The sequence below is a fragment of the Oncorhynchus keta genome, chromosome 11, assembly GCF_023373465.1.
Source record: "Oncorhynchus keta strain PuntledgeMale-10-30-2019 chromosome 11, Oket_V2, whole genome shotgun sequence".
Lineage (NCBI taxonomy): Eukaryota > Metazoa > Chordata > Actinopteri > Salmoniformes > Salmonidae > Oncorhynchus > Oncorhynchus keta.
The window spans coordinates 49,025,537-49,155,738 of NC_068431.1; the positions used below are offsets into that span (position 1 = coordinate 49,025,537).

Sequence of the window (130,202 nt, forward strand, 5' to 3'; positions counted from 1 at the left end):
GCCACCCTGTCCAAGGCCCTTCTCCACCGATTGCTCAGTTTGGCCGACCGGCCAGCTCTAGGAAGAGTTTTGGTGGTACCAAATAGATGTTGACCGATTGATTAGGGCCGATTTCAAGTTTTCATAACAATCGGTAATCGGCATTTTTGGGTGCCGATTATGGCCGATTACATTGCACTCCACGAGGAGACTGTGTGGCAGGCTGACCACCTGTTATGCGAGTGCAGCAAGGAGCCAAGATAAGTAGCTAGCTAGCATTAAACTTATTTTATTAAAAACAATCTTATTATAGTCACTATGGTTGATGATGTTACTAATTTAACTAGCTTGTCCTGCATTGCATATAATCAAGGCGGTGCCTGATAATTATCATCGAATCACAGCCTACTTCGCCAAACGGGTGATGATTTAACGAAAGCACATTCGCAAAAAAAGCACAATCGTAGCACCAATGTACCTAACCATAAGCATCAATGCCTTTCTTAAAATCAATACACAAGTATATATTTTTAAACCTGCATATTTAGTTAAAAGAAATTCATGTTATAGCAGGCAATATTAACAAGGGAAATTGTGTCACTTCTCTTGTGTTCCGTGTAAGCAGAGTCGGGGTATATGCAGCAGTTTGGGCCGTCTGGCTCGTCGAGAGCTGTGTGAAGACCATATCTTCCTAACAAAGACAGTAATTAATTTGCCAGAATTTTACATAATTATGACATAACATTGAAGGTTGTGCAATGTAACAGCAATATTTAGACTTAGGGTTGCCACCCGTTACATAAAATACCGAACGGTTCCATATTTCACTGAAAGAATAAACGTTTTGTTTTCGAAATGATAGTTTCAGGATTAGACCAAATTAATGACCAAAGGCTCGTATTTACGTGTGTTTATTGTATTATAATTGAGCCAAAAATTTGATATGATAGAGCAGTCTGATGTAAGCATTAATTCAAACAGCACTTTCCTGCGTTTGCCAGCAGCTCATCGCAACGCTTGAAGTAGAACTTCCCTCGACCTCATGGCTTGACATGCACTGTCAACTGTGGGACCAGATATAGACAGGTGTGTGCCTTTCCAGATCATGTCCAATCATTTTAACGTACCACAGATGGACTCCAGTCAAGTTGTGGAAACATCTCAAGGATGATCAATGGAAACAGGATGCACCTGAGCTAAATTTCAAGTCTCATAACAAAGGGTCTGAATACTTGTGTTTTTAATTTTAAATGCATTTGCAAACATTTCTAAAAACTGTTTTCGCTTTGCCATTATGGGATAGTGTGTAGATTGTTGAGGATTTGTATTAATTTCATCAATTTTGTAATGTAACAAAATGTGGAAAAAGTCAAGGGGTCTGAATACTTTCCCGAAAGGCACTGTATATACCGTCAGAGTCATCCCCCCACCCCAGTCCCATTCTTCGTTGCATTTGTTGACCTCCAGAAGGACGTCAAAGGAGGGGGTAGGAGGAAGTTTGTTTTCCATTGACCTTCCCCAGGCTCCATTTTTAGCTCTGCTGATGCTGGCTTCGGAGGTAAATGTGCTGATGTTGGCAGTAAAGGTGCTGATTCTACATTCTTTAGCTGACCGCAACTGTAAAGTCGACGCAGGGAGTCAAGAAGCAGGTGCAGTTAATGAGTTTTAATAATAATGAACGTAGAAAGATACAAAACAAGAGAACCGTCTGACAAGGAAACATAACCAATACTACCCGAAGAGTGATGCTAGGGAGTGCTAGATAAAGGGGGAGTAGTCAGGGAAGTGATTGAGTCCAGGTGTGCCTCTTGATGGGGTGCAGGTGTGCCTCATGATGGGATGCAGGTGTGCGTAATGAGGGTTGCCAGGTGTGCATAATGATGGGTTGCCAGGACCGGTGGTTAGTAAACCTGTAACGTCGAACGCCGGATAGGGAGAGCGGGAGTAGATGTTACAGTTACGCTGCTCAGATCTCTCCTTCCTGTATTTCTATATTTTAAGTGTAGCTCAGCAGTAGTGAGCGTTATATCCATCCCCTGGGTCATTAAAATAGTCAACACAAAACTACCATCTTCCAGGGACTAGTGCTCTCGTGGACGACACCTTTTTCTAGCTAGCAGATTGTAACGGGTAAATGTGATGCTCCATTAGCCTTTACAGGTTAGCTTATACAAGACAGCACGATAGATTTTTCAACTAACCTGCCCTTGGTGATATTGTCTTTGATAAGGGATTTGTTTTCTTATTAATATCTGTGTCCAGTCATAGATGGCCACATCCTTCCCCTCTCCTCAGTGATCACTAATTTGGGTGTGAAATTCGAACCCTGCTCTCTTCTTCATATTCCACACACACTCATATTTGACTTGACCTTATGTTGACAGCACTCTACTCACAGATACCCCCTCTCCCTTTCCCTCCCATTCATCTCCCCTGTCTCCACCCTAGACGCTACGTGGTCTCCCATCTCCTACATAGTGGCACCAGCTGAAGCCTACCGCATAACCTCTTGGTTTAGCCAGGTGAATTAAGAGCTTTACCAGAGACGGAAGAAGAAGCGAGACATCCAACTCTCTCATTTTTTCTGTTTCAATTGAAGTCAATGACCTAAAACCGCGTTCACAATGGAAGTTTGAAGTTCAAATTCTATTTATTTGTATATCCAATTAGAATATGTTCTTTTCCCTGCAGTCTGAACAGCCAAAAAGCACATGGAATCGGATACTTCAAGCTATATTTCAACCCCTCCCCCCCCAACAAATAGTGTACTTTTTACTCCATATGTTTTCCCTGACACCCAAAAGTGCTCGTTACATTTTGAATGCTTAGCTGAACAGAAAATGGTCCAATTCACACACTTATCAGGAGAACATACCTATTGTCTCTGATCTGGTGGACTCATTAAACACAAATTCTTTGTTTGTAAATGATGTCTGAGTGTTGGTGTGCCCCTGGCTATGCATAAATTTAAAAAATTGTGCCACCTGGTTTGCTTAATATAAGGAATTTGAATGACTCATACTTTTACTTTTGATATTTAAGTATATTTTTGCAAATTACATTAACTTTTGATACGTGTAATTTAAAGCCAAATACTTTTAGACTTTTACTCAAGTAGTATTTTACTGGGTGACAAACTTTAACTTGAGTCCTTTTCTATTAAGGTATCTTTACTTTTACTCAAGTATGACAATTGGGTTATTTTTCCACCACTGGTAATTGTTTACAAAAGAAATGTGTGAATGTGCTAGAAAGCTAAACGGCTACCTAGCTGGCTAGTTGACTGCTGTGGCTAGCCAAAAAAGGACTTGTTTTGAAAGTTGGATCATCTTATCCTTTGAGGCTTTAAAAGTGTTCTTACCCTGTGATATTCAACATTCAAAGCAACTGGGAAACATCCATGGCATGCATTGTTGTCACCTTGTCACGTAACTTCTGAGGAAGCACAAACACCACCACCGATCAGCTTACAACACTGCACACAAACCTGTCGTTACTATGACAACTAGCGTTGCCTTGCCAGCAAATTACTGCTGTCTGAACACACACAAATACGATTTGGTCACTTGTAACTTTCTGTTTAGACTGTCAATAGTCCAAAATGGATTTGAACAACAAAACTGATTAAGGCCTGCATTGTGAACGAGGCTTAAGTAGACCCAGCTGCTATCGCATTGCATGTCTATGGGAGAGCCATAGTTGAAACAATAACAAAGCATTCTACCTGAGTCGGCCGTAACTGTTTTTTTGAGTATCCATTTCACAGCCACCAGAAAAATGGAAGTCAAATCCGGTTTAGGCCAGCTTGGATGTGTATATCTGTGGAGCATTTCAGAAGGACTCGGCTGATCCAGAGTGCTGGTTGTGTATTGGTCTTGTACTGCCATACTTTGTTTTCTTAATTGGGAGTAAAATATTGCCTTTTGTCAAGATTGAAGTGTTTCCCAACTCCAGTCCCCCCAACACACATTTTGGTTGTTACCCAAGACAAACTCAACTGATTCAACTAATTGAGGGCTTTATAATTAGTTGACAAGTTGAATCAGGTGTGCTTGTCTGTGGCTAGAACAAAAATGTTGGGGTTTCTTGAGGACTGGATTTGGAAAACACAGCCTTACACACCACACACACACACACACACACACACACACACACACACACACACACACACACACACACACTATGCAATAACAACAACTACCTCTGACTTGACTCAATGTGCCCACCGGATCTACTGTAAGCTGTATTTTTATACCGTGCATTCAGAAAGTATTCAGATCCTTTGACTTTTCCACATTTTGTTACATTACAGCCTTATTCTAAAATGAATTAAATAAATACAAATGTCCTCATCAATATACACACAATACCCCATAATGACAGAGTGAAAACGTATAAAGATGTATAAAGAATAAAAAACTGAAATACCTTATTTATGTAATTATTCAGACCCTATGAGAATCAAAATTGAGGTCAGGTGCATCCTGTTACCATTGATCCTCCTTGAGATGTTTCTACAACTTGATTGGAGTCCACCTGTGGTACATTTTATTGATTGTACATGATTTGGAAAGGCACACAACTGTCTATACAAGGTCTTACAGTTGACAGTGCATGTCAGAGATAAAACCAAGCCATGAGATCGAAGGAATTGTCCGTAGAGCTCCGAGACAGGATTGTGTCTAGATACAGATCTGGGGAAGGGTACCAAAACATTTCTGCAGCATTGAAGGTCCCCAAGAACACAGTGGCCTCCATCATTCTTACATGACATTTGGAACCACCAAGACTCGTCCTAGAGCTGGCCGCCCGGCAGAACTGAACAATCGGGGGAGAAGGGCCTTGGTCAGGGAGGTGACCAAGAACCCGATGGTCACTCTGACAGAGCTCTAGAGTTCCTCTGGGGAGATGGGAGAAACTTCCAGAAGGACAGCTATCTTTGCAGCACTCCACCAATTAGGTGTGTATAGTAGAGTGGCCAGACGGAAGCCACTCCTCAGTAAAAGGCACATGACAGCCCGTTTGGAGTTTGCCAAAAAGGCACCTAAATGACTCTCAGACCATGAGAAACAAGATTCTCTGGTCTGATGAAACCAAGATTGAACTATTTGGCCTGAATGCCAAGCGTCACGTCTGGATGAAACCTGGCACCATCCCATAGAGTGAAACATAGTGGTGGCAGCATCATGCCAGGGGGATATTTTTCAGCGACAGGGAGTCAGGATCGATGGAAAGATTAACGGAGCAAAGTACAGAGAGATCCTAGATGAAAACCTGCTCCAGAGCGCTCAGAACCTCAGACTGGGGCGAAGTATCACCATAGCAGCACCCACTCGTAGCACGCGCTCCAGCAGGTACATCTCACTGGTCACCCCCAAAGCCAGTTCTTCCTTTGGTCACCTTTACTTCCAGTTCTCTGCTGCCAATGACTTGAACAAACTGCAAAAATAACTGAAGCTGGAGACTCATATCTCCCTCACTAGCTTTAAGCACCAGCTGTCAGAGCAGCTCATAGATCACTGCACCTGTACATATCCCACCTGTAAACAGCCCATCTATCTACCTCATCCCCATACTGTATTTATTTATTTATCTTGCTCCTTTGCACCCCAGTATCTCTACTTGCACATTCATCTTCTGCACATCTACCATTCCAGTGTTTAATTGCTATATTGTAATTACTTTGCCACCATGGCCTATTTATTGCCTTAACTCCCTTATCTTACCTCATTTGCACTCACTGTATATTGACTTTTTGTTTTATTTTTTTCTACTGTATTATTGACTCTATGTCTTGTTTATTCCATGTGTAACTCTGTGTTGTTGTATGTGTCGAACTGCTTTGCTTTATCTTGGCCAGGTCGCAGTTGCAAATGAGAACTTGTTCTCAACTAGCCTACCTGGTTAAATAAAGGTGAAATAAATCAAATAAAAGGTAACTGTGGACTAATTTGTAATTTAGGGTAGGACACCTCTTAAAGCTTCTGACTGGTGTCTCTGGGAAGACTTGGCGTAGTAGCGTATCACTTTGGATGATTCCCCAATTATTTTTAATGATTATTTTAATGTTCTCTGCTTCAGTCCTGTATTTTGTAACAAAATACACTCTCTCTGATGTATCACGAGGCGCTCCCCTTCGCAATAAGTTCTCTCTGTCAAGTAAACCCAGCCTTTATACCTGCATCTTTCAGGACCTGAACGCTGTAGCCCCGATTCAAGAAGCGATTCTCCAATTCAGCAGATTTGACACTGTAGCCTGTTTCCTGATCGCAAATTCTGCGGACTCTTTGTAATTGGCCATATGGAATATTCTCTTTTAGCCTTTTGGGGTGGAAGCTGTCTGCCCTCAGGATGGTATTCCCACCTGTAGGCTTCCTAAAGATTGATGTGTGCAAATAACCTTTGTCATTTTTACTGATGTCGAGGTCCAAAAAAGGAATGTTATCCTTGCTGTACTCCACAGTTTGATGTTAGGGTTAATGTTGTTAATGTATTGGTGGAAGGAAATAAGTTCATCTTCTGAGCCGGACCAAAACAGGCAAACATCATCAATATAGTGTCCCCACCATATAATCAGGTCAAAGAAATGGTTATTAGAAGGATCCAAAATGAAGTCATTTTCCCGTTTACCCAAGTACAAACCAGCATAGGAAGGGCTGTATGTAGCAAGCTCCCATGGCACACCCTTTGACCTGTTTAGAAATACGGTCCTGAAAGACAAAGGTGTTATGATTAAGAGTCCATTCAGTCAGTGAGACAATGAATTCTGTAGGAGGCATCTCAGTTTCAGGTCGGTTACTCAAGAAATGGTGCATAGCTGCCAAACCTTGTTCATGTTCAATGGTGGTTGGTGTATAGAGACTCCACATCCATGGTGACTAAAAAGGAAGCTGTACTTATATTGTTCAATTCCTTCATTTTGTTCAACACATCTGTGGTATCTTGAAGATGGGCTGGGAGTGACGTCGGAAAAGGCTTAATAAGTAAGTAATCACTGTACTTAGAGATGGGTTCTGTCAGACTGTCATTACCACTAATGACTGGTCTGCCTGGGGGGTTCATGATTTTTGTGGACCTTTGGAAAAAGGTAAAAAGAAGCCAGACTGCCATTGAAAAGAAATTTGAACTCATTGTCTGAAATGTAGCCATTCTCCTTAGCTTCTGTGTGGATCCCTTTCAATTCAGTTTTTAGGTCCTCAGTAGGGTTGAAGGTAAGCGATTGGTAGAATTCATCATTGTCGAATTGACGGTTGGCTTCTGTCACATACTTGTCTTTACTCCACACTACTGTCGCGCCACCTTTGTCTTTACTCCACACTACTGTAGCGCCACCTTTGTCTTTACTCCACACTACTGTAGCGCCACCTTTGTCTTTACTCCACACTACTGTAGCGCCACCTTTGTCTTTACTCCACACTACTGTAGCGCCACCTTTATCTTCACTCCACACTACTGTAGCGCCACCTTTGTCTGCTTTTTGAACCACAATCTGTTCATTTTTGGACAATGATTCAACTGCATCCTTCTCTGTCTTAGAAAGATTACGTTGTGTTTGGTTGGAGTCAATTTTACCCTTAAACAGATTCTCCACATTAACATTCACCCTCTTGGCAAATGTATTTAGTGTGGCATTCTGGACGATGGGACAAAAGGTGGACTTGCGCTTTAAAGGTGTTTTTGAGGGAACAGAAACTGCCTGACCTGAGACACTGGTGTCTGTAGTTGGAGAGATGTTTTGCTTGTACCAGGCCTTCAGATGTAGATTCCTGTAGAAACTAAATATGTCAATCTTCATATTAAATTCATTAGTTGAATATGTGGGGGCAAAGGACAGTCCTTTAGACAATACCCTTACGCAATCCCTGGGGCGGCAGGGTAGCCTAGTAGTTGGAGTGTTGGACTAGTAACCGAAATGTTGCAAGTTCAAATCCCTGAGCTGACAAGGTACACATCTGTTGTTCTGCCCCTGAACAGGCAGTTAACCCACTGTTCCTAGGCCGTCATTGAAAATAAGAAATTGTTCTTAACTGATTTGCCTAGTTAAATAAAGGTTAAACATTTTTTTTTTTATCAGCAGAAAAGGGGTTCTCCAGAAATGTTGATCACAGCCCTGTTCTGGTCCTGCTCCGTGTGGTTGGATAGTCTTGATTTCTTCCTCCCCCTCCGTGTTGGCCTCTTCCGCGTCCTCTCCCTCTCTTGTTGAGGAACCTGCGTGACTCCTCTTCCTGATCTAAAAAACCTTGTAAGGAGCTGGCCTCTGAGTGTCTGGGGTGATCCTCATCGTCACTGCTTGTAAAGTTGAAAGAAACAGATCTAGGCTTCCTCCTCTGTGGATGTGATACTGAATTCTCGCGCGTTGGTTTTCTCCAGGCAAAGACCTTGCCATCTCTATAGTCTACTTCATCGCTTCTAAATTTTCTTAGCTTGCCTTGCTTCAATGTCAGAGTGAATGTGTCTACTTTCTCTTTCAAGATTTCATCACATTGTGCTTTATTTGAATTGTCACTGTGTTCTGTGAGTTTCCTTTTTACTTCTTCAATTTCTGTTTGGACTATTTGTCTGTCCTTTTTAGATTCTTCTATTCGAAGAAAAGCTGTTCAAAAGAGGACCTTGTATTATTTATTTGTACTCCCTGACGAAGGCCATGCAGCCGAAACGCGTCGTTTTTAAAAACTTTGTTTCATTTGAACATTCCATACAAATAAAGGCATTTTAATTAATTATATGAAGAGTGCCTTGGTCCTCCTTTCTTTTTGATTCTAAAAACCTGTTTTTGCTTTATCATCATCGGGTAGTCGGTGTACTGTAGATTGATGAGGAGAAAAAATAATTTAATACATTTTAAAATAAGGCTGTTTACGTAACAACATGTGGAAAAAGTCAAGGGGCCTGAATACTGTACTTTCCGAATGCACCGTATGTATAGTAAGGTTTATTTGGACTTGTACACATTGGCAGTGGAAAGGGTTCATTTAGCAGAAGTCTATAAATGACAAAAGGACATATAGAAAGGGAAGGTGAGTGGAATGGTTGATTCAAGCAGTCCTGGGGGATTTGTGCCTGCGCAGGGAGTATCAATAGTCTGCAAAGCTTTACTATAGAGTCGTGGTATAGCATCACATACAATTCAAATAATCACAAATGTCTCATCTGCCTCCTTGAATCCAATGTTGACACCGTCACCGGTAGGAGATGAGTACGTGTTGCGGATGGTATTCCCGACGCAATTGGGCAACACGGCCAAGTTGTTCTCCGATCAACCTCATTCCAAGACTACTCTTTAAGAAACCAGCCTAAATTACAGAGTTACAGAGGGAAAAATATTATACAACAGGTGAGCTTGCTATGCCAAATCAGAATAACACTAGGTAGATCTACTCTGATTAAAAATATACACTACATGGCCAAAAGACACCCCTTCAAATGAGTGGATTTGGCTATTTCAGCCACACCCGTTGTCATGTCATTGTAAAAATCGTCTGTCCTCAGTTGCAACCCTCACTACCGAGTTCCAAACTGCCTATGGAAGCAATGGCAACACAAGAACTGTTCGTCGGGAGCTTCATGATATGAGTTTCCATGGCCGGGCAGCCAAGCCAATGATCACCATGCTCAATGCCAAGCGATGTCTGGAGTGGTATAAAGCTCGCCGCTATTGGACTCTGGAGCAGTGGAAACATGTTCTCTGGAGAGATGAATCACGCTTCACTATCTGGCAGTCCAACGGAAAAATCTGATTTTGGCCGTTGCCAGGAAAAGGCATAGTGCAACGGCCAAAATCAGATTTAGTGCCAACTGTAAAGTTTGGCGGAGGACGAGTAATGGTCTGGGGCTGTTTTTCATGGTTCGGGCTAGGCCCCTTAGTTCCAGTGAAGGGAACTCTTAACGCTACAGCATACAATGACATTCTAGACGATTCTGTGAGCCAGGCCTAATCGCCTAACATCAGTGCCCGACCTCACTAATGCTCTTGTGTTTGAGTGAAAGCAAATCCCAGCAGCAATGTTCCAACATCTAGTGGAAAGCCTTCCCAGAAGAGTGGAGGATGTTATAGCAAAAAAGGGGGTGACCAACTCTATATTAACACCCATGATTTTGGAATGAAATGTTTGGCGGACAGGTGTCCACATACTATTGACAATGTTGTGTATGTGTGACAACTGGAATTTTTTTACACAAAGCATAACAGAATACTGCAACACTGGGAAAACTATTTATCAAACACACACGACATATGTTATTGACAACTGACCATTAGGTCACTCTGGCCAAGGTCTCTTCTTCCAGTTTATTTTTAGCATGCATCACTATGAGAGCTTTACCGTTTCTATAAGGACGTATTATGGTGTTTTAGGAGCCTTTGTTCATGTTTTTTTATCGGGTCCCCATACTGTTAAACAAGGATGAAGAAATGATTCACTGGTTGGGGTAAGTTTCTCAAAAACATGTGAAATCACACAAAAAAAGGTGTCTGGACCCTTCCATAAAATTTCATTTACATAAAAAAATTGCGATTTGATTGTAAAAAAAGGAAACTTCTCATTTAAATGAAGATATGGATTTCTCACCATTACTGTAGGGTCTTAGTGGTTATTTTGCTGCCATCTAGTGGACATATTGCCCTATTGCCCTCTACTATGTTTTGTGGGTAATGTTTGCTGTTATCTTGTGCAAGGTTTCCCAAACTCGGTCCTGCCCCTCCGTTTTTTTTTTGTTGCCCTATCACTACACAGCTGGTTCAAATAACAAACGTATTATCAAGCTTTGATTATTTGACTCAGCTGTGGAGTGTTAGGGCAAAAAACAAAACATGCACCCAGGAGAGGGGGGGCAATAGTGTACTATTGTAACGATCGTTGGTGGAGGAAGGTGAGGACCAAGGTGCGGCGTGGTACGTGTTCATATTGATTAAATAGTACTGAACACTAAATACAAAACAACAACGAGAACAACCGAAACAGCTCCGTCAGGTGCAAAACACACTAAACAGAAAGCAAACTACCCACACCCATAATGGGAAAACAGGCTGCCTAAGTATGGTTCTCAATCAGAGACGACGATTGCCAGCTGCCTCTGATTGGGAACCATACCAGGCCGAACACATAGAAATAGAAAACATAGAACAAAAAACATAGAATGCCCACCCCAACTTACGCCCTGACCAAACTAAAACAGAAACATAAAAAATGAACTAAGGTCAGGACGTGACAAATATAAAATGTATGTCCACTCCTATTCAAGGCTAGAACTACTTTGGGCTCTACTCAATCTGTATCGCGGCAATGTTCATCCCAAGTAAGTGGAGACGGCATTCACGGTAAACGCTGAATTTGTCTGCTCAATCAGAAATGACCTTTACGTTCATATTGCACAGTCTGTAACGCTTCAGCGATAGATTGAAGAGCCCCACGTCTTTTCTAATAGTTTTGGGTCTCTACTCAATCTGTAAAGCTGAAGCGATAGAAATGTAAAAGGTCATTTCCAATTTGTTACATGCTTCATAAACAACAGGTGTTGACTGAGAATGAAATGCCTACTTATGGGCCCTTCCCAACAATGCAGAGAAAAAAAGCGTAATAAATAATCAATAAACAGTAACAGCAGTGTATGTGATGAGTCAAAAGAGTAGGCTCAGAAAGGGTCAGTGCATATAGCTACATAGTTAACCAACCTGGACGAACTATTTAGCAGTCTTGTGGCTTGGGGGCTGTTCAGGGTCCTGTTGGTTCCAGACTTGATGCGTTGGTACCGCTTGCCGTGCGGTAGTAGAGAGAACAGTCTATGACTTCTGTGGCTTGAGTCTTTGATAAGTCTTTGATTTGGTTGAGTATTGTGATCTATTGGATGACTTCCCTGTTATCTTATTTTTGCGATTTTACAAAAGCATTTGATACTGTGAGTCACAATTTTATCTTTGATTGTCTTAAGCATTTGACATTTGGGAATTATTTTGGTGATGTTATTAGGACTCTGTGTAATGATGCCAATAACTGAACGCAGCTCACTTTCCAGCCCACTTTCCAGCTCACCCTCTCAAACACATAGATCCACTGAACCCAGCTCACTCTCCACATCCCAATCACCTGAATTCTGATCACCTGTATGTCACACACTATTTAGTTCAGTTCTCTTTGCACCCCATCATTGTGAGGTATTGTTTGTTTTTGTGACACACTTCTATTCGGAGTGCTGGTTTTCCTGTAATTTACTCTTCCTGTGTATGATAGTTTTTGCTTGCCTCACCTTTTTCCTATTCCCTGCCTGTACTTTAGTCAATCGGATTTCCTGTTATTAACCTATTGCCCGATCTCTCGGACAACATTACTAGCCTTTTCCCTGCCTGTACTGTTGCCTTTTTGGACCCCTGTGTATGACCTTCTGCCTGCACCTGGACCCAGCCACCTGCCTCCTCCTGTGGTCCTTGACAATAAACACCTGCTGCGCCCTGCTCTTGAAACCAGCTCTCTGTCTCCTATCATGTTCATTACCAGTATCTTTTAATACCTTATTACCAGTCCATTGTAACATGGCATCATGCACATGTCTGTAATGTACAGCATAAAGATGTCCTATTCTAAAGTATATCAGCAATCATTGGCATCTTGTAAAACATAACCAGGTAAGGTAATGGTCTTGTTCTGTTGATTTTTGAAGACCCTCGTAGTAATAGTAGTGAGGAGAGCACCGCCAGCACAAAATGCACATTCCAACAGCTTTGTCTGTTAGAGGCCACAAACTCGAGGATCAACAGGGCAGCAGCATTTTAACGGTCCCATTCATCTCCGTAAGGCTCCCTCATCAGAGAGAGAGGTTGCCTCACCATCTTGGTTTGAATTACAGGGCCCAGAATCAATTTAGAAGGTGGCATCGTAAATCTAACTTTCAGTTCCTTTTTCTCATCTATACAGCTCCTTATTTGAGGGCAGTTAAGTTTGACCAATGTTAACTAGAACAGATGTTTCAAGAATGGGGTGTTTTAAGTGGATACTATTATCTCTACTTACAACAAAGGGGCACCTGGAAGTAGACTAAGGTAGTTACTTCTGCCCTAAGGGTGGAGAGAGTAGTGAATGACTAGAGCTGTGATAGTGTGTATACATTTATTTGGGCAAAAGACATACGCAACCATATTTATGTACAAATATGTACAATATGTTCCCAGAGGATAGCACTTAAATGAACTACAACACTTGTTTCCAACGTTGTCCTCGATGGTAAGAACATCTAATGACGACAAGACCAAACTACAAACAAACCCATCACATTGATTCATACTGACGTCCTAAAAATGTGCACGTAATCGTTAAAAACACAAACTAATTCATTACACAATACCCTAACTGTAAAGATACTAATTCATTGCACATTATTCCTAACTGTTAAAAAACAGGTTTTTAGTTGCACATCATATCCATCGCTAACAAAATCCAACCTGACCAGTAGTAGCAGTAACAAATGGGGTACAAGGAGGCTGTGGAGGGGTTTCACTTAGTTTGACAACCTCCTCCAAATGAAAACCCGTGGCTGCTTTTTAAAGCCATTTCTATTATTTGTTTGCTTCTATAGACAAATGCCTGTATAGAATAGCGTACTCCTCATAGTACTGTTGTTCACTCTTGGGATTTTATAATACACAACATTAGCTCTGGTATTGTAACTTTGCTGGTTATAGACCATACCAATGTGTTTTTTTTTTATTTTTACCTAGGGTACAATCATTTATAATTAAGTAATAAAGCCAGAGGGGTTGTGGTATGTGACGAATATACCACAGCTAAGGGTTGTTCTTAGGCATGACACAACTTGAAGTGCCTGGATACAGCCCTGAGCCATGGTATATTGGCCATATACCACAAACCCCCGAGGTCCCTTATTGCTATTATAAACTGGTCACCAACGAAATTAGAGCAGTAAAATAAAATGTTTTGTCATACCCGTGGTATACAGCTGTCAGCCAATCAGCATTCAGGGCTCGAAACCACCCAGTTTATAATATCAAACATATGATTAGGTAATGACTCCTAACTTTTCCTGGGTTAGTAACAATTTTGGGGAGCTGGGTAATACGTCAGCAATGAGTGTCTTACACTGTCCTCATTGAACAGCACTAAATCAGCATTGTTTTATTCGCCAACTACTACCGCAATGTGTACGGAATGAGAGACTACAATAAGGGCCGTGACACAATTCCATTGGCTTTAAGTAACACATTTCTGTCTCCTGCTGTAAACATCACAATGACTGTTTTCTTTCCACCCAGCTGAGTTACTCTCTCCAGAGAATAATGTATCTATAATAACAAGGGGGACACTCCCTCAGCTGTGGTCGGTTGAATGTCTGGTCTCAAATTCAGCTGGATTGTGCCTCATGCTTTCCATGCACATGGATGACTGGACCTGGGTGGGAGTTTACTATGAAATCATTACCATGTGTGAATTTCTTTCTGTTACAAATCCCACTGTTACAAATGTGATGTAATTGTATATCATCATCAGACTACTAGATTGTCAAATACCCTCCTTCCCACCATTACCTCTCCCAGACACATCATCAAATTCACACCAATGTAATAACCCTGTAATGAGTGGTCTAATATGAATGTCTGTAACTTTGTGCCATAGACGGAATGGTTAAGTCCTCTTGAATAAGCCCCTTTCTGGTAAGCATCAGTGGGGATGTGATGTCAAAGGATTGTCAAAGCCTGCCCCCTGTCTGAGATTTAGATATAAGTTTCACCGTGGCACTAAGCATTTCAAACTCATCACTGGAGCAAGGTTCTACACATCGGACTATCATCACCACAGGTCAGCAACCAACCCCCTGGAATTAAATAATTACGGTCTCGGTTTTACGTGGTTGAGAGTCTCTGAAACATTTTGTATTCGGTTCAGCTGCGCACTCATCAACTGCCGGTAAGTGTCCCGTTTGTTTTGTGTTTAGCGGGTGCTATAAATTATCGTTAGCTAGCTAAATTGGTTTTGCAACACATATGGATACTCGACTGGATGGGGCTACATTCATGTAAAGAACGGGTCTGAATCAAGTATAGGTGGCTGGTGTACAGGCGCAAGTTAGCAAGAGGTACCGCTCGCGCTAGGTAGTTAGCTAGTAATATAACATCGAGGTAGTGGCTCCAATTGGAAACGTGTGGCAAGTTTTCTATTCAACCCTAACGTTACAGTCCAGCACCATCACAGCAGGAAGCGCTCCTCACCGGCCACAAAATGGTTTCTGATCGTGAAATGTAGTTTTATTCCCTGAATAATGTTCAATGGTTTCTTTTGGTCCTTCTGTACAGATCTCTTAGGCTCACTTAACACGGCAGCCATATGCCCTTTATCAGTAGTAAATAGTACATCACAGAAATGTATCACAGTACAGTAGCTAGCTATTCTAACCAGACCAAAGTCAAGAATCTTTACATTTAGTGGGATGATTAATATCTGCCAGGTCCTGCACGTTTTTTGTGTGTTATTTCTGGGTTAAAAGTTAGGAATAATATGGCTTTTGTATCTAGGGGCCAGTTATGTGTGTGCGTATGTGTGTGTGTGTATGTCCCAGGAGGTTCCATCTGACCACACTGCACATAGAGCCCTCTGTGATTCAGAGAGCGTGGCAGAATGGGTGGAGTTAGGGGCAAACTGGCCAAATAGAGGTGGTTTGATTTGCTCCACGGAATTTTCCTTGAACTGTACTCTATTGATACCCACTGGGGAATCCAGATGGAAATCGTGTAGCTTATTGCCATGGCATATTCAGATTTAGCATTGGAAATGTTTTTTGTTTCAACACATTTTTGTTTGTTTTGACCAATTCGATATTGAATTTCAAATAGTACAGCACATAATCCCAACGTTTTGCCCTTGAGCCTTTGTCAATGACGTGCAGGATAATTGACATTATTGGGAAAGGACAAACTCAAAGGCTTGACTGAAACCATCGGTTGATGCTTTGGTTAGATTAAAAAAAATATATATATATGTTTTATTCTTAGCCCAACTGTGTATTTGCTTAAGATCCTGTTAAATGGAAAAGTAGGAAAAATGGGTGTTAAGTGCTTGTATTTTCTTTCTTTTTGAGAGGGAGAATGGTGGAGGTGAGGAAGATCTGTTGTATTGGGGCTGGCTACGTGGGCGGTCCCACCTGCAGCGTGATCGCCCAGATGTGCCCCGAGGTGACAGTTACCGTGGTGGACGTGAACGAGGACCGCATCCGTGCCTGGAATTCTGATAGCCTTCCCATCTTTGAGGTGAGTGTGAGACGATATCAATACAAGAAACTAACATCAACTGCAGGATATGACGTAACACGATTACACATTCATGTCTAACGACATCCCTCCTTTCTTTCTAGCCTGGACTCCAGGAAGTGGTGGACTCATGCCGTGGGGTCAACCTTTTCTTCTCCACAGACATTGATGAGGCCATAAAAAATGCAGACCTCGTTTTCATATCTGTAAAAAAAAAAAAATCAACACTTTCCCTTCTTATAAATGTCAATGGCTTTCACACAATTTCCTTGAAAGTATTGTTAAGACGAATGGGACTCAGTTTGGCTATCTTTAAAGGAAAGATACAGTGATGGCGAAAGAGCCATGATTGAATCGACCTGAACCATCTCCCCCTTCCTTTGCCAGGTCAATACGCCTACCAAGACATTTGGGATTGGCAAGGGTCGAGCAGCGGACCTGAAGTACATAGAAGCATGTGCCCGGCGCATTGCCGATGTGTCCATCGGGTGTAAGATTGTTGTAGAGAAAAGCACAGTTCCTGTACGTGCTGCTGAGAGCATCCGGCGCATCTTCAACGCCAACACCAAAAGTAGCTTCAACTTTCAGGTGATTGCAGGGGACAGTGTATCAAACGTCTAAATTCATCGGTCTGCCATGTCGTCAGGTCTTATAAGCATGATCTTGTTCTCCTGCAGGTTCTCTCAAACCCAGAGTTTCTTGCTGAGGGAACAGCCATCGCTGATCTGAAGAATCCAGACAGGGTATTGATTGGAGGGGATGAGACCCCTGAGGGCCAACATGCTATTGAGGCCCTGCGGAGCATCTATGAGCACTGGGTCCCCAAAAGCAAGATTATCACCACCAACACCTGGTCCTCTGAGCTCTCCAAGCTGGTATGAATACCATTTTATATCAGTACAATCTCAGCTCAGCAGCATAACGGTCTCAGACACCTCCTCCTGTGATGTTTCCTGCCTTTATTCATTTGCTCACTTCTATCCTTGTTTTTGTTTTCTTTTCGTGTTTACAGGCAGCCAATGCCTTTCTGGCCCAACGTATCAGTAGCATCAACTCCATCAGTGCCCTGTGCGAGGTAACTGGTGCTGATGTAGAGGAGGTGGCTCATGCCATCGGGACAGACCAGAGAATAGGCAGTTGCTTCCTGAAGGCCAGCGTGGGTGAGTGAGAGGGTAGCAAAAGCTGGAGTGGTTGACTTGTGGGGCAGTATTAGTTGATGGTTGGATGAGACGATTGGATGACTGGGGGATTGGGTTTCAGTTATGAACTACTGGGAATTGAGTGGGTGAGTTCAGTCATGATTCATTCTGTGTTTTTGTTTCACAGGATTTGGTGGCAGCTGTTTCCAGAAGGATGTCCTCAATCTTGTGTACCTATGCGAGGTGCTAAACCTACCAGAGGTTGCAAGATACTGGCAACAGGTGTACTTCTTTTTTCATCAACTCAAAGTAGTGCAATACAGAACTTACTTCTCATTTGAAAATAAATTCCTGTAATTGTCTCTCGCAACACAGTTTTACAGTCAGTAAAATATCACAATGGCAAAAATGTGGAACATCTAAATGTTGTCTCTCCCAGGTTATAGAGATAAACGATTACCAGCGAAAACGATTCTCTTCGCGGATAATCAGCTGCCTCTTCAACACAGTGACGGACAAGAAGATAGCCTTGCTAGGATTCGCTTTCAAGAAAAACACAGGCGATACAAGGTTTGGAGGGGCATTTAAAACTTTTCTCTGCTTACATCCAAAGCTCTCAGAGCACATTTTTTTTCTGCTTCCCCCTCCAAGGCTATCCTTGTGTGTATTTTGTTTTCAGGGAATCTTCTAGTATCTACATAAGTCGATACCTGCTGGAGGAGGGAGCCTGTCTACACATCTATGACCCCAAGGTTAAAGCGCAGCAGATCATGCACGACCTGATTCAGCCCACACCCTCAGAAAGACATGACCCCGCCACAGGTAGCCACAGTATTCTGTGTTCTTTTTGTAAATTAATAGTATAGTAAATCAATAAGCGTATTCTAACATTAGGGTGATTTCATGACAGCATGGCCCCAAAAATATTTTTGGCACCTCAGATAGAAACTTAATTGGGAGGAAGGATGTTTGATATGCCTTTTACAAACCTAAACCATATATTTTTAAATCACGATAAAGTGGCCATTTTAGGCCCTTTTTAGGCCTACAGTGCCTTCAGAAAGTATTCATACCCCTTGGCCTTGTAACAGCGTTCTTCGTTTGTCGAAAGAGAGTCGGACCGAAATGCAGCGTGGTGGTTACTCATGTCTTTAATGAAGAAAGCGATACATGAAATAATTATTACAAAATACAAAACAACAAAACGGAACGTGAAATCTAATTACAGCCTATCTGGTGAAACTACACAGAGACAGGAACAATCACCCACGAAATACAAAGCGAAACCAGGCTACCTAAATACGGTTCCCAATCAGAGACAACGAGAATCACCTGACTCTGATTGAGAACCGCCTCAGGCAGCCAAGCCTATACAACACCCCTAATTAGCCGTGATCCCAAATACTACAAACCCCAATACGAAAATACAATAACATAAACCCATGTCACACCCTGGCCTGACCAAATATATAACGAAAACACAAAATACAATGACCAAGGCGTGACAGGCCTGCTCCCCATTTTGTTGTGTTACAGCCTGAATTCAAATTGGATTAAATATGCATTTTTTTCTCACCCATCTAAACACACTGCCCCATAATGACAATTGAAAACATGTTCTTAGACATTTTTGCAAATGTATTGAAAATGAAATAAAGAAATATCTAATTTACATAAGTCTTCACATCCCTGAGTCAATACTTTGTAGAATAATCTTTGGCAGTGTTTACAGCTGTGAGTCTTTTTGGGTAAGACTTTTTGGGTAAGACTGGATTATACAGTATTTTCCCATTATTCTTTTTAAAAAATATGCAAGTTCTGTCAATTTGATTGTTGATCATTGCTAGACAGCGATTTTCATGTCATGCCATAGATTTTCAAGCCGATTTAAGTAAAAACTGTAACTAGGCCATTTAACGTCGTCATGGTAAGCAACTCTAGTGTAGATTTGGCCTTGTGTTTTAGGTTATTGTCCTGCTTAAAGGTGAATTAGTCTCCCAGTGTTTGTTAGAAAGCAGACTGAACCAGGTTTTGCTCTTGGATTTTGCCTGTGCTTAGCTTTATTCCATTTATTTTTATCCTAAAAAACGTCCTAGTCCTTGCCGATGACAAGCATACCCATAACATGATGCAGGCTCAGCCATGCTTGAAAATATGAAGAGTGGTACTATTCAGCGATGTGTTGGATTTGCCCCAAACATAACACTTTGTACTCTTGGTGATTTGCCGAATGTGCAATCCTACATGAGTGCTGTAATTGGTTAATGACCTATAATATCAATGTATATTTATATATTTGTTATTTATTTATTTAACCTTTAATTTAACTAGGCAAGTCAGTTAAGAACAAATTCTTATTTACAATGACAGCCTACCAGGGAACAGTGGGTTAACTGCCTTGTTCAGGGGCAGAACGACAGATTTTTACCTTGTCAGCTCGGGGATTCGATCCAGCAACCTTTTGGTTACTGGCCCAATACTCTAACCAGTAGGCTACCTATAAAATGTATAATTTCTTTCAAAAGTAGCTGAGTGCCAACTCTGGAAATGTGATGTTTTGAGAGTACTTTTGAGATATTAATAATAATCTGAGACCAGCCACCCGGACAGCGGATTAAACTGAGTATTTCTGTCTGTAATGAAGCCCTTTTGTGGGGGGGAAACTCATTCTGATTGGCTGGGCTAAGTGGGTGGGGTCTATGCCCTCCCAGGCCCACCCATAGCTGCAGCCCAGCCCAGTCATGTGAAATCCATAGAATAGGGCCTAATGAATTTATTTAAATTGACTGATTTCCTTATATGAACTGTAACTCAGTAAAATCTTTGAATTTTTACATTTATATTTTTTGCTCAGTATAAGTTTATCGAATACATGTTGATATTTCAATATGGGGTGTACTGGGTGTACGGTTCTCTCTGCTTTAGGGTTTTTGTTTGCCATACATAACTGGGGACTTGTTTTGCTCATTCTAATGAGATGGGATGAATGTTTGTTGTATAACTGCTTGAAAAAAGTTGATTTATATTCACCTGCATGAAGTAAACTTGACTTATACTCTCTTGTCCTAGTTTCTCGTCTAGTCACAATCGTCACTGACCCATACAAGGCTTGTGAGAACGCCCATGCAATTGTCATCTGCACAGAGTGGGATATGTTTACGGTGTGTTTTTTTTCTTCTTCATTTTTGAAGCTACTCACTCATCAATTACTGACATCAAATGGCAAGGAGATGACTCTGACCACACAGATATTTTGGTGGCAATGATAATTACATACATAGTTGCATTGGACTGTACATGGATTTAAAGGGAGCTCTCAATGTAAACCATAGAGTGACTATTTGTGCTGCAGGAGCTGGACTATGAGAAGATCTATAAAGCCATGCTGAAACCTGCCTTCATCTTTGACGGTAGAAGGATCTTGGACAGCTTGCACGACCAACTCCAGCATATCGGCTTCCAGGCAAGTAACCACAACCACAGAAAGACACTAAACACTATCTAGGATTCTGACGAGGTAATGGCTTTAATATGAAAACACCCTAGGCACAAACAAAGGAGTTGTTTTTGCTTTTGGAAGGCTGCACTGACAAAAAGCCTAAAGATCCATTTGCAGCAGCTCCAGCTCAGTATTTGAGAAATGTCGAGTAATGGACAGTCCAGTAGTTTCCAAAGTAATTTTTTGTCTTTTTTCCAGGTGGAGACTATTGGGAAAAGAGTTAACCAGAGGATCCACTTCACTGCCATCGAGGACAAGTCAGAAATAGACCAACAGCAACCATTGAAGAAGATCAAACTATGAAGTGTGCTTATGGGACAAGAGCGACAGAGCCAGCTCAGTGCAGTAATATATTAAACCAAGTTATCATTTTTTTAATGTAATATTACATTAGTGGGATGGCTAGGCGGTATACCGTATTTTACTATATACACCCCAGTATTGATGCACGGACCGGTTTGGGGTTTTTCTTTACCTTCTAACGGTGTTTCAAAGTTTTGGTTTGTTAAATGTGGGCCATCGCTCTCCCTCTCCTCCTGCATGCCGCCAGAGAGGAAGAGGTGAAGCGAGAGGTTTTACTTGCTCATTTGCTACGTGAGGATTATTTGATTGAATAGAAGTTTCGTATTGGTTAGGTTGTTACGAATGCACTGATATAAGTGGACGCACGTTGCATTTTGGAAACGTTTTAGCATGGACATTGCCTTTGAGGGGTTCCACCATTTTAAAGTAGGCAGGGATCCCTATGAGTTGGGAGCAATCAGCCAATGAAGAAGATCATTGACTACTTTAAAATAGAGATAGCCTCAATGGCGTTACCCTCGCTGTCACAGATGCTATAATGCACAGATAAAATGATGAGTCCGATACATCTCTATGGCCTGTTGTTCACACGCATATTTGCCCTCTCGTTTGCAAGAAAGGTCCTGCCTCCTCCTGCTTGCCTTCCATCTTTGAGGACGTGTATTTCCATTGTTAGAGTGGTCACTTGACTATCTTGTCAATATAATGCCACGTTCATCCACTTATATCAGTCAATTTGTAACAACCTAAACATTACAAACTTCTATTAGATCAAATAAGCCTACCGTAATTAGACACTCATAGACTTCCATACAAAAAAGGGCTTATCTCATGTGGACTAATTTTGGGTAGAGTAAATCCTCTCGCTTCACCTCTTCCTCTCTGCTTTCACTCTGTCTGCAAGGTCAGATGCAACGAGGTGTTGGGGACAATGATGCTGATTTATTCTTTGCTTCTTAATATACATTGCATTAGGAAAGTATTTGGACCCCTTAACTTTTTCCACATTTTGTTGTTACAGCCTTATTCTAAAATTGATTAAATTGTTTTTCTTCTTCATCAATCTACACACAATACCCCATAATGACAACGCAAAACCAGGGTTTTAGAAATATCGTATTCAGACCCTTTACTCAGTACTTTGTTGAAGCACCTTTGGCAGCTATTACAGCCTCGAGTCTACTTTGGTTAGGATGCTAGAAGCTTGGCACATCTGTATTGTGGGAGTTTCTCCCTTTCCTCTCTGCAGATCCTCTCAAGTTCTGTCAGGTTGGATGGGGAGCGTTGCTGCACAACTATTTGCAGGTCTCTCCAGAGATGTTCGATCAGGTTCAAGTCTGGGATCTGGCTGGGCCACTCAAGGACATTCAGAGACTTATCCCGAAGCCACTCCTGCGTTTTCTTGGTTGTGTGCTTAGGGTCGTTGTTGGAAGGTGAACCTTTTACCCAGTCGGAGGTCCTGAGTGCTCTGGAGCAGGTTTACATCAAGGATCTCTCTGTACTTTGCTCCGTTCATCCTTGCCTCGATCCTGACTAGTCTCCTAGTCCTTGCCACTGAAAACATCCCCACAGCTTAATGTTGCTAACCCCATGCTTCACTGTAGGGATGGTGCCAGGTTTCCTCCAGATGTGACACTTGGCATTCAGGCCAAAGAGTTCAATCTTGGTTTCATCAGACCAGAGAATCTTGTTTCTCGTGGTTTGAGAGTCTTTAGGTGCCTTTTGGCAAAGTCCAAGCCGGCTGTAGAAACATTTCAGGGATGATCAATGCAAACAGGATGCACCTGAGCTCAATATCGAGTCTCATAGCAAAGGGTCTGAATACTTATGTAAATAAGGTCTCTTTTTTTTGCAAACATTTCTAAAAACCTGTTTTCGCTTTGTCATTATGGGGCATTGTGTGTAGATTGCTGAGAATTAAACACATTTAATACATTTTAGAATTAGGCTGTATATCCTTACAAAATGTGGAAAAATTCAAGGGGTCTGAATACTATACGAAGGCACTGCAAATCCACAAGTGTTATTACCCTATTAGTTTGTGTATCTTACTGTCTGTCACACTGGTATAAAGGATTTGGAGACTGGTGCAGGAATACACAATAGGGGTTTTTAGTACACCCAAAACAAACACGTATACAAAAACACTGGGCTGTACCCAAACAAAAGGGCGAGGGTAAACCTCGCTGAACGACACGGGGCGATACCCGTAATACACAATATATAAAGCATTCAGCATAACAGCTGCACCAACGTAAAGGTACCCGCACCACCACCGGACATGGGAACAATAACCGAGATACAGGGAACAGAGGGCACATATATAACATATTAATCAGGGGGAATGGGAACCAGGTGTATGTAATCAGACAAGACAGTCCGGGGTTGATGATAATGAATCCTGTTCAGTGGAGCCTAGAAAGCCGGTGACGTAGACCTCCGGAACTGGTAAACAGAATGAGCATCAGTACCGGGGGGGATCCGTGACACTGTCTGCAAAACAGCTAGTTGATCTTGCAAGTTGTTGTAAAAATAAATTGTGTTAGCTGGCTAGCTAAATGGGCAAAGAATCAGAGCAAACTTAGCTAGCTAATACAGACTGATACCAGTGCTGATGTAGGCCTAGATTAGCATGTTGTTTGTGCAACAGTATCTTCTAAAGCAGAGGGATAGGCAAAGCATGAATATTTTAGCTTGCGCTAGCTAGCTACATGGAGTAAGAGAAAACATGTCATGTAGCATCTAATTAGGGTCCCTTGGGAAACGCTCACAAAAATTCCTCCATGGCTTTTTCATTCGTTGTCATGTAAAACGACAATGTTTCAAAAATGCTGCCCAATATATTCCTAAAATATTAGAATAATTCATTTTCGATAATTCGAACAGTTCACCAGTTTATTAGGCCTAGATTTTTCCCCCCATATCATGAGGCAGGGTGGGGGGGTTGGAGAAAGCCCCAATGTCACCCTAGGGTCATAAACTACTCATAAAGCATAATTAGGAAATGTTTATATATAAAAAATAATAAATACCGTCAAATACTGTAAAAAATAAATAAATATTGTGAGATTACTTTTTGGCCATTTCGCCCAGCCCTAATTAGTCATTTCAGCACCCTCATCAACTTGATATGGTGACTTGAAACAAATAAATTATGTCAGCTACAATGAAAGAAGCCTGGGGGAATGCTTCGAAGTTAGGGTTGAGGACCTTGTTTGTCAGCAACATGTGGTAACAATACCCCTCCAACCTCATTTATTTGTTTTGTGCATGTTGGATAACTACCAGGGTTTGGATGTTTAACTTACACAAGGGGGAAAACAACTTAATTACATTTCAGATGTTTCTATATTTTCCCTTTTTTTTAAAGTATATTTGCCCCAAAATATTAATGTATGAAAGCATTTTTGGATGACTGATTCCATTGCTCTTTTTAGTTTTTATTCATTTCTAAGCAATTTTTATTAAATCAAATCAAATTGTATTGGTCACATATATTTGTTTAGCAGATGTTATTGCGGGTGTAGCGAAATGCTTGTGTTTCTAGCTCCAACAGTTCAGTAATATCTAACAATTCACAACAATACACACAAAAGTAAAAGAATGGAATTAAGGAATATATAAATATTAGGATGAGCAATGTCAGAGTGGCATAGACAAATACAGTAGAATAGAATACAGTATATACATATGAGATTAGTAAAGCAAAAATATGTAAACATTATTAAAGTGACTAGTGCTGGTTGAATGTGAACTTGAGCAGCGTTAGTGTAAACATGTAACCGATATGCAATATTATAATTATACGTTGTTGTTTTTTAATATAAGAACTCTGTAAAGTAGAACATTACATTTTTTACCTGCAAAAATAAAACCATGTTTAGTATCTGTGAATACATAGTTTTTGCATATCAATTGTACTGTACTACAATTATGTTCAAACATAAGTTGTTTTATGCTTTCTCTCAATTATTGTGTGTACTATGTAGTGATGTTGCCAGTTTACATTAGATGTTTTTATTCAACAAAATAATTCAAGGTTGCTCTGGGTCAACTCAACTCAATCCTTATTAGTTGCATGCCTCTTGTTTGGTCAGGCATTTGCTTCAGTCGTTCTGACAGTTAATTCTGGGAACGGGAAGACTTTCCTCACGGAACGGCGTACCTCTGTCGACAGTCTTGACCCACTGCTGGGTTTCCTGTGGATCAGCCATGGGTCAGTGGCTTTATGTGACACATGAACCTAATCATAAACATCCTGTTCGGCTCTGACAGATGCACTTTTGCAACAAGGCCCATGACGCACAGATGTGTTGTCCACTAGTGATAATCATACATCCACTATTTCCTTTCAATTACAGTTTAGAGCTAAACCATGGGATGATTATGCCAAAGTGGATTGATTGCATTGGTAACAGTCACCACAGCTTTCCTTATTCAGTTAAAGAGGGGAGGATTCAAACTTTTATGCAATCTCTACCACTCCACATTCAGAGACTGACAGCATTTTAATTACATGCAGGCTCATGTAATTGGTATTATAGAATACTCAAAATACATTCCTCATAGGGACTGGGGGGGAAAATAACCTGTAAAGGTTATTTATAATATGGGTTACATGGAAATAATTGGACCTCTCTGAAATGAAAATAGATAGCCCTCCCTTCAGCAAAATATATTTGAACCCTCCCTGAACACATTAAAAAAAAGTAATCCTCCCCTATACCTAAAATAATAATGAAAACAACGTGGATAGCAGAGAGCATGTCTACGGTTTACCCTCACTTCTTGGGCAGGCCAGAGCCTTAGATATGCAGTTTTAGAAACTATTCTATTGTAAGCATTATATGGCAACGTGGGAATTTTTGATAGAGCACAGGGCTGCGGGACAGGCTGCGGGTTTGTAGACCACCGTGGACAAGAGTAGGGGTGGAAAGATCTTTATAGGAATGAATCTATCATCTTATTTGCAGGTCAAGAAAAAATGCACATTTCATGCAATTATACGTACTTTTTAAAATTGTATACCCTTTTTTCAACCCAATTTTGATCTTGTCTCATTGCTGCAACTCCCCAACGGGCTCGCAAGGCGAAGGTCGAGTCATGCGCCCTCCAAAACATGACCCACAAAACCGCGGTTCTTAACACCCGCCCGCTTAACCCGGAAGCAAGCCGCACCAATGTGTGGGAGGAAACATCGTTCAACTGACGACCGAGGCCCGCCACAAGGAGTCGCTAGAGCTAATGAACAGAGATAGGCATATGTCTTCTTCTTATCATATTTCCAATGCGAAATCAATGTGTCTTGTTTGCAAACTAAACTGTCCCTGTTTGCAAATAATTAGGAATCTGAGCATGGCACTTTCAAAAGTTAGGCCTACCTTTCCACCCCAGACAGAGTAGGCTGATCAATGGAGAAACATTTCAGCTTTAACTGCTGGCTACTCTTCTTCCGTGGCTTAACCCAACGAGAGGAGGTCACAAGCGTTTCCATAAGCTTTCTGGGTTTAAATGTCTTCTATTGTACAGAAAGTGAATAGCATATTCAATTGACAGTGACAGATTACTTCCCAAGCAAAGCCAGCCTTTGAATGTCAAAGAAATGAAACAATGATATCCCCATATGCATTGGAGTCACGTCTTTGTAGCATGAAGCATTGCGGACCAAAGCTCTGTTGTAAAATCATTTTATATAATCGGATCCGTTTTATTTTCTTCAAAATCTTAAGCTAACAAGGGGTAGACCTGTGCTTTTTGCCATTTTCTTTCATTAAAGGTAGTTCTATGGCAGACCCTCTCATACCCCCTCAATTGGAGTCTTGGATTTAACTTTAACAGCCCTTAATTGACACGGAGGTAGGCTATTTAAAGAGTGCATGGTCGGTGGAGGAATTGACCGACAAATCTATGGATATAGCAGCCTATGGACTAATTTAGTCTGTCAAACAGGTAGGCCTACCTCTTATTTCTTAAATACGAAGAAATAGGCTCCAACACAAAGTAAAGTCTAATTAAAATAAAGACGTTGAAATGAATTATGCCTACTCAAATTTGCCTACTTTTCAGCACCATGTCCACTTCCGATTGATTGTGCTGTGGCTGTTTTAACATCACAATGTAAATGACTCAAATCTGGCTTATTGTAAGGTCAATAACTCTGATAAATACACTGAACAAAAATATAAATGCAACTATTTCAAAGATTTTACTGAGTCAATTTAAATAAAGTCATTAGGCCCTAATTTATGGATTTCACATGACTGGGAATACAGATATGCATCTGTTGGTCACAGATACTTTTAAAAAAAGGTAGGGGAGCGTGGATCAGAAAACCAGCGCAAAATCATGCAGCACAACACTCAATGGCTGTGCGAAGTTGTTGGATATTGGCGGGAACTGGAACACGTTGTCGTACATGTCGATCCAGAGCATCCCAAATGTGCCCAATGAGTGTCATGTCTGGTGAGTACTGTTGGATTCAGGGGGAAACTTTTAACATTGTTATACGCATAAACATAGTATATAAAGGAGTGGAAGAGACTGGTCAGAGGTTAAATGGTTCTCTGTAGAAAGACAGAGTGGCTGTGGAATGTGCTGTGTGGATGGGAGGGAGTCACGGCAGTGCGATAGGTGATATGGGTGGAGAGCTTTTGGATTAGACATCAAGGGGATTGAGGTCAGGTCAGGTCACCTTAAGGGAGACAGAACGGTTTATTACTCTGTCACTTCGTCTTCCTGTCGAACCATAAGACGTAAGGATTGGAGAGAAGGAGGAGTGCCTAAAGTGGAGTAAATATATTTGTAATGTTGGAAACATGTCTGGGTCTGAATACAGCTGTGTCGACCCTTTAGAAGAATTAAACTTGGTTAAGCTTCTCAAGTGTCCGTGAGTTATTTACTCTGAAACATTAGAACCTAACAGTATGCAGGCCATGGAAGAACTGGGACATCAGCTTCCAGGAATTGTGTACAGATCCTCGAGACATGGGGCCGTGTATTATCATCCTGAAACATGAGGTGATGGCGGCAGATGAATGGCACAGAAATGGGCCTCAGGATCTCGTCACAGTATCTCTGTGCATTCAAATGGCCATTGATAAAATGCAATTGAGTTCATTGTCCGTAGCTTATGCCTGCCCATACCATAACCACTCCGCCACCATGGGGCACTCTGTTCACGACATTGATATCAGCAAACCACTCACCCACACAACACCATACATGCTGTCTGCCATCTGCCCGGTACAGTTGAATCCGGGATTCATCCGTGAAGTTCACACTTCTCCAGTGGCCATCAAAGGTGAGCATTTGCCCACTGAAGTCGGTTACAACGCCAAACTGCAGTCAGGTCAAGACCTGGTGATAATGACCAAGCAGATGAGCTTCCCTGAGACAGTTTCTGACAGTGTGTGCAGAAATTCTTAATTTGTGAAAACCCAGTTTCATAAGTTGTCCGAATGGCTGGTCGCAGATGATTCTGCAGATGAAGAAGCCAAATCTGGAGGTCCTGGGCTGGCGTGGTTACACATGGTCTGCGGTTGTGAAGCCCGTTGGACCTACTGCCAAATTCTCTAAAACGACGTTGGAGGCAGTTTATGGTCGAGAAATTAACATTAAATTATCTGGCAAACGCACTGGTGGACATTCCTGCAGTAAGCATGCCAATTGCACGCTGCCTCAAAACTTGAGACATTTGTGGCATTGTGTTGTGTGACAAAACTGCACATTTTAGTTGCCTTTTATTGTCCCCAGCACAAAGTGCAACTATGTAATGATCATGCTGTTTAATCAGCTTCTTGATATACCACACCTGTCAGGTGGATGGATTATCTTGGCCAAGAAGAAATGCTCACTAACAGCATTTAGAAAAATAAGCTTCTTGTGCGTATAAAAATGTATGGCAACTCTCATTTCTGCTCATGAAACATGGGACCCACACTATGTTGCATTTATATATTTTGTTCAGTGTACATCATGGGCAAGAAACGTATAGTAGTAGCAAGCTATCAAAGTTAAACTCCGGTCCTCCTCCTTATCTTCGTGCTCTCCTTCTCAAACTGAACAGAACATAGGCTACAGGCTAGATGCGCTCAATATAGTGCTTTATTTGACTATGCCTTATCAACAACAACAAAAAAATCGGAAGAAAACTTGGACTCTCCTCCTGAACTGCCACTGTAGCCCTAGACAGCACAGCCATTGGTTAAGCAGCACACAAAAAAGTTTTGATCAGCAAGGGCTCATGGTTGGAATATCCATTGCAGTGCGCTGCCAAGTATTATTTACACCATCCCAGCAGCTATCTTATAAATATAACTTTGCTCTGTGCTTTTCCCAGCATGAATCGTAGCCTTTATGCTATGGATCATTTGCTTGAGACCACACTAAAGAGCCTATAGGCGCAATGATATTGCCCGCCCAGTGGAGTATCAGAGATGAGGGGCGGCATCGGGCACACATCGATATATAACCTAATAAGCAACTAATATATATTGAAATATTGAAATTTGATCCATTACCAATTACTGTCTATTCAGAAAGTATTCAGACCCACATTTTGTTACGTTACAGACTCATTTTAAAATGAATTACATTTTGAAAATCCTCAATCTGAACACAATACCCCATAACGACAAAGTGAAAACAGATTTTTTTGAAATATTTGCTAATTTATTACAAATAAAAACTGAAATATCACATTCCGAATGCATGACCCTCTCCTGGACTAGTTAAAAAAATAAAAAATACTAAACCCTCCCCTTGACTGAAATCCCAAAGGAATGACCCTCCCCCATTTTCCTCCAGGTAACCATTTTTTTACATTTAAGTCCCTAGCTAGTAAGCTAATATTCCAGAAGTTAGAGTATTTATGCTGAAGTGAATGGGAAAACAAACTTGTTTTTTATTGACATTTTTTATTAATTTTAGTAGTTGATACAATTATTATTCAGATCAGTTAATAAAAATAAAAAAGTTGAATCCTAGGGCTTTTTAATTTGGGGGCTTTTATTTTGAAGATTATAGGGCTTTTATTTTGAAGTTCTGTCTGCACAAATGAACATTTCCTTGTCCCATCGCGCTCTAGCGACTCCTGTGGCGGGCTGGGTGCCTGCACGCTGACAAGGTCGCTTGGTGTACGGTGTTTCCTCCGACACATTGGTGCGGCTGACTTCTGGGTTAAGCGGCATTCTGTCAAGAAGCTGTGCAGCTTGGCTGGGTCGTGTTTCGGAGGACGCATGGCTCTCGACCTTCACCTCTCCCGAGTCCGTACAGGAGTTGCAGCGATGGGACAAGACTAACTACCAATTGGATACCACGAAATTGGGGAGAAAAAAAGGGTAATTTAAAAAAATTAAATACATTTTTTTATGTATATCTCACGGGCCGGACTGAAGTGCCGTACTATGCCCCCCTTGGGTTGGGGTTAAGTTTAGGAGTGAGGTTAAAAGGTTCATGTTAAGGTTAGGGGAAGGGTTAGCTAACATGCTAAGTGAACTCAGAAAAAAAAGAAACCTCCCTTTTTCAGGATCCTGTCTTTCAAAGATAATTTGTAAAAATCCAAATAACTTCCCAGATCTTCATTGTTTCTCATGCTTGTTCAATGAACCATAAACAATTAATGAACATGCACCTGTGGAACGGTCGTTAAGACACTAACAGCTTACAGACGTTAGGCAATTAAGGTAACAGTTATGAAAACTTAGGACACTAAAGAGGCCTTTCTACTGACTCTGAAAAACACCAAAAGAATGATGCCCAGGGTCCCTGCTCATCTGCGTGAACATGCCTTAGGCATGCTGCAAGGAGGCATGAGGACTGCAGATGTGGCCAGGGCAATAAATTGCAATGTCCGTACTGTGAGATGCCTAAGACAGCGCTACAGGGAGACAGGACGAACAGCCGATCGTCCTCGCAGTGGCAGACCACGTGTAACAACACCTGCACAGGATCGGTACATCCTGTACCTGCGGGACAGGTACAGGATGGCATCAACAACTATCCGAGTTACACCAGGAACGCACAATCCCTCCATCAGTGCTCAGACTGTCCGCAATAGTCATAACCTCTGACTCCTCTCGCAAAATGAAACATTCGCCTCAAAACAGTTTTACCTGTGTTCAAAATCAAACACTGCTCTCAAATCATAAACAAAGTGATCAAAATTATATACACTCTCAAGCAGTCAGTAAACAATACACCGGAAAATAGAAAACACATTGTTCAAAACATACAATTCTCAGGGAGAAGTACATTTTTAATCTAAAAAAATATTCATATTTTTCTGTCATTGTCTTTTGATGAACGAAAACATGTTCTGTCATAGTAGCTCAAAATTGATCAGAAATGACTACTCTGCTTTGCTCTTTGCAATTTTGTTTTTTGTTCTTCCTCCTTCTTCTACCCCTATTTTTACAAGTACTGTACCCTGCATCTCACAAACTTGTCCTTTGTCTCTGTGATACTATAATTCTTGTTCTTTGTTGATATGAACCTGCAACCAGTCAAAATCTATTGAGCAGTCAGTACTGTTAATAAATGGAAGGCACAATGTTCAGGGCCATACAATTTGTCCATTGTACAGTATACAGCCTATAATGCACTGTACTACAGTATACAATACTAAAAGGGACAAAAATCAAAGGAGTAAACATGTGATCAATGTGCTTCTTCTTGTCTTTGGGCTGGGTCAGGCCAGAGCACTTCATCGACATCACAAGCTATATTGTCCCTCCTGAGGCAACGGGGGAAGAAGCCTCTTGTGTGCCGTATCCAGCCCTGACATGATTCCTCACCTATATCACCACAGGCTAAATCCATGGGTTGCAGCAGATTTACTCTGGTGTAGGGTTGTCTATCATACACTTTCCATCTCCAAGAGGAGAAAAACTCAATCGGATTCAGGAAAGGAGAGTATGGAGGGAGGTACAAGTTCATAAACTGCCCATTGATGTTAAACCATTTCCTTACCTGAGCAGCTCGGTGGAAACTGACATTGTCCCACACTATCACATAGGTGGGAATGGGATTCTCATTTAGCTCTTGACCCTGCTGCTCTTGAACCTGCTGCTCAAATAAAATATCTCTTAGATTGGCAATAAATCTTAGAAGATGCTGGGTGTTATATGGCCCGAGTGTAACATGGTGATGTAGAACACCATGGTTGCTGATAGCAGCACATATTGTGACATTGCCACATCGTTGACCAGGGACTTTAACAATGGCCCACTGTCCAATCATGTTTGGGCCTCTCCTTCTCCTCTTTGTTAGATTGAAGCCTGCTTCATCGACAAAGATGAACTCATGGGGTCTGTCCAAGGATTCCAAGTCAAATATTGTCCGTGTAGAAATACAATATACTGTATGTAGGATTTTGTAAGTCGTACAGAGACAGTGCTATACTGTAGAGTACAATTAGGCTTCTGATTCACATACAATGTTTGTACTGAAGAGTAATGTCATTCACATAGTATGTGTTAGTACTGTAGACAATCTGGATTACAGTAAATGTTTCTGAATGTACACTTACTTGCACATACTGAGCTCGCAGTTCTTTCACCCTTGAGTTGCGCTCAAAGGTCATCTGTATACTTGTTTCATCCGCATCCTGTTACGATGGAAAACACAGTCAATTGTGGAAATGCTGTCGATTCCCTGGAAGTGTGTGTTGTCTTGTATCACTCGTTCCTGGATTTCTCTGAGTTGTATTGCATTATCCTGAAGGACCATTCCAACTATAATGGCCTCTTGCTCCCAAGTGAATATAGCTGTCCTTCCACCTGCATGTGGCAGCCTTGCAATTCTACAAAAAGTAGTTGTGCAGTTACAAAACCTATTCATGCAGTACAATACATACAGTGATTAACTTTACAAATGTCTATTGAAACAGCTGCATATAGTGTAGTACAGTAAATGTACAATTACAAGAATACAGTAGTATACTGTACCTGTTCTCTTCTCTGAATGCCCTTACTGTGGTGGACACAGAAAATCGTCTCAAATTGGGTTGCACTCTAAGTCCTGCTTCCCTCATTGTCAGTCCATGGACAAGAACGTGGTCTATAACTGTTGCTCGAATTTCATCAGATAGTTCCACTCTTTGTCTTCCTCTTTCTTGCCCTCCTCCTCCTCCTTGTCGCCCACCTCGCATACGTCCTCGTCCTCTCACATCCTCTCACGTTTCTTCTATCCATTCTAAGACTTTCTCCTTCCCACCTTCAACAACCTGTTTGCTCTCTGAACTGGCTTATATTGGTTGTGTCTCATCATTTGAAACAGGTTATATCAATTTTGAGTGGTTGTGTTCAATCAATGACATGTCTTCTCTATTTGTATTTGATTGTTGCCACTTGTGTTTACCAGTATGGATGACATGTGCATTAGAGTGCAGAATGTGTTTTGAGAATGAGAATGTGTTTAGAGTTTTGATGAAAAGTCTAAGTGAGATCTGCAAATTGTGTTTTACCATGTGAAATGGTTTAAGGTATTGACAACAGACTGCATAATTAGCTAAATGAGTCCAGGCAACTGAGAACTTTGTTCAGCCAATGGGTTTTAGTGTTTTAGCAATTGAGAAAGACTGTAAGCGTTGACTGAATCGGCAATTTTATGCCATGCTTCCCGTCTAAAATTGCGAGCAGCAGTTGTATTATTTTTGTGACATAAAATATGTTTTAGGTCGTCAAACCGCTGAAGTATAACTTGCTGCTCTGAACGCCGGCCTTTGTCCCTTTTCCATTTTTCAATCACGTGGTGTTGTCGTTGTCAGGGTTACCCCTGTTCTTCTCTTCTATGTTTTATCAAAGATCCTTAAGCCCCATACCGTTACTCAGCCTAACTATAACCCTTACCGTAACCATTTTAAATGTAAACATCAACGGTTTAGGGCATCCCAAGGATTATTATGACCACGCTATGGAAAGGGGAGACTCCGTTTGGCTCTACTCCGCCAACAAGTGTCACAGGACTCGTTTCAATTCGACTATGCTGACTGTGCCAAAAGTCTGTCTGTAGCGTCCGAACCGTTTGAACTACAACCTGACAGTGGTGGAAAAAGTACTCAAACGTCATACTTGAGTGAAACTAAAGATACCTTCATAGAAAAGGACTCAGGTGAAAGTCACCCAGTAAACTATTACTTGAGTAAAAGTCTAAAAGTATTTGGTTTTAAATATACTTACTGTAGGTTTCAAAAGTAAATGGAATTGGTCAAATGTACTTAAGTATCAAGTAAAAAGTACATCGATAATTTCAAATGACTTATATTGTAAAAAACAGACACCACAATGTATTGCTTTTTAAAATGTATGGATAGACAGGGGCACACTACAACACTGTCATAAATTTACGAACAAAGCATGTGTTTAGTGAGTCCGGCAGATCAAAGGCAGTATGAACTTATGCCCTGCCAAGACTGGCGTCTCGGGTCTTCCTACCTTGGGAGTTAGAGGTCTTAACAGATCCAAAAAGTTGGAAATGGATCCGTGGCTTTCCCGCCTGACTTGATATGCATAAATACATTTTCAAAAAACAGAGACCTGTTCCAAATGGACCTGAGAACAGTCACACCCGTTCCGACAAGTAGCGTGGGAAACAGACCCAAACAGACCTGTGCTGGTTCGGATCCGAGAGACCCGTTCAGATCCTTGCCATTGTCTCCTCTGCTTTTCTTTAGGGGGTTCCCCTGGGTTGCTGACTTGCTGTCAAGCATTTTTTTTTTGTGTATGAATGAATAGGCCTTTGTAAAAATGAATTGGTCACCTTTGTGTGGTGATCCCTGTGCAGCAGCATCATCTGCACTTCCAGTGCTGAGGTTGGACAGGTCCAGACATCGCCTGCATTACTTAGTTTCACTCCTCTGCGATGTCTAGACATGTCCAACCATCGCCGAGGAGTGTCACTAAGGCAGGCAGGCTATGCATGGGATAAAGATGGGTAAACATGGAGGTATAAAGATCATGGTTGTAGTTTTAGCCTCTTATTCACAAGTCATGGCACTAGCTCTTGAGAACCCAAGGGGGCCCAAAGTGGCTCTCAGCTGATTGTATGGACAGCTGGCTCCATGAGAAGTAGAATCCAGATAGATTGGGGGTACTAAGCTAACATGGAATTGTTTTAAGATGGTCGTACCATTGCTAATTATTTGATAAAACATTTAACTTGGCCTTTACTACGATAGAAACACATTGAATAACACACAAGACAGCTCAGAAACGAGTCCCATTATACTTGCTGTGTTGTAAAGTACTTCAGTAAAAATATCTTTAAAGTACTACTTAAGTAGTTTTTTGGTGTATCTGTACTTTACCATTTATATTTTTAACAACTTTTACTTTACTTCACTTCATTACATTCCTGAAGAAAAGAATGATTTTTTTATACGTTTTCTCTGACACCCAAAAGTACTTTTGACAGGGAAATGGTCCAATTCACACACTTATCAAGAGAACATCCCTGGGCATCCCTACTGCAAGAGTGTATGACCATCTATGCTGGTGTGTGCGTTGCGTATTCTGTCCACAAACTCTGTTAAAGTAGCAGAGGCTTTGTACTTTCACTTTCAGCAAAATGTTGCACCGTTTTAATTTCAGTTGCCACTCCTTTGTCTTTGTTTTGTCTTTTGTATGTCATTGCATTTCATGTTTTTTTGAAACATTATTTCCTGTTGGTTTGCAGACAAGCCTACTTCTTCTCCAGTGGCCCTGGGCTCTCCTGCACCTACTGTAGGTGCCAGACTTATTCCTCTCACCTTCAAGAACACCCTTAACTTGAACACTGTGTTTATAAACATTCTGGAAACACGTATGAATGCTGTTATCGTTTGTGGAGGGATGAGTACCTGATCCCCATTTGCCCTGTGGATCCCAGTGGCATTGTGTTGCTGCCTGCATCATCTAACTTAATGATGTTCTCCTTTGTTCCGGGAGCAGTCGCACTAGGAAGTTATACGGCCTCTACCTATGAATGTGTTTTTAATGATTCTCATTGTGTTTAACACACTCTCTTCTCACTCAGCTCAGGTTGCTGTGTAGCAGCATAAATGATTACATTTCAGTAACAGCTCAGTGCCCTGTGTGGCTTATTCAACTATGGCCACTAGATGACAGAATGGGATTGCTCAAGTTTCTCCACCTCTGCTGTGGATGTGTTTTTGAGGAGTTACGCATTCTCTGTATCTCACCTTAATTACAATGACTGCATTGCTGTGGTTTCCCCTGTGTTTAGATGGCCCCAGGAAGAGTTCTCAGGGCAAGCCAAAGTGTTTTATGCCTATTCCAGACTCTCAGCTCCAAGGTGACAGTGGACAGTGAGCCCTGTGCCTTAGGAAGTCCCATCTACCCTGCACCCCCCCCCCCCCCACACTCTCCAGGGGATCCAGATGGTTTCATGGAAATCCTGGAGCAGGAAGCTATTGATGTGATCTGGATCTCATAGACTTGTCTTCAGCTCTTGCCCCAATGTGTTAAGCTATGTCACTGAATGGATCATGCAGCGAGGTTTGCACCCGTGTGAATCTTGAACCTGTATTCAATGCACGGTTCAATCTCTGTTGCTACAGCTTTGAATAATTCTTCCCCAGATCTTCTTCCTTTTTTTTCTGTCTTCCAATATACCCCAATTTTGAATCTCTCCCCTTTCCTTTTCTCATGTGTCCATGGCTTGACGTACATCATGGTTGACACAGTAAGTGTAATGAGATGTAGTTCTCCTCCTAACATAGTTGCATGTTACATTTGCAGTAAGATACATTATATCTCAAAATACTTCATTCTCTCATTGTCCCAGATGAGTGTTCTTCTGGAAGGGAAGTTCAGCTGCTTGGTTGAGTCTTTTGCCGTGGTGGACTGCTGTTACCCATATGAGTATCAGGGAGGACACAGTATGGTGAGAATAATTCCCTGGGCAGTGCAATCTTTGTTAATATCAATGTGGAGAGTGAACCAAGTGTGTTCGTCTGAGTTAGTGTTATCCCTCTCATCACCTGCAGGGGGCTCTGAGCCTGCTCAACACAGAGGAGGCAGTGGATAGCATACTGTCCCAGAGGCTAAAAGCCCACACATTTGATAAGAGGCTTGTGTTGGAGCTGCACTGTGAATTCTCCTCCGAAAGAGCACCCAGAACGTAACATATAATACCTTTTTGTCACATCCTCCTGTGCGTGTTGTCATGTTCGTGTGTGTGTATCAAATCTGCAGATTACCTATTGTCTGCTTTTGACTCCTGACCAGAAGTGTTTTTTTTCTGCATGTATTCCATTTGAGATTAAGTCTCTCCTCATAAGAGAGTGCTTTTCTCATTCTGTAGGTGTCGCCTCCTGCGCAGTGTGGACCACAGAGTGAACGAATACCCAGCCCTGCACTATCCTCAAGGGTGGCTACAGAGACTTCTCTCATCAGGTATTGAACCTGACAATAAATCAAATCAAATTTTATTTGTTGCATGCGCCGAATACAACAGTTGTAGACCTTACTGTGAAATGCTTACTTATAAGCCCTTAACCAACAATGCAGTTCAAGAAATAAGAGTTAAGAAAATATTTACAACAACAAAAAATGTACATGTAAATAGTCAGGGTGGCCATTTGATTAATTGTTCAGCAGTCTAATGGCTTGGGGGTAGAAGCTGTTCGAGGAGCCTTTTGGTCCCAGACTTGGTGCTAGAGAGAACAGTCTATAACTTGGGGGATTGGAGTCTTTGACACTTCCTCTGACACCGCCTAGTATATAGGTCCTGGATGTCAGGAAGCTTGGCCTCAGTGATGTGATGTGCTGGGCTGAATACACTACCCTCTGCAGCTCCTTACGGTCAGTTGCTGAGCAGTTTCTCTACCAGGTCTCCTTTTCCCATAGTCCACGATCATCTTTTTTTGTCTTACACAAATTGAGGGAGAGGTTGTTGTCCTGGCACCAAACTGCCAGGTCTTTGACCTCCTCCGTATAGGCTGTCTCATTGTTGTCAGTGATCAGGCCTACCACTGTTGTGTCGTCAGCAAACTTAATGATGGTGCAGTCGTGGGTGAACAGGGAGTAACAGGAGGGGACTAAGCACGCACACCCGAGTGGCCCCAGTGTTGAGGATCAGCTTGGCTCCAATACTCAAATAGACTCTGGGCTGTTGGGCTAGGCTGTGATCAGTTTATTTCTCACTCCCCTGGTCTCGTCTGTCTGTCAGGAGCACTGTGAGCCCCAGACCTACTGCCCCATGCACCAAGAGGACCACCGAAAGAAGCTGCTGCGGTGCCGCACACACAGCCTAGCCTCCGCCTAGGAGCGCCGCAGACGCCACCACATCCTAACTTTTGTCAAACTCTGAGCCAGTCGTGTCGGGGATGGAGTCCAGGAGAAGAACAGACACTCAGAGGGACAGCTGAGTCCAAACAGTGACCTAGAGATTGTCCGTTTAATTATCCTACAGGAACCTACTTGACTATGTGATAACAAATTGCCCTTTTGTTGGGCTTGCTAGCTTTCCAAATGGAACCCTTTTTCACATGCTGTCATGTAAACTATGCACTATGTCGATGTTCACTGATGCCTTTGTCCATTTTGTAGTATATTTTAATTACAGTAGAGACCGCAGGTCGCCTTTTCAAATTGCTTTAATGTAATTTCCACATTGCAGAGCAGAAAGGGGTGGCATTATTTCCAGTGTCAATCATGGATGTATGTTTTTATTATTAATGGGAATCATGACTTCATTTGAGCTCTTCTGAATAACATTTTTTTTAACCAGAGTGAATGACCTTGGAGTTTAGGTTGAATAGTTTTTAATGTTTTGATTATATCAGGGACCTGCACATTAATTAATGCATTAACTATGACATTTATAATTAAGAAAACACACAAAAAAACATAACTTTCATTTTAATTATATCATTTCAATGGGTATCATATGGTCCATGGACAGTAAAACCAAAACATAAAGGAGAAACCTTTAGAAGTATTTTTTTATTAGGCTTGTCCTTGTGAATATCCTTAGTCCTTATCCCTGCCGGTGCCACAGGTGTGTCTTGTTTGCAGCTGTGGTTCCTCCCCCAACACAGCTGGGTTAACTCTATCCCCCTCGCTGTTAAAAAGCCCCCCCTCTTCTATGCACAGCAGCTGTAATTGCGGAACAACTGTGGGATTTCACAGGCCCCAAAAAGTGGTATCCGGCTATACTGAAAGCAGATCGGGTGGGAATGGCCACTGTTCAGACTTCAGACCTTTCCCAGGAGGAAGGAAGACTGGTACTGGCTGGCTGTTGCAGTGGAGGACCTTTTGGCAGTACATTTTTATGGGTTTTTAATACCACGTATGGGCCTACATACCTCATATCTCTGGCAGCAACAACCCAGAGTCCCAGGCAAGGCCATGGGAGGACGGGGGATGTTGAGTGGGGAGATATAAGGACATTGTTGGAGAAAATGGTGAATTAAGAAATCACATGTTATCAACAGCTATGTCCAAGTGGAGGTCTCAAATTACAGTTTTCAAAAGTCACTTGCTCAACAAAATCAGCCTGTCGACTACCATGACTAGCATGTGTCTGATAATGCTTTCTGGTGCGGTGTAATGTTTGGAATATACAGGCTGGTTTCAACTGAGCCAATGGATTTGGAGTTCCTTAATCCCTGCGCCTCAAGTCATGCAGTCCAGAGTGGAGAGGTAACGGGAGGGAAAGTGAAATGATCCATTCCATCTTATTTATAAGTGCCATTATTAGAGTGGCGATGATGGAGAGATTAGTTATTGTCTGTCAGCGCAATATGCAGGAAGCCCAGGTGTAAAAGCCCAACTGCTAACGGTGAGAGGAAATCCAACCTAATAGCTGACTACAATTTGCTCATTTTTGGAGTCCAGTTATTTTCTGCAGGGTCAAATGACATTTCAATAGAGAAGGCCATCATGTTGGCCTTCAGAAAGTATTCACACCCATTGACTTTTTACAACAACAAAAAATGTGTTTCAGACAGAATTTAAAATGGATTAAATTGAGATTTTGTGTCACTGGACACACAATACTCCATAAAGCCAAAGTGGAATTATGCTTTTAGACATTTTTACAAATGAATTAAAAATGAAAAGTTGAAATGTCTTGAGTCAATAAGTATTCAACCCCATTGTTATGGCAAGCCTATATAAATTCAGGAGTAGAAATGTGCTCAACAAGTCACATAATAAGTTGCATGGACTCCCTCTGTGTGCAATAATAGTGTTTAATATGATTTTTTAAATGACTTCCTCATCTCTGTACCACACACATACAAGTATCTGTAAGGTCCCTCAGCCGAGCAGTGAATTTGAAACACAGATTCAACCACAAAAACCAGGCGTCCTTCCTAACTCAGTTGCCAGAAAGGAAGGAAACGGCTCAGGGATATCAGAACTGAGGGCAATGGGGATTTTAAAACAGTTACAGAGTTTATTGGCTGGGATTGGAGAAAACTGAGGATGGATTAACAACATTGTAGTTACTCCCCAATACTAACCTAAATGACAGAGTGAAAAGAAGGAAGCTTGTACAGAATAAAAATATTCCAAAACATGCATCATGTTTGCAATAAAGCACTAAAGTAAAACTGCAAAAAATGTGCCAACACAAAGCATTATGTTTGGGGAAAGTCCAATACATCACTGAGTACCAGTCTTCAAATTTACAAGCATGGCAGTGGCTGCATTGTGTTATGGGTATGCTTGTCATCAGCAATGACTAGAGGTTTTAGAGTTTTTTTGGGGGTGGGCATAAAAAAGAAACAGAATAGAGCTAAGCACAGGAAAAATCCTACAGCAAAACCTGGTTCATTCAGTCTGCTTTCTAACAGACACTTGGAGACAACTTCACCTTTCAGCTGGACACTAACCAAAAACACAAGGACAGATATATACTGGAGTTGCTTACCAAGAGGACATTGAATGTTCCTGAGTGGCCTAATTACAATTTTGACTGAAATCTGTTTGGAAATCTATGGAAAGACTTGAAAATGGATGTCTAGCAGTGATCAATAACCAACTTGACAAAGCTTGAAGAATTTTTAAAAATAATAATGTGCAATCCAGGTGTGCAACGCTCTCAGAGAATATATATATATATATATATATATATATATATATACACACACAGTTGAAGTCAGAAGTTTACATACACTTAGGTTGGAGTCATTAAAACTCGTTTTTCAACCACTCCACACATTTCTTGTTAAGAAACTATAGTTTTGGCAAGTCAGTTAGGACTTGTGCATTTTTCCAATAATTGTTTACAAACAGATTATTTCACTTATAATTCACTGTATCATCGTTCCAGTGGGTCAGAAGTTTACATACACTAAGTTGACTGTGCCTTTAAACAGCTTGGAGAATTCCAGAAAATGATGTCATGGCTTTAGAAGCTTCTAATTGTCATCATTCCCGTCAATTGGAGGTGTACCTGTGGATGTATTTCAAGGCCTACCTTCAAACTCAATGCCTCTTTGCTTAACATCATGGGAAAATCAAAAGAAATCAGCCACGACCTCAGAAAATAAATTGTAGACCTCCACAAGTCTGGTTCATCCTTGGGAGTAATTTCCAAACACCTAAAGGTACCACGTTCATCTGTACAAATAATAGTACGCAAGTATATACACCATGGGACCACGCAGCCGTCATACCGCTCAGGAAGGAGACGCGTTCTGTCTCCTAGATATGAACGTACTTTGGTGGGAGAAGTGCAAATCAATCCCAGAACAACAGCAAAGGACCTTGTGAAGATGCTGGAGGAAACAGGTACAAAAGTATCTATATCCACAGTCAAACGAGTCCTATATCGACATAACCTGAAAGGCCAATCAGCAAGGAAGAAGCTACTGCTCCAAAACAGAGGAAACACCGTGCACCTGGCAACCTTGGTTAGCGCGCACTGCGCCCGGCCCGCCACTGGAGTCGCTGGTGTGCGATGAATAAATACCATATGAAATACCATTTGAAACGTAACATATCATACTAATTGGAGATTCTCAGATTTACTGACAGAATAATACAAACTGCTCTGAGACCAGGTTGGACGACCCCCCAGCCATCCTCACCCCCTCAGATGTTTGGGGTGCTGGTGACAGTGGTGGCATAATATTTAAAATATTTTCCCCAAACGTACTGTACAGAATATGCATGCACAACTGAGACCTACGTTAGGATTAAATAAAACATGCAGTCACTCCAGCTCATCATGCTGAAGCACATATGTAGCCTACTCTATCCTCTCAAAGATTGAGGTACATCAAATAGAATTGGATTGGTCGCATACACATATTTAGCAGATGTTATTGTAGATGTGTAGATATGTGTACATCTGGTTGCCTCTAGTGTAATTACAGTTGTAAACAAAATATGTCGCGTTCTTTTAAGTAAAACACACACACACACACAAAGTAAACGCACACACACAGAGGCGCGCAGCATCACTGTGGAGTATGGTATTTTATTCACCGACTTTTTCTGTCGGGGTATTAGGCTACTCGGGGGCCAATCACAACACAGCTCTGTGTTTGAGCTGCACCATGCAGTCTGACCATTCTATTTTCAAGTCCAGCAAGCGCAATTGAGGACCGACGACGCAAGGCGACATAAGTGCAATTGGGAATGATTCTAAACAAATTCTGCCTCTGGGTCGCTTAACCTTTCGGAAACTTTGGAGGGACATTTTTCTGAAAAGACCGCGGAACGCTTGCAGAGTCTGATGCACGGTCTTTGGGGTAACCTACTCGTCTAATTATAATATAACTGTCATTTATTTTACTGCAAGTCCTCTCTTTGAAAAAAACGCGACAGCTGCAAACTTTGCATCCCTGCGAGTCCAGGTTTGGGAATTGTCACACATTTGCGAGAATCGGCTTGGCTTATTCACTCAGTCGATCCTGGGACATACGCGGTGTGGCTGGATGTTGCATGCGGGTCAATGAGCGCGAGGACAAAGTGCCTCCGAAGTCCCCAACTCCCCGACCTCTCTTACCTGATGCCGTGCATGATGATTGTCCTTGGAATACTTCTGAATGTCCTCAGTCATGGTAAGCGAAATTCGTCAGTCACTATAATATTGTTTATTTATCATGTCGTCAATTCTAAAGTGATTAAATATTACCCGGCGCACTGTGCACTAAATGTTCCCCCTTGTTTAGAAAATCCAGTCTCTCCAAACTGTAATGCTGTAAAAGCCGTTATCAAATTTTCTAGTTGTCTGTCGCTTTCCAAAATAGGGTTCAACCGATGGACAGTCGGTCTGGGGAGTTGTTTTTTTTCTAAGGCATCTCCAGGGATCATAATAGCGTGCTTCTATTTCTAAATATAGCAGGTCATTGGTTCAGAAAGCACTCACTGGATGAGACAAAGTTAAACAGCTAACAATGGTTTTAGTTGACTTTTATAACAATTCTGTGACAAATAGAATATTGACAAACCTTTATAATTAGACAGTATTAATAATTTACAGTAGGCTAGGCCTATTATTAGTTTTAAAGAGACTCCAAAACTCTCACTTCAGCTCAATTCTCTATTTTAGGCAGGCAACTCCCATTTAAAAAAACATGTTTTTAATCAAAGTACTCATTAGGATCAATATGGATAGTGTTTAATTTGTTTTCATGAAATTCACACAACGTTCATAATTGCATGCAGTGTTGAATGTAGAATTGGATTCATGATGCCTATCCAAAATGAATTCTCTACTGTGGTCATTTTCATTTAGCATATTCATTTAGCATAGGAAACTCATGTATGTGTCCTCTCTTGCTATAGCTGACAACGGAGCTATATATTTAATTGCTGGCTCTATAAAAGGTGTTGTAATCTTTCCTACCAAGATTTTGTGACTAAAATTGAAGCACTTAAATCAACTCCCAAAGGCATGCGAGAACATGAGACAGTATGATCTATGGTTATCGACACAGTTAAGACCATAGCTCGATGACATCATTTTGAAGGTCTTGTCCTGCTCTTATACTTACACGACGAGAGTGGAAAAAGTGTTCTGCCGGGTCCTTTTACAGCTTTACTCTGCTTTTAAGACTTGTTTTCCTGGCCATTCTTTTTTTTTACTGATACAGATAGAGCTCAACATGCTCTTACCCTAGTTAATTGTGATGTCATTGGAAAAACCACTGACTGCTCGCCCAAGACAAAATTATCACAAAGGTGTGAACCAGAAGGCTGCTATCAAATTGAATGCATTCTGCCATGAGGCATGCTGTTGGAGCCTTTTGGTGTCAGACTCGATTCACCGGTACCGCTTGCCATGCAGAAGAAGAGAGCACAGTCTATGGCTTGGGTGGTTGGAGTCTAACAATTTTCCAGGCCTTCCTTTCACACAGGCTGATATAGAGATCTTGGATGGCAGGGAGCTCGGCCCCAGTGATGTACTGGGCTGTCCTCACCACCCTCTGTATCACCATGTGACCGAGAGTGGTGCTATTGCCATAAGCAGTGATGCCGCCAGTCAAGCTGATCTCAATGGTACAGCTGAATAACTTTTTGAGGATTTGAGGGCCCATGCCAAACCTTTTCAACCTCCTGAGGGGGAAGAGGTGCTGTTGCATCTTCTACACGACTGAGTGCGCGTGGGTGGACCATTTTATGTTCTTATTGATTTGAAGCTGTCGACCCGCTCCACTGCAGCCCCGTCGATGTGGAGGGGGGCGTGCTTGCCCTCCTGTTTTTGGTAGTCCACGATCAGCTCCTTGGTCTTACTGACATTGAGGGTGAAGTTGTTGTTCTGGCCCTACACTGCCAGGACACTGACCTCGATGAGACAGCCCTTTAAGCTGTCTCATCATCGCCAGTGATCAGGCTCACCACCGTCGTGACGTCTGCAAACTTGATGATGGTGTTGGAGTCGTGGGCGAAAAGGGAGTACAGGAGGGGACTAAGCATACATCCCTGTGCCACCGCCGTGTTCAGGGTCAATGTGGCGGAGGTGATGTTGCCTACCTTCACCACCTGGAGACGGCCCGTCAGGAAGTCCAGGATCTATTCTCAGAGGGAGGTGTTCCGTCCCAGGGTCCTCAGCTTGTTGACGGCAGAGGGAGGTGTTCAGTCCCAGGTCCTCAGCTTGTTGACGAGCTTGGAGGGGATAATGCTGAGCTGTAGTCAATGAACAGCATTGTAACATAGGTATTCATTTTATCTGGAACGGTGAGGGCTGTGAAATGAGATTGTGTCTATGGATCTGTAGGGATGGTATGCAAATTGGGGTGGGTCTAGGGTGTCTGGGATGATGGAGTTGATGTGTGCTATAACCAGCCTCTCAAAGACCTTCATGATTACAGATGTGAGTGCTACAGGGGGGTAGCCATTGTTGCATGAAGCCTTAGAGTTCTTGGGAACAGGAATGATGGTGGTCATCTTAAATCATGTGGGGATTACAGACTGATACAAGGAGAGGTTGAAGATGACTGTGAATATACCTTCCAGCTGTTCTGTGTATGCTCTGGGAAAACGACCCTGGAATACCAATCGGGCCCCGCTGTATTTATTTTATTAAAGACATTACTCACATCGGCCTCGGAGAGCGAGATCACCCAATCTTCTGGGTCGGTGGCGGCCCTCGCACCCGGCATGATTTTGCTATTGTCAAAGTGTGCATAAAATGCATTGCATTTATCTGGTAGGGAGGAATGGTTGGGCAGATCACGGCTGGGTCTTCCTTTGTAATCCGTAATGGACTGTAACCTTTGTCACATTTGGCGGGTGTCGGAGCCTGTGTAATATGATTCCTCCTTATTCCTATAATGTCCTTTTGCTCGTTCGATGACTCTGCAGAGGTCATAACGGGACTTCTTGTTCTTGTTTCTGTCCTCAGCCGTAGCCTCAGGGTTGTCTGCGATAGCCCTGTGTGCGTTAGACCCATCCTTTAGTTTAGCGCCAACCTCCGTGTTAATCCAGGGCTTTTGATTGGGGAAGCAGCAAACCCTAACTGTGGGGACAAAGTCACCGATGCATTTCCTAATGAAGCTGGGTGGTTAGCTTGTCAATATGTTCGGCAGAGTTCTCCCCATGATTGGAAACATATTTCAGAATTCTAATGGACGGCAACCAGAAAAGCAGCTTCTGTATGTAAGTGTTCTTGCTTGGTTATAGCCTTGTACAATTTGTTAAGTGCCAGCTTGTTATTTTTCTTGTCCTGAGGTGGAATGTATACAATTGTCACGATAACAGCTGAATACTCCGTTTGGAGGTGATGGGGTCGACATTTGACCATCAGGTATTCCAAGATGGGTGAACAATTGGTCGCACTTCCACCGCGCTCGAGTCGGCACACCAGTTGTTGATGAAGAGCTAAACCCCTCCCCCCTCGATTTCCCCAGACTCCACTGCCTTGTCGGCACAGTGAATGTAGAATCCATCGAGTTGGAGAGCCAAGAGGGTTATCTTGTCCGAGAGCCATGTTTTAGAAAAGCATAGAATATTGCAGTTGGTGGGTCCCGTTGGTGGCAAATCTGCGATCGGAGGTCATCCATCTTATTATCAAGTGTCTGTGCATTGGCCAGTAGAATGGAGGGAGGAGGTGGCCGGTTCTCCCTTAGCCTTAATCTCACCAGGATCCCCCCCTCTCTTTCCTCTGTAACTTCGGCGTTTCCTCTTGGGTAGCCTGAAAATTGGGTCGGAATAACAGAAAGTCGAACTTGAAGTCGAAATTGAAGCTGGAATTGAGGTAAGTAACTGCCATCTGATGTTCAAAAGTTATAAGAAATTATAGCAGATACATTTAGAGAAAATAAATTAAAAATAAACAAAAAAATTGTCACAAAATACCAAAGTTGGGTCAGCGATTGCAAAACGGCGGCCATCCAGTATGGCGCCATCTTTATATTTGTAGCCCAACACACCAACCACAAATACAGCAGAAGTTGAAAATATTGTTCAGGCTTTTGCCAAACGGATCATTTTGATTGTGGCTATTAATATAGTCCTGTGAAGAATGTATTATAATGACCCAATCGATCATCATAAATCCCTCGGGGGTCCGTGCTCGGTCCCCTCCTGTACTCCCCGTTCACTCATGACTGCACGGCCAGGCATGACTCCAACACCATCATTAAGTTTGCCGATGACACAACAATGGTAGGCCTGATCACCGACAACGATGAGACAGCCTATAGGGTGGAGGTCAGAGACCTGGCAGTGTGGTGCAAGGACAACAACCTCTCCCTCAACGTGATCAAAGGAGATGATTGTGGACTACAGGAAAAGGAGGACCGAGCACGCCCCCATTCTCATCGACGGGGCTGTAGTGGAGCAGGTTGAGAGCTTCAAGTTCCTTGGCGTCCACATCACCAACAAACTAACATGGTCCAAGCACACCAAGACAGTTGTGAAGAGGGCACGACAAAACCTATTCCTCCTCAGGAGACTGAAAAGATTTGGCATGGGTCCTCAGATCCTCTGAACTGAAAAGATTTGGCATGGGTCCTCAGATCCTCTGAACTGAACAGTTTTCGCATGGCTACTCCTCGGCCTCTGATCGCAAGGCACTACAGAGGGTAGTGCGAACGGCCCAGTACATCACTGGGGCTAAGCTGCCTGCCACCCAAACCTCTATACCAGGTGGTGTCAGAGGAAGGCCAAAAGTCATAGACTGTTCTCTCTGCTACTGCACGGCAAGCGGTACCAGAGCGCCAAGCCTAGGTCCAAGAGGCTTCTAAACAGCTTCTACCCCCAAGCCATAAGACTCTTGAACATCTAATCAAATGGCTACCCAGACTATTTGCATTGCCCCCCTACGCTGCTGCTGCTACTCTCTGTTATTATCTATGCATAGTCACTTTAATAACTCTACCTAAAGGTACATATTACCTCAAATACCTCGACACCGGTGCCCCCGCACATTGACTTTGTACCAGTACCCCTTGTATATAGCCCCGCTATAGTTATTTACTGCTGCCCATGAAATATTTGTCATTCTTATTTCTTACTTTTTGAAAGTATTTTCTTAAAACTGCGTTGTTGGTTAAGGGCTTGTAAGTAAGCATTTCACTGTTCTATTCGGTGCAGGGTAGCCTAGTGGTTAGAGCGTTGGACTAGTAACCAGAAGGTTTTAAGTTCAAACCCCCGAGCTGACAAGGTACAAATCTGTTGTTCATCCCCTGGACAGGCAGTTAACCCACTGTTCCTAGGCCATCATTGAAAATAAGAATTTGTTCTTAACTGACGTGCCTAGTTAAATAAAGGTAAAAAATCAAATACAATCACATTTTTAAAAATATTCCTCAACATTCACATATTTAAATCAGTGTATTTAAATAGCTGTGTTTGTTCAGGACGTTTCTCTTTGAATGATTGTCTTGAACGATGAACAATGTAGCTGTCGTTGTTCATTGAGCTGTTCATCAGTCACCCTCCTACTTCTGACATCAATATAATACATTTAGAGGTATGCTTGAATCCAACTTAGAATCCCTCCAAAACAAAATGTGAGTCACCAGACCAAACAAAAAAGGTATAACTGTGTGCCTCTGCCCAGCAACTCATAAAGCGTCAAGAAGGTGTCCCCATAGCAAGGACTACAATTAGTAGAAAGAACCTTAAGTCACTTTGAAGACTTGGACTCAATGTAATGACACTGGAGCACTCAATCGCCTTTACAATTGTTTTAATGGATCAGAGATTGACAGACAGCCATTTTGCTTCTGAGGCTGACCATTCTCCAGAATGGTCCAGACCCGTCATCTGCAATGTAGAGTTAATCCTGTCAGTTTCCCTGTGATGCCCATTTCTATCGCTGTCGGGTACCTACAAATTATATGGCAAGGGACATGCATAATCTAGTAGTACTATCAGTACTCGGCCACACCTCTCTACCACCTCAGACAGTACACGGTCAGAATAACACCACAACAACATACTCTACGTGTGCCTTGTCAATGTACCTACAAGTCAAACCTGTTACAGAATAAATCAGGAACACACACTGGTGCTGCTTTTGCTGCTTATGCTAGTCCATTGTATCCAATGACGACTTTGTTTTCATTTCTTTGTTAAACAGTAATCTATGAGCGTCTTTGTAACTGTAAAATCGAATCCATAAACCCCTTTGTCTATCGCAAACAGGGCATGTCAAATCTTGGTTTTGTGGGGCACACATACACACCGATACGATTACTTCACTGCTACCAGGAGCCGTGGACAATATGCACTTATCTCCGGAGACTGATACAAGAAATGATGTCACCTTTAAAAAGTGTCATCAACAACTTCTGGGAGACCACTATGTCACAAACTGGGCCGCAGCTGGCAGTAATGTTGACATGATGTAAACGCAGATGTTTGAAACTGACTTACCAGTGGAGAGGCAAAGACATACAGTACAGTCAGGGAGTCAGTCGGTAGAGGGAACATTTGCATGTGTGTGTTTTGTTGATAACCTTGATTTGGAACACACTGTTGGTCTCCAGGAGCAGATGGCACAGAGCTCTATCCATGGTTGGGAGGGTAGCCCAGAGTGGGTGTGTCTGTCTGTGTGCCATTGTGTGTAAGCCTTGTGTGTGTGTGTGTCTTGCATTTGTATGTGTTTGTGTGTCTGTCAGGGTTTTTTTTAGATACATTTTGCCCTCATTGCATGTATATAATTGTGCACATCACATCTTTGGCCTAGGTGAGCATGTGTGTGTCCTTGTGACTTTGGACCAGTGTTTGGCTGTGTTCATCAAATTAGTTCCCCACAAGATGCACCCCTCGTCCCCGGCACTATCAAGGGTATGTCTTGACCGGTCTTATTAAAACACTTACAAGAGCACAAGACAAACTTCCACACATCCCCGTAGATTACATTTATTTTCATGTTTCCTTCCATCTGACTAATCAATGCATATCTCCTTCTCTTTTTAAGACTGTTCCAAAGAACACTAGGAAAATGAGAGATCATTTCTGCTATCATCCTGTTACCCTTCCTCTTATCCCCGACCCTTTATCTTCGTCCTCCCACCTTTGTTTGTCAGTATGAATAAGTGAATGAGGTCATCCCTTGCCGTCTTGACTTTTGCCTGTAAAAGGGAATTGATGATCAGTGATCTCAAGATTCACTCATATTTCATCATACTTATGATTCAGGTCAATATAACAAAACAAAACGATCTACCTTTGTGTATGTGGCACCCTTCAGATTGAATTACTTGACTTGGATATTCTATTTGAAACCAAATAACTCAACTCACACCGTAGATATTTGGGGCTTGCTACAGACGCAGGATCTTAATTTGAGGCAGTTTGCTACAGAAGGAAAATAATCCTGCAAGCAACAGGAAATATGAATTATTATGTGGATTATAATTCATGGACATTTTGGTAGGGGGTGATACATTTTTCGTAAGGGATAATCAAGCCTGAAATTTCAAAGTGGAAATTAAAACCTCAAGTTTCAGTTTCAAGTGTTATTAGTCATATGTACAGGATACACATGGAATATATAAGTATTCACACCCCTGACTCAATACTTTCTGAGTCAATACCTTTGGTGGTGATTACAGCTTTGAGTCGTCTTGGGTATGTCTGTAATAAGCCTTGTACATCTATATTTGGGGATTTTCTCCAATTCTTCCCCCCTGCAAGATTTTCTCAAACTCTGTAAAGTTAGATGGGAACAGAAGTCTTCAAGTCTTTCCACCATGCTTCACAGTAGGGATGGTGTTAGATGGGTGATGAGCTGTGCTTAGTTCTCGAGACATAGCGCTTTGCGTTCAGGCCAAAGAGTTACATTTTTGACTCATCAGACTAGAGGCCGATCGATTATGATTTTTCAACACCGATACCGATTATTGGAGGACCAAAAAAAGCCGACACTAATTAATCGGACGATTTTTATATATATATTTGTAATAATGACAATTACAACAATACTGAATGAACACTTATTTTAACTTAATATAATGCATAAATAAAAATACATTTAGTCTCAAATAAATAATGAAACATGTTGAATTTGGTTTAAATAATGCAAAAACACAGTGTTGGAGAAGAAAGTAAAAGTGCAATATATGCCATGTAAAAAAGCTAACGTTTAAGTTCCTCGCTCCGAACATGAGAACATATGAAAGCTGATGGTTCCTTTTAACATGAGTCTTCAATATTCCCAGTTAAGTAGTTTTAGCTTGTAGTTATTATTGGAATTATAGGACTATTTATCTCTATGCCATTTGTATTTCATATGCCTTTGACTATTGGATGTTCTTATAGGCACTACAACACCATGGTTGTAGGCCTATTGCCAGCCTAATCTCGGGAGTTGATAGGCTTGAAGTCATATAAACAGCATTACGCTTCAAGCATTGCGAAGAGCTGCTGGCAAACGCGGGAAAGTGCTGTTTGAATGAATGCTTACGATGCTGCTGTGGCCGACCACCGCTTAGTCAGACTGCTCTATCATATCAAATCATAGACTTAATTATAATATTATAAATGAACAGAAATACGAGCCTTAAGTCATTAATATGGTAAAATCCGGAAACTGTCATTTCAAAAACAAAATGTTTATTCTTTCAGTGAAATATGGAACCGTTACGTATTTTATCAAATGGGTGGCATCCATAAGTCTAAATATTGCTGTTACATGGCACAACCTTCAACTTGTGGAGAGGTTGAAAAATGAGTTTGAATGACTCCAACCTAAAGTGTATGTAAACTTCCAACTTCAACTGTATTCACACAGAGAGAGAGAGAGTAGCACAAACACCAGATGGTGCTGCAAAGTATTGGCAAATTAGAATGGGTTGCACCTCTATCACTTGGTTATGTCCTTGCCATTGTTGTCAACATTCCACAGATGCCGTAGCCACATTGATGTCCAAAAGTAGACTGGGAGCTGATGACTTTGAACTGGAGTTAATGATTGTTTCGCCCAATGATGTAGTCAAGTCACTAAACCTTGGTTCCGAATCGAGTCCCAAGTCACCTTTGCTCGAGTTCAAGTCTGAGTCACCAATGGTCTAGTCACGAGTCGACCAACCCTGTGGCTGAAGTCCAAGTCCCAGTGTTCGAGTCCTCGTCCAAGTGTTCAAGTCCGAGTCACCAATGGTCTAGTCATGAGTCGACCAACCCTGTGGCTGAAGTCCAAGTCCCAGTGTTCGAGTCCTTGTCCAAGTGCTCAAGTCTGAGTCACTGGGTCCACATTAACTCTAAATGAAGTTATTTACCCTGTCAGATATAGTGTAACGGCAAGAGGAATTTAGTCAATACATTTTTTTTGCGATCCCTTTTCCTTTCTAACTGTGCCATCAAATGTTTGCATATAGGCTACTGGTAATGGTACCAGGGCCACGTTCAGTTGCAAAATAATCTTCCACATTGCAGATGGAAATACTATGAATAGAACCAATGTTATTCCTTATTCAACATGTCAGAGAGGCATGTTGGTTCTACATAGCATATTTCTATCTGAACATTCCAAAACTTTGCATCCTTGTGAATGCCCCGCCCGCCAACTTATTAGCTATAGCTAGGAGGTGGAGCCGGAGCCGGAGCGAAGCCTGTGTGCCTGTCTGCCTACACTCATCGTTTGTTCCCCCGCAGCTCACCAGCTGATGTAGGCTGTGTGTGGTATGTGGCGCGTCCTTCCCACTCCTGAACAAAACTGTGCTGTGCACATGTGCTGCTAATATTAATTCTGCTTATCAGTGCTGTCCAGTACACTTAGTCAGAATTTAGTCACAGAGATCATTTTGTCTCGTCTCGTTTCAGGTAACTGACCTTTCTGGGTCTATTCAGTTAGTTCCCAGCTAGCACATTAGGTTCCTTGGAAGTTGTGTGTTTTTTTTAGGTTTTGGGTTTCCCATTGGTTCTGGGAACAAAGCCTTAAGTTTCCTGAAAGGTCAAATGAAAAACTAAAACGGAAATGATGGTTATTTGAAGGTTTGAACTTTTAGGAAACGTTCTGTTGAAGTATTGAAATACCAATACAACATTTTTTTTTTGTCAAGTTCCTTGAATGTAATGAGAATAGTCCAAAGCCAAGCAACTATCCTGCACCATTCCCAGAAAGTTGTGGGAAGGATGTATGCAAAATAGCCATAGGACAACTACGCTCTCACCAGTCTCTCACCAACATATGGTTCTCAGAACATTATGTGCTAGCTGGGTTATCTCGTTAATTTCCACTGAAAAATAGGTGTTTGATCAATCCTCTAATTTTGTTGATGAATTAACAGTGCCAGGGTGGCATGCAACATTTCTTCAGCCACTTTAGGAAGTAGAGGCACTTTTGCACCCTCTTGACAAGTGTGGTGGTGTTGTTGGTCCATGTCAAGTCCTTGGTGATGTGGACTCCAAGTAACATAAAACTGCTGACTCTCTCCTGCAGTCCCGTTGATGTGTTTCCTTCTCTGCTTCCTGGAGTAAACAATCAACTTTGTTTTGCTAATGTTGAGGGTGAGGTTGTTGTCCTGGCACCACAATGCCAGTTCACTTACCTCCTCTCTATAGGCTGACTCGTCATTGTTGGTTATCAGGCCTACAACCATGGTGTTGTCAGCAAACTTGATGATGGAGTCGGTGTCATGCAAAGCCATGCAGTTGTGGGTGAACAGGGAGTGAGGACACACCCCTGGGGGGTCCCATGTGTTACGATTCAATGTAGAGGGGGTGTTGTTGCAAATCCTCACAGCCTGTGGTCTTCCCGTCAGGAAGTCCAGGATCCTGTTTCCAGAGGGTTGGTCCAGACCCAGGGCACTGAGCTTGGTGTCGAGCTTGGAGGGAACAATAGTGTTGAATGCTGAAGTGTAGTCAATGAACAGCATTCTCACATACTGTAGGTGTCCCTCTTGTCCAGATGTGTTACAACCGTATGAATAGCGATGGAAATGGCATCTTCCGTGGATCTGTTGGAGTGGTAAATTGGAGTGGGTCCAATGTGCCTCAAAGCACTTCATGATGACCGGGGTTGAATGCAACGGGGCGATAGTCATTTGGGCATGCCACCTTGGTTTTCTTGGGCACTGGGACAATGGTTGTCTCCTTGAAGCAAGTGAGGACTACAGCCTGGGACAGGGACAGGTTGATGATGTCCGAGAAGACGCTTGCCAGCTGGTCAGCACACGGCCAGGGATGCCATCTGGGCTGGCAGCATTTTGGGTATGAACTATTTTTAGAGTTTTCCTCACGTCAACCTCAGAGAGCGAAAACACCTGGTCGTCCGGAGCAGCGAGAGCCTTCCTGGATGGCTTGGTATTGTCTGCCTCAAAGGAGAGCATAGAACGTTCTTAAGTGGGCACAACACTGCTGGATTTGCCTTTGTAGTCCATGATAGTCTGTAGTCCTTGCCACATGTGTCCCTTCAGGAGTCTGAGTTGTTGAAGAAGTTTGTGTTTGTATTGTCTTTTTGCGTCCCCAGTGGATCAAATCAAACGGTATTTGTTACATGCTTCATAAAACAACAGGTGTAGACTAACAGTGAAATGTTTACTTACGGGTCCTTTTTCAACAATGCAGAGTTAAAGAAAACCAAAAAATTAAATGGTGACAGGAGGAATAAATACACAGAGAATAAAGAACAACAATGACAAGTAAAAATAACATGGCTAGACAGGAAGGTTTTCAGTCCCAGGGTCCTGAGCTTGGTGATGAGCTTGGAGGGGACTATGGTGTTAAATGTTGAGTTAGGGTCAATGAACAGCATTCTTAAATAGGTATTCATTTTGTCCAGGTGGGTGAGGGCAGTGTGGGGTACAATATAGATGTGTACTCCACACTGTGGATCTGTTGGGGCTGTATGTGAATGGGAGTGGGTCCAGGGTTTCTGAGATGATGGTGTTGATGTGAGCCATGACCAATGGTTCAAAGATTTTCATAGCTATAGTTGTGAGTGCTATGGGGCCATAGTCATTTAGCCAGGTTACCTTGGCATTCTTGGGCACAGGGACTCACATAGTCTGCTTGAAACAAGTTGGTTTAATAGACCAGGTGAAGGATAGGTTGAAAATGTCAGTGAAGACACTTGCCAGTTACATCTAAGGTATGTGTTCTGGTATTCCATCTGGCCCCATGGCCTTGTGAATGTTAACCGGTTTAAAGGTCTTATTCACATTGTCTATGGTGAGCAAGATCACAGTCTTTCTGAATCAGCTGGTGATCTCAAGCATGGTTCAGGGTTGCTTGCCTCAAAGCGAGCATAGAAGGCATTTTGTTAATCTTGTAGGCTTGCGTCACTTGGCATCCCAGGGCTGTTTCCCTTTGTAAGCTGTGATAGTTTGCAGGACCTGACATATCCATTGAGCGACAAAGCCGGTGTAGCAGGATTCAATCTTAGTCCTCTCTTGATGCTTTGTCTGTTTGAGGGCACGTCGGAAGTCGCTCCTTGAAAGCGGCAGCTCTAGCCTTCAGCTCAGTGTGGATATTGCCTGTAATCAATGGCTTCTGGTTGGGGTATGTACGTACGGTTACTTTGGGGACAATGTCAGTGATGCACTTATTAATGAAGCCAGTGACTGATGTGGTAAACTCCTCAATGTTATCGGATGAATCCTGGAACATATTCCAGTCTGTGTTAGTGAAACAGTCCTGTAGCTTAGCATCCGCTTCATCGGACCACTTCTGTATTGAGTGAGTCACTGGTACTTCCTGTTTGAGTTTTTGCTTGTAAGCAGAAAACGGGAAGATAAAGTTATGGTCTGATTTGCCAAATGGAGGGCCTTGTATGTGGTTATGTGTGTAGAGTAAAGGTGATCTAGAGTTTTGTCAACTGTGCTGGTAAAAATGAGGTAAAACAGATTTCAGTTTCCCTGCATGAAAATCACAGGCCATGAAAAACGCAGCCTCTGAATGTGCATTTTCTTGTTTGCTTATGGTCCTGTACATCTCGTAGAGTGCGGTCTTAGTGCCAGCATCAGTTTGTGGTGGTAAATAGACAGACAGTTATGAAAAATATTGATAAACTCTCTTGGTAAATAGTAGAGTCTGCAGTTTATCATGAGGTATTCTTACTCAGGCGAGCAAAAACTTGAGACTTCCTTTATATTAGAGATTGTTCACCAGCTGTTTTTAACAGAGACACCCCCCTCCTCCCTTCGTCTTACCCAAGACTGCCATACTAGAACATGACAAAAAACGGTTCGTTACAACAATTTCTGTTACTTTCTGTACTTCTGTCAAATGTGTCTCGTGGATCATGTCTGTCTATTAGCCCAGTTGACCCAGTTATAGTGCACCGTGCCTGCTCCATTTAGCCTGCACTGGGTGTCTGGGCTGCATCATGAGTTAATCCCCACATGAGCTAATCCCCGCTGCACAGAAGTTAACACACTTGAATAATGCAACACGGCATGTAGAAACTGTTAATTGCTGTTTTGCAAAACACTTTACAATGCAAGAAGATACCAGTATCTTCCAGCTTTGTATGATAACTTTCCTTGGTAGTTCACAGCTGAAGCGAACATAAATTCACTACCCAGGTAGGCCTGTTATGATGACCAGTGACCGTATTACCGCCACACCGGCGGTCACGATGGCAGTCAAATTCCATGTGACCATTTAGTCATGGTCATTAGGCTTCTCCCGAGCTCTAATGCTCCTTATGGTTATTAGTAGCCTACCAAACTTGATAACTGTATGATACTCAGCACTATGTTGTCCCTCTAATCACTCTGACATCATTGCAAATGTAATCGAAAATCTAATCAAACATGAGCTTATGTTGCGCAACATTTCTATAGGTTATACAATTGCGTGAGAAAACAGAGTGATGGCCTCTATTAGAAAGAGGAGGATCCCATCAGTTTTCTTTAGGTTAGACCTACTATATTTATTTCCCAACTTTCCTAATATTAAGAACATTGGTTCGCTTTACAACAGGCTTACCTGGCTGGCATGAAAATGAACCACGAGTCCTCCATTCACTATGTAAGTACATTGATGACATGTATTTTTCCCCCTGCCTGTTTCAAGACAGGTGCATGGTAATCATCCGTTCTAAATCAAGACAAATTTCACACATATTGTAATGAATACTCAGGGAGAAAAAGGTGTAGATTCACGCGCAGAGCATGGCAGATGTTTATTAAGCCTTTGCATAAGGCAGGAATCATGGTCACAGGCAGGCAATGGTCAAACACAGGTAGGTAGTTAAAAACAAACGATACCTCACAACCATACAAACAGAAAGAACTGAACTAAATAGGGAGCTGATGTGATCAGGTGAGAAACGAACACAGGTGAAATCAATTAACAAAAATAAAAGACAGGGCTACGTTCCAGAAGACAAATAAACAGGGCTATGTTCAAGAACGCAAAGAAAATGATCAAAAGGTTGACTTAGAAAATAAAAGCAGAACCTTACACATATATTGTTTAGTATATGTAAAGACAGGATTAAATCAAGAATAGTCTGATGGGTGACAATATTAGCCTATCACTTTTTTCAAATCATAGTCTCACACCTCATGTAGCCTAGCAAAGAGGACTATATGTTTTGATAAGGTTTGTATCACAACTAAAGTAGCCAAATAACTTCTTAAAATTAAGCTGCTTTACAATGGGTGTAGAGCCTAACTGGCATACATACATATGCAGCGGGAGTTTCAAGTTTGGGGAAGATCATTTTCACCATAAAAATGCACCTTTATTATAAAAGCACTACATACATAATTGCATTTGTGGTAAATTTTGAGAATGGTGTTTTCCTGCCAATGTAACATTTGCCCTTATAGTCTACTGCTATGAGCGCATTGCTGCGTGTATAATGTGAAGAAATAGCCTAATCGTTTCTCAACATTTTTAAGCTAAATGTTCTGATCTGTTGCGTCAACCTCATTACTTAAAAACATTTTTTTTATGCAGGTGGTTGTATTCACTTGGGATCTATCGCATCCCACGACTCTCCCAGGCTATGTTTGGAATATTTATTTCTCGCACAGAATAGGTCAACTTTTGTACTGTGGGGGATAGTAGATTGACATAGGCTAGAGCTTTTGCTGTTCGTTAGGTCTACTCATCTTGTTGGCTGACGAAAAGTAAATGTGTACAGTTCTTCCTATATCTTCAACGTGCTCCTCGGAATTGGATAAGAATGCGCGCAGTTGCGTCTTCACTTGTAGCCCGTGAGAAAGACCCGATCATGTGACAGAGAGCCATGTGAGTGAGAGGTTCTTCAGAGCGTGCAGCCGGGACAAGGGAATTATTATTATTATTTTCAGCCCAAGGACATAAAGCCCACTGGCCGCAAAAGGCATGGTTTTTAAAGGGCATTACGGCCACACAAAGGAGATGCCGCCGGGAAATTCGAGGCATTATCAAATGCTTGTCAAATTGTAAATGAGAGACTGACAAAGTGTGTACAGCCTGAGCAAAAAAACAAAGCAGAGCTCATGCCTTCCATGCAACTTGTTTCAAGTCATCTTTAGCGTCGCATGATGCAGCCTTAGAATGTATTAAAAATCGAAACATATAGCCCAACGTTTGTATCACAACTAAAGTTACATAAATAACTCTAAATTAAGCATATAGGAGTACCTGTTTCTTTGCTAACCGCTCAACACGTGTGCACTCCCTAAACCTTTATTCCGCTATGTTCAATTGTATTCCTCATACTAGAAAATGTAAAATATATCATATAAAATAATAATGGCACAGAATTCTAAGCAAATCTTGTCCGCTAAATAAACTAGTGTAGCCCACAGCCATATGACATAGCCAGATCAGCCTAACATTTTATTTAATTTTACTTAACAAGGCAAGTCAGTTAAGAACAAATTCTCATTTACAATGACGGCCTACCCCGGCCAAACGCGGACGACACTGGGCCGATAGTGCGCCGCCCTATGGGACTCCCGATCACGGCTGGATGTGATACGGCCTGGATTCAAACCAGGGACTGCAGTGACGTCTCTTGCACTGAGGTGCAGCGACTTAGAACGCTACGCCACTCGGGAGCCCAACATAAGGAAACCTCAGAGGATGCTATTCTGCTCTTCTGAAATAGACAACATTTTCTTCATATCATGTTTCTTTAGACCTGTCTGAATTTTAGAATGGATGTATTGTGATGGTGTAGGTTATATTACATGGATTTATTAGACTTTTTAAAATGTAGATGTTCCAAAGTTCTGCATCTGTGGCTTGTAGGCTGAGCATGGAAGCCATGAGATGCTAAATGTGTTTGTTAATTAACGGTCAATTACCGTGAGACCGGCAGTTATTTGCTTGGCAATCACCGGCTGACAAAATTTCATGACCGCCACTTCCCTATATCGAGGTACTTTGTTTGTGATAATATGCAAACCATAATGGAAAATATGCTGATTTCAAAGCCACCAAAACTTTATTCATTCACTTAATCGGTCCCCGTCTCACGTCTCTCCCTAAGATGATCTATTGCCTCAGTGAACTGACTGTGTATGTGCATAGGGCTCTGATGGGCCGCTTCTCTCTTGCCCCGTGAATGACGTCATTGCTGGTTAAAGAGGCAGATGTATGCTAATGTTGTTGATCAGTACAGTAAAATAAGTCCCAAATAGAAGGGAAACAGATTGTTTGTCATCTGTCTGTAGCCCCATGAAATCAGCCAAAATAAGCTCAATCACTCAATGCATGCACACACATTGAATACTCATTCACCTATATTGTGAATTGGCCTAGACTACATCTTGATTACACAGTTTATCAATAGAGATTTACTGTTGAAATACATGATTAACATTATGGGGCAGCAGCGTAGCCTAGTGTAGCCTAGTGGTTAGAGCGTTGGACTACTAACCGGAAGGTTGCGAGTTCAAACCTCCGAGCTGACAAGGTACAAATCTGTCGTTCTGCCCCTGAACAGGCAGTTAACCCACTGTTCCCAGGCCGTCATTGAAAATAAGAATATGTTCTTAACTGACTTGCCTGGTTAAATAAAGGTAAAATAAATTTAAAAAAAATGTTCTTATGTAGTTAGATTGGTAAAAACAAAGTCAATTTGATTGTGTAATTGATTCATTAATGCATACATGGCTGTCTCTGGAAAATGTTGACGTAAAAAATATAATGATATTGAACTTAAATGATTGATTAGAGGAGCAGCTGAGTTTCTGTCAGGATCAAGTGCCATTCTGTGACTTTTGCTAATATACTTTCTTTTTTTTGTTGCATGGTATCGTTTTGGTACTGTTTTGGTATTGAGTATTGTCATGGTATCGAGTATCGTGATACTTAACCTTGTCTCTGTATCCAAGTCAAAATTCTATTATCGTGACCACACTAGTTGGATCACTATATTGATATTAATTTGAAAAGTAGAGTCCGGACATTACATTTCCCCTCATGCCAGGGGCAATTGTGACAGTAGCTGGGGTCAAATATAACACCTAAAGAATAAACCAAATAAATCCACGCTGCTCTTTCCTGCAGTCAATGAGCAAAAGTGCCCTTTTTGGCCTCATGGGTGGAATGTTATTCATATTTTTTTTTCTTCATATTTTTCAGAATTTAATCTTTAAGTCTTTTTTTTTAAAGCATGAAAATCTGATGTTTCTATGTCCAACAGTTTTGTTATATTTCAGTCTTCACAGATGTGTATATAAAGTGTACCATAGGGATGCAAACTCAAAATTGAATACATTTCAACTCTATATCTGACATGGTACAGGTGTCTTCTTTTTTTAAAGCCCATAACCATGTGTGTGAGGTGTATACTTTTATTTCAAAGTAGATTTGTTTAAGACCACCAAGAATCACCCTGATCCTGATTTAGCCCACTGCAGTAAAATGTTGACTTCAAAATCATTCATGTTGATGAATGATCATATTATCATAGACATAAGTGATGATTTCGCAAGAAATATAAGTACTTCTAAGTACGTAACATTATTTACAGTGACACCCATGTTTGTGGATGGCCATTCTGTTTCTCTCAAAACATCTGAATAGTATGACGATAACCTAACTATATTATATACAACTTATTTGGTACTCTACAGGTCCCCATTGTTATTTAAAGTTTGTTTTTGTAAGTTAAAATCACAGTGACAACAATAGTGAGATGACAATCATGTCAATGTTTAGCCAACATATATCCAGCCTCCTGAGACCCATCAATTCATTTTTGTCCTCTATAGTGGATGTCAGTTCTTGGTCTGTATCTCTGCCATACAAGCCACTGTATTAAGTACTGTTGTCCCTTTGAGAGGATATTCTTGTCTTTTCAATGATTCCACACGTGTGGGGGTGTGACCGTGACAACTTTATCTTCCTGGTTCTTAAAAAATGGCCGCAGTCAAAATGCGTACATTTTATGGAAAATATTTTTATTTTATTTTTATTATATTTTTATAATTTTATTTGAAAAATAACTATGTGTAGTTGGGAATGATCATTTGAGTTTGTTATTCAGATTCTCTTCTAGTAAGTGAATATCTCAGGAATAGTTAAGTGAGTTGTCAGGACTGTGTAAGAATCTTTTCACATTCAATGAGCTAAATAAGAGCTTATCACAAAATGTCCTCTGTTGTGGACACCCAGATGCCGCAACTACTGTACCCATTGACTGTAATGTACATGTTTTCATATTTATGTCTTTTTCTTGGTAAAATGTTGTTTTTTTCACCCTAAACACTTATGTTATGTAAAAAATGAAGAGAGAAAAAAAGAATATCCTTTTTTTGCAGATAGTGCTGACAATTATGCTAGTTTGGAGTTGTGGACATTAATACTCAGTACAGTATACGAAAATTACCGCAGGTGAAAAAAACTACTTTCACCCCCAAAAACAAACATTAGCCCATAAAACTTGCAAAGAGTGAGATATGTGGCTTCAGGAGAGAACCTAAATGGGCATGCACTACGATAATTTTATCACTCTACCTCGTTTCTGTTTGAAGAAATTCAAGGTGTTACAATATCCCCCTGTCTCGCCTACTGTGTGCTCTTCTCATTATTTTTTAAGTAAAGTGTATTTCCATGTCTTTCCCCCATGGTACGGAGTTGTTTTTGAAACCGTATACTGGGCCGACCTTGTAGCCCTGTGATATGTAAACCCCGGGAGTGAGAAGCTCTGAAGTGGACCCCAGCCCTCCCGACATGTCTGTCATCATCACCAATTTACAGAGTTCACTGAGGTTGAGCTCATTTATTTCATTTTGTTCCTTTTTAGCCCCTATGTTTGTAACAGAGTTATTATCCAATATTCAACCCTCAATTACCCTAGTAAAACAAGGCTGATGCGCCCTGGGTGAGCGCTGAGCATATTAGATCCTGAAACTCCTCCAGCGTCTCCATGTTTAGAAAACGGTTACCAAGACCCCTCTAAGGAACTGTTGTAGACGAGAGAGGCTAGATGGTGGAATTCATTGGTTGCGGAACTGCGCCCTCTGGTTGCTTTGTCCTCTTATGTTGCTAGGCAATGTAGTGGTTTTTATGCGTTTAACTAACTATTTCGCGGTGAGAACGGGCGGGTAAGTAAATGTGTGTTTGCTTTAAATTATGTGGTTCAGTGTGTGGGCCTGTGTGTGTTGATATGCGGTGTGGTGCTGCTCTTCTGACATTAACCTAAGGCGGGTCACTGAGCTGGCAAGCCATCAGCTTTGCCTTACAAATTCTATAAATCGCCCTACTGAGAAATCAATAGTGCACATGAAGCCTCACATATCACAGGTGTTCATCCCTCCTCCTAACTCTTAAGATTTTTTTACCCCTTACTTTTCACCCATCACACCCCTTCCCTCCTCCACCCCACCCATTTTGTCGTAAGTGAAACTGCCCAATGTAGCGTGGCGACTCTTCATCATCGTGCCAATAAAGAACGCTCAAGTTATCACCATAATTAGAACTTCTCTGCCTGACAAGATTTAACCGAGCTGGTCTGTACCTGACATGGGTTCTAATTATGTGCCTGTGTATTAAGATAGGCCTTCTGAAACAAATGTTGCTGATGGTGTCTATCTTGGGCCTGGTCAGCCTTAGGGAGCATACATGCTGGAGTGGAGAGTAAATGAACAAACCACTGCCCATAATGGAGATTACTGGCAGGCTGTTTAATTGCACAACCTAAGCCTCGGGCCCCGCCTGCTTTTCTGTGATATTACTTTATTATGTGTCAAGAACTCACAATGGTGTGTGTGTGTGTGTGTGTGTGTGTGTGTGTGTGTGTGTGTGTCACATCTATAACTTGTGCCTCAACCACCACACTTTGCTAGGGACATGACATGGCGATAGCTGAAGGACAACAATTGCAATGCAAACTGACGAGTTGAACTCTTTGGGAATTAATGTTGTTCACATTTCAATCAATCCAATAACTTCTCTCTGTTACCAGAGGACTTTGAAAAGGGCAGCGCTCTCATCTGTATGAACATGCTGGCTTGTCTCCATATTCCCCAAGGTCTCCATATTCCCCAAGGTCTCCATAGTCCCCAAGGTCTCCATAGTCCCCAAGGTCTCCATAGTCCCCAAGGTCTCCATAGTCCCCAAGGTCTCCATAGTCCCCAAGGTCTCCATAGTCCCCAAGGTCTCCATAGTCCCCAAGGTCTCCATAGTCCCCAAGGTCTCCATAGTCAAATCAAATTTATTTATATAGCCCTTCGTACATCAGCTGATATCTCAAAGTGCTGTACAGAAACCCAGCTTAAAACCCCAAACAGCAAGCAATGCAGGTGTAGAAGCACGGTGGCTAGGAAAAACTCCCAAGAAAGGCCAAAACCGAGGAAGAAACCTAGAGAGGAACCAGGCTATGTGGGGTGGCCAGTCCTCTTCTGGCTGTGCCGGGTGGAGATTATAAAAGAAGATGGCCAAGATGTTCAAATGTTCATAAATGACCAGCATGGTCGAATAATAATAAGGCAGAACAGTTGAAACTGGAGCAGCAGCACGGTCAGGTGGACTGGGGACAGTAAGGAGTCATCATGTCAGGTAGTCCTGGGGCATGGTCCTAGGGCTCAGGTCCTCCGAGAGAGAGAAAGAAAGAGAATTAGAGAGAGCATATGTGGGGTGGCCAGTCCTCTTCTGGCTGTGCCAGGTGGAGATTATAATAGAACATGGCCAAGATGTTCAAATGTTCATAAATGACCAGCATGGTCGAATAATAATAAGGCAGAACAATTGAAACTGGAGCAGCAGCACGGCCAGGTGGACTGGGGACAGCAAGGAGTCATCATGTCAGGTAGTCCTGGGGCATGGTCCTAGGGCTCAGGTCCTCCGAGAGAGAGAGAAAGAAGGAGAGAATTAGAGAACGCACACTTAGATTCACACAGGACACCGAATAGGACAGGAGAAGCACTCCAGATATAACAAACTGACCCTAGCCCCCAGACACAAACTACTGCAGCATAAATACTGGAGGCTGAGACAGGAGGGGTCAGGAGACACTGTGGCCCCATCCGAGGACACCCCGGACAGGGCCAAACAGGAAGGATATAACCCCACCCACTTTGCCAAAGCACAGCCCCCACACCACTAGAGGGATATCTTCAACGACCAACTTACCATCCTGAGACAAGGCTGAGTATAGCCCACAAAGATCTCCGCCATGGCACAACCCAAGGGGGGGTGCCAACCCAGACAGGATGACCACATCAGTGAATCAACCCACTCAGGTGACGCACCCCTTCCAGGAACGGCATGAGAGAGAGACCCAGTAAGCCAGTGACTCGGCCCCTGTAATAGGGTTAGAGGCAGAGAATCCCAGTGGAAAGAGGGGAAAGGGCCAGGCAGAGACAGCAAGGGTGGTTCGTTGCTCCAGAGCCTTTCCGTTCACCTTCCCACTCCTGGGCCAGACTACACTCAATCATATGACCCACTGAAGAGATGAGTCTTCAGTAAGGACTTAAAGGTTGAGACGGAGTTTGCGTCTCTGACATGGGTAGGCAGACCGTTCCATAAAAATGGAGCTCTATAGGAGAAAGCCCTGCCTCCAGCTGTTTGCTTATAAATTCTAGGGACAATTAGGAGGCCTGCGTCTTGTGACCGTAGCGTATGTGTAGGTATGTACGGCAGGACCAAATCAGAGAGATAGGTAGGAGCAAGCCCATGTAATGCTTTGTAGGTTAGCAGTAAAACCTTGAAATCAGCCCTTGCTTTGACAGGAAGCCAGTGTAGAGAGGCTAGCACTGGAGTAATATGATACATTTTTTTGGTTCTAGTCAGGATTCTAGCAGCCGTATTTAGCACTAACTGAAGTTTATTTAGTGCTTTATCCGGGTAGCCGGAAAGTAGAGCATTGCAGTAGTCTAACCTAGAAGTGACAAAAGCATGGATTAATTTTTCTGCATCATTTTTGGACAGAAAGTTTCAGATTTTTGCAATGTTACATAGATGGGAAAAAGCTGTCCTTGAAATGGTCTTGATATGTTCTTCAAAAGAGAGATCAGGGTCCAGAGTAACGCCGAGGTCCTTCACAGTTTTATTTGAGATGACTGTACAACCATTAAGATTAATTGTCAGATTCAACAGAAGATCTCTTTGTTTCTTGTGACCTAGAACAAGCATCTCTGTTTTGTCCGAGTTTAAAAGTAGAAAGTTTGCAGCCATCCACTTCCTTATGTCTGAAACACATGTTTAGCAAGGGCAATTTTGGGGCTTCACCATGTTTCATTGAAATGTACAGCTGTGTGTCATCCGCATAGCAGTGAAAGTTAACTTCTTGCGTCGAGCCATCCCGGATCCGGGATAATGACTACAGCCTCAAGCTCATTACCATAACGCAACCTTAACTATTCATGAAAATCGCAAATGAAATTAAATAAATCTGCTAGCTCTCAAGCTTAGCCTTTTTTTAACAACACTGGCATCTCAGAGTTTCAAAATATGCTTCTCAACCATAGCAAAACAAGCATTTGTGTAACAGTATTGATAGCTAGCGTAGCATTTAGCGTTAGCATTCAGCAGGCAACATTTTCACAAAAACCAGAAAAGCATTCAAATAAAATAATTTACCTTTGAAGAACTTCAGATGTTTTCAATGAGGAGACTCTCAGTTAGATAGCAAATGTTCAGTTTGTCCAAAAATATTCTTTGTATCGCTCCGTTTGGTACATCACGTTTTGCTACCAAAAAAAAACGAAAATTCAGTCATCAAAACGCCGAACTTTTTTCCAAATTAACTCCATAATATCGACTGAAACATGGCAAAAGTTGTTTAGAATCAATCCTCAAGGTGTTTTTCACATATCTCTTCGATGATATATCGTTCGTGGAAGTGTGCTTTCTCCTCTGAATCCCATGGGAAAATGCCTGCGGCTGAAGGTTACGCACCAATTTAGACAAAGGACACCGGGCGGAAACCTGGTAAATGTAGTCTCTTATGGCCAATCTTCCAATGATATGCCTACAAATACGTCACAATGCTGCAGACACCTTGGGGAAACGACAGAAAGGGCAGGCTCATTCCTGGCGCATTCACAGCCATATAAGGAGACAATGGAAAACAGAGCCTCAAATATTCTGCTCATTTCCTGTTTGAAGTTTCATCTTGGTTTCGCCTGTAGCATCAGTTCTGTAGCACTCACAGATAATATCTTTGCAGTTTTGGAAACGTCAGAGTGTTTTCTTTCCAAAGCTGTCAATTATATGCATAGTCGAGCATCTTTTTGTGACAAAATATTGTGCTTAAATCGGGCATGTTTTTTAATCCAATAATGAAATAGCGCCCCCATAGGTTCCAAGAGGTTAACATTATGTTTTCGAATAACATCCCCAAGAAGTAAAATATATAGTGAAAACAATAGTGGTCCGAGCAGAACCTTGAGGAACACCGAAATTTACAGTTGATTTGTCAGAGGACAAACCATTCACAGAGACAAACTGATATCTTTCCGACAGATAAGATCTAAACCAGGCCAGAACTTGTCCGTGTAGACCAATTTGGGTTTCCAATCTCTCCAAAAGAATGTGGTGATCGATGGTATCAAAAGCAGCACTAAGGTCTAGGAGCACGAGGACAGATGCAGAGCCTCAGTCCGATGCCATTAAAATGTCATTTACCACCTTCACAAGTGCCGTCTCAGTGCTATGATGGGGTCTAAAACCAGACTGAAGCATTTCGTATACATTGTTTGTCTTCAGGAAGGAAGTAAGTTGCTGCGCAACAGCCTTTTCTAAAATTTTTGAGAGGAATGGAAGATTCGATATAGGCCAATAGTTTTTTATATTTTCTTGGTCAAGGTTTGGCTTTTTCAAGAGATGCTTTATTACTGCCACTTTTAGTGAGTTTGGTACACATCCGGTGGATAGAGAGCCGTTTATTATGTTCAACATAGGAGGGCCAAGCACAGGCAGCAGCTCTTTCAGTAGTTTAGTTGGAATAGGGTCCAGTATGCAGCTTGAAGGTTTAGAGGCCATGATTATTTTCATCATTGTGTCAAGAGATATAGTACTAAAACACTTGAGCGTCTCTCTTGATCCTAGGTCCTGGGAGAGGTGTGCAGACTCAGGACAGCTGAGCTTTGAAGGAATACGCAGATTTAAAGAGGAGTCCGTAATTTGCTTTCTAATAATCATAATCTTTTCCTCAAAGAAGTTCATGAATTTATCACTGCTAAAGTGAAAGTCATTCTCTTTTGGGGAATGCTGCTTTTTAGTTAGCTTTGCGACAGTATCAAAAAGGAATTTCTTATTGTTCTTATTTTCCACAATTAAGTTAGAAAAATAGGATGATCGAGCAGCAGTAAGGGCTCTTTGGTACTGCACGGTACTGTCTTTCCAAGCTAGTCGGAAGACTTCCAGTTTGGTGTGGCGCCATTTCCGTTCCAATTTTCTGGAAGCTTGCTTCAGAGCTCGGGTATTTTCTGTGTACCAGGGAGCTAGTTTCTTATGAGAAATGTTTTTAGTTTTGTAGGGGAGCAACTGCATCTAGGGTATTGCGTAAGGTTAAATTGAGTTCCTCAGTTAGGTGGTTAACTGATTTTTGTCCTCTGGCGTCCTTGGGTAGACAGAGGGAATTTGGAAGGACATCAAGGAATCTTTGTGTTGTCTGTGAATTTATAGCACAACTTTTGATGTTCCTTGGTTGGGGTCTGAGCAGATTATTTATTGCAATTGCAAACGTAATAAAATGGTGGTCCGATAGTCCAGGATTATGAGGAAAAACATTAAGATCCACAACATTTATTCCATGGGACAAAACTAGGTCCAGCGTATGATTGTGACAGTGAGTGGGTCCAGAGACATGTTGGACAAAACCCACTGTGTCACGCCCTGGTCGAAGTATTTTGTGTTTATCTTAGTTTATTTGGTCAGGCCAGGGTGTGACATGGGTTTTTGTATGTGGTGTGTATGTAGTGGGATTGTAGCTTAGTGGGGTGTTCTAGGAGAGTCTATGGCTGTCTGGAGTGGTTCTCAATCAGAGTCAGGTGTTTATCGTTGTCTCTGATTGGGCACCATATTTAGGCAGCCATATTCTTTGGTTGTGTTGTGGGTGATTGTCCTGAGTGTTAGTTGACACAAGTATAGGCTGTTTTCGGTTTTCGTTACGTTTAATTGTTTTGTAGTGTTTTTTGTATTGATTCGTGTTACGTTTATTTGATTAAACATGGATCGCAATATACACGCTGCAGTTTGGTCCGACTCTCCTTCACCATATGAAAACCGTTACACACTGAGTCGATGATGGATCCGAAAGCCTTTTGGAGTGGGTCTGTGGACTTTTCCATGTGAATATTAAAGTCACCAAAGATTAGAATATTATCTGCTATGACTACAAGGTCTGATAGGAATTCAGGGAACTCAGTGAGGAACGCTGTATATGGCCCAGGAGGCCTGTAAACAGTAGCTATAAAAAGTGATTGAGTAGGCTGCATAGATTTCATGACTAGAAGCTCAAAAGACGAAAACGTCTTTTTTTTTTGGAAATTGAAATTTGCTATCGTAAATGTTAGCAACACCTCCGCCTTTGCGGGATGCACGGGGGATATGGTCACTAGTGTAGCCAGGAGGTGAGGCCTCATTTAACACAGTAAATTCATCAGTTCTTAAGCCATGTTTCAGTCAGGCCAATCACATCAAGATTATGATCAGTGATTAGTTCATTGACTATAATTGCCTTTGAAGTAAGGGATCTAACATTAAGTAGCCCTATTTTGAGATGTGAGGTATCATGATCTCTTTCAATAATGACAGGAATGGAGGTGGTCTTTATCCTAGTGAGATTGCTAAGGCGAACACCGCCATGTTTAGTTTTGCCCAACGTAGGTCGAGGCACAGACACGGTCTCAATGGTGATAGCTGAGCTGACTACACTGACTGTGGTAGTGGCAGAGGCAGACTCCACTATGCTGGCAGGCTGGCTAAAAGCCTGCTGCCTGGCCTGCACCCTATTTCATTGTGGAGCGAGAGGAGTTATAGCCCTGTCTATGTTGGTAGATAAGATGAGAGCACCCCTCCAGCTCCTGTTTGTGGGTGAGTCCCAGAAAGAGGGCCAGTTATCTACAAATTCTATCTTTTGGGAGGGGCAGAAAACAGTTTTCAACCAGCGATTGTGCTGTAGAGCTCATCACTCCCCCTAACTGGGAGGGGGCCAGAGACAATTACTCGATGCCGACACATATTTCCAGCTGATTTACACTCAGAAGCTATGTTGTGCTTGGTGATCTCTGACTGTTTCATCCTAACATCGTTGGTGCCGACGTGGATAACAATATCTCTATACTCTCTACACTCGCCAGTTTTAGCTTTAGCCAGCACCATCTTCAGATTAGCTTTAATGTCGGTAGCCCTGCCCCCTGGTAAACAGTGTATGATCGCCGGATGATTCGTTTTAAGTCTAATACTGCGGGTAATGGAGTCGCAAATGACTAGAGTTTTCAATTTGTCAGAGCTAATGGTGGGAAGCTTCGGCGTCTCAGACCCCGTAACGGGAGGAGTAGAGACCAGAGAAGACTCGGCCTCTGACTCCGACTTGCTGCTTAATGGGGAAAACCGGTTGAAAGTTTCTGTCGGCTGAATGAGCGACACCGGTTGAGCGTTCCTACAGCATTTCCTTCCAGAAACCGTGAGAAAGTTGTCCGGCTGCGGGGAATGTGCCAGGGGATTTATACTACTATCTGTACTTATTGGTGGCACAGACGCTGTTTCATCCTTTCCTACACTGAAATGAACCTTGCCTAACGATTGCCTCTGAAGCTGGGCATGTAGCACAGCTATCCTCGCCGTAAGGCGATCCTTCTCCTGTATATTATGAGTACAGCGACTGCAATTAGAAGGCATCATGTTAATGTTACTACTTAGCTTCGGCTGTTGGAGGTCCTGACGAATCGTGTCCAGATAAAGCGTCCGGAGTGAAAAAGTTGAGAAAAAAATATATATATATAAACGGTAATTAAAAAGTAAAAACCGTAAAGTTGTCAGGTAGCAAAATAGGTTGGCAACAAAACGCACAGCAACTCGAAAACAAGTCTGCAAGTTGTGACCGGAAATGACCGCACCCCAAACTATCAAATGAGCTTAGAATGTGATTATTCATTGGGGCGGCGGGGTAACCTAGCAGGGTAGCCTAGTGGTTAGAGCGTTGGTCTAGTAACGGGAAGGTTCTGGATTTCATAAAGATGCACATCTTGCATTTAGTTTAATATGAATGTATTTAAGTACTTGGTGTCATTAATATTATCAGTTACACTTACATGCTTGGTCAAATGTATTGGCACCGTTGATAAAGATGAGCAAAAAAGTATGAAATAAATAATACTGAGCTGTATTGTATGCTAAACAAAATGATATTTTATACAAATAGAATTGCTCTAAAAAAAATACATTTGGTTCAACAAGTAATAGAAACAATTCTAAAAAACAATAGGGGTCAAAATGATTGGCACCCCTGTTTTCAATATCTTACAATACCTCACCATGCAAGGATAGTGATACTGAGCCTTTTTCTACAATGTTTTATGAGATTAGAGAACACATTGGGAGGGATCTTAGACCATTCCTCCATACAGAATCTTTCCAGATCCTTGATGTCCCTTTGTCTGTTTTACGGACTGCCCTCTTCTATTCAAATCACGGGTTCAAGCCTGGAGACTGAGATGGCCATTGCAAAATGTGGATTTTCATGATTTCCACTTGCGGCCAAGTGTCAGCCTCCTGGCAGAGGCAACCAGGTTTTTTGGCTAAAATGTCCTGGTACTGGGTAAAGTTAATGATGCCGTTGACCTTAACAATAGGCCCCAGGACCAGTGAAAGCAAATGGCCATAACATTAAAGATTTGTTTGTTTGAATTTTACCCCTTTTTCTCCCCAATTTCGTGGTATCCAATTGTTTTAGTAGCTACTATCTTGTCTCATCGCTACAACTCCCGTACGGGCTCGGGAGAGACTAAGGTTGAAAGTCATGCGTCCTCCGATACACAACCCAACCAAGCCGCACTGCTTCTTAACACAGCGCGCATCCAACCCAGAAGCCAGCCGCAAATATGTGTCGGAGGAAACACTGTGCACCTGGCACCCTATCCACAGCGATGGGACAGTAGTGGAGAGGGTAGTAAGTTTTAAGTTCCTCGGCGTACACATCACAGACAAACTGAATTGGTCCACCCACACAGAAGGCGCAGCAGCGCCTCTTCAACCTCAGGAGGCTGAAGAAATTCGGCTTGTCACCAAAAGCACTCAAACTTCTACAGATGCACAATCGAGAGCATCCTGTTGGGCTGTATCACTGCCTGGTATGGCAACTGCTCTGCCCACAACCGTAAGGCTCTCCAGAAGGTAGTGAGGTCTGCACAACGCATCACTGGGGGCAAACTACCTGCCCTCCAGGACACATATACCACCCGATGTCACAGGCCATAAAGATCATCAAGGACAACAACCACCCGAGCCACTGCCTGTTCACCCCGCTATCATCCAGAAGGCAGCTTCATCCAAAAAAACAGCTTCTATCTCAAGGCCATCAGACTGTTAAACAGCCACCATTAACATTGAGTGGCTGCTGCCAACACACTGACTTAACTTTAGCCACATTAATAATGGGAATTGATGTCAAATATATCACTAGCCACTTTAAACAATGCTACTTAATATAATGTTTACATACCCTACATTATTAATCTCATATGTATATGTATATACTGTACTCTATCATCTACTACATCTTTATGTAACACATGTATCACTAGCCACTTTAAACTATGCCACTTTGTTTACATACCCTACATTACTCATCTCATATGTTGTTACAGGAATTTAATTCCTATATGTTTTAATACCAAATTAAACACTGTCAATTCCTAAGAATTTGTAAGACTCTTATTTGCATAAAATGGACAGAGACTAGTCTCAAAATCAATCAGCAGCGTTTATTCTCGAGAGTACTGAACATGATACAGTTTACTTTGAAACACTTTATTCTGTTGCAAGGCTGAATGGACATGGACTAGAAGGATAGAGAGAGAGCCTCTGTGGACTGTAAACTGGTCTAGGGTTCATTTAGCTAAGATCGTAACATGTGTTTAGACATTTTACAGTATTAATTCTTTCAGTTATAAACTGAAAATGACGTCATTCGTTTTCGTACTACCCCGTCTCATATCTGCTCCAGTACAATGGCTTTATAGTTCTCAAGACTTAGATCATTTATGACCCGAGCAAAGGTCTGCCTGTGTAGATAAGCATTCTAGCCAGTCTGGTGATAAGTTCATTCATTTATACCAAGGAACAGCGACTGCAATTGTTCTACTTCTTGATTATAATTACACACATTATATTCAGTACTAGGATAAAAAGAAAATGAGTCAGTCCTGATTGAAATGTATACATAATTAGTCATTATTGATTTAAAAAATCCCTTAACATATGTATATACTGTACTCAATACGATCTACTGCATCTTTCCTATGCCGTTCTGTACCATCACTCATTCATATCTTTATGTACATATTCTTTATCCCTTTACACTTGTGTGTATAAGGTAGTAGTTTTGGAATTGTTAGGTTAGATTACTCGTTGGTTATTACTGCATTGTCGGAACTAGAAGCACAAGCATTTCGCTGCACTCGCATTAACATCTGCTAACCATGTGTATGTGACAAATACATTTTATTTTAACCTTGGTTAGCACTGCGCCCGGCCCGCCACAAGAGTCACTGGTGCACGGATATCCCTACTGGCCAAGCCCTCCCCACGACGCACAATTGGCCCAGCGTCATCCAGGTTAGGGAGGGCCTGGCCAGTAGGGATATCCCACGGACCTCCCGGTCGCGGCCGGTTGTGACAGCGCCTGGGTGTGAACCCAGAGTCTCTGGTGGCACAGCTGGCACTGCAGTACAGCGCCCTTAACCACTGCGCCACCCACACTCAGCTGGGCCTCACAAGTAATACAATTTTACAGTTGATATGGGGTTCTTTTCTACATGTGATTCCTATTTTCAACAACAAACCCTCCGCTGGTGTGCATGGCCAAAGAGCTTTATATTCATAGAGTTCACATGGAGGCGTGAATCCAACATGTCATTTGTTAACTTGTCTGCAAGTTAATAGGCTATTTATTGTACTTCAAAAGTGGTTTAGAATTGAGTTTGGTTGTCAACGTAACCAAATATCAACATGTGAAGGATATGTAATCTTCTGCTTGGAAGGTTCCAGCTGTGCAACTGACTGCACATTAATAATTCATATGTTGGATTCACATCTCAATTCCAGCCAAAAATCGAAGTTAAAGAATCAAATCCAACTTGATTATGTGTCCATCTGTGCCAAACAGAAGATCTCAAAATGTTGTATTTGAATGCGTTGACAACCAAACACAATTCAACATCACTAAATATCATTACATTTGAAATCAACCAGAGCTTGAATTGTATCGTATTGTCTATTTTTAGTTGAATTCTGGGTAGAATTGAAAAAAAAAAAAATTGTAGCTGATGACTTTGCAAATGCTTACGTAGACCCAATTAACATAAGTGATGATATACACCAATGGTTTGTACACTCAGTATGTACAAACCATTGGTATGAGGGATAAAGTATGGTCACATTTCATTTACTCTGTTGAACCTCTACCCTTTGGAAGGACTTCGGTAGCAACAGGGAATCTATTTTTGGTTTTTCAACTATCATTCTCACAATAGCACATCGGGGATAGTCAGTGTCAAATACCATAGCTAAGCTGGGCTTGGTTTTAAAACCCTGGATGGAAGACCAAAGGGAAGCTGTAAATAGATACATTCTCTAGTAGGAGGCTCAGCCCAGTGGAAACAAGGTTGAAGATCAAACTTTATTTTTACAGGTACAAATTCCACATCTTTAATACAAGGTTTGTCAATGTTGAAATGTGGTTACCATGATGACATAATCCGGTGGTTGAAGTGCCACCCTCAAATTCGCCATGATATCTCTGGCAGATCTAATGCATTCGTGAAGATATGACAGCCCTTTATAGCGTATCTTTCACGTGATGATGGGCAACACAACATACAACCTGCAACCAGCCCTGATCCATAGTAATTATTTTTAATGACAAGCATAATCCTTATACTGAGGGCTGTCATATCTTCACTAGGGTCCCCAAATCAATGAAGCAAGGTGCCAATTTTGTGTTCTGTTTTCTTTCTTTGTGTCCTGTTGAGGGGTTGGGGGGTATTCTTGATGTACTGTTTGCTGTAATTATCTGTCTGTTTGTAAAACAGAAAATTAATAAATAAAATATATAATTCTCTTTAAAAAAGAAAAAAAAGGTCACCCTCAAAACAACAGCTGACATTGATAACTTTTTTTTTCAAATCCAATGTATTTTCCATGTAGATTCCACGTCTTTGACCATTTACGTTGAAACAACTTTGATGCAATCCGTTTGTGCCCAGTGGGTTGGCCACAAATAGATCTTCCAGGAAGACAATAACCCCAAGCACACATCAAAATCGACAACGAAATGGTTCATTGACCACAAAATCCAAATTGTTCAATGGGGTTGAAGACCTATGGTTTGAGTCAAAGAGGGCAGTCCAAAGGATATCAAGGATCTGGAAATATTCTGTAATGGAGGAACGGTCTTAGATCCCTCCCAAAGTGTTTCCCCAATCTCATAAAACACTTTAGAAAAAGGCTTAGTGCCATTATCCTCGCAAGCTTAGGTATTGAAAACAGCGGTGCCAATCATTTTAACCCCTCTTTAAGAAAAAATAATTACTTGGAAAAACTAAAATTGTCAATTGTATTAGTATAATATATATATCTATATTTTTAAATTGAGCATACAATATTGCTCAGTATTTTTATTATTTATTTTATACTGTCTTTTTTTGCTCATCTTTATCGATGGTGCCAACAATTGTGAACTTGACTTTATATGCCTCATCACCCTGTAGCTTGGTGGGAACTCCAGAGTTTATGTGCTTGCCTTGCTGGCCTCGTCTGCTAGGGTCCCCTGCCTATGGTGACGGAGCGTGTCCATCTGTTTTTGATTTGTTTCCTGCCAGAGTGAGATGTGGAACTCATGGGGCGTCTGTGATTGTAACCATGCGCCACTGGAGTTTGATTTCAGCTGTGCTGTGCGCTCCTAGCCAGCATGGGCTTAATTGAAGTGCGTAACCATAATCAGTATTCCCCTCTGTGTGTTTGTGTCTGTATATATAGGAGCGTGGTTGAATGTGGGCTTATAGTCGTACTGTATTATACAGTATATTTATTTGTTTGCAGGTATGTGTGGGTGTGAGCAAGAGAGAGAGTCTGCACAACAAACATGTTGAATGAGGATATAACTGCAAATCCGGATTCCATTTGTAGTCTGATCCTTAAAACCCTCAGGGAAAAAGCTGCATTTGCCACTTGCCAGGAACTATTTCAATGCTACCACAAATGAACTGAATTTGAAGTCCCCCCTGAGAACAGAAAAAGGACAGTTGTGAATTAAACAACATTGCTAGCCACTGCTTTACTCAACCTCTTCGGTCTGTGGTTCTGCCTGGCCTTTATCCTTGACAACTACCAGTTCTTCATAGAACATACTCTGAAGTGAAGTGTTTTGTAGATTGTCTGTCTGTCCACCTCTGATGTTAGGGTCTTGCTTTTCAACAAATAAGCACCGATGCTCATTGTCAAACAGGTGGGTCCTTCCACCAATACGGTGACTTTTGCAAAGTGTAACCTGGTAAAATATATATATATATATACAGTCAAAAGATCACAAAGACTGCTGCCTCAGTTTTGTATGATGACAATTTGCATATACTCCAGAATGTTATGAAGAGTGATCAGATGAATTGCAATTAGTCGCAAAGTCCCTCTTTGCCATGCAAATGAACTGAATCCCCAAAAAACATTTCCACTGCATTTCAGCCCTGCCACAAAAGGACCAGCTGACATCATGTCAGTGATTCTCTTGTTAACACAGGTGTGAGTGTTGACGAGGACAAGGCTGGAGATCACTCTGTCATGCTGATGGAGTTCGAATAACAGACTAGAAGCTTCAAAAGGAGGGTGGTGCTTGGAATCATTGTTCTTCCTCTGTCAAATATGGTTACCTGCAAGGAAACACGTGCCATCATTGCTTTGCACAAAAAGGGCTTCACAGGCAAGGATATTGCTGCCAGTAAGATGGCACCTAAATAAACCATTTATCAGTTCAACAAGAACTTCAAGGAGAGCGGTTCAATTGTTGTGAAGAAGGCTTCAGGGCGCCCAAGAAAGTCCAGCAAGCGCCAGGACCATCTCCTAAAGTTGATTCAGCTGTGGGATCAGGACACCACCAGTACAGAGCTTGCTCAGGAATGGCAGCAGGCAGATGTGAGTGCATCTGCACGCACAGTGAGGCAAAGACTTTTGGAGGATGGCCTGGTATCAAGAAGGGCAGCAAAGAAGCGACTTCTCTCCAGGAAAGACATCAGGGACAGGCTGGTATTCTGCAAAAGGTACAGGGGTTGGACTGCTGAGGACTGGGGTAAAGTCATTTTCTCTGATGAATCCCCCTTTCCGATTGTTTGGGGCATCCATAGAAAAGCTTGTCCGGAGAAGACAAGGTGAGCGCTACCATCAGTCCTGTGTCATGCCAACAGTAAACCATCCCGAGACCATTCATGTGTGGGGTTGCTTCTCAGCCAAGGGAGTGGGCTCACTTACAATTTTGCCTAAGAACACAGCCATGAATAAAGAATGGTACCAACACATCCTCCGAGAGCAACTTCTCCCAACCATCCAGGAACAGTTTGGTGACGAACAATGTTGAGGTGATAACTAAGTGGCTCGGAGAACAAAACATAGATATTTTGGTTCCATGGCCAGGAAACTCCCCAGACCTTAAACCCATTGAGAACTTGTGGTCAATCCTCAAGAGGCGGGCGGACAAACAAAACCCCACAAATTCTCACAAACTCTCAAGCATTTATTATGCAAGAATGGGCTGCCATCAGTCAGGATGTGGTCCAGAAATTAATTGACAGCATGCCAGGGTGGATTGCAGAGGTCTTGAAAAAGAAGGGTCAACACTGCAAATATTGACTCTTTGCATCAACTTCATGTAATTGTCAATAAAAGCCTTTGACACTTCTGAAATAATTGTAATTATACTTCTGTATTCCATAGTAACATCAGACAACAAATATTTAAAGACACTGAGGCAGCAGACTTTGTGAAAATGTATATTTGTGTCATTCTCAAAACTTTTGGCCACAACTGTATTATATATATATATATATGAATGACTTGATCAAGGAAACAAAAATAACTACAGCTTTACAATGATAGTGAAAACGTGGAGAAAGTTTGGGGTTAAGTGGGTTAAAATCTTCCATAGTGTACGGAGGGACACTTTAGCAAGTCTTTATTCATATAAAAAATGATAGAATTATTGAATTCTCCACGTGGTCTATATTAAAGGGAACTTCATTGAATATAACCGGTATTTAACATTCAATATTGGTGCACAATTTCTACTTAAAATATCAAAGGGACTCAAAAGGCACTCTTTTTGTGGAACGACACGGGTGCTAACCGACGGAACAATTCTCATCTGTAAAAATAAGCTGTTCAAGGAAGACAGGGGACCAATAGACAATCATGTTCCCCATCTTCCACCTCTTCCAGGTAGTGTGCTGGCTGGCTCCATAGACTGTCTGGAGGCGGAGCGGGGCTGTGTGCAGGATGAGGGCTGTATGGGGGTGTACAGGGTGCTAGAGTACTGTGCTGCTGAGGAGGCTGTGTCGCCTCTGGGCCCAGACGCCCGACGTGAGTGCCTGGAGGCCCAGAGCGCCCTGCAGCACTACCACCCCCTCCAGGCCTGCAAGTGTCAGCGCGGCTCCCGCCGGGAGGAGCTCTGCCTCCGGGTCTACTGGACCGTCAGATTCGCTGGTGGGTTTGACTGTGTTTATGTTTTGTATTTTATCTGTTCGATTGTATTGGTGCGTGTGAGGTTGTTTCTGTCCTTACGGCCTCTGTGTTTTCACAGTGTACGATGAGAACGAGGTGTCTCCGTATGAGGATCTGGAGGTGGAGTTTGTGAGGCACATAGAGATGTCACGCATGGCCTCCATCATGGCAGGTAAATGCTGCTCACTGCTCCGTCAATACATAGCTTTCTCTTATTGAAACATCTCTGAATAATTCGCTCTGGCTATCTACTCCAATTTCAGAGCACTCTCATCTGAATATGCCAGAGCGCAGAAGAACTGATCAATTTACGAACGCTCAACATCCATGGAATATGGCCGGTGTCAGTAAACGTCGGCAAAAAAGTGAATTGAAATTGTTGCCAGTAGCAGTTAGTCACCACTGCTCTGCTAGGGTTAGTAAAATGGTCAGAGTGAGGTGTTCTCTCATTAGTGTCTGGAAGCAGCTAGCAAGCTCGCCAACGTTAGCCAGGTAGCTTGGGTGCTTGATCAACCCCACTCCTCGGTCCGATCGTCCAGTGTGGGCTCTGAACGCGAACGGACAATCTGACAACGCTCTGAATTTACGTACGCCCAGGGCACACTCTGAGCACACTCTGGCACCCCAGAGTGAATTTTACATGTCAGTCTGGGACGTTTTTGCGTTCCAGAATCATATATTTTATGGTTTTGTCTGTTATTCATTGCCCCTTTTCCCAAAACACAACCACCTTCTTCCATTCTTCTGTGTTTTCTCCCTCTCCTCCCAGCTTCCTCTCTGCCTCTGGATGGGCAGAACCAGTGTTTGAAGGCAGCCCAGGACTGTGGTCTGTATGAGAAGTGTGGTTCTCTGAGGTCGGAGTATGTTGTGTCCTGCACCAAGCGGCCACCGGGTTCCGACGGCAGCTGTAACAGACAGAAGTGCCACCGAGCGCTGCGACGCTTCCTGGAGCGGGTGCCAGAGGAGTACAGCTTTGCCCTGCTCTTCTGCCCCTGCTCCGATGCCCTCTGTGGGGAGCGCCGGCGGAAGACCATCGTACCCTCGTGTTCCTATGAGGAGAGAGACGGCAAGCCCAACTGCCTCAGCCTGCAGGGCTACTGTGCCAGGGACAAGCTGTGTAGGTGAGCTGAACTGGCTGGGGAAACACGGTTACTGGGAGATTTGACATCAGACTAAACTTTTCCACTCAACTCTAAGTACTGTATTGAGGCATATTAACAGTTATAATCACAATACAAAGATTCATAACTAGCGTAGTATTTGCAGGGGGCTTAACTGATTTCATTATAGCGCATGAGTGTGAAGGGAGGTTTTGTAGCGAATGTGAGGGTAGACATAGGTGGAGAGGACTGGATCTACATACAATAAATATTTAATGAACTACCACCTGAATCTTCAACTTCAGATCCTTATATACAGTACAATATTTACAGTACCACGAGTTCAGATGTTTGAGTTCCCTACAGAGAAAATAATTGTTGTTCAATAATCTTTTTTTTATTTTTCTCCCCAATTTCATGGTATCCAATTGGTAGTTACAGTCTTGTCTCACTGATGCAACTCCAGTACGGACTCGAGAGCTGTGCGTCCTTCAAAACACAACCCAACCAAGCCGCACTGCTTCTTGACACAATGCCCACTTAACCCGGAAGCTAGCCGCACCATTGTGCCAGAGGAAACACCAAGCACCTGGCGACCGTGTCAGCGTGCACTGCACCCGGCCCGCCACATGAGTCTCTAATGCACAATGGGACAAGGACATCCCTGACGGTCAAACCCTCCCCTAACCCGAACGACGCTGGGCCAATTGTGTGCCGCCCCATGGATCTCCCGGTCGTGGCCGGCTGCGACAGAGCCTGGACTCAAACCCAGAATCTCTAGTGGCACAGCTAGCACTGCGTTGCAGTGCCTTAGACCACTGCGCCACTCGGGACGCCCTGTTGTTCAATAATCATCATAATTAGCTAGGTTTCCATCCAATTTGCGACAGATTTTCATGCGTAAATGGCTATGCGTGATGACGTAGTTAACATAAAAATAACTTTCTGTTAAAATACCATGTAACGAATGAAAAATACAAGTTAAATGGGTCTCCGTCGCACTTTCATCTCTACTGATGGTTGTCACAAAAACTATTGCATTATATAGAAAATGTCCCCACTCTGGTCTTGGTACATGTGCTCTAGCCAACAGCTCACAGATAGAGTGGGGGGTAGAGTACATTATGAGATTATTATGGATAAGAGCGATAATTATTTGTATTTGTCAAATGACAGCCAAGCATCGAGCATTATCTTACCAGAATAAGACCCTCAAGAAGATCCTACTGTAACGGTTCTCCTCTTCTTCTGAAGAGGAGGAGTAGGAGAGATCGGACCAATGTGCAGCGTGGTAAGTGTCCGTTTTAGTTTATTAAACTGAACACTAAAGAATACAAAATAACAACGTGAATGATCCAAACGAAAACCGAAACAGTCCTGAAATGTGACACAAACATTACAACAGGAAACAATTACCCACAACTCAAAAGTGAAACCAGGCTGCCTAAGTATGGTTCTCAATCAGGGACAACGATTGACAGCTGCCTCTGATTGAGAACCATACCAGGCCAAACACAAAAATCCCAAAACATAGAAAAAGGAACATAGACAACCCACCCAACTCACACCCTGACCATACTAAAACAAATACATAACAACAGAACTAAAGGTCAGAACGTGACACCTACCATATCCAACAAACAAATTGTTAATGTTTCCATCAGCCCGGTCATGACTTTTTTTCGTGCGCCAGGTAATTTATTCACATAAATGACTGGATGGAAACATGGTTACTTATAACATTGATGACATTCGTAATAATAAAGACTAATGATATGTCGATTATGTCTCTGTGTCTGGCTCTGTCCCAGGCTGCAGTGTTTTTATTCCACCGGCTGCTCAGAGGTGTTTTGAATGGATGAGTATGCTTGGGGAGCAGGTTTAGAGGTGTTAGTCTGTGAATTATGAATGCACCACTGGGTTTGACGAGCAGAGTCTATGTCCCAGTGTTCCTATAAAGTCAATATTCATGCCACAGGTAACATCCAAAGCTAATATTCAATATGTTTATAACAGTGTTAATTTTGTCAACAGAAATAGTGATTAAAATAAATAAACACACACATTCTTCAGTTGCAATTGAGGAGACTATAACTGACTAAATAGACTAAAAAAACTATAACAAAAAAAAAGAAATAATTTCAGTTGACTAAAACGAGACAAGATGAAATGATCTCTGACTAAAATCTGACTACTAAGTGGATTGGACAAGAGTTTTTGGTACGCACAATTAATATTAGCAGCACAGATGCGCAGGGCAGTTGTGTTCAGCAGTGGGAAGGACACACCACACCCGCCACACACAGCCTACACCGGCTTCGTGAGCTGTAGGGGAGCAACATTTAACACCCGCCACACACAGCCTACACCGGCTTCGTGAGCTGTAGGGGAGCAACATTTAACACCCGCCACACACAGCCTACACCGGCTTCGTGAGCTGTAGGGGAGCAACATTTAACACCCGCCACACACAGCCTACACCGGCTTCGTGAGCTGTAGGGGAGCAACATTTAACACCCGCCACACACAGCCTACACCGGCTTCGTGAGCTGTAGGGGAGCAACATTTAACACCCGCCACACACAGCCTACACCGGCTTCGTGAGCTGTAGGGGAGCAACATTTAACACCCGCCACACACAGCCTACACCGGCTTCGTGAGCTGTAGGGGAGCAACATTTAACACCCGCCACACACAGCCTACACCGGCTTCGTGAGCTGAAGGGGAGCAACATTTAACACCCGCCACACACAGCCTACACCGGCTTCGTGAGCTGTAGGGGAGCAACATTTAACACCCGCCACACACAGCCTACACCGGCTTCGTGAGCTGTAGGGGAGCAACATTTAACACCCGCCACACACAGCCTACACCGGCTTCGTGAGCTGAAGGGGAGCAACATTTAACACCCGCCACACACAGCCTACACCGGCTTCGTGAGCTGAAGGGGAGCAACATTTAACACCCGCCACACACAGCCTACACCAGCTTCGTGAGCTGTAGGGGAGCAACATTTAACACCCGCCACACACAGCCTACACCGGCTTCGTGAGCTGAAGGGGAGCAACATTTAACACCCGCCACACACAGCCTACACCAGCTTCGTGAGCTGTAGGGGAGCAACATTTAACACCCGCCACACACAGCCTACACCGGCTTCGTGAGCTGTAGGGGAGCAACATTTAAAGCTGTAGGGGATAATTGCGTTGTTTCCTCTATAAACTCTTCGTTCATATGCCACCGTGATATACAATAAGGCCGTGACAACAAAAGGACAACAGTCACACTGTGGCGGAATAAATTCAACTACACGTACGTTTGTTTCATCACAAAACCAGAGAGCAACATCTGTCCGGTGAAGTCCACAAAGCAAATATTGCAAACCAACAGTTATATCACCTGCAGCATGGTCAAGCAAGTTCATGTTTTTGACAGTTTACTAAATAAATAACGACTGATTTAGAACCATGGAGTTGCAGCACAAAGACGACAGGAGCCTCCGCTAATTCCAGCACCATTTCAACTTAAACATTTACACGTCGTCAAATCAACCAGGCTGTATACTGAGACAGACTAAAGAAGGATTTTTTTTAAGCCTTGAGAAAATTGAGACATGGATTGTGTATGTGTGCCGTTCAACGGGTGAATGGGCGGGGCAAAATATTTCAGCGCCTTTTAAACGGGTTATAGTAGTAGGTGCCAGGTGTACCAGTTTGTGTGGAGAAACTGTAACGCTGCTGGATTTCTCCCCCTGCCAACAGTTTCCCGTGTGTATCAAGAATGGTACACCATCCAAAGGACATCCAGCCAACTACAAACTATTTAGTCCAATCAATGTGGCTAAAGATCATGTTGGCTGTGCATGGTACTGATTTATGTCTGTCTGTGTGTGTATGTGTGCGAGTGGACGTGTTTAACTATTCATGTGGGGACCAGTCACTCTGTAATCACTCTGTAATTTAGGTTAGTATTGTGGAGTAACTACAATGTTGTTGATCCATCATCAGTTTTCTCCATTCAGAGCCATTAAGCTCTGTAACTGTTTTAAAATCACCATTGGCCTCGTGGTTTTCTTCCTCTCCTAGATGAGGCAGTCATTCAGACCCATAGGGCGGCGAACAATTGGCCCATCGTCGTCCGGGTTAGGGGAGGGTTTGGCCATCAGGGCTGTCCTTGTCCCATCGCGCACTAGAGGCTCCTGTGGCGGGCCGGGTGCAGTGAACGCTGACACGGTCGCCAGTTGCACGGTGTTTCCTCTGACACATTGGTGCGGCTGGCTTCCGGGTTAAGTGGGCATTGTGTCAAGAAGCAGTGCGGCTTGGTTGGATTGTTTTTCGGAGGATGCACGGCTCTCGACCTTCGCCTCTCAGTACTGGAGTTGAAGCGATGAGACAAGACTGTAACTACCAATTGGATACCACAAAATGGGGGAGAAAAAACCCAGAAAAAAATAACTATTATTGCACACAAATCAAATCTGACAAATGTATGGGCTTTCCTCTGACACTGCCTATTATATAGGTCCTGGGTGGCAGGAAGCTTGGCCCTGTTGATGTACTAGGCCGTACTCACTAGAGGTCGGCCGATTAATCGGAATGGCCGATTAATTAGGGCCGGTTTCAAGTTTTCATAACAATCGGAAATCGGTATTTTTGGACACCGATTTTGCCCCCAATATTTTTTTTACTAGGCAAGTCAGTTAAGAACATATTCTTATTTTCAATGACGGCCTAAGAACGGTGGGTTAACTGAACGACAGATTTTTACCTTGTCAGCTCAGGGATTCAATCTTGCAACCTTACGGTTAACTAGTCCAACGCTCTAACCACCTGCCTCACGAGGAGCCTGCCTGTTACGTGAATGCAGTAAGAAGCCAAGGTAAGTTGCAGGCTAGCATTAAACTTATCTTATAAAAAATAATAAATCAATCATAATCACTAGTTAACTACACATGGTTGATGATATAACTAGTTTATCTAGCATGTCCTGTGTTGCATATAATCAATGCGGTGTGCATTTGCGAAAAAGGATTGTCGTTGCTCCAACGTGTACCTAACCATAAACACCAACGCCTTTCTTAAAATCAATACACAGAAGTATGTATTTTTAAACCTGCATATTTAGATACAAGAAATCCAGGTTAGCAGGCAAAATTAACCAGGTGAAATTGTGTCACTTGTCTTGCGTTCATTGCACGCAGAGTCAGGGTATATGCAACAGTTTGGCCGCCTGGCTCATTGCGAAATAATTTGCCGTAATTATGACATAACATTGAAGGTTGTGCAATGTAACAGGAATATTTAGACACAGGGTTGCCATACATTAGATAAAATACAGAACTGTTCCGTATTTCACTGAAAGAATAAACGTTTTATTTTCGAAATAATAGTTTCCGGATTCTACCATATTAATGACCTAAGGCTTGTATTTCTGTTATGTTATAATTAATTCTATGATTTGATAGAGCAGTCTGAGCGATGGTAGGCACCAGCAGGCTCGTAAACATTCATTCAAACAGCACTTTCGTGCGTTTTGGCAGCAGCTCTTCGCAATGCTTAAAGCATTGCGCTGTTTATGACTTCAAGCCTATCAACTCCCGAGATTAGGCTGGTGTAACCGATGTGAAATGGCTAGCTAGTTAGCGGGGTGAGCGCTAATAGTGTTTCAAACGTCACTCACTCTGAGACTTGGAGTAGTTGTTCCCCTTGCTCTGCATGGGTAAAGCTGCTTCGAGGGTGGCTGTTGTCGATGTGTTCCTGGTTCGAGCCCAGGTAGCGGCGAGGAGAGGGATGGAAGCTATACTGTTACACTGGCAATACTAACGTGCCTATAAGAACATCCAATAGTCAAAGGTATATGAAATACAAATCGTATAGAGAGAAATAGTTTTATAATTCCTATAATAACTACAACCTAAATCTTCTTAACTGGGAATATTGAAGACTCTTGTTAAAAGGAACCACCAGCTTTCACCTGTTCTGAGCAAGGAACTTAAACGTTAGCTTTTTTACATGGCACATATTGCACTTTTACTTTGTTCTCCAACACTGTGTTTTTGCATTATTTAAACCAAATGTTTCATTATTTATTTGAGACTAAATAGATTTTTATTAAAATTAAAGTTTTCATTCAGTATTGTTGTAATTGTCATCAAAAATCGTCCCGATTAATCAGTAGCAGCTTTTTTGGGTCCTCTAATAATCGGTATTGGTATCGGCATTGACAAATCATAATAGGTCAACCTCTATAGCCTACAATAAATGGCTATTCCTGCTCTTTTCCTGCAATCCATCAAACGCATATGGTATTATAGTTGTCCCTGACTTGTGGTCAGACTCGCTTAGGTGGAACAAACTTAAACTTGCGCCTTTTTTCAATGCTGATTTGAACGTCATAGAGAAAGCAGAAAGGGACCCCAAAAAATTCTAGAAGTAAATCATCTAGTTTTTCAACGTTTTGGAACTTTCAGATAGAAATGTGCTATGTAGAACAAACATGTCTTTCTGACATGTTTAATAAGGAATAACGTTGGCTTTATTCATGGCATTTCCATATGCAACGTTCGAGAATGTTTTGCAACTGAACTTGGCCCTGGTACCATTACCAGTAGCCTCAATGCAAATATTTGGTGGCACAGAAAAAATGGAAAAGGGAGAGCAAATTGTTTATTGACTAAACTCTTCTTGCTACTACACTATATCACACTGGGTGAGTAACTTTATTTTAAGTTCATGTTGACCCAGTGACTCCGACTTGAGCACTTGTATCACGACTTGAGTACTGGCTCTCTGACTTCAGCCACAGGAGACTTGGGACTCGATTTGGACTCGAGGTTTAGTGACTCAACTACATCATTGGGTGAAACAGTCATTAACTCCAGTTCAAAGTCATTAGCCCCCGTTCTACTTTTGGACATTAGTGTGGCTGTGGCGTCTGTGGAATGCCGATAACAATGGCAAGGACACAACCAAGTGATGGAGGTGCAACCCATTCCACTTTGCATCACCATCTGGTGATTGCGCTACTCTCTCTCTCTCTCTCGTTCACTCTCTTTTTTCGCTCTCTTTCTCCCTCTGCACTCCTGTGTGTCTTGCTTGTTTTGTATGTAATATCTACGTAGGCTGAAATAGGAATTTACATGGCAAAATAATTCTTATATATATTTATTCTGTTGGGAAGAGAATGGGATGTTATGCAGAAAAAAAATACTGTATGTTGGTAAGACAATGATATGTATGTTGGATGTCAGTGATTTATGTTTATTGTAGGTTACTGAGGGAATACAAAATGTGATGTGACTAAAACGTGACTAAAATGAAAGGACATTTAGTTTAATGGCCCACCGTTTTCATCATTTTGACAATAACTAGACCAAATCATTATTCAACAGACACAAATGTGACTAAGACTAAATTATACTTTAGTCAAAATGACTAAGACTAGATTAAATCTAAACGAACACTGGTTCATAATAATGGCGCAGCACCTCTCATCATGCTTCAGATAATGATTTTAAAATGTCTATAAAATAAACATTGCGTGTGCTAACACTAAGATTCCTAGGTGGAAGGTTATCTTTCTGTAGGCTTTCATGTGCTGTGGATTCTGCCTTTCGCTAGGTACTAAATCCCCCAAAACATAATTGCAAAGGTGCCCTCAGAAAATTACATCGCCAAGTTGCCAACCCAGTATTGGCACCTGTTTACAATTATGTTTGTCTCCCTTTGTGTGTGTTTGTGCGGGTTTGTGTGAATGTGTGTGTTGGTGTGTGTGTGTGTGTGTGTGTGTGTGTGTGTCAGATCTCGGCTGGCTGATTTCCAGCACAACTGCCAGCCCTCGTCCCATTCTCCCTCTGGCTGCATGAGAGAGAGTGGAGCCGTCTGCCTTAAGGCCTACGCCGGGCTCATAGGTGAGCTGGAGAGAGAACAGGATCGAGGGGGTGGAAGAAATGAGATAGAGGGAAGGGATGGAAGAGGGATTAACGACAACAAGGAAGGAACAATGGTAGAGAAGGAGTTCTGCGTTGACCCCAATGACCTTATAATCAGATCATTGTTGTTAGCTCTTGATAACCCCAGGGTATATAGGTAGCCACTCATTTCATAGCCAATTGCCTTGTTTGGCTTTGGATCAAACGTTCCAAAGTTCGTATAGAAGTCAAGCCTGCTGACACGTCTCTAATCAACAACCTCCTCCAGGCACCATCATGACCCCCAACTACGTGAACAATATCAGTATGGACGTGTCCCAGTGGTGCAGCTGTGAGGGAAGTGGGAACCAGTGGCAGGACTGTCTGCGCGTCCTGCACATGTTTGACAGCAACGTCTGTCTGCGTGAGTAACACTCCCTCAACCGCCTACAACGCCATCCCCTAGAGGCTGCTCCAGCAATATCCCTGGTCTTGTGAGCCCACTTGAAATCAGCAGATCACACAAATAGATTAGCGGGCGCTCTGTAGCCCGGTAGCCCTAGAGAGCTGCCTACTTGTTCTGTATGGTATACTGTAGCCCAGCATTTAATTACAATATTGATGGACAGCAGTGTAAATTGAAACGGTTTCATTCGTGTCTGATTCCCATATCGCAACTGAGGTGAATAACTGAACGATTGCCATGCCTTAAGGGTGCAATGCCCAGTTGATTAACGCATTCATGGCTGCTAGGAATAACGGAATGTTCTGAGGACATTTGGCCTCGTCGGCAGTGGGTATAATGGGGATGATGATAATGTGGTAATGATGATGTCTGTTGTTGTGTCTCAGGTAATGCTATCATTTATTTGGGTGGCTCTTCCCCTCGCCCTGTGGAGAGCACTACTCTGCCACCTCGTCGCCACGCATCTGCCACCCCCTCCCCCCACATCTTTCAGGACAAGATCAATGTCAACGTCAACGTTTTATCAGAGCGCAACAGTGTGAGTATAAGTACTCCTCGTTGCCTCACCAAACCCAGACTGCTTAAATACTGTACAGTAACTTAAAAACAATGGTGGCCAAAAAGCTTGTTCCTTGGGTTTTTCTAGAGTAGGTTCTCACTAGGATGTTCTGTGAATTGCATGATGACCTACGGTGTGACGTGAGTGCCAACAGAGCTGCCTGAGTGTCAAAGTTCACACACAGAACTGACCTGATATATATATACTCCCAACACATCTGACTCAACACAGGGCTCACTTTCACAGTCAACACATTACTGTGGCGTTGAACAAGACCCAGCACCTCCCTTTTTACCTTCACTTCCCTTTATTTCTCCCTATCCTTTCTGTCCCATTTCCCTATCTCTCTCTCACTCACTGTGCGTGAGGATTAGCCAGAGGTGTTTGCAGGAGGGAGCATCAATCCTCTTGTGTTGATATTAATTTATTCACACCCATCTGTCTCCTCTCCCCCTTTCTCTTGTCATCCTAATCCCTCTCACTCGCTTTCTCCTCCGCTACAATCCTTTACACCGTTCCAATCCCTCCCTCTCTTCTTTCCCCCCTAACCTCTAAACCTCCCTCCCTCTGAGTGCAGGTTGTAGATGTTCCTCTGTAATACACTTATTTTCTTCCACTTTCTTCCCCTCACTCTGGTGATCTTATTCTGTGACCACGACTCTCACCTTTCTTTCTAATAACAAAGATGCTGACACCTTTCGAATCGGGATTCAACACCCTACATTGAAAAGCAACTTTTAACGCTGAGTTGCTTTTTTTCTCTGTCAGGAGGCTCATGATACCCTACCTATTCCACACAAATAATGGATCGTTTTAACAACCCTTTTTCCTGCCAAGATGTTTCATATTTACAACAAGCAGATACACTATGGACTGACTGTATGAGATGGTTAATTACCTGCAAATTCCATTCTCTCTATTCAGGGGTGCAACTTTCACAGGGGACGGGCGGGACATGTCCCCCCTCCCCACACATTCTGAAATTGCATTTTTGTCCCCCACCAGTTTTATCATTGGGAATGTGATACAAAACGAGGCAATTGTTTTGCGGACGCCTACCAAGCAGTCGGGTAGGCTGTTTGGAGTGTTTATCCGAGCAGATAAAAAAATAAAAATTGTGTCCCCCACTTCTAAAACCAAAGGTGAGCCCCTGGCTCTGCTTGAATTCTGAATGATCACATTCCCTCTCTCTCTCTCTCTCTCTCTCTCTCTCAGGTGGAAGACACTGAAGAGGAAGAAGAGGAGGAAAGTCAGGAATTCAACGTTATCCCTCAATATTCTGAGAAGGAGAAGTCTAGTGTGGGCTCCGGGGCCCGAGGGGGCCATAGAGGAGCGTCAGGCCAAACAGTACCCATGCTGCCTCTGCTGCTGCTGCTGCTGCTGCCCGCTGCCATGCTGGGCTGGGGGTGTCAGGGTTAACAAGCCCCCCCCCCCCTACTACCTCCCTTACGCTCAGCTACGGTATCACATTCACTGGGTCACCTCCACCATGGCAATGAGATAGAATGGACTGATGGGGAGACTTAAGGCTGAGGGAAGAACGACCACAAGGAGGAAATGGACATTTTTTCTGTTTTACATTACTTGCTGTATTTCTGTTTTCCTTTCTTACTTTCCAACGACTGGTCCGTTTCTGTATTCTCCATCTTTCCTCTCCTGCTCTGTCTACTTGCGATCTGTTTAAGTAGTCATAGCTGCCCATCTCTTTTGCTCCTCTCTCACGTAAAGTAGACATAGTTGAACAACCTGGGCCGATAAATAAGTCGATGGCTGAATTAATAAGGTCTGTCTGGATGAATCGATATGGCTGTCTGTCCGGTGCCTGTCTCAAGATTGGCTATCCAGCTCCACTCTCCCTCTTCACGAGGAGCTCATCGCCCAAGGCCAGTAACAGCACCGATCTCCAAGAAAACATGACCAGTGATTGGTGGAACCATGACGGTTCATTCCTTTGATTATTTGTGTGCCATGTCTCACCTCGCCTCTTTCGTTCTCCTTCGTTAAACATCCTTTCTTTCATCATCCCTTGGATACGAGGGTTGTTGGGCGAGCCACTCTGTGCTATAAACCATAGAGACCTCTGTTGCGCTTCCTTCCTGTCTCTTACGTTGCTCTCCTTGTTTGCACCCTCTTCGCCGCCTCAGACCAGATGCCACTGACCTCTCCAGTTTGTACACCACTTATTCTCAGCCTTGTGGAGGAGATCTGAGAAACCCACCACAGGCACAATAATTATACCACATTTGAATAATGACAACGGCAGAGGAAAACAACATAAGCGATAAAACATGAAATCAGATGGCTCAGCGGGCAGGTGCTGGGGCCGTCTGGATTTGAGCTCAGGGGAGAGAGGAACCAATTTGCTGCTGTCTGTAGTTCACAAGTGCTTTCTATCCCTAGGTGTTGTTATAGTTTTGGAGAGACAATATCACACTTAGCTATACCTTTCCTGCCTGTGTTTGAGTAGGAGGAGATAGGGGGGGAGAGATGGGGCACTACAGAGCCCGCGGCAGCTCTGATCATTGAGCATCACATTGAGCCTCTACATCTTTTGCTGATGTTCATGCTTTTTTTTCTCTCCATTTGTTTCTTGCATCGCTCATTTTCTTGTGAACTTGCAAAATGAACTCCCACCTGAGGGGAAGTAGGTAAAGGGCTGTGGGTGGTAGTTAAAGGGGGAAACTACTCTACTGTGGAATTGTGTACGTGACTTGCATTCATCGACTTCTTTCCGTTCTAGAGGGAGATGTTAGACCTGACTCGTGCTCTCACCGATAATACATGATGCTAAAAAGAGATAAATATTTACAGGGCATATTTGTGCTGCAGCTCTTTACATCATCAGCCAGCAGCGAGGGGAGTCGCTGGGACTTAATTCTGAGTATTAATTAAGCAGGCACGATGGCATCCGTACGGTCTAACACCATCTCCAATCTGGACAGTGACGTTCATGACGACTGCTGTTCTTTTTTTAATAGGCACTGTCATCTCTCACTGCCTGGCAAGGGATCCTTATGCTAGTGATCATCAAAGTGAGTGACCGCACAAGAGATGACGTGAGAGCGACAAGCCTTGATTTACACACTGAAACAGCCTAAATAAATATGAGCATAAGCCATACAAGCGATCAGCAAGAGGGAACGAGCGTGCCAACTCTAAATGTATCACGTTGGTTTTGTTTGTACAGCTGTATTCACACATATTTCCCCCATGGCCAAATGGTTTTAATAATATCCAATGACGTTAGTGCTGACGTTTAGTGCTGACCCATGAGGCCGCTTTTAGAGGTCTGTTCGGCTTCGATTCGATTATTTAAAAAATAATCACGGTTTTCGATTTTGCGGTTTCAAATCTTCTTCTTTTTTTTTACACATTTAATGCACCATGCATTATGTGGGTTGAATTCTGTAACACAGAATAAAAAGTCAAGTGAAAGGCCCATGGTGGTAGTGACTGTCCATTACTGCTCATCACTTATTAACCATCATTTATTCACATTACTTTGCTTTAATACAATATTTTGTTTCATTCGATGGTTTTATTATTTCATTCCGAGTCATCATCTCATCTCTATAGAGCTGCCGCCTATGCTGTCTGACAAAAATCACAATTTGAGTCATTCTTCAAAGTAAATAAGGCAAACTTCTGACTGCTGAATACCAACTATCAATCACTTAAATCATGTATTTTCATGTAGAGATGCCTCACAAAGCAACTGCTTTCGAGGTCTCCGTGTGGAATAAGGTCATTGTAGTTAATTGCCACATTTTCTGTGCTAAACTGTGTAGATTATTAGCCTGTTGGAAACTACAACTCCCTACTACATCACGCAGTTTGCGCTTGATCGGATTTATTTCTACCGAAACTTAGCAACGTGCTCACAGAAAAAAAAAATGAACTAAATTAAATTCAAATCATTTTGGTTGATCACTGAGAACTAAAATATGTATTGTGATCGATTACTGGAGTTGCAGAGTTGATATAATGTTTTTGTACTCAAATAAATCCACAGAGAAAGGGAGAGGTAAGAGGAGCGAATGAAAAAGGTGCGACAGTGGGGGATTTGGGAAAGATGGGGAGAGTGACAGACGTAGATGCAGAGAGAGAGAGAGAGAGAGACCGAGAGAGAGAGAGAGAAAGCAAGGGCTCTTAAAAGCTTTCAGTAGCATTGCTGTTGTAGTCAGGCCCTCTCAGATTTATTTTCATGCCTGTGGCTAAGAGGCGAGTGTCTGTTCCACTCTATTACTCCTGTGCTTTAACGTCCTGAACTGTGTGCCTCCACCTCAGTTTGGCCTCACAGACCGACAATGCTACTCTCCCGTACATGCATTCCCATCACTCTCTGCCACCGTGTGTATTTTACAATCATCTGCTGCCCCTCACAGACAACATGCCTCTACATCTTCTACCCATTCCTCTTTTCTTTTTCAAGTTGAAACAACAAACACTGTACCATCAACTACTTGTACAAAGCTTTATTTTATGGTAGGCTTTATGTATGCTTTAAACAGAAAATGTGTATATATTTTTGTGTTTTCTTTTCTCTTGTTGTAATTATCATTGAGAGTGAGCTGTGCCATATAGGGCTGTATCTGCCCCGTTGGATCTTATGTATGCCTCTTGTAAGTGTATATGTACAGGTTATGGTCAAGCATCTGTCAGTCTCTCTGTCTGTTTGTAACAGTGAAACACTGTTGTTCTGCGGTGTCCTGCTTGCGTTGACCTTGACATACATGTTGATGGCCATTTTTAGTATGGTATATGATGATCATCATGTTCCGCGTTAGAATCACACTGCTCATTTACCAAGCCCCGTACAGTTGTGTAAAATTGGATTAGCTGTCTGAATCACACCACTCCTGAGAGTTGTTGAATGAACACTCTGTGGACATGGTGTAAGGCCACTTCTTGAAAGTGATCCTCAGTTGGCAAGCTGGTTAACACGTTCAACTTGAGGAGTTGCCGGCCTCTCTGCCAGCCCTCTAAAACAGTCTTGGGCTCTGTCCATTAGTATCAAAATGGTCGCCATTTAGAAAATGGATGAGGCCAGTGAGAGACTTCGAAGCTATCCAAGTAACATAGTAAGCGCATTGCACTGACCGTGCCTATGTAGACTTCAGTTGGAGAAAGGAATGAAGGACACGACAGTGGGCTGAGTTTAACATGAAACAGCCACTGGATTAGGGGCGATATCGATCCTTATTTTGACAAAGAGTTATCTAGAACTTCAGAGTTCAGCAATGCCAAAATGTCCCAGCCATCGCCGTTGCTTTAAGCCACACAGTGCCCTCCTCATCCCTACCTGTGTCACACCATCCACCTTCATGGCCATGAGTTCTGCCGTGCCCTATTCATGCCTGATGGTGTGAGTTTACAATCAGGTGTGAGCACTGTGTGGTTCTTCATCAAATGTGAGAATGTACAATGCTGTGTGAAAAAGACGACGTACAGTAATAAAACATTTCAAAAGGATTGTTTTCGGTGTGGAACTTTTTGCATGTCGGGACGGGGATCTGGATGATTTGACTTTTCACCAACGTGCCGACCCCTTTCTCTGGCGCATAGATCAGCACTTTTCCGCAGTTTTATCTGAGCATATTAAAGGTTAGAAGAACAGATGGTTTTCGATGACTGTGTGATGCAGTGTTATTGCAGGTGCATAAAGTAGACTAATCAGGAAGGACAGAAGACGGGGACCCAGAAGACCCTTCTGACTTGCCAACCCCCAAAAATCTACGAGTTGACATGATCGGTCCTTCTGTAGCTCAGTTGGTAGAGCATGGCGCTTGTAACGCCAGGGTAGTGGGTTCAATTCCCGGGACCACCCATACGTAGAATGTATGCACACATGACTGTAAGTCGCTTTGGATAAAAACGTCCGCTAAATGGCATATATTTATGATAATGTTTGGAAAAGCTTTGAGGACAAATCTCAAGGACATCAGGACAGATTTATTTCCCCCCCCAAAAAAACTGTCCGACTAAAGTGTGGATTTTTTTTGTATGAAAGTGTATGAGAGTGCTGAATTACTGTACACAAGGCTTATTTGAGTAATGTTTAGGCTGTTGCAAATGCACTGATATACAGAGCATTCGGAAAGTATTCAGCCCACTTGACCTTTTCCACATTTTGTTATGTTACAGCCTTGTTCTAAAATGGATTTTATTTTTATTTGTAAATACAAAGCAAAAAAAGGGTTATTAGAAATGTTTGAAGACAGGCATTTCCATCGTTAGAACGGTCACACGACTGTCTTGGTAATATAATAGATCATCTTTGCAATAACCTAGAAATCCTTTGCCAATTTTGTGCAAAATGCAACCACATAGAAAACAAACAAGTCCATTATGGACCCATTTCAGTGACTGCCAGTAGGCTAGTCTACCCCGATCCACAAACCTGAGCCCCAGAACGCACAGAAACTGTTTTAATTCAACTACTCAGCACTCTTATCTCCTCACGTCCATATCGCTGCCATAGTGGGGCCCAATGATTTACCCTGCGAAAGTGCTTGATAAGTACTTATCATGGTAATTTTCTAAACAGGAGAGCCTCCACACCTGGGATGTCTCCCGTCCTATTTGAGCTGATTCAGTTCCGCCCTCACCAGTCTTTGGCGCGTGCACAGTGAAATATCTTCTGATTCCCTTTTTGCTCAACTCTCCGGGGAGTCTATCTTGTCTTTTGACTGCTCTAAAGGATGAGGTAGGTGAAGCAACCAGACGACCACGGAAAGCTTTTAATCTGTTAATGGCTTTGTGTAATGGGCGACATTCTATCAGAGCTGCCTGCATCTGTGAGCAGAATTATAATAGCAATAATTATTAGACTAAAAGCCACATGCCTATAGGTCCATATTTGGTTACACACCTGCTCGTCGAACATCTCATTCCAAAATCATAGGCATTTATATGGAGTTGGGCCCCCCTTTGCTGCTATAACAGCCTCCACTCTTCTGGGAAGGGTTTTCACTAGATGTTGGAACATTGCTGCGGGGACTTGCTTCCATTCAGCCACAAGAGCATTTGTGAGGTCGGCACTGATGTTGGGCGATTAGGCCTGGCTCGTAGTCGGTGTTCCAATTCATCCCAATCCACCCCAAACTTTTGACACAAAGTTGGAAGCACAGAATCGTCTAGAATGTCATTGTATGCGTTAAGATTTCTCTTCACTTGAACTAAGGGGCCTAGCCCGAATGGGGCGAGCTTTACATTCCTCCAGCCAACGCTTGGCATTTCACATGGTGATCTTAGGCTTGTGTGCGGCTACTCGGCTATGGAAACCCATTTCATCCCTGCGAACAGTTCTTGTGCTGACATTTCTTCCAGAGGCAGTTTGGAATTCGGTATTCAGGACAGATGATTTTTACGCACTACACACTTCAGCACCCGGCGGTCCCGTTCTGTGAGCTTGTGTGGCCTATCAGTTTGCGGCTGAGCCGTTGTTGCTCCAAGACGTTTCCACAATAACAGCACACAGTTGAATCTGGGCAGCTCTAGCAGAGCAGAAATTTGATGAACGATGCCACATATGACGGTGCCACATTGAAAGTCACTTGAGCTCTTCAATAAGGCCATTCTACTACCAATGTTTGTCTATGGAGATTGCATGGCGGTGTGCTCAATTTTATACACCTGTCAGCTGACATAGCCAAATCCACTCACTGGAATGGGTGTCCACATACTTTTGCATATATAGTGTATATCCTTAATAAGAGCATGGAATTCTCTGGGTTTTAAATGGGCCTATATTGAAAATGTTCTAATGCATGCAGCATGTAACCTATAGCCTAATCAGAATCCACTTGCCACTTTGTGGGGAGGGACCACATAAAGAACAGCCTAAAAAGACCTAGGCCAATCTAAGGACACAGACACATAAACAGAAACCAAAAAGCAGGGAATAGTAGGGATTTTAAGATGTCTGTGAGAGACTGGATGAATAACTCCTTCATAGTAATACATTGTGACAGTATGTCTGTCTGGACTGAGGGACATTGTACTATCAGCCTGAGGCGAAGAAAGTCCTAGGATTGGTGGGAAATGGGCACACAGCTAGCCAGCCAGGTGTGTACAAGAGGACTGGGCACGCATGCTTCCTGCGGCACATCTGCAGTTGGACTTGGCCTGATTAAACGGGTGGATGGAGGAGTCATTTTTTTCTTGAAGCTAATTCAGAATCCGCAAACTCAAAGACTTTGGAATCATGAGAATATATGTACAGAGGGTTTAAGGAGGAAATCAGTGTGATCATAGCCCTTTTTCACACGGGCATTCCGCAGATTCGCAGGGCCCACCTGCAATGTCCGAACAAGCCCCCCCCCCCCAAAACAAACAACAATTCTGCAGATTTTGCCATGGGACAGAGAGAAAAATGTGCCGTTTCATAGCTAATTTCCTGCAGTTTTACATATTGCATTTTAGCAGACACTCTTATCCAGAGTGACGTACAGGACCAATTTGGGTTAAGTGCCTTTCTCAATAACAGATTTTTCGCCTAGTCGGCTCAGGGATTCAAACCAGCAACCTTTCAGTTACTGACCCAACGCTCTTAACAGCTAGGCTGCCTGCCTTCTACACACTTAGCCACGAGGCCTAGAGATATTCTTTCAGCTTTAAAACTCATTTCCTGTCATTAAAAAAAAAAACAATTGGCTTATGATGTGTTCATATTCTATCTGAGGGGGGCAGAGCTTGTGGGTCCCCCCTCACTGTGGGGGTGTGTGGTACTCTGTACTCTGTACACTGTTGTTCATGAGGGCAGGCAAAACTGTTTGGGAGGCAAATGTGTGAAAGATTACTTCCACTTCAACTGAAGTTTAGTAGTACCATGTGAATGTAGCTTATGCAGTCTTTATAACTGCACATGGTAGAGAGAGATTGACTCCCACCGATGGAGGGAAGGGGAGTGTTCGTGTTAGTGTGGCATGTGTGTGTGTATGCGCCCTCGCATGTGTGTACGGAAAAGGGCTTGCGAGTTATCTCTCCTCGCAGTCCCGAAGTGAAACCCTTACAAACTCTCAGAAGAAAAGAAAATCGGTAAAATGTAAATAAATTAAATATACCTGCTGGAGCAAGCAGAAAAAGATAAATAAGTGAATGAATATATAAAAGTTTGGTAGAGGCCAGCTTACTTCAGAGAGGAGCCTGGGGAAAGGGGACTGAGGGTAATACAGAAGGCCCCCTCGGGCCTGGATAAGGAGTTGTGAAGGATGAGGTGTAACCCTTTGGGTGCTGGTTGATGATAGCTGAGTGGCTCCTATGCTGTGCTATACAACACACTATATGTGTTATGCCCAATGGAGCACAGCTTTGTCTTTGATGGGTTTATTAGTCACTTGGTCAGTTCTTCTGTCTGTTACGTGATAAAGCTTAGGAGATTTGAACTTAGTGTTTCCTTTCCTCTCAGCTGCATCCAATTCAGCAGCAATGGTCAACGGTAGTCTCTCGTGGACAGATGTGCTGTGGGTGTCCGAGATTGCAAAGGTCGGAGGCTCAATGGGCTCTAATTACCTACCCGTGAACGCACCATTCAAAATCTCCACTCAACTCGGCACCAAAAAGTGTACCGTATGGATTAACTTGGTTGTGTTTACAGAAACAGCTCAAATATAGGTCGACATCGCTGGGGATCATACAGGTGTGATCCCTGATTATACATTTTAAAAAGCATATATATATATATATATATATAATGAATGTGTACGTTACCAGTTATGACAACTTAAACCTCCTTGCCATCCAAGTTGGAAGATAAACACACTAGTACAACACAGAGTACATGTAATATCTGCCCAAGTACAATGTACTGTATTTACTAGGTGTTACACAGGATTTAGCTACTTAGAATGAGGTGTATATTGACTGGTACTTGTGATTATTGTGTACCTACATAGTAAGTTACCTACATATATAGCGATTAACAAATACTTACTTACTACTCATTAGCAAGTGAAAATACTAGCTAGCCGATTCAGAGAAAACAGGAAATCCACATTGCAAGTAACAATGGAAATCGACAACATTTGTGTCTTCACCTGTTTCTTTCTTGTAAGCATTTTCCCATCCTGGAGTCTGAGATCTTGTGGGACTTTGTGGTAGAGAAGAAGAATGTATGGCAATTTAGCAAAGGCACGCTACAATTAGCCTAGCTAGCTATTGTCAGAGACAACATAGAGACCTTCTTCCAATAGCTCTTCTATCTTCATTAGCTGTCATGATTTCTATCATTTAGGGTGTAGGCCTATAGTTAGGCCAAGCTACCTAGTTGATGTGTTATCCAGCTAGCATTATACTGTTTCTTGCTAGCGCAAAGAAGCTAGCTAGTGTTTCATTGGCGAACGTGTATAAAGATTCAGGTATGACGTCATTGTTTTAGCACTATCCACTGAGTTTATAAACTATGGCCAATATGTGCCAATAAATCAGCACAATCTAGTTTTTCATTTTTTCAATTTTACGGGTGTCTTGAAGCCAAATTTAGGATCGTGTATACGGTGCTAATAATCACTGCCAAAAAAAAGATTAATAAAGTGCAATGTACAATCCCGCAAACTTTCTTTTTATATTTTTTAGGGGGTACGGCGTACTTACCGACATTTCTGGTAAGTGCACCTCTGCTATGCACATACGCTATTGAAAATGAGGTGTGTTGACACAAGTAGCTTAAAAAAAAAACGTAAGTCTATGCAACATTAACCAATAAAAAACAGTTCTCCAGCAATGAGGTTTGTGCAGTAGGCTATAGGCCCAATACATTCCCACTACATATTGGCTATGCTTGAATTGCCCTGCCAATGTTGTTCTTCTCAGACCATTTTGAAATGATATTGAGGTTAGGTACTGTATATGATCACACTGGTAATAGATAATTGGTTGTATTACTTGTGAGGCACAGCTGAGAGAGCATAATCATGAGATTATTTTTACTGAACTGATGGCCTGCATCTGATGGCCAGTCTGAGGGGAGGGAGCAGCTGTGAGGTTGCCTCTCACCCGAATCATCCTCCGTCCTCTCTCCTGAGAAAAGAGGACACAGTATTCCAGCTGATGGCGAAACTTAAGTCTCACTGCATTATTTCTGCCTCGTGCGATTCATGTTGACCATGACCAGAGAAAGTGAAACATTCCTTGATATTAAAAAAGACACAAGCCGCTAACAATAACAACGCAAGCTTGTCGGAACACTTTGCTACTCATTCATTGCCGCTGCATTGTTGGTTGTAGCGTGAGTGGAAGTAGGGAGAACACATTTTAAGGCTTATTTTAAGGCTTCAACACTTATGAAAGTGTTGGAGAAAGTGTTGACAGTGCTGAATAACAACTTCAAAATGAACTTACTCATAAAGACGAGCAGTTCCTTGCTGTATTCGTCGTCTCTCTAGCCATGGTTTTAAAAGGAATCTCACATGAACAACTTTGCTGTGCGTTCGAGGCTTCTTTTTTTTTACAGACTATGGTACGAGGAAACTGTACAGACAAAGTGATTTGAGCTGTCTGGTTGGCCAGCTGTAGACTTATAAGTGTACTTGATTTGCTCTCTGGGACTGCAGGGTAAGCGGAGTTCTAACCTAAGACACATGAAATGGTAAAAAAAAAAAATGGCGATCGACCGGTCGGTGACCACTCCTGTAGATATTGATCCAGTGCCTGCAACCTGGCTCAGGTTATCAGTCAACCTACCAGGGTAGTTACAAACAGCACAGAAATTAAATCATCAACCTGTATTGATCACATCTTTACTAATGCTGCAAAAATGTGCTTTAAAGCAGTATCCAAATCCATAAGATGTAGTAATCACAATATAGTAGTCATATCTAGGAAAACCAATGTTCCAAGGGCTGGGCCTAATATAGTGTATAAGAGGTCATACAATGACTTTTGTAGTGATTCTTATCTTGATGATGTAAAGAATATTTGCTGGTCTCTGGTGTGTAATGAGGAACTACCAGACGCTGCACATTTACACATTTATGAAATTGGTGTTCCAGTTACTAATAAGCACACATGAACAAAATGACTGTAAAAACTGTTAAATCCCCTTGGATTGATGAGGAATTTAAAAATTGTACGGTTGAGAGGGATGAGGCAAAAGGTAAGGCAAATAAGTCTGGCAGCACAACCGATTGGCAAAAGTACTACAAATTGAGAAATCATGTGACTAAACTTTATAAAAATGAAATAAACTATATTATGAAACAAAAATAGATGATATAAAGAATGATGGTAAAAACGCTTTGGAACACCTTAAATGGAATTTTGGGCAAAAAGGCCAAAATCATTCATTGAATCAGATGGCTAATTTATCACAAAACCCACTGATATTCCCAACTACTGTCATTATTTTTTCATTGGCAAGATTAGCAAACTTAGACATAACTTGCCAGAAACAAATGATGACTGTCAAGTTCTGACCATAGTTCTGTTATTTTATTCTTTGTTTTAGTATGGTCAGGGCGTGAGTTGGGTGGGCAGTCTATGTTTGTTTTTCTATGTTGGTTTTTGTGTTCGGCCTAGTATGGTTCTCAATCAGAGGCAGGTGTCGTTAGTTGTCTCTGATTGCGAATCATACTTAGGTAACCTGGGTTTCACTGTTGGTTTGTGGGTGTTTGTTTTCCGTGTGAGTGTTTGGGCCACAAGGTACTGTTTCAGTTTTCGTTTGTTCACTTTATTGTTTTGTATTTCAGTGTTCCGTTCGTTTCATGAAATATTACATCATGAACACTTACCACGCTGCGCTTTGGTACATATAGAGGTAGATACAGTATGTACATATAGAGGTAGATACAGTATGTACATATAGAGGTAGATACAGTATGTACATATAGAGGTAGATACAGTATGTACATATAGAGGTAGATACAGTATGTACATATAGAGGTAGATACAGTATGTACATATAGAGGTAGATACAGTATGTACATACAGAGGTAGATACAGTATGTACATATAGAGGTAGATACAGTATGTACATACAGAGGTAGATACAGTATGTACATATAGAGGTAGATACAGTATGTACATATAGAGGTAGATACAGTAGATACAGAGTAGATAGGTACAGTATGTACATATAGTAGGTAGATATAGAGGTACAGTATACAGAGGTAGATACAGTATGTACATACAGTATGTAGATACAGTATGTACATACAGTATGGTAGATACAGTATGTACATATAGAGGTAAATACAGTATGTACATATAGAGGTAGATACAGTATGTACATATAGAGGTAGATACAGTATGTACATATAGAGGTAGATACAGTATGTACATATAGAGGTAGTACAGATACAGTATGTACATACAGAGGTAGATACAGTATGTACATATAGAGGTAGATACAGTATGTACATACAGAGGTAGATACAGTATGTACATATAGAGGTAGATACAGTATGTACATATAGAGGTAGATACAGTATGTACATATAGAGGTAAATACAGTATGTACATACAGAGGTAGATACAAGTAAGACCCACTCCACTACAGTCCAGTCAAAGTGAATGTGGGAGTGTTCGGCCCTCCATTTCCTATAGTCCACAATAAGCTCACTCTTCTTGCCCACGTTGAGGGAGAGGTTGTTTTCCTGGCCACAACACCTCCAGGTCTCTCACCTCCTCCCTGTACAGTGCCTTCAGAAAGTATTCACACCCCTGGACTTTTTCCACATTTTGTTGTGTTACAGCCTGAATCGAAAATGGATTACATTGAGATGCATTTGTCACTGGCTTACACACACTATCTCATAATGTCACAGTGGATTTATGTTTTTTTAATTGTTTCCTAATTAATAAAAAATGAAAAGCTGAAATGTCTTGAGTTAATAAGTATCCAATGACTCATGAGTAAAGATTTGCTTAACAACTCACATAATAAGTTGTAGGAAATAATAGTGTTTAACATTATTTTTTTAATGACTACCTCATCTCTGTACCACACACATACAATTATTTGTAAGGTCCCTCAGTCGAGCAGTGAATTTCAAACAGATTCAACCACAAAGACCAGGGATATTTTCCAATGCCTCGAAAAGAAGGACCCCTATTAGAAGATGGGTAAAAATACAACGAGACATTGAATATACCTTTGAGCATGGTGAAGCTAATAATGATCAATATCAATACACTCAGTCACTACGAAGATACAGGCATCCTTCCTAACTCAGTTGCTGGAGAGGAAGGAAACTGCTCAGGGATTTCACCATGAGGGCAATGGTGACTTTAAAACAGTTACAGAGTTGAAGGGCTGTGGTAGGAAAAAAACTGAGAATGGATCAACGACATTGTAGTTACTCCACAATACAAACCTAAATGACAGAGTGAAAAGAAGAAATCCTGTACAGAATATAAATATTCCAAAAGATGCATCCTGTTGGCAAAAACACATTCAATTAATACTGCAAATACATTTGGCAAAGACTCTACATATTTTCAAGCATGGTGGTGGCTGCATCATGCTACGGTATGCTAGTAATCGTTAAGGACTGTGAGTTTTTCAGGATAAAAAATAAACTGAATGGAGCTAAACACAGGCAAAATCCTAGAGGGAAACCTTATTCTCTCTGCTTTCTACCAGACACTTGGAGACTAATACACCTTTCAGGACAACATCATAAAACACAAGGCCAAATCTACACTGGAGTTGGTTACCAAGAAGATAGCTACAAGTGAATGAAGACAGACACATATTGAAGATGCTAGAACTGTCCACATTTAGCCTACTTTTAGTCAGCCAACAAGATGAGTAGGCCTAACAAACAGCAAAAACACTAGCCTATGTCAATTTACTATCCCCCTTAGTACAAAAGTTTACCTATTCAATTGGTCAACTTGTTCTTCTGTGCAATAAATAAATATTCCAAACATACTTTGAGGCAATTGTGTCCATGCATTTCAAACAACATCTTGATCTGGACCTGGGCATCAGACTCCAGAGGCTTTTATAGCAGAGTTGTGTCAATGAAGTGGTTGGTTTTCAATTGGCTAGCACTTATTACATGGTTTGTGCAGGCTGAACATTTTTGCAATTGGATACTATCGGAAGCTTGAACATTTGTAACAAGCAAGGTAACATGCGTTCATTGTTGCACCTCTGTAATTACAGATCACAATTACCACCTCTTACTTGTGAAAACAGTGTAACTATGAATTATTGCAATTAGTTACAGTACTTTTAATGTATTTACACATGTAATTACACTGTAATTACGGAGCCCTTAAAATGAAGTCTTACCGAATGGACTCTAATTCCTCTAACTCAGTTATTTTCCAACTTCCATAAATATTGATTCCTATTTTGGAGTGTTGTAAATTCAGCCTGGCGAGATTAAACATTTAAATCCCAGTGAAGTGGAGAAACGTTCTGCACATTCAGATTGCTGTCTTGGCCTGGACAAGATACAAATCCCCCAAAAGAATACTTGGGTTGGAATATAATATTTTTTTCCATTAGAGGGTGATGACCTCCCATCTGTGTCCAGACCTGAGTTCCCTTCGCTCAGAGGATCCCATCACTGCTATGCCAGGTTCTGCTCATGCAGCATTTACCAAATGGCATTTTGAGCTATTTTCTGATTACATGTGCTGTATAGCTATGGGATTGCTGCCTGTCACTTTCTTAGTTTAAAGACTAGCCTACCTTATTATAAATATATTCCTCTGGTTACCACCCATACAATTACATCCATTACAGTACTACTACTTTACTGCCACGACAGCTAGTATATCAGAGATTTGTTATAATAATATCATCGCAACGCTTACATCGACATGACCAACTATATCACTCGGTGTCCAGATATATGATTCATAAATCTATCTGCATGACAGTAGAGGCAAGTCACTCTGTAGAGGAACAGGAGTTGATCAAGCTGTCGACTTGCAGCTGCTTTTGGCGGAGACGCAAGATTGTTCCCTGTCTTTACAACTCAAACTTATCGAGGCAGGTATTTTGATTTTATTTGATTGAGATTGTGGATTCTTCAACCCTTTTAATCTCTGATACGAGAGGAGGACCAGTTGTCCATCAATCTAAAAGAGCAGCTTGTGAAAAAGGGAAAAGATTTCATTGCATATTCCTTGGCTGTGGATGAGAGCACCGGACATTGTGTTTGCAGGGTCAGCGTTATCATTGTATCATTTAAAACCAAACACCGGAAAGAAAATTTGAGCCACTTTCCCAGCTGCCAGTTGAAAAGTGCGTTCCCCGTTTATAACTCCTGTTGTCGCAAAAACAAACATACTTCATCTTCCACACCTTCCTCCAGCTCTGTTTTTTTTATAATGCAATCTCTCTTCCTCCGATGTTTGTAATAAGGTGAAACAAAGCTGCTCTAACAATGAATTGCATTTATGATTGAGTCTGTTTTTCTCCGGGTACTCAAGCACCTGCTCTGTCTCACTGCCTGGCCTCCTCTCTATAAGTCTACATCTATTTCTCAATCATTTAGAATCAACATCCATCCTTTTCTATTCTCTCCTTTACTCTCTCTCTCTCTCTGGAGGGTCACCTCTCTGTCAGCCCCATAGTTCCTTTCTCTCCATCTGTCACCTCATGTCTCTCACTCCGCTCACGCTATCACTTTCTTCTCTCCCTCTCTCGCGTCTCACTAACTCTTCCTGCCAGTCCTTCACTAGGTACATCTGTGGTTTCAGGTAACCTGTGTATATAGTGACAATGTACTGCAACAACATAAGCACCATAAATATACTGTTTTCTTATTTTTCCTCATTTTTAATCTGCTATTAATATTTATTGCTTCCATCGATGTTCTTCTCACTCACTCGCTCTCTATTTGATGATGAGGATATGTCTGAGAAACAAAGAGGGGAGGATCTTTGTTTTCCTCCCACTCGTTCTCTCTCTCTCTCTCTCTCTCTCTCTCTCTCTCCTCTCTCTCTCTCTCTCTCTCTCTCTCTCTCTCTCTCTCTCTCTCTCTCGTGCTGTTGCTTTGATAGAGTCTGTGGGAATTCTCTCACTCCTTCTCTTCCTCTCTTCTTTTTTGGCTCCTCTCATCCTCTGGGTGGCCTGACTTATTCAGTGGGCAGCTGTGTTTGGGCTGCAGGCTTCTCTGTGCCTGCCCTGCTTCCAGGGCTCCCAACCCTGTCCTTCCTCTGACTTCTACTACAGACAGTAGTGTTGTTGGAGTCAGGGCCTCTACTTTTATCACAGACATCAGTGTTGTTGGAGTGTCTTGTTTTTCACTACCACCTTGGCTATGTAGCTAATCAATATGCATCTCCTCATCTCCTGATTCTTTTATTCGCTGCACTTTCTGTCGCTTTTATAACTTTCAGAACACGTAGAGTTCCAGTCAAAAGTTTGGACACACCTACTCATTCAAGGGTTTTCCTTTATTTGTACTATTTTCTACATTGTAGAATAATAGTGAAGACATCACAACTATGAAATAACACATCTGGAATCATGTAGTAACAAAAAAAACTCTTGGCATTTTCTCAACCAGCTTTACCTTGAATTCTTTTCCAACAGTCTTGAAGGAGTTCCCACATATGCTGAGCACTTGTTGGCTGCATTTCCTTCACTCTGTGGTCCAATTCATCCCAAACCATCTCAATTGGGTTGAGGTTGGGTGATTGTGGACGCCAGGTCATCTGATGCAGCACTCCATCACTGTCCTTCTTGGTCAAATAGCCCTTACACAGCATGGTTCCCCTAAGCACAAACCGGATGGATGGTGTATTGCTGCAGAATGCTGTTGTAGCCATGCTGGTTAAGTGTGCCTTGAATTGTAAATAAATCACTGACAGCGTCACCATCAAAGCACCCCCACACCATCACACCTCCTCCTCCATGCTTCACGGTGGGAACCACACATGCGGAGATCATCTGTTCACCTACTCTGCATTTCACAAAGACACTGCGGTTGGAACCAAAAATCTCAAATTTGGACTCATCAGACCAAAGGACAGATTTCCACCAGTGGAATGTCCATTGCTCATGTTTCTTGGACCATGCAAGTCTCTTCTTATTATTGGTTTCCTTTAGTAGGGGTTTATTTGCAGCAATTTGACCATGAAGGCCTGATTCACTGAGGCTGGTAACGCTAATGAACTTGAGTTTTTTTGCGACTGCACTTGAAGAAATGTACAAAGTTCTTGAAAAAAATATTTGTCTTAAAGTAATGATGGATTGTCATTACTCTTTGCTTATTTGCGCTGTTCTTGCCATAATATGGACTTGGTCTTTTACCAAATAGGGCTATCTTCTGTATACCACCCCTACCTTGTCACAATTGGCTCAAATGCATTGAGGAAAGAAATTACACAAATTAACTTTTTCCAGGGCACACCTGTTCATTGAAATGCATTCCAGGTGACTACCACATGAAGCTGGTTGAGAGAATGCCAAGAGTGTGCAAATCTGTCATCAAGGCAAAGGGTGGCTACTTTGAAGAATCTCAAATAAAAATATATATTTTGACACTTTTTTGGTTACTACATGATTCCATATGTGTTATTTAATAGTTTTGATGTCTTCACTATTATTCTACAATATATAAAATAGTAAAAATAAAGGAAAACCCTGGAATGAGTAGGTGTGTCCAAACCTCTGACTTGTACTGTACGTGCACACAAACAAGCATATACACACACACACATGCACACACACACGTGGATAACAGATGGGACTGTTATGGTACGGTTAATACGCCAGCGTGTGCCTGAGAACTTGGTTCTGTTGGAATGCGTTTCACGAGCATGACTGCTCCATCTTGTCCCCAAAGATGGCACGCTGTTATACAGAAGTACCATCATACACACACACACACACACACACACGTTGCATCAACTGCTCTGAGGAAATGTTGCTACTTTGTTCCATGGTTTTCTACTGTGAAAATGTGTGTAAAACTTGGACCATAAGTGATTTAACCTGTGTGTGACCATTAAGTGCTCTGTGAAGATGGGGTCAGTGGCGAGGCAGGAGGGTGGGGATTTGGCTCTCATGTATGAGGTCTGTACCTTTAAGTCTGCGTCCTGGCTGGGTGAGTGGGGCACAAATGCACATTTTCAGCAGTGAAATGCACTCCATGGAAGTGGCCCTTTTTTTTGCTTTTTTGTTGCTTTGTAGGTAAATTATGCAACCTAATGGATGCTTCTCAGTGCTTCTCTGTTGAAATGGAGAGAATGCACCACATTGTTAGGGATTATAGAGGGTCGCAGAGGGATGAAGGCATGCAAGAGAGAGAGAGAGAGAGAGAGAGAGAGAGAGAGAGAGAGAGAGAGAGAGAGAGAGAGAGAGAGAGAGAGAGAGAGAGAGAGAGAGAGAGAGAGAGAGAGAGAGAGAGAGAGAGAGAGAGAGAGAGAGAGAGAGAGAGAGAGAGAGAGAGAGAGAGAGAGAGAGAGAGAGAGAGAGAGAGAGAGAGAGAGAGAGAGAGAGAGAGAGAGAGAGAGAGGGGAGGGGAGATGGGGTATCTCAGCGGTAAAGATGGAGCCAGGGGCTTTAGAGCTTTAATCCTGCCTCTTTCCTGCCGAGAAGTCTGTGTGTGTGTGTGTGTATCTCTCTCACATACATACAGTACATACACACATACACACGCACACATTACACTGTTACACTGCCCATAAGCATCGGTCACGTTCACATGGAGGGGCACAAAAGGATTAGGAGAAGCAGAAAATATGTTCTCAAGTTGATGGTAAAAGAACACAAAGAGTTTTCCTGTGGAGACAATTATCGTTAGAGGAGCTCGGCGCTGGTGTCATTATCTGAGGTCCGATGACTCTATAGCGTCCATCTGAAGTGCCCAGCTACAACACAGCCCAGTGGACCAGCGATTAGTACCAGCGGTTAGAGCACTGGACCTCTGGCCAGAGAGCTGATGTCCATTATGTAGTTCATTGAGATCCTCCCAGCATGTCTCCAGGTCTTCTGTAGACGTGGCCAGGTGCTCCTGGACTAAAAGGGTACATCTCCAGCAATTAGCTATAGCCTTTGTGCCAGAAATAGACAAACATTTAGATAAAACTACTGAAAACAGCTGAAAACTAAGGTCCCCAAGATAAAAAAAAAAAAAAAATTATAATAATTATTTTAAAAACCTGGCACGTTAGATTGGGAATATGCCGCTTTGGGTAATTTTCTACCTTCTTGAATCCATACATTCATAATGCTCGTACAGTAGAATGTTACAGAGTTCATACATATTCATATACGCTGAATGACTAACGGCTGTCATGAAGTGTTGTGGCGGAGACTCATGATGTTGTGGTAGAGACAGATGTGCCATGACATGTTACACGACGGCGCGGCGCTACTAGAACACTATCACCATAATAGTTCAGGTAAAAGGACGCTCTAATGCCCAAACACAGACTGCGGGGCCTAATTTCTCTGAGTGGGTAGATGTTCATAAACAATGTGCCTCCCGCGGATATTACTGGAATCGATGGCCGTTTTATTGTAAGACCTGTGGTAAAGGAAGTTAAAACCATACAAATGAAAACGATACCAATAATGGTGCCTCTTCAATGGACACCTTATTTTCTCTGCCCCGGCTCGCTCGTGAGAGGTATCGATTCCTGGGGGTGATTTCTCAAATCTGTTATTCCTTTTAGCTCACATTCAATTTTGATTCTTGCCACCGTCCTTCTCCCTCTCTTAAGACCCTCTCTATTTAATGCTCTTATCTTATCTTTATGGAATCACTTTCATTCATCTGCTGATGGCTTAATCTTGTTCAACTCACATCCATAACGTCGAGTGTTACATGCATGCATGCACAAACACGCACCACGGACTCACTCCAACCTGCCGTGGAAGAGAAGATCGGGGACTTGACAACGTCAGTGGTATGATGAGTTGTGTTTCGTTTGTCTGAATTGAGACAAAAGGGTTGTACCACCCGATGAGATGAGATCCTCTCCTGTCCCTGTCGGGGTGGCGCTCGGAGGCCTTCTGTTTGAGGGATACCAGACTGAAGTAATTGAATCCCTGCCCCACGTTTGCCCTGTTCGACCACTCCATTACCCAGACAGCACATACACACACAAACTCAAACACACACACACAAACGCATACGCACACAGACACTCACTCTCAAATGCAACTTTATTAAATATAAACCACACCCCAGGGCTTTTTCAAATTGAATTCTGTGTGAAACGAATGAAGTAACCATTAAACCGTGATAACACCGAGAAACAGCTGTTGCTCATTACCTTTCATCTCCTATAGCCCTGACATAAACAACATGGAGGAAATGACAGAGAGGAGGGGAGAGAGGGGAAGACCTGAGATCATCTCCATGCCTCTGACAACAATCCATGTGTGATGTTTGAGATGGGATCCCGGTGAACGTGCTGTAGGTGAGCGGGCGGTGGTGTTTGGGACAGAGAGCAGGGAAGACTTGGTCCTGGCCTACTAACAGAGGAGAACAAGGCGTGTGGGTGTACCACATCTACAAGCTGCTCACACGGACTGGCTATGTCAATGAGCAATTTCCCCTATGGAAGGTAATTATGAAGATTGAGAGGAGTACGTATTAGCTCCGTGACAGTAGGCCACTGTTAACATAGAGAACCTCGTCTGTTTTATACCTAGTGTTATGCTATGATTGAACATGAGTTTTATTTTTTTTACAGCATACAAATGTGGCTACAGATATATCATTGAAAGAGTATTTGAATTCCGTTCTGGCTGATGTTTATGCTGCAGTACATTTCACAGTAGATGGAGGAAGGCCTGCGGGTTTGACAAAGGAGCTAAGGAATAAAAACAACTATGTTACGAGCTCCTGTCCAGACTGAAGAGAGGTAATAATCATTGCGGATGGGGTCAGCACCAGTTTATTGTACGCCATTAAGCAACATCTCCACCCCCCCCCTCCCCCTGCCCCCAGTGTGTCTGCCTCTGGGGTCGGCATGCGTGTATTCTCACCCTTCTGGGCAGATATATCATGACATCATCACAAAGCACCCCACACTCGCTTGCACCCCTGCCCTCTGGCCTGTGAATCTGTATAGAACGTCTCTGTCAGTAATAATATTTGGGTTGGCCATGGGAGCCTCGGCAGCTACACATGATAAGTGGTTACAAGAGGTTATTGAATTAGCAAAAGGACAGATTGATACCGCTCATCTCAAAAGAAAGAGGGAGAGTCGGGGGGTGGGGTTAAGAAATAGTGGGAAAGGGAGAGGCGACTGGGAGAAAAAAAAGAATGGGTGAGTGGGAGAGAAAAAAATTGAGGAGGAAAAGGGGGGAAGGGGAGGCAACAGTTGATCTATTCTGCACATTAATCGGAAATAACAATTTTACTAAGAGCATTGCTTCCCACTCTCCATCTCCCCCGCCTCCTCTCCTCCACTTCTCTCATCCTCCTCTTCTCCTCCTGGCTCTTACATTTTATTACCGCCCAAGGGGATGGGTAGGGGGAGGGCAGACGGCTAGTGACTAGTTGCAGGGTGAGCGTGTGTGTGTGTGTGTGTGTGTGTGTGTGTGTGTGTGTGTGTGTGTGTGTGTGTGTGTGTGTGTGTGTGTGTGTGTGTGTGTGTGTGTGTGTGTGTGTGTGTGTGTGTGTGTGTGTGTGTGTGTGTGTGTGTGTGAATGTGTATTGCGGGGGGTATCAAAAGCTATTTCTCTCCTGTGAAGATGGAGGCACATAAAATTATTTCTCAGTTTTTGTTTTCCTCTGAACATCCCTTGGCGTCCCTCTTTCTCTATATATTTTTCTGTGTCTCTTCATTTTCCATCATCTCTTGTCTCTGATTTCTGCCCTCATGCAATAAATGCTTGGGCCTGACAAGTTTTTTTCTGCTTTGAAATTCCCCATAGCAGTGACATTTCTCTTCTTCATTCATGGTTGCCAGTGCTGTTGTAGTTTTATTATGATGCGGTTAGGGTAGAGAGCAGAGAGATAAGTCGGGAACACAAAATTCCTCTCTGATGTATGGTGTCATGTTTTTAATAGCTTGAGTCTACTCTAAATTCTCATGCTGCCTGGGTGCCCAAGGCACACAACACTGGCCTGTGTCAGAGGCAACATCAGGGAAGAGTGTGAGTTTTTGTGTGTGTGTGTGTGTGTGTGTGTGTGTGTGTGTGTGTGTGTGTGTGTGTGTGTGTGTGTGTGTGTGTGTGTGTGTGTGTGTGTGTGTGTGTGTGTGTGTGTGTGTGTGTGTGTGTGTGTCTGTACAGGTGTGAGAGAAAATGAGTGTGAGAGTGTTTGAGGAAGATTGAAAGAGAACATTATTACTGTACTGTATAATGTCTATGTCTATGTTAGATTATGTGTGTGTGTGTGGGAGGGGGGTGTATCAATATCTGAGTGTGTATTCTCTATTCTGCAACATGAGGGAGATGTGCTGAGTGAGGGGGTTGGAGGAGAAGTGTACTGTATGTATAAAATATATTTTTTTATGTGGAAGATTGGGCACTTTCTCAGGTGTGGAGGAGAGAGTTTCCTCAGGTGTGGAGGAGAGACAGTTTCCTCAGGTGTGGAGGAGAGACAGTTTTCTCAGGTGTGGAGGAGAGACAGTTTTCTCAGGTGTGGAGGAGAGACAGTTTTCTCAGGTGTGGAGGAGAGACAGTTTTCTCAGGTGTGGAGGAGAGACCGTTTTCTCAGGTATGGAGGAGAGACAGTTTTCTCAGGTGTGGAGGAGAAACAGTTTCGATGGAAAATCTAAAACTGCAGAGGAGAGGAGGGGGGTGGAGAGACAGGTGTGTGTGTGTGTGATAGACAGATACATGATAGAGGAAGTGGGGCGAGATAGAGGGGAGGAGGGGGGCGAGTGCATTGAGCGGTCAAGCTATCTCCTGTTTACTGACTGGATCGACATGCTCACAATGAAGTTGCGATAGAGGAGGGGGAGATAGAGGGAGCTGGAGAGCGAGACGAGTGTGTGCACAGATTAACAGTGGTATTAATTCTGGCCCCTAATCTGCCTGTCTCTGTAATTGAGGTCGCACTCCAGGGGAGGCTGTGTTTGGAGCACAGAGGAGAGCAAACAGCCACACATATGAATGAAGGAGAGGAAGAAGGAGTCCTCCCCAGACATACAGTACAGAATGAATTTACAGGAAAACTGAGTACTGCAATTCGTACTTACACTTTTGTTGCTTGGTCACATCAGATCAAATCAAATAAAATGTATTTATATAGCCCTTCTTACATTAGCTGATATCTCAAAGTGCTGTACAGAAACCCAGCCTAAAACTCCAAACAGCAAGCAATGCAGGTGTAGAAGCACGGTGGCTAGGAAAAACTCCCTCGAAAGGCCAAAATCTAGGAAGAAACCTAGAGAGGAACCAGGCTATGAGGGGTGGCCAGTCCGCTTCCTGGCTGTGCCGGGTGGAGATTATAACAGAACATGGCCAAGATGTTCAAATGTTATAAATGACCAGCATGGTCAAATAATAATAATCACAGTGAACAGGTCAGGGTTCCATAGCCGCAGGCAGAACAGTTGAAACTGGAGCAGCAGCACGGCCAGGTGGACTGGGGACAGCAAGGAGTCATCATACCATGTAGTCCTGAGGCATGGTCCTCGGGCTCAGGTCCTCCGAGAGAGAGAGAGAGAGAGAGAGAGAGAGAGAGAGAGAGAGAGAGAGAGAGAGAGAGAGAGAGAGAGAGAGAGAGAGAGAGAGAGAGAGAGAGAGAGAGAGAGAGAGAGATTAGAATTAGAGAGAGCATACTTAAATTCACACAGGACACCGGAAAGACAGGAGAAATACACCAGATATAACAGACTGACCCTAGCCCCCCGACACATAAACTACTGCAGCATAAATACTGGAGGCAGTAGTACTGGAGTACTGGAGGCAGGAGACACTGTGGCCCCATCTGATGATACCCCCGAGCAGGGCCAAACAGGCAGGTTATAACCCCATCCACTTTGCCAAAGCACAGCCCCCACACCACTAGAGGGATATCTACAACCACCAACTTACCATCCTGAGACAAGGTCGAGTATAGCCCACAAAGTTCTCCGCCACGGCACAACCCAAGGGGGGGCGCCAACCTAGACAGGAAGACCACGTCAGTGACTCAACCCACTCAAGTGACGCACCCCTCCTTGGTACGGCATAAAAGAGCACCAGTAAGCCGGTGACTCAGCCCCTGTAATAGGGTTAGAGGCAGAGAATCCCAGTGGAGAGAGGGGAACCGGCCAGGCAGAGACAGCAAGGGTGGTTGTTGCTCCAGTGCCTTTCCGTTCACCTTCACACTCCTGGGCCAGACTACACTCAATCTTAGGACCTACTGAAGAGATGAGTCTTCAATAAAGACTTAAAGGTTGAGACCGAGTCTGGGTCTCTCACATGGGTAGGCAGACCATTCCATAAAAATGGAGCTCCATAGGAGATAGCCCTGCCTCCAGCTGTTTGCTTAGAAATTCTAGGGACAATTAGGAGGCCTGCGTATTGTGACCGTAGCGTATGTGTAGGTATGTACGGCAGGACCAAATCAGAGAGATAGGTAGGAGCAAGCACATGTAATGCTTTGTAGGTTAGCAGTAAATCCTTGAAATCAGCCCTTGCCTTAACAGGAAGCCAGTGTAGGGAGGATAGCACTGGAGTAATATGATCAAGTTTTTTGGTTTGAGTCAGGATTCCTGCAGCCGTATTTAGCACTAACTGAAGTTTATTTAGTGCTTTATCCGGATAGCTGGAAAGTAGAGCATTGCAGTAGTCTAACCTAGAAGTAACAAAAGCATGGATTAATTTTTCTGCATCATTTTTGGACAGGAAATTTCACATTTTTGCAATGTTACGTAAATGGAAAAAAGCTGTCCTTGTAACAGTCTTGATATGTTCGTCAAAAGAGAGATCAGAGTCCAGAGTAACGCCGAGGTCCTTCACAGTTTTATTTGAGATGACTGTACCACCATCAAGATTAATTGTCAGATTCAACAGAAGATCTCTTTGTTTCTTGGGAACTAGAACAAGCATTTCTGTTTTGTCCGAGTTTAAAAGTAGAAAGTTTGCAGCCAACCACTTCCTTGTGTCTGAAACACAGGCTTCCAGCGAGGGAAATTTTGGGGCTTCACCATGTTTCTTTGAAATGTACAGCTGTTTGTCAACCAGATAACTCACCCTCACAGCCTACCCAAGCCCCACACACACTGACTTCTTCCCTTTGTATCCTACCCCCCCATTCGATTGGGTGCTTTACTCCCATGCCATCTATCCCACTCCCTCTCAGTAGTCCTGGCTCCTCCTACCCCTCCAGAACTTCTTCCCTCTCCAGTCACACTCCTCTCCAACTCTCACCTTCATCTGCCTGAGATCAATATTTGAATAACTGGAGAGGTGAAGGCCTCATCATAATCAATAAGAGCTGCGTATGGCAGGTTGGGGGTAGACAGAGAGAAATCATTCTGGACCACTCTGACACCTCATTTACTGCACTAATGAATAACACCGTAAGACGAGCAGAAAGCACATCTCACACACACCTGTCCTCACACTGGACCACTGTTGGGGGGACTGAGGCCAGGCAGCCACTCCAACTGGACTGGTGCCCTGGCATAGAAGACATTGAGGGCAGGGGCACTGGCTAACTGAGTATGGAGACGTTGTGCAGGGACGGGAGACAAGTCAAGGGTACTTATGTACCAGGACAGGTCCACTCGCGTAGAGGGTACTGAGGTCAGGGGCACTGGTCCACTGGGTATGGAGTCTATGCAGCCAGGGAGTCCCATACAAGAAAGGGGTACTTATGTACCAGGCAGGTCAGATGGAGAGCCACTCTGTCAGTCATCCCCACCGGTCCATATATAGGGCTGACTGACTGTCAACAAGACACACTAATGATGCATGGCTCTTGGAAGTCTGGTGCCTGCTAGTTGACTTTATTGCACTTTAACCGCTGGGCCAATTAGGATGTGATGTTTTGAATGTGTCTGCATGTCAGTTAATCAGGCAGGGAGGAGGCATTGATTAGCGCCATGATCAATGCAAAGGGAATCAGAGCACAGAGACACACACACACACACACACGTTTGTTTTACAATCCTTGCGGGGACCAAACAACAGATTCTCTTACCTTAAACCTAACCCCAGTGGTGGAAAAAGTACCCACTTGTCATACTTGAGGAAAAGTAAAGAAACCTTAATAGGCAAAGTCTTAATACACACCCCACTCAGAGAGAGAGAGACACAGCTGCATCTCAACCTTTTTTCCAAAAGGGATAGATTTGGAGTTAGATATACTTGGATATTTCAGCATTTCCACAGCATGGCCTTCGCTCCAGATCAAAACAAACCTACAACCTCATTTTGACCAAAATTAAGAGGAGAGATTACTGCTTCCAAAGTTATACGGAGGGTGCTCTAGCCAACAAACAGCAGACCTGAGACCTGAGACCTGAGGACACCATTCCAACCTGGAACTGAGTGTGTAGTGTTTGGTCTGATGCTATTTGGAAAGCCAAGAAGAAGAAAAAATACAAATAAAATAAAGTACATTACAATGATATATTTTACTTTATGGGGACTGAATGCTGATTTAAGGCTCCCAGGCTTGTAAGGACAGACCAGATACAATTTAATTTAGAACTAAGGTGTGAAGTAAAGGCCTTTGGGCCCAACAAGTGGCAGGATTCTTTGAAGCATCCTCTGAATCCCCCCCCTGCTGTTCAAAGACCATTCACTAGTATTTTCTACAATAAATCTGCCTCCAGAAATAAAATAAAATCAAAATCAAATCAAATGTATTTATATAGCCCTTCTTACATCAGCTGATATATCAAAGTGCTGTACAGAAACCCAGCCTAAAACCCCAAACAGCAAGCAATGCAGGTGTAGAAGCACGGTGGCTAGGAAAAACTCCCTAGAAAGGCCAAAACCGAGGAAGAAACCTAGAGAGGAACGAGGCTATGAGTGGTGGCCAGTCCTCTTCTGGCTGTGCCGGGTGGAGATTATAACAGAACATGGCCAAGATGTTCTGTCTCCCCCTGTCTAGTACAGGTACCTCTACCACACTCACCCCTCTCTGTTCACCGTCTGCCCTGGCCTGTCTCCGCCTGTCTGGTACAGGTACCTCCACCACACTCACCCCTCTCTGTTCACCGTCTGCCCTGGCCTGTCTCCCCCTGTCTGGTACAGGTACCTCCACCACACTCACCCCTCTCTGTTCACCGTCTGCCCTGGCCTGTCTCCCCCTGTCTGGTACAGGTACCTCCACCACACTCACCCCTCTCTGTTCACCGTCTGCCCTGGCCTGTCTCCCCCTGTCTGGTACAGGTACCTCCACCACACTCACCCCTCTCTGTTCACCGTCTGCCCTGGCCTGTCTCCCCCTGTCTGGTACAGGTACCTCCACCACACTCACCCCTCTCTGTTCACCGTCTGCCCTGGCCTGTCTCCCCCTGTCTGATACAGGTACCTCCACCACACTCACCCCTCTCTGTTCACCGTCTGCCCTGGCCTGTCTCCCCCTGTCTGGTACAGGTACCTCCACCACACTCACCCCTCTCTGTTCACCGTCTGCCCTGGCCTGTCTCCCCCTGTCTGGTACAGGTACCTCCACCACACTCACCCCTCTCTGTTCACCGTCTGCCCTGGTCTGTCTCCCCCTGTCTGGTACAGGTACCTCCACCACACTCACCCCTCTCTGTTCACCGTCTGCCCTGGTCTGTCTCCCCCTGTCTGGTACAGGTACCTCCACCACACTCACCCCTCTCTCCTGAGATTTTGCTCGCCTCCAGCACAAACGCACTGTGGGGGTGAGTGACTCTGAACTTACCCCAAGTAGTTATACATCTTATTTTTTCTTGTGCATTTTGCTATTTTGCTATTTTCAACTCCTGCATACTTTGTTGACTACAAACATTCTTTACCTGACCGTGGGACAGCCTATGTTTGTTCCCACACTCGGGACTCTGACTCTCTATTGGTTACACAGACTTTTGGCCTCCCATCCCATGATAATCACCTCTCGCTGACTTTGTATTCATGTTACCTGATGAAATTGCTGTACAATATGATCTTGCTGCCATCTGACATTCAGATGTCCTAAATCAGCACTGCAGTGCTCTCCCTGTCCCATGCTGTGCCTTGATTGTATTACTGTTGATGATATCTGGAAATGTACACCCTGGCCCATCTACTGTTGCTAGCCCCAATTCTGACTTGTGCTCTTAAATCTGCTTCACTGATTTCTGCTCTAATAAAAGCCTGTGTTTTCTGCACGTTAACACTAGAAGCTTATTACCTAAAATGGATCAATTGAAAGTGTGGGTTCACAGTTCCAATCCAAATGTGATGGTCATTACTGAGACGTGGTTAAGGAAGAGTGTTTTGAATACTGCGTTAACCTTTCTGGTTATAGTCTTTTCGGCAAGACAGATCTTCCTCTTGATATTCCCAAAACCCCACGCGGGAGCGTAATCATCGACTGACAATAATTAGCATAACGCAACGGACATAAATATCCCTAGAAAATGTTCCTATTCATGAAAATCACAAATTAAATATATTGAGACACAGCTTAGCCTTTTGTTAATCACCCTGTCATCTCAGATTTTCAAAATATGCTTTACAGCCAACGCTGTAATGGCTGTAACGTAATGGCTGCTCAGTGAAATTACCTGTCCTGATTTGTCATAGACACTTGCTAAAAAACTTAAATGAGCAAGCCTTCCTTCATGACCTGGCCTCTGTAAAATGGTATAGAAGCAGCTTGATCCCCTCTGTTGAAGACGCTTGGACCTTCTTTTGATATTTTCAGTGGTAATGTTAACAAAAGCGCCCCCATAAAGAAAATGAGAATGAAAAACAGGTTCAGCCCCTGGTTCCTCCGTGGGCGACGCACAATTGGCCTAGCGTCGTCCGGGTTAGAGAGGGGTTGGCCGGTAGGGATATCATTGTCTCATCGCGCACCAGCGACCCCTGTGGCGGGCGCAGTGCGCGCTAATCAAGGTTGCCAGGTGCACGGTGTTTCCTCCTACACATTGGTGCGGCTGGCTTCCGGGTTGGTTGCGCGCTGTGTTAAGCAGTGCGGCTTGGTTGGGTTGTGTATCGGAGGACGCCTGACTTTCAACCTTCGTCTCTCCCGAGCCCGTACAGGAGTTGTAGCGATGAGACAAGATAGTAGCTACTAAAAACAATTAGATACCATGAAATTGGGGAGAAAACGGGGTTAAATAAATACAAATATATATTTTTAAAGATTTGCATTTGGCGAAAGGATCGGCACACGCATACTCAGGCTGACTGGCTATCGTTCAGGCAAATGAGGAACAAGTGCACTCAGGCTATCCGGAAGGCCAAAGTTAGTTACTTTAAAGAGCAGTTCTCTCTCTGTGGTTCTAACCCCAAGAATTTCTGGAAAATGGTTAAAGACCTGGAGAATAAACCCACCTCCTTACAGCTGCTTCTGTCCCTTAATGTTGATGATGTGGTTGTTACTGACAAGAAGCACATGGCTGAGCTCTTTAATCACCACTTCATTAAGTCAGGATTCCTATTTGACTCAGCCACGCCTCCTTGCCCGTCCAAAAATTCCTTATCTCCCACCCCTTCTAATGCGACTATCCCCGATGCTCCTCCCTCTTTTCCCCCTGCACCGCTACAAAGATTCTCCCTGCAGGCAGTCACTGAGTCCGAGGTGACCTCCCAAAAAAACATCTGGGTCAGACGGTTTAGACCCTTTCTTCTTTAAGGTTGCTGCCCCTATCATCGCCAAGCCTCTCTCTGACCTTTTTAACCTGTCTCTCATTTCTGGGGAGGTTCCCATTGCTTGGAAGGCAGCCACAGTTTGTCCTTTATTGAAAGGGGGAGATCAAGCTGATCCTAACTGTTATAGACCTATTTCTATTTTGCCCTGTTTGTCAAAAGTGTTGGAAAAACGTACACTTAATAATCAACTGACTGGCTTTCTTGATGTCTATAGTAGTCTCCCGGGTATGCAATCTGGTTTCCACTCAGGTTATGGATGTGTCACTGCAACCTTAAAGGTCCTCAATGATGCCCTTCATTCTAAGCAATATTGTGCTGATATTTTTATTGACTTGGCCAAAGCTTTTGATACGGTAGACCATTCCATTCTTGTGGGCCAGGTAGGGAATATTGGTATCTCTGAGGGGTCTTTGGCCTGGTTTGCTAACTACCTCTCTCAAAGAGTGCAGTGTATGAAGACTGAAAATCTGCTGTCTCAGTCACTGCCTGTCACCAAAGGGAGTACCCCAAGGCTCGATCCTAGGCCCCACGCTCTTCTCAATTTACATCAACAACATAGCTCAGGCAGTAAGAAACTCTCTCATTCATTTATATGCAGATGATACAGTCTTATACTCAGCTGGCCCCTCCCTGAATTGTGTGTTAAATGCACAATAACAAAGCTTTCTTAGTGTCCAACAAGCTCTCTCTACCCTTAACCTTGTTCTGAACACCTCCAAAACAAAGGTCATGTGGTTTGGTAAGAAGAATGCACCTCTTCCACAGGTGTTCTTACTACTTCTGAGGGTTTAGAGCTTGAGGTAGTCACCTCACACAAGTACTTGGGAGTATGGCTAGACGGTACACTGTCTTTTCAGTTCGCTGCAGCTAGCAACTGGAACGAGCTGCAACAAACACTCAAACTGAACAGTTTTATCTCAATCTCTTCATTCAAAGACTCAGTCATGGACACTCTTACTGACAGTTGTGGCTGCTTTGCATGATGTATTGTTGTCTCTACCTTCTTGCCCTTTGTGCTGTTGTCTGTGCCCAATAATGTTTGAACCATGTTTTATGCTACTATCATGTTGTGTTGCTACCATGTTGTTGTCATGCTGTGTTGCTACCAGGCTGTGTTGTCATGTGTTGCTTCCTTGCTATGTTGTTGTCTTAGGTCTCTCTTTATGTAGTGTTGTCTCTCTTGTTGTCATGTGTGTTTAATCCCAGGCCCGCCGTCCCCACAGGAGGTCTTTTGCCTTTTGGTGGGCTGTCATTGTAAATAAGAATTTTTCTTAACTGACTTTCCTAGTTAAATAGGTTAAAGGTTAAATAAAATAAATATATAAAAATAATAGGGAAAGTCTTAATTTAACCTTTATTTAACTAGGCAAGTCACTTACAGTGGGGCAAAAAAGTATTTAGTCAGCCACCAATTGTGCACGTTCTCCCACTTAAAAAGATGAGAGAGGCCTGTAATTTTCATCATAGGTACACTTCAACTATGACAGACAAAATGAAGAAAAAATCCAGAAAAACATTGTAGGATTTTTATGAATTTATTTGCAAATGATGGTGGAAAATAAGTATTTGGTCAATAACAAAAGTTTATCTCAATACTTTGTCAAACGTTTTCTGATAGTCTTCACAAGGTTTTCACACACTGTTGCTGGTATTTTGGTCCATTCCTCCACGTAGATCTCCTCTGGAGCAGTGATGTTTTGGGGTTGTTGCTGGGCAACACGGACTTTCAACTCCCTCCAAAGATTTTCTATGGGGTTGAGATCTGGAGACTGGCTCGGCCACTCCAGGACCTTGAAATGCTTCTTGAAGCCACTCCTTCGTTGCCCGGGCGGTGTGTTTGGGATCATTGTCATGCTGAAAGACCCAGCCACGTTTCATCTTCAACGCCCTTGCTGATGGAAGGAGGTTTTCACTCAAAATCTCACGATACATGGCCCCATTCACTCTTTCCTTTACATGGATCAGTCGTCCTGGTCCCTTTGCAGAAAAACAGCCCCAAAGCATGATGTTTCCACCCCCATGCTTCACAGTAGGTATGGTGTTCGTTGGATGCAACTCATCATTCTTTGTCCTCCAAACACGACGAGTTGAGTTTTTACCAAAAGTTCGATATTGGTTTCATCTGACCATATGACATTCTCCCAATCTTCTTTTGGATCATCCAAATGCTCTCTAGCAAACTTCAGACGGGCCTGGATATGTACTGGCTTAAGCAGGGAGACACGTCTGGCACTGCAGGATTTGAGTCCCTGGCGGCGTAGTGTGTTACTAATGGTAGGCTTTGTTACTTTGGTCCCAGCTCTCTGCAGGTCATTCACTAGGTCCCCCGTGTGGTTCTGGGATTTTTGCGCACCGTTCTTGTGATCATTTGACCCCACGGGGTGAGATCTTGCGTGGAGCCCCAGATCGAGGGAGATTATCAGTGGTCTTGTATGTCTTCCATTTCCTAATAATTGCTCCCACAGTTGATTTCTTCAAACCAAGCTGCTTACCTATTGCAGATTCAGTCTTCCCAGCCTGGTGCAGGTCTACAATTTTGTTTCTGGTGTCCTTTGACAGCTCTTTGGTCTTGGCCATAGTGGAGTTTGGAGTGTGACTGTTTGAGGTTGTGGACAGGTGTCTTTTATACTGATAAAAATGTCAAACAGGTGCCAATAATTACAGGTAACGAGTGGAGGACAGAGGAGCCTCTTAAAAGAAGAAGTTACAGGTCTGTGAGAGCCAGAAATCTTGCTTGTTTGTAGGTGACCAAATACTTATTTTCCACCATAATATGCAAATAAATTAATTAAAAAATCCAACAAGGTGATTTTCTAGATTTCTTTTCTCATTTTGTCTGTCATAGTTGAAGTGTACCTATGATGAAAATTACAGGCTCTCTCATCTTTTTAAGTGGGAGAACTTGCACAATTGGTGGCTGACTAAATACTTTTTGCCCCACTGTTTAAATATATTTTTAAAATGTACGGATAGCCAGGGGCACACTCCAACACAAAGCATTTGTGTTTGTGAGTCTGCCAGATCAGTCAGTAAGGATGACAATTTTCCTGTCTTGCTAAGCATTCAAAATGTAATTGTGGGTGTCAGGGAAAATGTATGGAGTAAAAAAGTACATTATTTTCTTTAGGAATGTAGTGAAGTAAAACAAAAGTTGTCAAAAATATAAATAGTGAAGTACAGATACCCCCAAAACTACTGTAGTACTTTAAAGTACTTTACACCACTGCCTAACCTAACACTAACCCTTAACCTAACCTAACCTAACCTAAACTTAACCCCAAACCCTAACCATGATTGTAACCCTAACCCTAAACCTAACCTAAAAGTCTAAAATATAATTTTTCATTGTGGGGACTGGCAAAATGTACAAACACATTAATGAGCATACTCACGTAAGCACAAAACTAAACACACAAACATACTAAAGTGCACACAAATGATTTCAATAATGACAGCCAATAACCTTACTTCCCTCATGTATATGGTGTTTGTGACCTCCCCTTCGTCAGAGGTACAGTATATTGCCGTGACCAGTTGATCTTTTGCCAAAATAATTGTCACACATTTGCCAATTGTGCTGTTCAGGCGAATGAGTGAACGAATACAAACAACGTACCCACAACAATAACACTCATGCTTGACGTTTTCATCACCTTCTACCTGCCCACATCAAGGTCCTTCTTCTATGATGAACTGAACTACCACCACCACCTCTCTCTCTCTCTCTCTCTCTCTCTCGCTCAATCTCCATACTTCCTTTCAATGTAATAATAAGGAGATATGCACCAAACTTTTGCATGCAGTTTAAACTAAAAAAAAAAAAATGAATAGTGTACATTATATGCATGCACGCCAGCATCATTCAGGTGGTACAGTAAGAGAGAACAAGTGACAAGATGACGAAAGAGGAGAGGGAGAGGAGAGAGTGAGAGAGATTTCTCCTGGCAGTTCAGTATTACTCATTGTGCTTGTAACGCATAATGATCCGGCTGTTGTTTACTCTCGCCATAGTTTCACAGTGCATGCGGACATGCAGCCAATCACAGTAACGCATTTAGGGTTTTACATTTTGGAGGAGGCTTTGGGACAGGTGGTTTCAGAGAGCAGTCTGGGGTGAGTCTGTCATCAAACCTCTAAGAGAGTGGTTTGTGTTGCAACAAGGAGAGAGAGAGAGAGAGAGAGAGAGAGAGAGAGAGAGAGAGAGAGAGAGAGAGAGAGAGAGAGAGAGAGAGAGCAAATTGCAAACAAATAGGGAGGGTGTCAGGCCAGGAGGAGAGATGGGAAGAAGATGTACAAATAATAGAAAGGGGATAGAGCAGACTGATGGGACCATCTCAGGGCAGAGCCAAATGAGAATAAGAAAAAAGAGGGCAAGTAGGTGAGTGAGAGGTGATGAAATAAGAGAGGGATGGAGAGAGGGAAAAAGCTGGTATCGACAGAAAAGAGGGAAAGTGGGAAAAGATTGTTAAAATAAAGAGTATCCGGACGCTCCAAGAGATGGAGGGGCACGATGAGAGGGCAGGGAAGAATAGAGAGAGAGCGAGACTGAGAGGTTGAGCCAGAGAGAGACAGAGGGAGAGAGGGGAAAAAGAGAGGGATGAGAGAGTGAGCGAGCCCTCAGCAATGAGAACATTACAGTGGGATAATGAAGAGGTTCCGCTCTGTCACACTCGACATTAGCCCAGCGTCAGCCTGACCCCAAAGTGTCAACAAGTTAATAGGCTGGATATCACCGGCACTGCTTGTCACCGTGAGTCGCCACGGACACCCTGATCACTTACACGGCCTCTGTGAATAAATAAACACTGATACTGGGAATAAATAACACGGAGAGGTCAAGGCGGACGGCAACAGTACGCACGACGAGGGGGCGAGCAAGATTACAATGGCTTCGTGTTATGGAATGAGAGTATTTGCTTTTGTCAGGAGATATTTCTAAGGGAGTGTGCATGTGTGCATCTGTGTCTGTGTGTTTCAGTGTGTGTTGTAAGGAGACATGTCAGACACTGTGTGTGTGTGTGTGTGTGTGTGTGTGTGTGTGTGTGTGTGTGTGTGTGTGTGTGTGTGTGTGTGTGTGTGTGTGTGTGTGTGTGTGTGTGTGTGTGTGTGTGTGTGTGTGTGTGTGTGTGTGTGTGTGTGTGTGTGTGTCTGTGTGCGTGTGTGTGTGGATGATGTCATGCGGGTTGGTACCTCAGTGTTGTGTTGCCAGGGCTGAGACAGACACAACACTCTCCCTGCTCTGCTCTGTTCAACCTCAGCACACTGCAGGCACACTGTACTGTATGCTGTTAGGTTCCAAATGAACCCTATAAAATTCCACGGACGATTAGTAAAGCTCAAACCAAGTTTATTGGGTCATACAGCTGCACAGACAAAGAACATAGTCACACAAGCATTGGTATTGAACCTTTTCTCCTCTGCTGAGCCCCTCCTTACACATCTGAACAGCCAATGCAACTCCGTTGCTAACCGGAAGATTAGTGACATATGTTCTTCCTCACTTCATTTAACCTGACCTCTGCCCCAAATTGCTCACTGCTCCCCAACTCACGGCCGTCATGCTGATTGGTACCAGACTGTGTCTCTTCTCCTCCCATCGGATCCCTGATGGGTAACAATAACATATCCTGACCTAATTGATGGACATTCCTCTCTCTCCCTCAGTGACACGAACAAGTATATTTAATACCTAAAAGTCAGAACCCATCAAGGCTGACCTGTATATAATGCCAGAGAGGTGAGCTGGTGGAATAGCTAGGGGGTCAGGGCCGAGGAAAGAGAGATTGGAAAGGTGCTTGGAGTTCTTATCAAACGTCTATCTTTCTGACCTCTGCTCCACTTCACATTTCCAGGTGTCATGTGGCACTGGTTTCTGCGGCGTTTCAGAGCGGCGACGAATCGACACCGGATTTCTCTCCCACTCCAGCCCCAACGCCCCAATCGCCCTTTTACATGCAAACACGTGCACACAACCTGCCGAACCTCACACCACGAAGTCATCAGCTGTTGCCTCCGCCGACAAGACTTGCCATCTCAAGTCATGGCTTGCCATCTCAACACTCAGCGCTGAACCTGAGAGTCCCGATGAATGAAAGGTGCATGCGTGCAGAGCATGCTTTCTGGTTCAATTTAGTGCACTCATGTTGTTACAGGTGTAGGGGAGCAGAGAAGGCTGTTGCTGAGGTCCTTCTGTAGCTCAGTTGGTAGAGCATGGCGCTTGTAACGCCAGGGTAGTGGGTTCGATTCCCGGGACCACCCATACGTAGAATGTATGCACACATGACTGTAAGTCGCTTTGGATAAAAGCGTCTGCTAAATGGCATATATTATTATTATCTGCTTTCAGCCTTCCACTTATGGTCCCGATATCAGGGTGCTAAAATAAATGGAGGGGGACTGCAAGTTTTCTCTTCTGCCAGCAGCAGCAAGCTCCTATCTACAGCAATTAGGAAGAGATGAGGTTGACAGTAATGGATCATATCGGCTGGAACTGGGGGAGGGGGACAGATTTAGAGATGGGACAGGGAGGCAGGTAGCAGCAGCACACGCTCCAGTGCAAGAGAGTTAATGCTCCTAATGCACTGTCCGGGAGATAGCGTTCCAGATTAGCCAGGGGACGGTATCTCTGCTAATTCAATCAGCCAGCTCCGCCTGGCCAGTCTTTTATTAGTGCTCTCCTTCTTACTAATTCACTCCACTGAGGCAGAAGGGACCCACTGGGCAAAAAACTGGTTGAGTCAATGTAGTTTGCACGTCATTTCAACCAAGCTATTCGACGTGATGACGTTGAATCGCCGTGGGAAACTGATTGGATTTGCAAAAAAGTCATCAACGGAAGGGAATTGTGTCTTTTGTTTTCAGCCAACTTTCAACTTAATCCAATGGCAGGGTGATTGGGTGATTTCACATTGAATTCACGTTAGTTGACAACTCAACCCGATGTGCATCAAAACTATACGTTGAACTGACATTTGAGCAAAGTGGGGAAGAATCCCAGGGAAAGACAAGAGAGGGAGGAGAGTGACACAGACGGAAAAGGCATTTGGCAATCTGCCTGTGGTCATCCTGAAATATTTTTAGGGATGAAAAATAGATCCTCATATCCATTTGATCAAGGATCAACTCTTTCATGCCGCTTAGGCTGCAGACAAGAGCCACATAATAAATGGGCCACTGAATTTTACTGGAGCATTTTGACATATTGCACCCTCTATTCATTTGTCACGTCAGGAGTCTCATAGCTTCATTTGTCACAGCAGAATGTCTCCCAGGATTCTATCACTTCCCATCTCTCCTTCTCCTTTACATTTCACCAGCGTGGTTTAAATAGAGGCTTCCACGGCCTGGTGCATTGACCAGGCACAAACACATCCTCTTCAATATCAAACCGACAACGAAAGAGCTTTTGATTTGTGTTCATCGTTGAGCTATATTAGACTGTTAATTTGAAAAGCTCCTGTTTCCATCTTGATTCCATTTCTCTTGACTCAACTGAACTCAATTCTCCTTGCCTCTCTTGTCTCACTGACAGCAATTGCCAGTATGTATCATTGTCTTCTCTGATGTGTCTGCTGACCTGTTTTCATCACTCAGGGAACATTTACTTGCTTCTTGATGTTTTTGCAATCAGCTCCCATTGTGCTCTGTCATAGAAATGTTTTTGTGGCTATTATGTTGTTTGAGGCCACAGTAAGTAAATGTGTTGTTATTTATTTTTCTCTTTTACAGAAAAACAGCCGAGACATTCAAAGGAGATAATGATGTTTACTTGCAAAGCGAATAAAACCTCAAAGCTGTCAGAAGATTGTATATAGGCAGTCATCTTTTGAAAGCTTTTCACATGCCTTTGTTTCCCACATTGATCTCAGGACTTTGGTAAATTCGTTTTTTTTTTCCACCGTTACAAACAGCTTGGAAATGTCAGCATTAGTTCATGCTCGTGTAAGATGTGGAAAAAAAAATAGCAGTTCGTTCACTTAATTGAAGCATAACATTGAAGGGAAATCATATCCCTAAAGGAGGAGCAGTTGAATATCATGTTTTATAGGATTTTATTCCAAATGAAATGTATTTTAAACTAATCAAAATATATTTTATATTTGAGATTCTTCGAAGTAGCCACCCTTTGCCTTGATGAGAGCTTTGTACACTCATGGCATTCTCTTAACCAGCTTCACCTGGAATGCTTTTCCAACAGTCTTGAAGGAGTTCCCATGTATGCTTGTTGGCTGCTTTTTCTTCACTCTGCGGTCCAACTCATCCCAAACCATCTCAATTGGGTTGAGGTCAGGTGATTGTGGAGGCCAGGTCATTTGATGCAACACCCCATCACTATTATTCTACAATGTAGAAAATAGTACAAATAAAGAAAAACCCTTGGATGAGTAGGTGTGTCCAAACTTTTGACTGGTACTGTATTTGTAAGAAATATATTTTTTAAATAAAAATGTATGGCAAATGTAAAAAATGTGCTAAATCATACTGTAATGAAATGGTGACTGTCAACAATTAAACTTTAGTGGGCTCTTTGGTATGACATGCATTTATGTCAATCTCACAAACATTTATGTCAGTCTGCACTAACAACAAGCTCAACATGTTTTTATTGTTTGGCTAAATAATTTAACAGTGTACCAGGGTACTTGCTGTGGTGATTCCTGAAATGCAGAACCTGTTGATAGAGTATTTTTAATATACTTTTGTTACATTGTTCGCTAGCTCAGGTGGTTAGCTAGCTCTCAGTCTCATTGGCCACCAAACATCGCAAACGCTAGCTAGATAGCTAACTACTTAATATATCTTGTTTTCTGAAAATGTACATTAGTTAGCTAAATTAGCCAAACTCCTATTTGCTGTTGACTTTTTTTGATTACTACATGATTCCATATGTTATTTCATAGTTTTGATGTCTTTCAGTACAAATATATTTTCAAAAATATGTACCAAATATATTGATGAAACCATCATATTATAAAATATGTCTGAATGTATTTTGAAATACATTTTGCAATGCATTTAACACATATTGTGATGTACATTTGACATATATTTACATATACATTTGCAATACATTCTGTAATATATGTTGGAATGTATTTAAAATGTATTACATCGATTGTTATGAAATACATTATTTTTCAAATGTTTTATATTTCACATGCATAAACAATTTTTTAAAACAAAAAATATACAGTGCATTCGGAAAGTATTCAGACCCCTTCATTTTTTCCCCACATTTTGTTACATTGCAGCCTTATTCTAAAATGGATTACATCAGTTTTTCCCTCGTCAGTCTACACACAATACCCCATAATGACAAAGCGACAACAGGTTTTTAGAAATGTTAAAACATTTATTAAAAAGAAAAACAGAAATACCTTATTGACATAAGTATTCAGACCCTTTGCTATGAGACGCGGAATTGAGCTCAAGTGCATCCTGTTTCCACGGATCATCCTTGAGATGTTTCTACAACTTCATTGGAGTCGACATGGGGTAAATTCAACTGATTAGACATGATTTGGAAAGGCACACTGTCTATATAAGGCCCCGCAGTTGACAGTGCATGTCAGAGCAAAATCCAAGCCATAAGGTCAAATTAATTGTAGATAGAACTCAGAGACAGGATTGTGTTGAGCCACATATCTGTGGAATGGTACTAAAACATTTCTGCAGCATTGAAGGTCCCCAAGAACACTCCTACCTCATTCCTAAATGGAAGAAGTTTGGAACCACCAAGACCCTTCCTAGAGCTGGCTGCCCGGGCCAGACTGAGCAATCGGGGGAGAAGGGCCTTGGTCAAGGAGGTTCCAGAGTTCCTCTGTGGAGATGGAGAACCTTCCAGAAGGACAACCATCTCTGCAGCACTCCACCAATCAGGCCTTTATGATAGTGGCCAGATGGAAGCCACTCCTCAGTAAAAGGCATATGAAAGCCCGCTAAGAGTTTGCCAAAAGGGCTCTCAGACCATAAGAAACCAGATTCTCTGTTCTGATTAAACCAAGACTTAACTCTTTGGCCTGAATACCAAGTGTCACATCTGGAGGAAACCTGGCACCATCCATACGGTGAAGCATGGTGGTGGCAGCATCATGCTGTGGGGATGTTTATCTGCAGCAGGGACTGAGAGACTAGTCAGGATCAAGGGAAAGATGAAAAAAGATTAACATAGAAAAGTACAGAGAGATCCTTGATGAAAACCTGCTCCAGAGCGGTCAGGTTCACCTTCCAACAGAACATCAACCCTAAGCACACAGCCAAGACAACACAGGAGTGGCCTCGGGACAAGTCTCTGAATGTCCTTGAGGGCCCAGCCAGAGGCCGGACTTGAACCCGATCTACCATCTCTAGAGAGACCTGAAAATAGCTGTGCAGCAACACTATCCAACCTGACAGAGCTTGAGAGGATCTGCATAGAAGAATGGGAGAAACTCCCCAAATACAGGTGTGCCAAGTTTATCATACCAAATAAGAGTTGAGGATGTAATCGCTGCCAAAGTTTCTTTAACAAAGTACTCAGTAAAGGGTCTGACTACTTATGTAAATGAGATATTTGAATAAATGTGTAAAAATGTATAAAAACCTGTTTGTGCTTTATCATGCGATATTGTGTGTAGATTGATGAGGATAAAAAAAGAAAATCAATTTTAGAACAAGGCTGTAACGTAACAAAATGTGAAAAAAGTCATGGAATGCACTGTATTTTAAATGTATTTTGTCCATACGGGCTGTAACTCTTTCTGCTGAGCAGTGAATAAGTGGCTCTGCTGGATTTTGGTAATGCTAGGTCAGGGTTCTTTAAATGAGGAGAAATCCTAAGACTTGATTTGCTCCGGAAAACTATTAGCATACATTATGGATGTTGACACAGCCTTTAATGTCCTAGATGATTCGGTAACATGAGCATTTTGTGCCAAACCTCCACCTGTTTCAGTGGAACATACAGACAGCCATCCAATAATCTCTTTCTCGCTCCCTTTTTCTCTCTCTCCCCTCAATTTTTTTCCTTCTCGCCCCCCTCTAGATCTATGTTCATGCTGACATAATGGAGGAGGGGACAGAGCTAAATAACGGCAGGACAGGGGGACAGAAGTTCAAGGATGATGACTTCTCTCTCACCCCGCTCTGCTGTCTCTCTCTCTCTGTCTCTCTCTCTCTGCTCTCTCTCTCTTTGTCTCGCT

At 42.7% G+C, this 130,202-nt stretch overlaps 2 protein-coding genes and 1 long non-coding RNA gene across 4 annotated transcripts; 2 read left to right on the top strand and 1 right to left on the bottom strand.

Annotated features, from left to right (window-relative positions):
• Window positions 1–1,624: 1,624 nt before the first annotated feature.
• On the bottom strand, window positions 1,625–3,971 carry LOC127906258 (uncharacterized). Its single transcript, XR_008060675.1, has 3 exons — window positions 3,704–3,971; window positions 3,341–3,414; window positions 1,625–1,889 (listed from the first exon to the last, which is right to left on the bottom strand). It is a non-coding gene; the product is annotated as an uncharacterized LOC127906258 (long non-coding RNA).
• A 10,691-nt stretch (window positions 3,972–14,662) lies between these two features.
• On the top strand, window positions 14,663–25,063 carry LOC118390478 (UDP-glucose 6-dehydrogenase-like). Of its 2 annotated transcripts, none has more exons than XM_035781082.2 (12): window positions 14,663–14,783; window positions 16,060–16,228; window positions 16,333–16,434; window positions 16,616–16,816; window positions 16,906–17,103; window positions 17,241–17,388; window positions 17,555–17,649; window positions 17,807–17,937; window positions 18,047–18,189; window positions 20,437–20,528; window positions 20,720–20,830; window positions 21,065–25,063. In XM_035781082.2, the coding sequence occupies exons 2-12, from the start codon at window positions 16,067–16,069 to the stop codon at window positions 21,167–21,169; spliced, it is 1,488 nt and encodes a 495-aa protein (XP_035636975.1). In that variant the 5' UTR covers window positions 14,663–14,783; window positions 16,060–16,066; the 3' UTR covers window positions 21,170–25,063. The 2 variants fall into 2 exon arrangements, with proteins under 2 accessions (XP_035636975.1, XP_035636974.1); XM_035781081.2 differs by having other exon boundaries at window positions 14,701–14,891.
• Window positions 25,064–42,649: 17,586 nt separating this feature from the next.
• Window positions 42,650–93,843, top strand: LOC118390480 (GDNF family receptor alpha-4-like). The gene is made up of 8 exons (XM_035781083.2): window positions 42,650–43,187; window positions 78,064–78,327; window positions 78,425–78,517; window positions 79,115–79,466; window positions 87,245–87,354; window positions 87,644–87,778; window positions 88,207–88,358; window positions 89,595–93,843. Exons 1-8 carry the CDS (start codon window positions 43,079–43,081, stop codon window positions 89,796–89,798), a joined length of 1,419 nt encoding a protein of 472 aa, XP_035636976.1. The 5' UTR covers window positions 42,650–43,078; the 3' UTR covers window positions 89,799–93,843.
• Window positions 93,844–130,202: the final 36,359 nt, after the last annotated feature.

What these genes read in the sequence shown, in the direction of transcription:
- LOC118390478 (XM_035781082.2), top strand. Translation starts at nt 16,067, where the DNA reads ATGGTGGAGGTGAGGAAGATCTGTTGTATTGGGGCTGGCTACGTGGGC. An exon ending in AAAAACACAGGCGATACAAG is followed by an intron (nt 17,938 to 18,046) that starts GTTTGGAGGGGC and finishes TTTTGTTTTCAG; the next exon opens with GGAATCTTCTAGTATCTACA. An exon ending in CAGAGTGGGATATGTTTACG is followed by an intron (nt 20,529 to 20,719) that starts GTGTGTTTTTTT and finishes TTTGTGCTGCAG; the next exon opens with GAGCTGGACTATGAGAAGAT.
- LOC118390480 (XM_035781083.2), top strand. Translation starts at nt 43,079, where the DNA reads ATGAGCGCGAGGACAAAGTGCCTCCGAAGTCCCCAACTCCCCGACCTC. An exon ending in TCTGAATGTCCTCAGTCATG is followed by an intron (nt 43,188 to 78,063) that starts GTAAGCGAAATT and finishes CACCTCTTCCAG; the next exon opens with GTAGTGTGCTGGCTGGCTCC. An exon ending in CATGGCCTCCATCATGGCAG is followed by an intron (nt 78,518 to 79,114) that starts GTAAATGCTGCT and finishes CTCTCCTCCCAG; the next exon opens with CTTCCTCTCTGCCTCTGGAT.